Genomic DNA, 144,179 nt, shown 5'->3' on the forward strand with positions numbered 1-144,179 from the left:
AATGCCCTGGGCTGGGACAGTGGGGGACAAAAATGGGAAGATATTGCAGGTTCATACTTTGGTTATAACTTTTGCCACCTGAGGCGTACGTTGAAAATGGAATGGCCACGAAGTACACGGACCCTTCGAGATATGTACAAGATATGCGTACAGATTTCTGTAGATGTCAGGCCTCGTTTTGCTGTCTGAAATCCTATCTGAGTAGATTTTAGCCTACAGAACCACAGATACACAGGTACCATAGTGCTAATTGGCAGTGTCAAAATATGAAAAAAAGAAAGTGTTTTTGGTCTGTTTATTTGTTTCTGTTCACTGCTGATTTTATTTTTTGTTATGTGACATAGAACACAAAAATCAAACTGTTTTTAAAATTTAGTTAAAGCAGAAGTAAGCGATCCGGTCGTTTACTGGTACGACTTCACAGGTCGGAAAAACACGAGTTACGAGTTGCCTTGAACGCACCATAACATCTTGTCAGCCGATGGAGTTAGCAGCCCCCGCCCTCGTCATGGATCTATTGGTCCTCGTCCCTGCACACACAGCCCTTCATGCCGTTCTTTCTCCTCATTGGATAAAACTTGTAGGATATGAGAAAAGTTTTCTCCTCGGCTCAGAGCAGAGCAGAGTGACAGACAGACCCGTGTTTCGGTCCAAACACTCTATGTAAGTGATTGCTGTCGGAAGATATAACTATTTAAGACTTATATTAACACAAAAATATTGCTTAATTGTTCTTTGACACTCAAAAACAAGAACACTTTGTGTTTCAATTTTATTTTTTGTATTTCAACATGAAAATTCAATGGGCTTTATGCACAGCTCCACTACTGTGTCTGACCATTGTTGTGAGATCAGACACACCTGGATTAATCAGTTGGTCCAATAATGTAAGACAGGAAATAAAGGAGCTGGCTTATTTCAGGAAGTAGTGGAGCTGTGAATAAAGCCCATCAACCAATCGTTTTTTGTTTCTTAATACCCATTCATCAAAAGAAAATCCAATGACCAAAAGATACACTGACCAAAGTAATAACACAGTGCAAATGTAAGTAGCCAATCAGGGGGGGGTCACAGTCTCGCACACCAATTGAAACAAATATTGAGTGGTAAATTTGTTTTGTCAGTAAAAGCTTAACAAGAAATCATGGTGAGTGAATTCTTGATTTTTGTTTTGTTTTTGTTTTGTTTTTTTGCCTAAAAAAAATATATATATCGTGGTTTCTAGATATGTGATTAATACCAAAAAAAAACTAACATACCCTGGTCCATTACATCCATTTTTCATCTCCTAAGTATAAAACAGGACGGAATGGAAATGCAAGCACCTCATAATATGCAAAACGTACAAGATGAACATGGATTACTAACCAAAAACATTATGAATTACCCAAAGGAACACATAAATGTTGGACAGTGGTTTGATTTATTACCAAGTTTTCTATGTACACATGGATTTTTTCACCATTTTAATCAGTCCTCAATGGTGCTGCTGCTCGCAGTAAAACACCTCTCTGTTTACACAATCAGTCAGGGAATAACAGCCTGACATAGAAGGTTTTAGAAGATGGTGAACTGGGAAAATCTAAGCAGGATTTGTCCCTGAGTGTTTCCATTAATCATTTAAACCATTCAAAAGAATCAAGTAAAGCTGCTGTTAGCTGTAAGTAAATAGTATACATTGATGCTCCTTTTAATATGCATAAAGACTTGTTGTGACTATTTGACTATTAACAAAAATGAAATGCAGGGACAGCAGATGTAGCATATGTAGGCTACATCTGCTGTCCCTGCATTTCACTTTTGTGAAGACATTGACGCTGATGAGTAATATAGTTAAACATAACTATATTACTCATCAGCGTCAATGTCTAACTTTGTGACTACACTACAGTACATAATCCTATTGCAAAGCTACCAAGGTTTATTTACAAATGTTAGACAAAGTATTACTATTGCTTGGTGATTTCTACAAGCTAATGTAGTTACAACACAACAAACCACCTAATCCACATCACGGCTGACATTTTAAAGGTCTGCAACATGGAACATTTTTTTAATGGCCATGCATCATCAACAAATTAATTGAGATATTTGGTACATTAACTAACAGGACCACTGTTATGATGACTATTTGCCTCCATCTCCATTGTCAACATAACAGATACAGTATCTATTTATTTGCACTTTGTCTTCTGTTCAGCTTTTTTGTTTGTTTGTTTGTTCATTGTAAGGCAAATTAACTGCATGTTTAGTAAATATTATTGCAGTGAAAGAAATTCATAGAACATGGGCATCCTTTACTTTCATGATACCTCAACTCAAAAAGAGGCTTGTTCACTCTGGTGTCTCACAGAAAGCTGTCCTCACTGGCAACAAATGAGAACCCATTGAAGGCATTGTTGGAGCTGGTGCTGGCGTTGAGCTCCGGGGTGCGGCTCACAGAGTTGGGAACCAATTCTCTGGTGAACTCTGGATCAATATGCTGAGTGTCAGCTGGGCCTTTCTGAATGGGGAGATAACAAAGTAATGAAGTGAACTTTCTTTTAGCAGATGGCTTTCTCTACATGGAATGTGTAAAATCATTGTCATTGTTTGTACACATATTGCCCACACTAATTTAGGACAGTGGTTAACCTGCTAATCACTACTATGTTTCAGCTAAAACCTGACCTGTCACAGACTTAATCAGAACTGTGAAATTGCTACTATTGGGCCTTTAAGATAAACATGATAAGAGGTGAAAGTGAGTTGAGATTAAAATAATTATGATAAAACCTTTCCTTGGATTACATCTCATTAAAGTATGTGATGTGAGGAAAGTAGGGGGGAAAAAGGAGAAGAATACAGGAGTTAGTTGATCACAGAAAAAATGTGATGTGGGTGAGAAAACCTTGGATGCACCATAAATGAGTGTGGAGGAGGTATTTGAGAGGGCATCAGTATGCCAGACACACGGATGAAGACAAAAGGCAATATAATGCCCTCCTGTTGTCTCTTGTTGTCCTTGGGCATTTCAGCAGACAACTGGTTTGACATGGGAGGCTCATCAGCTGATGCAGCGTTACCTGAGCCTAGCAGACTATAAAAGCTGGTCCTGGTCCATGTGTTTACTTACCTGTCTTAATTACAATCAACTGAGAAGCAGCCAAACAAAACTCACCACATTAGGGTTGTAAGGAGGAGTGATTCTCTTGTGGTAAAGGTCATCCCAGTTAATTGGAGAAAAGAATGTGTGGTTCTTGATTTCTAACTGAAAATAAAAGAAGTAAAGAAAATAAAAGAAAGTTACATGTGTATTGCGTAAATATACTTGTGTTCTTCCTACTAGGAATTCAGGAAATAACCACACTTCCACAGAAGAGGCATGATAAATAAATTATGAAAAGGCCTACAAACCCAGCATGCTCAGGCTCTTATCCTGGGTGATCCCAGACAAACCTGCAAGATTTTTTATTTCACTTTGCAGAGCGTGATGATGACAGAGCTGTCTGTGAACATGCAACATGGTGGCCACCAAAGAGCAGCTACTGTAGCCTACTGTTGATTGAGTGGCTGTAGACAGCAGCAGCCACTTTCTATTTTTTGCAAAACCGGCAAAAGTCCCAAGATGTCATTACTGGATGGCCATCACTCCTGCAAAACTACAATAACCACATTTGTTGACACATTTTCCATCACTCTCACATGGCATACATTATCTGGATCATTGTCAGCATCTGGTTGTCGGGAATAGAATGGTGTCTGGTCAGGCATAGCCCAAAAAGGCTATGTGGTGACCTCCACATCCCACCATCCATAGGAAAAACCAGTGGGGTGGGTTGTACTGATGGGTGGCAGAGGTTGGCTCTGGGCATGTGGAATGTCCCTTCTCTGGTGCTGGAGGTGGAGCGCTACTGGTTAGATCTGGTGGCTGCTCGCCTCAACGCTCTGGATCTTATCTCCTGAATAGGGGCTGGAATTTATTGTTCTCCAGAGTTGCCAAGGGTGTGCTGTGCTTGTTATGATTAGTCCATAATAAACACAATGTGCAAACATAAGGATGGGAGGCAGGGGGCATTGAACCAGAATGGTTGGATGTTCAAAGCCTCTGTTGCCAAAGCTGTGGCTGTGAGCTGTAGTCTTATAGGGTCATAAGTAACTCAAGGGGCCTCGGACATTGTGACACCAATGGTCAGGGAAGCCGTCTCCGTCAGACGCTACCGTTTCATTGTTAGTGACTCAGTATGTGGGCCAAGAACTCGGTTGCACAATTATACGGACTTTTATGCGTGATAACGCTATCGCTGGCGTTCTTCTGGCAAGAGGTGGCTGGACAAAATGGAAGACCCAGCAGCAGCAGCAGCAGCAGCCCAGGCCCGTAGCCAGCCTTGTGGAGGGGGGGGGTTCTTTTTTCCCAAAAAGTGGACCCCCCCCCAAAAAAAAAAGTAAATAAATAATAATAATAATAATAATAATAATAATAATAATAATAATAATAAAGGCACACACTTCTTTTTTTCCCCATTATAACTTCACTTTGACATCACATGTTTCTCTTCCTCCACTATCCTTTACTGTTGCTCTCATTTACAACAAAATTTTCACCATGTAATTCATTTATTATAGCCTATATATATAAAAAAGGCTTAGCTTTTTCATAACAATAATCATAATAATGTTTAATGTAGTTAAATGTATCTCTCTCACACACATGCACACACACACACACACACACACACACACACACACACACACACACACACACACACACACACACACACACACACACACACACACACACACACACACAGAGGTACCTGCAAACTGGAAATGATGATAAAGTAAACCCCTGTAGGGGGGGTCTGGGGGGATCCTCCCCCCAGAAAGTTTTTATGATTTTAAGAGGTAAATGAAGCATTCTGGTGTACTCTGAGAAGAATATAATGGGAAGACAACATTCACTTCAGATAAAAAAACAAACAAAAAAAAAATACTACTGACTGAGGTTTCTATCTTTGTAATGGCAAGAATGGCTGGACTGTATGACACTGGTCTAGTGGGGAGCTGTGGCTGGTGAGAAAAAACAAAACTTTTTTTTCAATCTTTTGACCTGGACCAGCCTTTCAAGGCCAGTTTCCTCTGCTTCAGCCTCTTTAAAATCACACCACCACCACTTCTGCCCTGTTCTCATCTGTATGATGGCTGTAGCTACTGTCAGATATTAATACATGAAAGGAGGCTCCCATTCCCATTTGGAGGTTGCAGGTATAACACATGCACACGCACGCATGCACACACACACGCACACACCTGTTGCTGTCTCCCTCTCCTCTGCTCTCTGGACTGGGCTGCCTGGCTGTTCTTTTGGGCTACCAGGTGTGCATGGACCTTCTCATGGACCGGACGCGTCAGTTCAGTCCGAAAATATGTAGAAATGAATTCGGTCAGGTCGCGCTCCGACTCGGCTTCTCTCTCTCTCTCTCTTTTCTTTTGGCCGGGTTCGGACCCACTTAATTCAGGGTCCGGGTTTCGAACGAACCCTCCGATCCCCCTTGGCTACGGGCCAGCAGCCGCGTCACTTTCAGCCGAGAGCTCCTTCTCTCTATGCGGACCTCCACTAAGGGGGACATGCCGGTGGGACTCCCAGCTGAGCTGTGGACACCGCACGGCCCGGTCAGAACACTTTCAGACCGGACCCCCCGCCGGAAAAGAGGAAGGAGAGGTGGCGTGCGGCGGGGACTGAAAAGGCTGAACCTGGACAACCGTCGCCGGTTGGATGTTCAAAGCCTCTGTTGCCAAAGCTGTGGCTGTGAGCTGTAGTCTTATAGGGTCATAAGTAACTCAAGGGGCCTCGGACATTGTGACACCAATGGTCAGGGAAGCCGTCTCCGTCAGACTGAAAAAGGAGGACTTCTTCAGTCGGAATGGTATCCCGAGAGACTCTGGAGGTAGTTGCGGGGTAATGATGGGCCCATGGGGCGGCAGCCTCAGCCAGAGCATTGGGTGTGGTAGGAATTCTGAGAAGCCATAGAGAGGAATTTTCAGATGGCACCAACGTGCTTCCGGGAAACTGGAGGAAAAGGGGGAAGCTGTGTACAACAAAGATGGAACCCTGTTGAACACAACTGAGGAGGTCAGTGGGCAGTGGAAGGAGCACTTTGGGGACTTCCGGGGCGCTGCAAGCTGTGTGCGACCCGAGCAGGCTACCGTTTCATTGTTGTTTGTTTGTTTGTTTTTTAACTTTTACGTGCGTGTTTAACTCCTGCGGGAGGTTGTTTATCAGTGACTCAGTATGTAGGCCAAGAACTCGGTTGCACAATTATACGGACTTTTATGCATGATAACGCTATCGCTGGCGTTCTTCTGGCAAGAGGTGGCTGGACAAAATGGAAGACCCAGCAGCAGCAGCAGCAGCAGCCCAGGCCCGTAGCCAGCCTTGTGGAGGGGGGGGTTCTTTTTTCCCAAAAAGTGGACCCCCCCCCCCCCCCCCCAAAAAAAAAAGTAAATAAATAATAATAATAATAATAATAATAATAAAGGCACACACTTCTTTTTTTCCCCATTATAACTTCACTTTGACATCACATGTTTCTCTTCCTCCACTATCCTTTACTGTTGCTCTCATTTACAACAAAATTTTCACCATGTAATTCATTTATTATAGCCTATATATATAAAAAAGGCTTAGCTTTTTCATAACAATAATCATAATAATGTTTAATGTAGTTAAATGTATCTCTCTCACACACATGCACACACACACACACACACACACACACAGAGGTACCTGCAAACTGGAAATGATGATAAAGTAAACCCCTGTAGGGGGGGTCTGGGGGGATCCTCCCCCCAGAAAGTTTTTATGATTTTAAGAGGTAAATGAAGCATTCTGGTGTACTCTGAGAAGAATATAATGGGAAGACAACATTCACTTCAGATAAAAAAACAAAACAAAAAAAAATACTACTGACTGAGGTTTCTATCTTTGTAATGGCAAGAATGGCTGGACTGTATGACACTGGTCTAGTGGGGAGCTGTGGCTGGTGAGAAAAAACAAAACTTTTTTTTCAATCTTTTGACCTGGACCAGCCTTTCAAGGCCAGTTTCCTCTGCTTCAGCCTCTTTAAAACCACACCACCACCACTTCTGCCCTGTTCTCATCTGTATGATGGCTGTAGCTACTGTCAGATATTAATACATGAAAGGAGGCTCCCATTCCCATTTGGAGGTTGCAGGTATAACACATGCACACACACACGCACACACCTGTTGCTGTCTCCCTCTCCTCTGCTCTCTGGACTGGGCTGCCTGGCTGTTCTTTTGGGCTACCAGGTGTGCATGGACCTTCTCATGGACCGGACGCGTCAGTTCAGTCCGAAAATATGTAGAAATGAATTCGGTCAGGTCGCGCTCCGACTCGGCTTCTCTCTCTCTCTCTCTCTCTTTTCTTTTGGCCGGGTTCGGACCCACTTAATTCAGGGTCCGGGTTTCAACACCCGCGGGTCGGACCGGGTTCGGCTTTTAACTTTCAGGCCCGTTCAGCTTGATGCCAGGAGCAGGACTTTAGAGCAGCATGTCAGTGCTGCTGACGCACCGCACCGCACCGCAGGTTGCAGAGCGTCAACTCACGCGGCGTCCTACTGCGCTATGATTGGCTAGAACTCACAGCCTTTGGGCTGTTTGCTTCAGCAGCAGTCCAGTCAACACGGGGACACCATGGATGTATTATATTGGGGGACACGCATCCCACACCAATCAGAGAGTTATTAGAGAGCCTAATACAAGACAAGCACCGCATTTGCGGCAGCGGTGTGGTGGTGGTGGTGGTGGTGGGGGGGGGGGGGGACCCTCCGATCCCCCTTGGCTACGGGCCAGCAGCCGCGTCACTTTCAGCCGAGAGCTCCTTCTCTCTATGCGCCCCTCCACTAAGGGGGACATGCCGGTGGGACTCCCAGCTGAGCTGTGGACACCGCACGGCCCGTTCAGAACACTTTCAGACCGGACCCCCCGCCGGAAAAGAGGAAGGAGAGGTGGCGTGCGGCGGGGACTGAAAAGGCTGAACCTGGACAACCGTCGCCGGCTCCCTCCACTGCCTACGGTCCTACTCTCAAATGTTCAGTCAATCAGGAATAAGCTGGACGAGCTGGAGGTGTGGGCCAAATTCAAGAAGGAAATTAAAGAAACGTGTCTGTTGGCATTCACTGAAATGTGGCTTGATGACTCGGATAAAGACGAGGATCTCGTTATAAGCGGGTTTGGAAGCCCACTTCGGCTTGACAGGTCATCGGAGATTACCGGTAAAAGCAGAGGAGGAGGAGTGTGCCTCTATATCAATCAGAGGTACTGTAATACGGCCGTGGTTCGGGAAGAAATATGCACACCCGATATCGAACTACTGTCTGTCTCACTCCGACCCTACTATCTGCCCCGGGAGTTTCAACAACTTTTTTCACACTTGTTTACATTCATCCACGAGCAAACGCATCAGCGGCGGTACAGCTGATTGCTTATGTCACACACAGACTTGACTCAATTTGCTCCGATGCTCCCAAGTTCATCCTTGGAGATTTTAATCACTGCACTTTAAATAAAACTATGAGAACCTATGAACAATATGTAACCTGTTCGACAACTTTGAAAAACTCTAAAATAGACCTGTGTTATGGGTCTGTAAAGGGAGCTTATAAGTCCCTGCCCATGCCTTCCCTCGGAGCGTCATATCATAACAGTGTTTACCTAATGCCCCTGTACAAATCGCTCTTCAAACGGCCCCAGTGCACCGAGAAGGAAGTTAAAATCTGGTCTCAGGACAATATTTCGGCACTTCAAGCATGCTTTGAATGCACTGACTGGAATTGTTTTCTCAGTACTTGTGATGACATTGATGAACTTTGTGACACTGTTTCCTCTTATGTTTCTTTTTGCACAGACTCTGTTATTCCATCAAAAAAGGTTGTTATTCATTCAAATAATAAACCTTGGGTAACTAGAGATCTTAAACTTGTCATAAACAAAAAGAAAAGGATCTTCTATACAGGAGACTCTTCTGAGAAGAAGTCTGTCTCCAGAGAAGTGAAGAGGGAAATTGCCAAGGCTAAAATAAAATATAAGAACAAGATAGAAATGCAATTCAGCGGGGGTAATATTAGATCAGCCTGGCAGGGCTTGAAGTCAATGGTCTGCATAAATCAGAGTACAAAGGGGACCCAACAACAGGTCAGCATTGGGGGGATAAATGGTGCAGATTTGCCCTGTGCTTTTAATAGGTTCTTCTCTCGGTCTGAAAGGTCTGATTTTACTTCTGAAGTCCACAAGTGGAGAAATTCTCTTGTACCTCAAAGAGATCTTGAGATATCACAAGATAGGGTTACTGCCTTACTAAAGAAAATTAATATAAGGAAAGCAGCCGGCCCTGATACAATTTGTGGGTGCACATTAAAACACTGTGCCACTCAGCTCAGTGAAATTTTCACAAGTCTTTTCCAACTGTGCGCTGATCATTGTCAACTTCCCTCCAGTTGGAAAACATCAACTATAATCCCTATCCCAAAATTAACAAAACCCAGAGAGTTAAATGAATTCAGACCTGTTTCTTTAACATCTCTGGTAATGAAAATTTTTGAGAGAATCCTAAAAGATGAAGTTATCTCCTTAGTATCCGATAAGCTCGATCCCTTGCAGTTTGCTTATCAGGCTGGTAGGGGGGTAGAGGATGCAAAAGCCTTCATCCTTGATAAAATTTACAAACATTTGGAGAAGCCCCAATCTCATGCAAGGCTCTCATTTGCAGATTTCTCCTCTGCTTTTAATAAGATGCAGCCACATATTTTAATAGACCAGCTTTCATCATATTTTAAATTACCCGACCAGCTTTTATTATTGCTCTTAAATTTTTTAACGGACAGAAAACAGAGAGTCCTGGCACTATGTCCAATCCACTGGTCTCAAATACAGGCTCACCCCAGGGTTGTGTCCTGTCGCCTTTACTTTTTATCTTGTACACAGACAGCTGTAGGTCTCAAAATGGAAGCAGTCACTTGGTGAAATTCTCCGACGATACTGCACTTTTAACTCTCCTTGAGGGCTCAGAGTCTGACCATGGCAGCGCCCTACCTGACTTTGTAAAGTGGTGTGAGGAAAACTACCTTGATCTCAACGTGTCAAAAACAAAAGAACTTGTTGTTGATTTTAGAAAAAATCGTGAGGAACTAAAACCAAGTATCATTCAAGGCAACAATGTTGAGATTGTTGACACTTACAAGTATTTAGGAACAGTGTTTGACTCTAAACTGAAGTTTGATGTAAACACAGAGAATATTATGAAGAAGGGCCAACAGAGGATCCACTTGCTCAGAAGGCTAAACTCTTTTAATGTTTGTAAAGAGACCATGTGTGTGTTTTATCAGTCCTTTATTGAGAGCATTTTAACATTTTCCTTTATTTGTTGGTTTGGTGGCCTCTCTATCAAGGACAAGAACTGCCTGTACAATATTGTGAAGGTGTGCTCCAAGATTATTGGCATCCGCCAGAGAGACCTGAGTTCCCTGTGGGAGAGGCAGGTGATCAAAAGAGCGCGGGGAATAATTTCCCAGCCCGCCCATGTTTTGTCTTCTGACTTTGTTTTAATGCCATCTGGCCGTCGTTTTGTTGCACCTCTTGTCAAGACAAACCGTCGGGCAAAATCCTTTCTTCCCTCTGCCATCAGGTTGTTAAACCTGGAGGGCATGTGACAGCACTTTATATTGTTTGTATTTACTGTTGCTATGTATTTATGGTGCCATGTATGTATTATTTTTTATCTTTATTATTACCAACGTGCGGTGAGAGTCTGTGCCACATACTGTTTACCTGATATGAACTTGTTTTTGTCTCCCTTCTCTTTCTTTTATTTGTCTTTTAATGAAACTGAGTCTGCTAAACCGAATTGCCCCTTGGGGATAAATAAAGTTGTCTGAACTGAACTGAACTGAACTTTGAGGAACTCCTCAACCCAACTGCTCCACCCTCTGAAGAAGAGACAGAGTTGGAGGACTATGGGGGATCAATGTTAATTGAGCATCATAACAACATCCTCTGCCTTTAGACCCTCACATCCACTAAGGAAAAACTCCATTAAAAACCCTTTTAACAGGGAAAAATTGGAGAAACCTCAGGGTGAGCAACAGAGGAGAGAATAGATAAACATCTATTGGCCACAACTCTTGTAAGTCTGAGGTAAATACACCTTACCCAGACCCATACTCAAACTCAAACGAGATTGAGATGCATTAGCCAGGCTACTGGTCTGCTGCCCGGTCTACACGTTGTTATTGTTTCCACCATGGAAAGTTTGGACAGAGAGCTGGATGGCCTCAAATACAAAATTAAAATTTGATCTGATGTATTAATAGAAAGGGGCAAATATTGTTGAGCTGCAGCTACAGCTAGTTAGTTAATCAAAATTAACAGTTATTTATGGGTGATATCAGATTTGCACACATTTCTACACAAACCTGTGGTAAATCAGGCTCAATGGCTGTTGTGGGCTTGGAGAATGCCTTTGGAGAAGCCCAAAGAGAAGTATCTAGAACACTTTGCTTGAAATACTACCACCACAACTCAACCCCAGTTAAAGGGATAGTTCCATTTTTTTTGAAGTGGGGTTGTAATGAGGTACAAATGGCCACTAAGTATAATATCCGTTTGATATTACGTGAATCAATAGCTACTCAGTATTACTGTAGGAATTTGGTTGGTACCAATAAAAGTATTGAATTCCAGACTCATCCCTACTTGGGAAACCATTTGTTCCAATCAGTAACTACATTGAAAAATAACACACTCACAAAATCAGCAATGGCCCCCATGCGCCTGTGCTGGTCCTTCTGCAGTAGAGCCATTAACAGGGAGGAAACGGCCTCAGACTTCCCGGGAGGCAGCAGCAGGGGCCTGTGGAGGATCCCATCATACATTTCTCCAACATCACGACTATAGAAAGGAGGCTGAAAAGTAAAGTAATGAGTCTGTAAAATAATGTCATGTATGTAGATTAGCACACCTTAAGTTTCCAAAGGTATACACACTTGTAAAGACACAAACTATTCATGTTAACTAATGCCATGTCCTATATCTTGTTCTGGACGTTAGGCAGGCACAGAGGAAAGGATGGCTACAGGGTGATGCAATTATCTAGATTCTATGCCAACATTTCCTACCTTTGCAGCCCAGCTGTCTACTACTGCTGTAGTCTGTTACATGTTAAAGTATTCTCATAATCTTATTTTTTTGACATATTCTAAAATTAGGTAGCTCCTCATTGTAGCTAAATATTTAGCCAATAAGCACATTTCCCCAACCACACAAAAACACAGACACAAACACACACATACCAGGCTGTAGATCATCTCATAGAGCACTGCTCCCAGACACCACCAATCCACTGTCCTGTCGTATGGTTCTTTACGAAGAACCTCTGGAGCCAAGTACTGCAGACAGAGACACAGGCCGCAGAGAAAAAAAAAACTGAGATAACATGTCTGAGGAGGATATACATATGACTTGGTAATACTTAATATGGATGGCGGCACGTGAACAACGCGAGGCTCAACGTCTCTTACTGTCGGCTACATTCATATAGCACATCTGTATAGGAATTTATTTATTAGCATATATTTTTTTATAATCCCTATGCACTTCATATGTATGTTTTTGTTTTTATTATACTGGATATGCACTCTGGTCGGATGCAAATTGCATTTCGTTGCCTTGTTTTTTAACATGTCTAATGACAATAAATTGAATCATTGAATCAATCAATCAATCAATCAATCAATCAATCAATCAATCAATCAATAATAGACCTGACCTTTATAATCTGTCAGTCAGTACATTTGAGTTGGCTTGTAACAGTTTGATGAAAACGCTGGACCTAATACCACTCCTGACTTGTTCTTGTCATGGTTTGCGTTTCCCCATTTATAGATAGAAAGACTCATATTAATGCGTTCTTAGCTGCCTCTGTCAAGTTCATCAATTTCAGTCTTAGTGTCTATCAGGGACTTTACTTTGTGTTCCTGGCCTGTCTGATGTCAGTCAAAGTCAATATGGATGATGTAGGTTATATGACTTGACTTCTGATGTTTGTTTATATGCAGGGGTGGACAGTAACAAAGTAGGCCACATTTCCTTCAGTACAGTAGTTTACCTGGGTATTATTTTTCTTCTTAGAACTTGAAGACAAATATTGTATCTTTGATCCCACTACATAATACATCCTTCATTCCAATATTACATAAATCACTGTATTGATGATAGGTAAAACCCTCATGGTTGAACCTGCCAGTCCCCTAACGATTCTATGTTTGAAAAAGATGAGGCAGAAGATCTGATCTAAGCTTAAGTCTGTATTTGAAGTTTTAGAAATAGAGATAACAGAGAAAGATAAGATTCCTATAGCTGTAAGATGTGTTGATCAGACATTACTGACTAAAACATAAAAAGTACAAAAACTTTAATGGTGGTCTGTTTATTGATTGAGTTGTGTTTTCTAATAAGGAATATAAAATAAAAAAGCTTGTAGAATATGACACAATCCTATTCTACAAGCTTTTTTTATTGTACACATTCTACAGTTATTCAGTCAGGTTGCTTCAGTTTACCTTTTGGGTTCTGTAAATATGAAACAATACAACATCTATTGATGTGGAAATCTTTTTTGAATACTTGTTAAAGTGTAAAATGAGACAGAACAAGTTATGTCTGTCAACTTAAAGGAGCATTAGCCTATTACAAATCCAAATTCTTAATTCGGCCACTAGATGGAGCCAGGCGGAGCATATCAGATATAAACAAGTGGGCAGCTGTCAGAGAGAGAAAGCAGCCTCGTTTTGTCTCCCGCGGTTAATGTGCTGTTAAAATCATTTTGCATTAAGGTGTTAATAACGCTGAGAGGACAGCTGAAGAAAGACACACGGACGTGGAGACAAAGTGTTCTACCAAGCGATTCAGTGACTGTAAGCAGCCTAACACTGCTACATTACAATTTACTGTTGCATTTTTCCGGTTCGGAGGTCGGATTTGCGAGTTCCGAGTGCAATCGAACGCAGCAAGCGCCGGGCCGGCTTGGATCATAACAAAGACAAATTCTGCATTTGCCCCACGGACACCATACTGTCGGCGATTTTTTTTGTAAATTTAGTTATGGCTCCCCCCGACCTATCTTTTGCATATTTCAGCTTATTTTATGCTATTACTGCTGTATTTGCGATAATGCTCCTTTAAGTGACAGTCATAAAGTTTGTGACCAGAGGGATAGCCTATAGTACATATGCTGACTCTTCTCGAGTTGTGGACTTGTGACTGTATTTACTCACTTCTGGAGTCCCACAGAAGGTTGAAGTGGTTCCCTCTGGCTCTACACCCTCTTTGCACAGCCCAAAATCTGTTAGCACCACATGGCCCTGCAAGCAGAGAACACAAGAAAAATTCTTCTCACAATAGTGACAAAGATAGAGGGGTTTAGAGTTCACAACTACAAAACACTTACCTGAGAGTCTAAAAGAATGTTCTCTGGTTTCAGATCTCTACAGTGAAAATTAATAAGCAGACTATCAGTGTTGAAAGCACAATGAATCCTGTGATTTTTTTCTCAGATTTTAAGGAATGACAAGTGTATATGTATGAGTGAGTCCATTGGCCTGACCTGTATACAATGTTGAGAGAGTGAAGGTAACCAATAGCACTGGCTACCTCAGCAGCATAGAACCTCGCTCTGGGCTCAGAGAAACATCTCTCTCTTTGCAGGTGGAAAAATAACTGTCGAGACAGAGAGAGCAAGATAGATGGAGTGGCAGGAGGGAGGGAGGAATAACAATGATGATACATGATAAACAGACAAGGAAATATTTTAGTGGTAATTACACACATCTTGGGTTAAGCACCTGACCATTTGCAGAGCAACACAAAAGCAAGAAAACGTCTGAATGTTTAAGTGTCTGAATGTTGGTATATGGTTTTCTTTGTTTTCAAAACAAGATAAGACAAGATAAGAATTACTTCATTTATCCCTAAGGGGAAATTCATTAAATAAATAAAAAAATTAAACATCAAATATTCTATGACTAAAGGATTACTCTTAGGTATTGACTGTGCATCCTGCTGTGCCGCAGCTTTACAAAATGTGAGTCAGATGCACAATATGAAGTTAAACAAGTTAACAATTTCAGTTAATTAATTAATCAATTGCTTAATTTATCAATATTGGGGATGGCAGTGGCTCAGGTGGTAGAGCAGGTCATCCAATAATCAGAGGGTTGGCGGTTCAAATCCCACTCTGTCGTAGCGTCCTTGGACAAGACACCTTATCCACCTTCCCTCGAGTGAATGCGTATGAATAATCATGGTGGTGGGAGGGGCCGTTTGGCGCACATTAGCAGCCACGCTTCGGTCAGTCTGCCTCAGGGCAGCTCTGGCTACAGACGTAGCTTAACACTACCGGTGTGAATGTGGTATGAATGAATAATGGTTTCTGTAAAGCGCTTTGGGTGTTGGGAAAAGCACTATATAAATGTAAACTATTATTATTAATATATTCAAAGCTTAATTGAGGATTATTCAAGGTAATAGCATCGCTCATTTGTTCCTCTTTTGTTGATTAAATCCAATATATTCTGTAAATATAAATAAATGTGATGTTAAAACTTTCTGTATGTCTGGATAATCACATCCTCAAGCTGTAAATAATTGAATCATTTCATCTTTGTTGTTTTATTGCAACCAGTGTAATCTATACAACAGCAGTTTCTTTTACCTCTCCTCCATTAACATAGTCAAGGACAAAGTAGAGTTTCTCTGGGGTTTGGAAGGAATAGTGGAGCCGAACCAGAAATGGATGCTTCAAACTCTTCAGCAACACATTTCGCTCAGCCATTATGTTCTTTTGCTAAAGACAGACAAGGAGAAAAAGGAGTAAAATACACATTTTTTCTATCTTTTCTGCCCATCAGGCACCACTAAAAGAGCATCTTTCAGTTACTGATTGGAGACTGAAAAATTTAAAAGGAAATGGACTCTGGACAATGGACAATGGTATCACATCTAGGCATTGTTTTTTTCCACATTGGATACATGGATGTATTATATTATTGGATAATGCAGGCACATGAATTATGCGTCACGTTGCTCATGATTCATCAGCCACTGATATTGGATCCGTCATCCGTCAATCAAATGTCTGAGACACACATACACACACCGAGCTCGGTCTCGCCCACTCGATAACGACCAATCAAATTTGTTTTCCTTACTCGGGTAAACTCGTGCGACAACTCGTGGAAACTCGTAGAAGGAGGCGCGACAAACAGACAAATCTTGTCCAGATGGTCATTTTGTTCTGACAAGTCGGAAACACGCAGAAACAAACCGTAGCATTAGCCGTAGCAACAAGCCGCGCCGCTTGGCGTTCAGAGATGACATCATCCAGGTCAGAGGTCAGTAGGTCAACCTACAGACCCTGGATGTTGATAACAGCTAACCCCGGACTCAGAGGGGAATAGCACTAACCTATCATAAAAATATTGGTGAAATGAAGGAGTTTCTCTGCAGATAATGTATTATTTAGAGGCTGCATTCTGCTGCCCTGTAGACTCCATTATACAGATATACACGGCTCTCGGCTGGAGCTCATTTCGTCGGAACAACTTGTAATGACACCAAAGTTATCTGGGTGAGTAAATGATCGTATTTTATGCTAGAAATAAGGTCCAGATTGTAAAAAACGGCAATTACCCATTAACTCAGAGATGACAAAATAAAATTTGACGGTCTAATTCCACAATTCAGTAGATCTGAAACTATCTGAAAGGGCTAATTTTTCCCAACCACAAACAAAATTAGCTAGCTTTAACAGGATGAGTGGAGGAACCAAATGGAGGAGTCACAAGTGTGGTGTATGAAAATAGAATATTATTATTAACTAACTGAATTACATAAATGTTGTGGTTCACATGAAGTTTCAAATTGTATGGAGTTGCTAAGGTGATATTAGAGTCCTGAGTTTTTCATGTTGTAATGTGTAGGCCTACTTAAGTTATGTGTGCCTTTGTTGCTGAGGTGTTTTTTTCTGTTCCCACACTGTATTCCCCATTGGAGCATAGTCTGGGGTTTGCTTTTTCTCCTCCCCTCTCCTCATGTTATTCTGAATTTCTTACAAATTGAATTTCCCAGCAATGGGATCAAGAAAGTATCAATCAATCAATCAATCAATCAATCAATCAATCAATCAATCAATCAATCAATCAATCAATCAATCAATCAATCAATCAATCAAACAATCAATTAGAGTCATGTTTGGTGATTGGTCAATATGGAAAAGGGGGTGACAGTTTGTGTGTCACCATGGTTACGATTCAGTTGACGGTCGGGCTGTCAAATAAGTCACCGGTGTTAATCGAGATGTTCTGTGCGATATAAATAAATAAGTTAGAAACTAAAGATCAACTATGGCTCGGAGTCATCATCAGGAACCCACACCCCCGGTACACGACAACACAAGCAATGTGAGTGGAGAGGCAGGGTCACAAGTGAACTAAGCATAAGGGAACAGGAGCAAACAAAGCAGCATTTAACCAAAAGAACTAAAAGGACACTGTTCAATGTTTCTTCACCTCTGGGCTGCATAGGAGGACCTACAAACTGTGGCCAGGGAGATGCAAATAACCATAAAGAAATAACCCCACATACACTCAAGAAAAAAAGTCTAAAAAGGGTAGATATTTCAAAATTAACATAATACTGTGTATTTAAGTGTATTTGCTTTCTCTGCCACTGAATGTGCTTTTTTTTTTTATTATTGTTGTCCGGACCAGGTGATTGTCACTGGTCTTTTTTTAAACACGCAGCTATAATGGGCAGATTGTTGGCAGTGAGTCGTATTGGAAAATGCAGTGACAGATTGGAAAAGGTTGAGGCTCAGAAATTAAATTGGTTTATAGAACACAAGAAGAGTTAACATTGGTGTTGATTTCCACCTCTCTAGAAAACTAGGGAGAAGGAATGAAGTTCGATGCTGAAAGCAGGATGTCTAGGCTGGTACGCAGAACACTAGCTAGCAAAAAATAACTATAGCATTTTAGCATTAAAAATGCAGCAGACTGCCCCACAAATTAAATAGATGCATTCTCCATTGTAGTTTCAGCAGTTTGGATTTCTTTGTTTTTTTCTACATAGCTTTAAATTGCCTAACTAGTCCAAATGATCTATGAGCTCCATTTAAACAGTGCCTTGTCATTCCTGATGTCAAAATGTCTGGGTTTAACATGAGTCTTAAAGTCAAAGTAAATGCTGTCTCAGACAGATACTGAATCTTTGTAATTAATCTAATTAAAATTAAGAATTGAAGTGAAAATCAGGCCGTGAGCAACAAATAAATATGCCATGCAACTCGGTCAGGAATCAGGCAGTGGCGTCCCTAGGCTAAAACATTCGGGGCTAAAGCCCCGGATGTTTTTTAATTAGCCCCGAATATTAATTTAAAAAAAAAAAAAAAAAAAATTTTTTTTTTAAAGATCACATCCTCAAACTACGGTTATCTTATGTTGATGCTTCGATAAAACAGTGTTTTTGGACAGGTTTGAGTAACAATTAATTATATTTTTAAAAAGCCACTACTTTGGCTTTGGCACACAAGTGGTTAACACCTCCAGGTCGCACTTGACGTCATTCACCCAAAACAGCGGCGCATTTAACTTGACAACAAATACCTGACAGCAGGCAGGTTTGACAACAGCAAGCTGCAGCTGTCTTTTGGTAGCTAGTAGCAGCTAAAGTGTATCAAGATGCCACAAAAAAGATTTCCATGTTTTCCCCCAAAGGTGGTCAGCAATCAAAAAGGTAATGGGAATAGAAATTATGTAAAAATGTATAATTTCGAAAAGAGTGTTGCAGCTGGAACTACAAGAGGGTAGCTAACGTTAGCTAGCTAGCAGCTAGTTGATATTGCTCTGGTTGATATTACATGAGAAAAAAAGCAATCTGTAATTATTGGCATCTGTAAATGCAATTGTAGGGTGTGAGAATTGTGTACCTAGAAATAACTAAGTTTGGGCTTCTTCTAGAGGGGAAAGTTGCTGAAGTTAATGTGCTATAACATCGAACCATCTTGTTTATTTTCTTTTTCATGCATGATAGCAGCTAGTTAGCAGACAGGGATCCCGCACAGCCTGCCTCTTTTACTGTAGCTGCTAATGTGTTAAATGGAAACACAATGTGTTGTTACGTAGCTAGCTAATGTCAGTACATAGAACTAAATTCAAAATGGGTCATTCATTTGATGATCTGTGGATTGCATCGTTTTCACCTTTTTCACCAATGATGGAGAATGTCTCTATGCCTAAAAATTTCGGCGCGCGCTCTGCGCGCGCATATATTGCATGTGTCACTCTTCCGGGCTAAGCCCCGGATGCGTCAAAATCCTAGAGACGCCCCTGGAATCAGGGCAAATAAGTGTGGGGGACGTCTGGTGTTTTAATTTATGGTTGAGAAAATGATAAACAGAGGAATGGAATGGAATGGAATGGAATGGACAGACCATTTCTATTCTTAACACTCAACAAGTGCTTGAACAGATAAAGTCATTATGTATTGGACAACACAACAGTGGCCCAATTTAATTTCTAAGAGTCATAAAATATGTCCTTTGTACAGAACAAGCTGTAGATAAGATAAGGTTTGATTATGTTGCTGGGTCAATACTGTTCATTAATAACACTAAAAGATACCTGCACTATTTATGCACTTTATTTGTCTGGGCTGAAGATGGGATATGTTCCACCTCCATCTGCATAATCTGTGCGCATCAGAGCATTGCGTAGTTTAAAATGAGTGTAGTGGACGGTGTTTAGCTCAGCTGGTAGAGCAGCCGGCCCATGTGTTGAGGCTATAGTCCGCACTGCTGCTCGGTTCGAATCCCGCAAGTGGCTTTACTGCACGTCATTCCCCCTCTCTGCCTCCCCTGTCCATTGCTGTCCATGAAAAAGCCTAACTTTTGCTACATCACAGACAGTATTCAAATGAAAAGTAAAAATGTCAAGCCTGATCACAAAGTATATGGAAACAGAGTTATTTATCTTTTCTTTGTGAGAGTTGACCTCAGCTTTACAACTATCACAAGTAAGAAAATAAATACTGTCCTGGTTTGTGTTCATGTGGGGGCTGCCATTACTAAAACTTATAGAATTAGAGAGGAACAACAAACAGCAGAGCCAACCTCCTTCTTCTTCAAGATGACTTTTTTCTGCAGCACTTTGACGGCGTAGAATTTGTTGTCAGCTTTAAGCTTGGCGAGCAGGACCTGCATGAAGGTTTGTTTGTTAGTGGTTTGTTTGGTAAACAGTCAGTGCCACCATCTCCATACACGCATCCAATCTTTCTGAGAACAGCACACACAACACAGATACGTGATATGATGAGATACATGATATGATAAACAGGCGATGAAGAAAAATCTTATAAGTGATTGTTTCAATACCTTTCCAAATGTACCTTTGCCAATGACAGCCAAGAAGTCAAAGTCAGTGGGCCTGGCACTGAATACAAGACAAGAGTAGCATTAAATATATATATATATATATACTGTATATATATTATACGTATTATAAGTGTATATCTTCTGAGAATATTAGAGTCATGTGGTGGTGCCCAAGTTACTGACTGTGGGTTTGCTGAAGGTCCCAGGTTGACATCACCATGAGGACAGGAGGAGGATGGTGAGCGCAACTGGAAAAAATGGAATAAAACAAGATGAACGGATTTAAAGCCCCTGTACAGACTTTTCATTTAGTGTTGATTTTGGCGGCTCCTGTGGACGAAAGCGGTGGTGTTTTGCCGGAATGAAGACTGCATTTCCCACCGTCGTGAAGACGTTTGTCTGGCCAGCGCATGTAGATTTGTTTTGGAAACGTCGGAAAGAAGACAGGACTTGCTTTGTTTTTTTGCAGCGTAATGTATCTATTCGTATCGTTTCGTCAGTGGTCCTACCCGACCATGCCTTCCACAGGTATAGAATTAGACTACTTAGAATTAGCGTATCTTCACACATGGGCTCATGGCTCATTTTCTGTTGTAGGTAACAGAGATACATGCGTATCCGGTTAAAAGCTCTGTACAGGGGCTTTAAGTGTGAATGGACAGTGCCTCTGATGAAAACCTCATGTTTTTGTTTAGTGCGAGTTGCCACTCAATTCAATTTGGAAAGGTTATGGGCTCTAATTTCGTACTTGTTTTCCGGCGCAAGGTGGCACAGCGTGGCACAGCGTGGTGCAGCCCACGCAGTGCAAATTTCATCCGGCACAACACGTGCAGCCAATCTGGCAATTTGGTAGACCGAGGTGCACTGAGATGGGTGTGGCAGCACCAAGATGAATTTGTCGACACCTCCCCCTACTGTGTCACCACACCCATCTCAGCACACCTCGGTCTGCCAAACTGACCGTGTGTCAATGCCCAGGGTTCGCCACCCTGCACTCTGCCAGGAAACTAGAGCCTATTGTACTACCAACTGGCAAGGACACTCTGACATGTTGACTGGAGGAGCCTGGAATTAAACTTCCAACCTTCTAGGGAATGACCTGCTCTACCTCCCTAGCCAAAGCCACAACTGTGCCTCTGTACTGACTGCGGTCAAGTCCCTTTACAGCAGAGGAGATGAGGACAGAGGTCAGATGCCTCGCATCCTGGATTGTAGATTTCAAAATGACCATAGTATGCTACAGGACATGGATTGGCTGGGTAACTGTGTCTTATTGATAGTGATGAGCAGCACTGGGGATGGTTATGGCTCTGTCTGGTGGACTTTAAATAAAACACTGAGTCTTTCCACATCCAGGAATATTTGGATGATACAGCTATCAGGAATGGGCAGGAAGTGGAACAGGGATCTGATAAAGGTCTTCAGTGTATGGAACAGGACTGTCTCCTTCTGAACACCCCCAAAGCCAAGGAGATGGTCAGTGATTTTCTGTGGTCCAGTTGACATACACTATAAGGGGGTGCCGGGTCTCCCATGTTGCCTGTAGTTCTATATCATGGTCTTGGTTTGTGTGTGCACACTGCATTGGTACTCGGGTGGAGGGTGTGTGCTCCATGGTTACTTGTACTTGCACTGACTTGTGCTTGTCAAGATACTGCCTCAAGATACAGGATGGCATTGTGTTTTCTGTGTGCTCTGTTTTTATTATATTTGCATGGACGCTTGTGGCAGTTGGGGCTTCTACATCGCTGTGATAAGTAAGGGACAATGCCCGATGAGGTGTGTTATCAGGAGTTAATGGAGGACATGGAGGTGTGAACCGGTTGCTTCCGCAAAGTTGGACACCTCGAAGGGCATTATCCTGCTTATACCTTGGTCACTTACCAGATAAATAATTTAAATATTCAATAAAATTTGGAATGGACAGATGCTGCTTTTCCTCGGGAGGCTCAGATCCTTTAATTTCTGCATTGAAATGCTGAACAAGTTTCATCAGTCAGTAGAACACAAGGAGATTGCATAAACTAGAAAACTAAAATAATGTAAAATAAAAGCAACTAGCAAACATAAAATAAAACAAAATCTCAAAACATATACTTACATTACAGTGTGCCATGGCCATGACCCATTCCACTGCCACTAAAGTGTCAACAAGAGAAGAGAGGAGAGAAGCATTGGTTGTCTGAAGTCTGTGATTCTTAACTTAAAGTGTGAATGCTGAGTCCTTCACACTATTGTTATCTCATTTTTTGTATGAAATGTAAATTTTTTTGGCACCTATCTCAACCATTCAACTACAAAAATGTTCAGGTTGCCCAGGACATTCTAATTACATTTCTTATTTATGCTATAATAATCAAATCAATTTAAGCTCAAAGTTTGAATAACTATTTCACTATGCTTTCTAGTACGAAAATAGAACCTAGAGACAAACAACACACACACACACACACACACACACACAAAGTATTAAAAGTCATTCAGTGTGTCCAACAAAACACTCACAGAATTGCATGTGGCAGGATTGGCAACTGCTTCATTATCTCATATTGTTGTGCTCATATATATTGTTCAGCACAATTCAGCAACAATATCTTACTGGAAAACTTGAATTTAACATTATTTGAGTTTCTAGTTTCTAGTGTGTGTGTGTGTGTGTGTGTGTGTGTGTGTGTGTGTGTGTGTGTATTTGTAGGACACAAGATGCTGAGCTCAGTATGACAACCTGAGAATCTGGAGGAGCTGGTAGTTCAGGTTTGTAAAGATAACGGTGCTGGTAAAAGAAACATAAAGAAGGACCATGCTAATATATTTTGTGTGTGTCTGAGGACTGTATCAGTATACACGTTTACAGAGTAAATATTCCAGTGACACTCTAATCTCTGCAAAAGAAAAGACCTTCCTCTCTCTCTCTCTCTCTCTCTCTCTCTCACACACACACACACACACACACACACACACACACACACACCACACACACACACACACACACACACACACACACACACACACACACACACACACACACAAAATAAGAAAGAAATAAAGGTCCAAATTATTTGAGTATATTCTTTCTTGTGAAGTTCCATTCCTCCTCTTCTTTGAATAGCCAATGAAGACAATGGAGGTGAAAACTGAACTTTTATTTTGCACAGTCCCTGTAATTTTATGTACTTCATTCAGATCTACAGTATATTAAATAAATCCAGGTACACCCACAAAACATGCTGCCGCAATTCAAGATTTTTTTATCCTGAGTATTCAACAATCTTGACACTCAATGCAAGAAAAATGTGAGGCATGGAGATCACTCATTTTTACATAATTAATAACCAATCCACCAGTGATAGACAATGCATTTTTGCATTGAGGCTAAAATGCATATTGTCCAAATAGTTATCTCCTCAGAATGTGCATCATTGTATGCTAAAATGTCTTGAAAAGAAAACCAAGGCTTATCCCACACACTGTCCATCAGCTGAAATATTGTAATAAAGTGATATTGTCCGAGTGTAAGATTATTTTATTTTTTGATCACAAGTCTCTGTCAGAAATACCTCTGTTTTGATTATCTGAAAGTGTTCCATCAAAAATGTAAATTTTACAGAATCAGGGGCGACCCCATCCCATCCACAGCAATAAATCATGATAACCATCTTTTCGATTACAATGATCTTCCACACATGTACAAAAGTCTATTTTTGCCAGATACATTCCGGGAAGAGCTCCTAAAGCAAACAGCTGCTCTCTGACCAAACAGTTATTCCTCAGAGCTAACACGAGACTCTGAAACTCTGACTCAACAAAAGCTTGCTTTCAGAGCCTTAAAAACCCTGACAGAAAAGACTGTACATTTCTCTCAAGAACAGTTGGAATCAAAACACTGTCCTGTCTTTGAAGCCAGAGCCAGAGCAGATATATATATATATATATATGTGTGTGTGTGTGTGTGTGTGTGTGTAACAATGTTATAACATTTAATTTAAATAAATAAGTTGTTTCATTTCTCTGTACATTAACCCAACTACACTAAAAGAGTCCAGGTAATCAGTTTGAAGTCAGAAGTTTACTCACCTCCCAGAGAATGCAGAGGTCAGAGTGCAGGCAGACCAACTTGGTTCAGGAAACTGAAATGATTTAAAACAGAGCCGTCAAAACTGCAGCTGATCTAAGGTCATTTCAGGAAGGTCGACTTCAGGAGAGTGAATCATTTATAAAGAGTTTCAGGGTTTCAAAGCGAGGTGGAGCAAGTGAGGTGACTGTTATGTGGGTGTGTACGTGTGTGTGTCACAGGACACAGGTCTTTCAAAATAAGACAAGTAGCAAATAATCTTTTTTCATTTACAATACATTACATTTTTTTATAGACCCTTGTATAAAACACACACACGCACATTATCAGATCCTTAGGACATCTGGGACCACCTACTATGACTATAAATGTTTTGCACTTTTACTTTTTTATGAAAATACATCTTTCATGCTGTTCTGCCCTTTTGTTGCTTTATGTTGCAGTCTTCTTAGCCTGTTCTTTCTAATGATAAGAAACCCGACCATCTGCTATGGTACATTTACCAGCTGAAAGTGAAGTGGGTAGACTTTGCTGTGTCAGCCTGCAGCAGCAGGTTATCAGTGACACTTGTTTTTCTGGCCTCTGTAGTGGAACATGAAGATAAGCAGTGAGAGGAAGAAGGGCGTGAAGGAGTTGACACCACCACAACCAACTGTTGACGACAATATGGTCAATAGGGGGACGTGATATATGCAAAGTAAGTTTATAGTCAACAGAAGACACCGGCAAGAACAGGAAATGTAGTGTGTGATCCCTTTTATCAGACAAGAAACAGAGACATGAATTAGACAGGACAGTTTTAGACATTTATTAATTCATGTGGATTGAATGACATTTGTGGCCCAAGATTATCTTGGAACGCGCGCGCACACACACACACACACACACACACACACACACACACACACACACACACACACACACACACACACACACACACACACACACACACACACACACACACACACACACACACACACACACACACACACACACACACACACACACACACACACACACACACACACACACCACCAGAGAGACGCAGAGAAGTCAAATTCAAGATTCCAGGAGCCCTTAAAACTTTCCACTAAAATAACTTTGATCTCACAATATCAAATTCACATATAATCCCATTATCTAGTATAACACACAATGTAAACATTTCAAACACATTGTGAATAGAGTTTTGCGTACATGTAACGAACGCCATTCCCTTCAAATCAAATTTATGTTAACATTTTCTAATGACCCAATGTGGGAATATCTTTGTGTGAAATCCATTTAGGTTTCACAGTTGTGCTAAATTGTCAATGCAGGTGTTTTGCAAAAAGAGATACAAGGTAAAAACACTGTGTTGCTTCACTTCTCCTGGGTAACATTTTAAATCACAGCTCTAGCTGTTTTCACAGTTACAGTATAGCTAGGATGAACAATGTGGGGAATTTCAAAACAGTGAACACAAGAGACTTAAGAATGATTAACCAACCCAGGCAAGGGTCATTTCTTTCTCTCATGTGTCAAAATCCTCCTTTTTGAGTGTCTCCAGAATGGGTCTGAGTAATAGCAGGACACCACATCTACAGAATGACAAAGCAGGTCAATAGTTGTCTATTTAAAATAAGTGATTATGAGGTGGAAAACTTGGGATGTTCCCCCTCACCTGCCTCAGCCTGCTTCTATCCTCCCTCCTCCATTACTCTGAAAAAATACCTGCATGTCCTCATTTTCCTGTCTCCAGACTCTCCCATTAACCCCCTTTACCATGACTGGACATCAATAGCCTCCACCCCCCAACCCCTTCCTACTCTCTGATGGGTACGGGACACCAAATACATGAAAAGGGAGTCAGGGTCTTTCCCTGCAGGAGAATACATTTGGCACATGATGATTAGTGGCTCAACAGCCCCTGTGAATGAGGGCAAGATCACTTGAGTCCCTCATCTGTGCTCTTGAACATGAGAATGGCATTGGAGATCTTGAGGGCGGGACCAAGCTTGATGCTCATGATTTTCACAATGTCGGTCTGGGTGAGAAGCAGAAAGGCCTCCCCGTCAATCATCTAAGGAGATAGATACAACAGTTATGATATGCCAAAATAGCAGAAATACTTTATAAAACAACATATTAGCCCTAAAAGAGCTTTAAGTTCATCTGTTAAAGCTGATCATGGTCTGTTTTCGTAGAGATCACAGGTGTATCTAAGGCCGTAGTTTCTGGATTAAACTTAAGTCTTGCGTAATTGCTATATACTGTATTATTTAGATAGCAATGATCTGATTAATTGTTGAACCTCAGATTCAGGGGAGCACTGGAGATCCTGTCTTGAATGTGAACCAGCTTTTTCACCATTGCAGGAGTACTGAAGGGCCATGGGTGTTCTACATGTATACATTTGGAGAAGGCTTTTGACCATGTCCCCCCTCCATGTCTATGGAGGGTACTGTGGGATGTGGGACATATTTTCAAGGTATCTTGGACTCCACTAAGGTCGCCCCTTGTCCCCAATCCTGTATGTGGTATACATGGACAGGGCAGGCAGCTGAAGTGAGTTTGTCTGTTTTGGAAGCCTGGGGATTGCATTTTTTTATTTGCAGATGAGAAGCTGCAGGGATGTGAATCAACACCTCCAAGACTGAGGCCATGGTTCTCGGCTGGAAAGCAATGGAGCCCTGAGTGAAGAGTTCAGCTATCCCAGGGTCTTGCTCACGAGTGTGGCTAAGATGGAGGGGGGATTGACTGAGAAATCAGAGTAACAGTAATGCAGATATTGTGGGGGGCTTACCAGATTCACTCCACCCTGACTCATGGTTATGAACTTTGGGTAGTGACTGAAAGAACGACATTGTAGATGCAAGTAGGTAAAATGAGGTGGAAATGGTCCTCATTTGACCTACTTGCACTTGTTGCTGCGCACGCACAGCCTTAGAGATAGAGGGAGCAGGGAGCTCAGAGTAGAGTCACTGCTCCTTCATGTCCAAAGGAGACAAAGTTAGTGCAATTTAACCCTGACAAGTAAAAAGCCCAAACTTCATTCCCACCTGTTGTACCTGCAGAGACATGTACCTGTCTGTCCACAGTCACACTGCTAGCTCAGCAGCTGTCTGTTCAGCTTAGTGTGCCAAAAATCTAAAATGTGTCAGAATCTTGAAAACAGCACAAGGACATATTTGTAAGCATTCACAGCAAGTTTAATGTCCACTGATCAATGATATGATGTACATATTAAAGATATGACTTAATTTCTTAATTGGAACTTTTGGTTATGGTTGAACACTTTCAAAAAGCCATGTGTTGTTGTGATTCTTGAAGAAGATCATCTGTGTCAACTTGCTTGGGGCAAAGGCTGTCCAAGAGCAACAAAGACACAGTTTCCACTAACATGGCAGGTGGATGAAGTAGAATAACATTTCTTGACCTAAGACCAGTGCACCCCACTTTTACCATATAATTTGAGGGGTTGCTATGCATGGCAGAAGTAGAAATTAAAAGATGATAAAGATGAAATCAACTGCAGTTCAGATCTACATGTTGTTTCTTAAACGTCTACAGGCAGACAGCTATTCCCAGTGTACACACTAACACTCCACAACAAATGACAGAGGGACGGTTTGCAACTAGAAGAAGAATACGGCATTTAGCAACTGAAGAGACCGATATCTCCCTCAGACATTTCTGAGATCAAAACAGAGACAAAAGACTAAGAGACTTTCACCAGGTGGACACAAACACAATTCCCATTGAATGCTAACATTGATCCATGCCAATGTATAGGGCAACTGTGCACTAAACATTTTGTCATGTCACCTTATTGGTAATAGGTCTGTATCCAGATTGGTCATATGTTCCTTTGATTTGGTCAATATGCTTAAGTTCTTACAAGCACTGCTCACTAGAAAGATTACTGTGATAATGTCATGACATGTATTAGTATTAATATGACAATTTATGTATTTTGATCACATGTGCCGATAGTAAAGAAGAATGGTGACAATAGTAGATATTACCTGAGACTTATCAGGCTGCAAAGTTCTACAATTGTTTTTTTTTTCATTTAATTTTTATTTTACCAGGAAAAACATTAAGCCATCTGTTTTTGGCCTGGCAGTTAACCAAATGAACCTGATATCTAATCACACACACTGGTCTCACCTCTTCTTTGAAGAGACGAGCCTGTTCTTCACAACCAGTGAGATTCTCGACAAACCTGAAGACCTGCAGTGCAAAATTCAAATGTTGAATTGTCAAAACAATCAGACACATTAGAGGAAGGAAACGAATAAATATGAAACTAAGTGATAATATTTGCTGACCTCTTCAACACTCCATGCTGCCACCTGGCTGGCATGTATGCCCTGAACGCCGGGTAACAGCTTACAGTGCTGCTCCCAGCACAGAGACAGAGTCCTGTCCGACTGACTACTCAGAGCTGACATGAACAGGGATGGATACACACCCTCTGAGGACATGTCTCAGGGGAAACACACACAGAAAAACATGTTTTTCACCACAGACATTTTGACACACAATAACAGAAAAGTGATGAAATCCATGACTTCACTGGAACAGATCCATGTTTAGCAGCATCAGTTCCACACGTATTTTTTCTATGACAGTTGTATGACAAGTCTGCTGAAATGTCCACTTTGACTGTTTATACCAAAACTAGAATCACTTTTTCATGGTTGTCTACACCTACCACACAAACTGGTTTCAAGTTACATCTTTGCTGCATGAAGCTTGACTTGTGACTATGAGGTCTTTTGTCAGGTCACTGTCACTTTGACCTTTTGACCTTGAGTTCAAGGAAAAGTTTGTGCCAAGTTCGAAGAAGTTTCTTCAAGGTGTTACAAAATATCATGTCCACAAGGATGAGAAAGACAGACAACCTCTGCAGTTCTTACTGTCTGCAGTGTGGGGGAATAACACTTCTAAAACTTCAGGATATGCAGAATGCATTGAGAAGACTCACTCTGGTAGTCTCTTTGCTGATTCTTCCTGTATTTTGGAGGACGACCAATCCTGAAATGAGGAGAAACAATTAGCGTGAAACAATTCCTGCACACTTACAAGGACACACACACACCCTCACCTGCCACGGTAATGGGTCTTCTTCGATCTCTGGCCAAAGAAGAGGTTCCTCTTACACTCAGAGTCAGACAAGTCAGCCTTCAGCCTGCCCTGGTTACGCTCAGCCAGTGGGCAACCCGATATGCAGTGATGGGCAGTGAAACGACCAGTCACATGGCCTGATCCATCACAACCAGGTGTTGGACATTTCCTGTTTCCAAGAAAAATGTCCACAGTCAAATGGGAAATTTTAAGATCTACAATAATCTTTTGCGACCCAAAACTGATATCAGATATTGATGTGTTAGTAAATCATCGATTATACAACTTAAAATTGGAATTGCGTTGAGTGCTGACCTGTTGTGGAAGCTGTATTTGTTGGTTCTGGGGTGGTTGATGGGTTTACAGGGGACAGAGGGGGTGTAAGAGGACTCGCCTGTAGCAAGAGGCTCCCTCACTCCTGTTTACATAGATACAGACAAAGACATGCGCACACGCACACAAACACACGCAATATGAAATTTCTCTTTTTACATGTTGAGAAGTGTAGATACAGCAAAATAAAATAACTCAATATACCAACAAGATACAGAAAATGCCTTAAATGCCAGAAAACGGCTAAAACAAATAGAAAAGAATAAGGATTGACTTATAATAATTAAAGCAGAAGTAAGCGATCCGGTCATTTTGGCTAATGCTGCGTTCCAGGTAGGCTTTTGAAACCGTAAATTACAGCTTCAAGTCACAACTTACGACTTTGTAGCATTCCAGGCAACCCACTCGTGTTTTTCCGACCTGTTTTACCTGTGAAAGTGCACTCTAACGGCCACTCGTAACTTCCGACCCGTGAACTCGTACCAGATTGAACTGGTATGACTTCACAGGTCGGAAAAACACGAGTTACGAGTTTCCTTGAACGCACCATAACAGTCCTCGTCCCTACGTCACCACATTCACGGCGTTCCTTGGCTGCACACACAGCCCTGCATGCCGTTCTCTCTCCTCATTGGATAAAAACTGTAGGATACGATAAATGTTTTCTCCTCGGCTCAGAGCAGAGCAGAGTGACTGACAGACCCCTGTTTCGGTCCAAACACTCTATGTAAGTGATTGCTGTCGGAAGATATAACTATTTAAGACTTATATTAACACAAATATATCACTTACTTCTGCTTTAAATCCACACATACATACATACATTATGTAGGTGGGGGTATGTATAGAAAGTTCTACAAATTACAATGTATGAATTATAAAAAAGGTCAAAAGCAACAGAGCAGATTCTGGAGACAATATATTTATGGGATCATTTTCTAATACATTTCTGTACTAACCGAATCTCCCTTTCTAAAATTATACATTTTTCAAAGTCATTTAATTTAAGAATTGAGGTATGAACAGCAAGAGGTATAGAAGTTGCTACCATGTGGCTGCTGTGTTTTGGTGTCTTGGGGGGGGACTTTGAGTGGGTGACTGGTCGCTTCACACCAGCCTGCTGGATGTATGTCTGGATAATCTGAGTCCATCCACTCATCATACACATGACTCCAGCCATCGTAATGGACCTGAAGAAGCAACAGAATTGGACACAGCTGAAACACATGCATAATAGCTACATGGCTGGCTTGTTGAAATGTGTTATAATAACTTACATTCACAAATCAGAATAGGTTGACTATGGTTATGTTCAATTGATCCATAGTAGTCCATAGCCAATACTGGAGTGCTTGCCTTTAAAATACCTCAGTCTTCAAAAGTGTATTTATTTTTATTTTTTTAACATCACCACAGTATTACACACAGTGTATTAATAGTTCTTCTTCTTCTTCTTCTTCTTCTTCTTCTTCTTCTTCTTCTTCTTCTTCTTCTTCTTCTTCTTCTTCTTCTTCTTCTTCTTCTTCTTCTTCTTCTTCTTCTTCTTCTTCTTCTTCTTCTTCTTCTTCTTCTTCTTCTTCTTCTTCTTCCTCTTCTTCCTCTTCTTCTTCCTCTTCTTCTTCCTCTTCTTCTTCTTCCAAGGAAGTCATACTTCCCATGGGTGAAAACTCACCAAACTTCACAGAAACATCCAACCCCATGCCAGATTCACTCAACTCCAAGGACATGTGCCCCCCCCCTCCTAGGGGGGCACAATAAGCGTTTAAATTTAAAAACTTTAAAAATTCCTACCAAACCAACGGTAGATGCTACAGTGTTGAAACCTCACCACAATGTAGCCTCAATACTGCTGAAACTTTTGTCCACTTAAACTTATTACAAATTATGAAGTCCATCACTCTGTTTTTTTCAATAACTGTAAAACTTTTAAAATGTATCTCCTCCCACAATTTTTGCTCAATTGACACCAAACTTGCTACAGAGCATCTCCAGACCGTCCTCCACAGAACTTGTTTCTCGGATTTTTGATTAAGCAAAAATTGAGCCTACAGTGCATGAAAACGTTTGACTGTAAACACTACTGTAAACATATACCATCAAATTCTTGATAAATACATTTTCAATCTTCCTGAAAAAAAAAGACAATATTCTGGAGTCATGGTTGATGAAGTTTGGCAAATATCAGAATTTTATCTCAAAAACTGAATTTTTGAGAACATTTTGAATTCTGCTCTCATGGGAACAACTGCAGTCAATGTGAGAGTGGAATTTATAAACATCATATTTTCTCTTATGAAGCAAAACACTTATCATTAAGTGGAGTGGATAAATGAAGCTACACAGCAGGTCTCACTACCAGCCAATTAGCTCAGCGAGTTAGGAGCTGGTTCTTGGTGTCAGAGATTGTGAGTTCGAGACCCAGCAAGGGTGATGATGATGACAGATCAAAATGTCAGTTGTCCTCAAGCTGTTTTGCTGTCTAAATGCAATTTATGTATTAACAGATTTTTGTTTAGATAATAGAATTTCTGACTTTTTGACCATTTTCGAAATCTGCCTTGACAACAGCTGCCCGGGCATTGACTCCCTGAGTGGATAAATGAAGCTACACAGCAGGTCTCACTACCAGCCAATTAGCTCAGCGAGTTAGGAGCTGGTTCTTGGTGTCAGAGGCTGTGGGTTCGAGACCCAGCAAGGGTGATGATGATGATGATGACAGATCAAAATGTCAGTTGTCCTCAACACGAAACACAAGACAGTTGTACTGATGGTGGCATCACAGCAAACCTCTAAATTTAAAAATCCAAATAGCTTGGACTGGACCATGTGCGAAGGCTCCTAACATCTTAGACTCATAGTAGATGTTTGACAAATACATATCATTATTTTACCTCAAAAACTGATTTTTCTTTTTACTGTGGTTTCAAATCTGCCTACACGACAGTGAATGGTTTACTAAATTTGTGAAGCCACTGTTGAATGCCACTTGTCAATTAGCTCATTGCGATAGACAACGGTCTTTGGATCCCGAGGTTGTGGGTTCAATCCTCAACTGATGCAAACTGAACATTATAAGGTCAACTGTCTTGTCTTCCTATTCTCCTGTTTGTTGCTCAGAATTGCCTAAATTTGCCCAAAAGTAGCCCGGACCCGACCCATCGCTGCGCAGCAGCTATAATTATTAGTATTATTACAGAGAACCTAAAGACTCTCAAACAACCTACTGAGGCACCAACCTATTGTAAAACCTGTAGAAAAAAAAAGTAGAATAGGATACCAAGTCTGTAGAAATGGCTATGAAAAAAAATAGGATCAAGCAAAAGGAGAGCCACACTGGTGAGGAGCTTTGTTAACTGGTGCCATGGTAACCCCTCAACACATCTAAAACCAAACAACTGGTCACAGACTTAAGGAAGTCTACTCTAGACCATGTGTACATTAATCAGAGAATTGAAGAAAAAAACTATAACAATAGTTCTTCTTCATAATATTCACTCGGTGTCTCGCTATGGGATGCAGCCTCCTGCAGCCCTGATAGAAGCATTTATCTCAATCCGCCAATCCTGATTGGCCGGTGGAAAGTGTTCATCCGCGTCACACACAGTAGTCCCACCTACTATAAATAGTGTGTGCGGATAACGCCCCCTCAATTCAAAACCTCTTCTCACCTTGACAGCTTATCTCACATTGGAGCTTCATTAGTTTAACTGTCCACAAGACGGATCTTGCTAGCTTCCGTCACCGGACGCTAGTGTTTCTCCAGTGTCTGTCTTTCTGTCTGTTCACACCAGACCGGATCGGTAGATTTTTCTTTTCCAGCCCCTCCACGGCGGATTTTTTCTCTCGACTCCCCTCCACGGACGCTCGAGTCGGTCGAGCTAGCTAGCACGCCAGCTACTCTCCTTGACCCCCACTAACACACCAGTTAGAAACGGTCCCCCCCTTTTTCCCGCGCGCACTCCAGCTCGTCGGCGAAATGGCGACCGCAAAAGACCCTCACGCCAGAGGAGACTCTCGGCCCTGTGACTGCGGGAACAAAATCTCGGGGAAAGACACCCACCTGGTGTGTAGTACCTGTCTGGGGGTTGACCACGCCAGGTTAGCCCTCGAGATTCCCGGGTCCTGTGGACACTGCAAAGTGTTCACAGTGAAGAGCCTCAGGCGCAGGCTAGCCCGCCAAGTTAGCCTCGCTGACCGTGACCCGTTTCTCCCCACCGCTGACCAAGGCTCAGCCGCGGAGGAAGACGTGGACATGTCTCGGGAAGTCCCGGAGACCGACTTCGACTGGGCCACCCAGTGCGAGCAGCTCCAGGTCCCCCCTTTTCCAGAGGAAGACGTGCTGGACATCGGCCTTGTGGAGGATGACGACTATGCCTCGTTCCTCATATCAGAGGACGAGGAAGAAGACGACATCTTCGTGGCCCCAGCCCCGGATGAAAAGCCGAAGCTGTCCCAACCTACCACCAGGGAGGAAGGCGGGGTGAGCTCTCCAGCTCCCTCCCTCCATGTGGACCTGCTCGACATGTGTAAACGTGCGGCAGAGAAGCTGGAGGTCCCCTGGCCGGTTGCAATAGCGGAGCCCACCCGGTCCCGCTATGAAGGCAAGCGGCTCCCCCTGGCCCGTAGCGCGGTGAAACAGCTTCTCCCTGTCTTCCCCGAGTTGCTGGGCGAGCTGTCCAAAACTTGGAGTAGCTGCCCGTACAGCAACAGGAGCCCCATCCCGGGAGCAGCATCCCTCGACTGCGAGGGGATGGAAGCCCAGGGTCTCCTCTCGATGCCTCCGGTGGAAGCCCTCGTAGCTGCGCATCTCTGCCCGGGCAGCACGAGCCACCTATCCGCGTCCTCCTCCAGGCGTCCGACGCTGCCCACGAAGCCCGAGCGGTTCCAGTCTGCACTGGCCGAGAGGGCGTACAAGGCAGCCGCCCTCTCGGCCAGGGCTCTCAGCGCTCTCTCCATCCTCACTGCCTACCAGGCAGAGCTGTTTGGGGCGTCCGCTAACGAGCAGGACCCCGACGCGTGGGAGGAAATGGCGGTGATCGCTGATTTGTCCCTCCGCATCCAGCGTGTCTCAGCCCAGGCCACGGGCAAGGTGATGGCGACCCTCGTCATTCAGGAGCGAGCGAGATGGCTCAGCCTCGCTAACCTGTCTGACAGGGAGCGGGACGACATACTCGACATGCCAATCGTCCCGGAGGGCATCTTCGGCTCCGCATTGGCCACGATGCAGCAGAGGTGCGAGGCGAAGAAAAAGGACAACGAAGCCCTGAAACTTTGCCTTCCCCACAGAGCACCCACGCCTTCACCACCGGTGCAGCGCAAACCGTTTGCTGCTGCTTCCCAGCCGCCGCATTTCAGGATCCCGAAGCGGCAGCAACAGCCCGGCCCGCCCCCCCCGCCGAGGAGGGAGCCAGGAGCCGGCTGGCACCGAAAACCTCCCGCCCCGACCGCAGTCCCACCGCCGCCCCCGAACGCCGCGGCCTCGGTCCCCCAGGCGAGAAAGAAAAAGAGAGCGGCCTGACAGCCTTCCTCTCCCCGGGAACATCCTGTCGTTCCCCGTTGGCTTGTTCGTGTGCGTCCCGTGCCGCCGCTGCCCACTTCAGAGCCGGTTCGCGAGAGGGGAGACATCGCCTCGGAGGTTTGCGCTGTTGCGCCCCGAGGGAAATGTCCACAAGCACACACACACACACAAAGGTACTTTATTAGTCACATATACAGCTAGTACAGTGAAATTCTTTCTCTGCATTTAACCCATCCCTGAGGAGCAGTGGGCAGCCGCGGTGCAGCGCCCGGGGACCAACTCCAGATTATGAGCCAGTGCCTTTGGTCAGGGGCACTGACACACACATGTTCCCAAAGTGTGAAAATAAAAAGAAATCTGTCACAGCCAGGCCACGAGCCGAGGGTGCAGATAACAAAAAAAGCCAAAACAAACAAAACAAAACAAACAAACAAAAACATCCTGTCTATGAGCAGTGTGGTCACCGAGCCCTCTGCAGCTCTGCCCCCGGGATCGGGATCACCGTTCCCGCGGAGCAGAGCGACAGGCCCGGCTGTCCCTGCGGTGCCCACTCTCGCATACGCAGTACAGCTCGGGGATTGTTTCCCCGCTCTACCGCAAGAGGGCGCCACAGCACCGCTGCTGGGACCTCCTGTGATGGAGCAGGGACTGCATTATGCTTCTCCGCTTTCCCTCAAACAGGAAAATTGGAAAGCAATCGCAGCTTCACCGTGGGTGTTACGCACAATTTCCCGGGGCTACAGGCTCCAATTCGCCGCTGTTCCTCCCCGTTTCTCCGGCGTAATACAGTCACAAGCACAGGGAGAATCAGCTCGAGTCTTACAGGAGGAAATCCTCTCTCTGTTAGAAAAAAGAGCAATTTCTGTCGTATCTCCCGCACAGAGTCTGTCAGGTTTTTACTCCAGATACTTCCTCGTCCCCAAACGGGGGGGGAGAGGAATCCGCCCTATTCTGGACCTGCGGGCTCTGAACAAATTTCTGCGGAAATACAAATTCAGGATGCTGACACACGCAGCACTGCTGCGTCTAGTAAGACCGAACGACTGGTTTTTGTCCGTGGATCTGAAAGACGCGTATTTCCACATTCCCATTTACCCCCCTCACAGACAATATCTCCGATTCGCCTTTCAGGGGGTGTGCTACGAATACCGTGTTCTTCCATTCGGCCTGTCTCTCAGCCCGAGGGTTTTCGTACGGTGCACAGAGGCAGCCGTCTCCCCGCTCAGACGCCGGGGCATACGGCTGGCCACATATTTGGACGACTGGCTCCTGTTGGCACAGTCAGAACAGGAGGCCATGGTTCACACACACATTGTGACAAAACATCTAATGGATTTGGGCTTTGTGATAAATACGGAGAAGAGCCAACTCTCTCCCACACAGGAGATAATCTTTCTGGGTTTATCCCTGCGCTCCGTGCCATTCACAGCTCGCCTCTCGGAGGAGAGAGTGAAAACTTTCAAAGCTTGCCTCGCGCACTTCCGTCGACACAGGTCCGTCCAGTTCAGACTGTGTCTTCGGCTACTGGGTCTGATGGCCTCAGCCATCCTCGTGATCCGTCTTGGCCGCCTTCACATGCGGGAATTTCAGCGCTGGGTCGCTTCACTCAGGCTAGATCCCGTGCGTCATGGCGCACGGTGGATAACGGTCACGGCGGATTGCGTGACGGCTCTGCGCCACTGGCGGGCTCCGTCTTTCCTGTCTCAAGGGGTGTCAATGGGCACTGTCTCGTCCAGGAAAGTGGTCACCACGGATGCCAGCCTATCCGGCTGGGGTGGTATTTACGAGGGCAGGCCTGTGAGAGGACGCTGGAGCCAGGCTCTCCAACGTCTTCACATAAACTTTCTCGAGCTCTCGGCTGTGTTTCTGTCTCTGAAACACTTCCTCCCGTTCCTCTCGGGCCATCACGTCCTGGTGAGGACGGACAACACAACGACAGTAGCGTATATAAACCGTCAAGGCGGGTTGCGCTCTTGTTTGTTGCACACTCTGGCACACAAACTGATCCTCTGGAGCAGTGTGCACTTTCTCTCCCTGAGGGCGACTCACATCCCGGGGACCCTGAACGCAGGTGCCGACCTGCTGTCCAGGGGCGCGCCGATATACGGGGAATGGATGCTACACCCGCAGGTCTTGGAGCAGATATGGGCGCGCTACGGGCGCGCCAGGATAGATCTGTTTGCGTGCAGAGAAAACGCTCAGTGCGAGCTGTTCTTCTCTCTGCGCACTCTGAACGCTCCCCTGGGCGTAGACGCGCTAGCGCACGCTTGGCCGCACGAGCTGCTCTATGCGTTTCCCCCACTGGCCCTGATACCCCCCACTCTCGCCAGAGTGAGGGAACACAGCCACAAGCTGATCCTGATAGCTCCACACTGGCCAGCGATGCACTGGCTGGCAGAGATATATCGGATGCTGTGCGCCCAGCCTTGGCAGCTGCCGGTGCGCAGGGACTTGCTGTCGCAGGGAAGGGGGACGGTGTTCCACCCGCACCCGGAGCGACTGCAACTGTGGGCCTGGCCCGTGAGTGGCTCAATCTGACCACTGCCGGGCTCCCTCAGAGTGTGGTTAACACTATCCAAAACGCCAGGGCTCCCTCCACTAGGTCTCTGTACGACTCTAAGTGGGGAGTGTTTGAGCGGTGGTGTCTTGAACGGGACCACACCCCCTTTCAGTGTTCTGTGCCAGTGATACTGTCGTTTTTACAGGACCTGATTGATAAAGGGAAAGCCTTTTCCACGGTTAAGGTTTATCTGGCGGCTATAGCGGCTTGCCATATAGGATTTGGGGACAAATCAGCAGGGCAACACCCTTTGGTGTGCCGGTTTATGAGGGGCGCGCGCAGGCTTCTCTCTGTCTCCAGACCACTATTGCCTCCATGGGATCTAGCGGTGGTTTTGGAGGGGCTTAAAGGCCCCCCATTTGAGCCATTGCTGGGAGCAAGTCTCAAACACCTGTCCCTTAAGACAGTGCTGTTACTGGCTCTCGCCTCTGCAAAGCGAGTGAGTGATATCCATGCGCTCTCTGTGAGCCCTGTGTGCACTCAGTTCGCCCCGGGGAATACGCGTATGGTTCTGAAACCCAACCCGGTCTTTGTACCTAAGGTGGTGGGTTCATGGTCCCCGATTGAGCTCGCAGCGTTCACCGCTCCTCCAGGTGAGCAGCGAGCAAACATGCTGTGTCCGGTTCGAGCTGTGCGCTCTTATATGAACAGGACACAGAGCATCAGGAAGAACGATCAGCTCTTTGTCTCCTGGGCTGAACCCCGAAAGGGACAGCCAGTCACAAAGCAGCGCCTCGCCCACTGGGTGGTGGAGGCTATAGCTTTGGCATATAAGAGCAGAGGTCTGCAGCCACCGGCGGGTTTGCGCGCGCACTCTACCCGTGGGATGGCCGCGTCCTGGGCTTTATTTAGGGGAGTGTCTGTGCAGGACATTTGTTCAGCAGCGAGTTGGTCCTCGCCTCTGACTTTTGTTCGGTTCTACATGCTTGACGTGTCAGGGCCCTGCGTGGCTAGCGCGGTCCTGGAGTCTTAACTGGAACCCAGGGACCCTCCCCACTGGTCGGTACCTGTTCGATAAACTGTCTGGCAATACGGGAGCTACCATATCCCATAGCGAGACACCGAGTGAATATTATGAAGAAGAACGTTTGGTTATCAAACATAACCTCAGTTCTTAGAATAATATGAGCGAGGTGTCTCGCCAGACGACCCTTCTTGCTGGGCGGTGAGAAGAGGTTTGCTTATTGAATTGAGGGGGCGTTATCCGCACACACTATTTATAGTAGGTGGGACTACTGTGTGTGACGCGGATGAACACTTTCCACCGGCCAATCAGGATTGGCGGATTGAGATAAATGCTTCTATCAGGGCTGCAGGAGGCTGCATCCCATAGCGAGACACCTCGCTCATATTATTCTAAGAACTGAGGTTATGTTTGATAACCAAACGTTACTTTCCCATTAAATCATAACATTTATGAAACTGTATTTTGTAAAGTAATTCAATTACTTCTTGAAAGAAGTAACTGTAACTGAATAGTAACTTGCCCAACACTGCTCAAATGACCATGCTAGTACAAGTTGTCTTGAAGATGTGGCCTCTTGAGGGAGCATCCATAGAAAAATTGATAACAATAAACATAGTGCCAATGAGTTCCCTCCAATATTGGTGGGGACAAGTCTGCCATCCATTTGCAAACCTACACTGTACATTTTAAGCAGTTATCAGCAGTATGATGACACCAAAACCATTAGCACCAAGGCACCAACAGGCAAGTATACTCAAGTAGGCTAAAGCTGTGGTGCACCTGGCTGAGCTGGAGAACCATTTTTTTTTTTTTTTTTACAATATCACACACATACAAAATCATAAAATTCATTCCAACACATCAATATGTGGATTTACCTGAATACACATTCAGCCAGTATTACCTTAATGCGGTGAGTCTCAACCTCTTCCACTGTGGCCACTCTAATCAGACCAGGACTTCTCTTGTCCACAGCCTCTAGTTTCATCTGAGGCTGGAAGCTGTGAGCCGCCCGCTGGCAGCAGAGCAGAGGAGCAGGGGATTAGGGAAAACAAGCTCAATCATACTTTAATAAAGTGTTGGCTTAACCAGCAAAATTCATAATAGATATTAATGCTGTTTTGTTTTTTGTGCTGGACATTTTCTGTATTTCATTAGAGAAACTATGCTGGAGAGATGACAGGAAATAAAGAGAGTTCTGCAACACACAAGCCAGGGATGTTGTAGTTTTTGGTCAGCATCTAAAGGTTTTTTTTTTATACAACTTGAAAGTTGCTTTGAAAGAAGTTCATATGCATCACAGCCCTCTCCAGGTTCTCCAGCTTCCTCCCCCAGTCCAGAGACGTGTTGGTGACTCGAAATTGCTCATAGGGGTGAATGTGAGTTTGTGTTGTTGGTTGCTATATGAAGCCCTGTGATGGACTGGACCTGTCCAGTGTCCCCCCCACCCTCTCCCTGTGTCAGCTGGGACTGCCTCCGCCACCCTTGTGACTCTGCACAGATAAGGAGTATAGACAATGGATGGATATATGGATATTATACATTAGCATCTGCTATGAAGAATACATGCTTAACTGTATCTGTTGTACCAATGACAGCATCCTAAACATTTATGTTTCAGCTATGATGGCATTCATATTATTATATTGTTTGTTTGACTTGATTTACTCACCCCCAAGCATCTGTCTTGTCTTCTTTTATCATTTAATCTTTTCTGTGATGTCTCCATTTTGATTTGACGTTAATATCTTACCTTTTATTTAATATCTTTACATAAAAAAAACATAAAATCTCTCCCTCCCAGCCTTGACCAGCACCAGTTGGCGTACAGGGCTAACAGATCCACTGCAGATGCCATCAACACAGCCTTCAACACCCTGGCACCTACACAAGACATTCAACTGCTTCATCCCCAGCCAGCCGGTGTCCAATTCACTCAGCCTGGGCATCAACCAGAGCATCTGCAGCTGGATCAGAGACTTTATGACAGACCGCCCTCAGTCAGTGCAGATGGGCCCTCAGTACTCATCAGTCCTCACACTCAGCATGCCCCCCCACCCCCACCCCCCAGGGCTGCGTGCTGAGTCCGCTACTGTATACAATGTACACTTACGACTGTACACCATCACACAACAACAACATCTTTGTCAAATTTGCTGACGACACTACAGTAGTGGGGCTCATCCACAACAACGATGAGTCTGCTTACAGAGACGACATCCAAAAACTCATCACCTGGTGCTCCACTAACAACCTGGCCCTCAACTCCTCCACAACCAAGGAAATGCTGATTGACTTCTGCAGGAAAAGAACAGACCCTGCCCCTGTCCACATCAGAGGACATGTAGTGGAGAGGGTCAGTGACTTTAAAGGGATAGTTCACCCAAAATTCAAATTTCTCTCATTATCTACTCACCCTCATGTCAACTAAGAGCTGTGAGAATTTTCAGAGTCCTCCGTGCCTTCTCTGAGTTACAGGGGGGTCCGCGCAGCAGTATTTGTCCATATAATGGTTGTCAATGGATACCAACTTTCTTCGTCCAAGAAGACACACCAAAAAACATCCAAATACCTCCATAGTGCTCGTCTGTAATGTCCCTCTTGTAGGAAGCCCCGACATGAGAAATTGTTCCAAAAAAAATTAAATAAGTCTATATTTTAAGCTTGTTTGTAGCGGAAGCTCCCAGTGTCTCAGTTCACTGCTCTTCCTGTGTCAGTGCAAATCACGCGCGGAACAATTTCTCATGGTCGGGCTTCAATACAAGAGAGACATTACAGACGAGCAGTATGGAGGTATTTGGATGTTTTTTGGTGTGGCTTTTTGGACGAAGAAAGTTGGTATCCATTGACAACCATTATATGGACAAATACTGCTGCGCGGACCCCCCCGTAACTCAGAGAAGGCACGGAGGACTCTGAAAATTCTCATAGCTCTTAGTCGACATGAGGGCGAGTAGATAATGAGTGAAATTTGAATTTTGGGTGAACTATCCCTTTAAGTTCCTCGGCACACACACCTGGTCTACCAACACCACTGCCCTGGTGAACAAAGGTCAACAGTGCCTGTACTTTTTAAGAGCAATGAGGAAAGCCAATCTGCCTCAGAAACTGTTACACCTCTTCCATACAAAGCATCATTACATGATACAACATCATAGTGTGGTTCAACAGTTGTACTGCAGCGGACAGAAAAGCCCTGGACAGAGTCAGGAAGTCAGCCCAGAAAATAACACACACACACAACTGCCGCCGGATATACCACACCAGATGCCAACAACGTGCACAAAACAGGACCCAGGACAGTTCCCACCCAGGCCCTCTGGGAGGCGCTACAGATCAACATTAACAGCTTCTACCCCAGCGCCATCAGGCAACTGAACTCACAAACATAGACTGCCACATGCCTCCACACTGACTGACTGCACTGCACTTTAAAATGTACTGCCACACTTTAGAGGAATGTGCAATATTGAATTTTATTATTGTTTTATTGTTGTTGCTTATGTGTCTTTCTTTTTCACTGATGTATTTTAAACCACATGGAGGTTTGCTTTTCAATAAAGGTATTCAATTAAATTTTATTCAATGCATATCCTCTGTTTTAGTATATTTTTTAAATATCTTTTTTCATTTACTCACATTCCCAACCCAATTTACTGAAAGCCCATACCACATACCATGCACCACTTCAACTGTATTAATGCTGTCAATGATATAAAAAACAAAATGTTGTTGTTCTCACCACTTTAAAGGCGTCAGAAGGCACCGCCTTAGAACCAGTCTCCTCCAGGTAGTGAGACCAGGAGAACCTGCCTGGGTCTGGGTAATCTGGTGTGCCAAAAAATGATTTCACATCACACAAACAATACAGACCCCCACACAATCATGTGAAAGTATCTACTATAAAACCCATTAAAATATTCTTTTAGGATATATTTCAAGGATTTATTTGCCAAACTCACATTTCTACATCAAGTATTTACTGTGAATAGACACGAAAGGAACATAAAGAGAACTGGGCAGAGCTTTTGAAATGCATCACCCAATGTATGACTATGAACATGATTAAATTCATGATTGACAGGGAACACATTGGTCACCTTGGGGTGGTGTTAGGGGCAGGGTCCTCTCCTGGCACCAACCAATAGGATGAATGTATGGACTACTGGCATCACACCTGCGTATTATGACAACCCACAATACTTAATACATAAACAGTGCTGCATTCTGACAGTTTGTGTGTATGTTTATGATTGTAAAATGACTCAATTTGCAGGCTCTGATGCATTCGAACAAGGCTTTCATTGCTTTAGAGGCTTTTGCACAGGTGATTTGCTGTTATGAGAAATGCATTTAAAGTACACTGATAGGAGTTTAGGCAGAAATTGTTGTTATATTATTATAAACATAGGAACAGTTTTATGGACATTTCCAATGGGGGGGGGGGGCATTTCAGAGTGAAAAGAGATTAATATTTTTATAATGAGTTAGTTGAGTGCATATCAGAACTAAAAAGGAAATGCAATATTGAGCTTTATTTCATCAGGTGAATAGAAACATAACTTCAAAATGAGTGTTAATGTTTTCTGTGTCTGCTAGATGTCCAAGTATGCAATCTGCTTTAGCCACAGCAACTTAATGTGGAGATAATGTATCAGCCGGTTTTCTTTGTCTTAAAGGGATAGTTCACCCAAAATTCAAATTTCGCGATTTGCGCCGGCGTCAGTGCAAATCGCGCGAGATTTGGACGGACCAGGAAGAGCAACACTGGGAGCTTAAAATTAGGGCTGACCCAAAAAAAATCGAAGCTTCGTTCGTTGCCATGGTAATCGATCATGAAGTCCGTGATCGATTGTTTTTTTTTTTCTTCCTTTTTTCCTTTTTGACACCGGTTCTCATCGGCAATTGTTACATTAAAATGAGTAGGCGACTTGGCATCCTGGAAACCTGTCTGATTTTGGAGACATGCAGTGTTTGTTTGCCATTACTTTCATTATTTCCGCTACGATCGTGCACCCCCCTGCCGTCGAAGCTTCGATTAAAATCGATTTTATGTCCGCGAAGCTTCGATTATCAAAATATGATAATCGGGTCAGCCCTACTTAAAATATAGTCTAATTGAATTTTTTTCGGAACAATTTCTCATGTTGGGGCTTCAATACAAGAGGGACATTACAGACGAGCACTATGGAGGTCTTTGGATGTTTTTTGGCGTGTCTTTTTGGACGAAGAAAAGTGAGCCCCGTTCGCTACCGTCATATGGACATGCAGTGCTGCACGGAGCCCCGCTGTAACTCAGAGAAGGCACGGAGGACTCTGAAACTTCTCCCAGCCCTATGCCGCTTTTCCACTGGCACGGCACGGCACGGCACGGCACGGCACGGCACAGCGCGCTTCTTTTGCTTTTTCACTAGCCCTAGTACCTGGTACCAGGTACCATTTTTAGTACCTCCTCAGCCCTGGTTCCAAGCGAGCCGAAGCGATACTATAACGTGACGTCAGCTGACTGCCTTCCACTGATTGGGTAGAGTGTCGGCGCGAGCGCAACATTCGACATGAGAATCAAACCCGGAAATTTCAAAAACCGAGCGGCAACAGCGCCAGCTGATCTGTATCGAGACTGTTGTTATTCCTTCACCCGAGTTAAATGTTGCTGTGTGTAAAACCACAGTGTGGTCTGTTAACGAGGAGCAGACGAGTGAGTTTGGAGCTGATGAGCGGATCGAAAAAGGAGGTACTAGAAGAACGCAGCTGTAGTGGAAAAGCACTTTTACCGAGCCGTGCCGTTCCGTGCTGTGAAAGTGTAGTGGAAAAGCGCCATTAGTCGACATGAGGGTGAGTAGATAGTGAGTGAAATTTGAATTTTGGGTGAACTATCCCTTTGACACTGCTTACACCTCCCTTGATGCCAGGAACAATGAGATCAACGACTTTGTTGTCAGTATTCCAAAACTACATATAGCAACTTCTAAGCACATTGCAAGCCTCAGTTTCTTTGGGCTGCTGCTGTGCATCCTATTCATTCAATCATTTCCAAAAGCCCATGCATCCAGAAAGATTCTGAGGCTCACCAGTAGTCATATGTGTCATCCCAGTTGTCAAAATGAACCAGGAAGCGGTCATCCACCATGTCGGTGACAGTTGCTACACAGATGAGGGAAGGGTTCATACGGTCGACAGCCTCCAGCTTCATTCCTATTTCAAAACCGCACTTCATATTGTTCTGAACAGATGGTAAAATGCATTAGAATAAGTATGATAGGAGGACATAAACAAGCAGAATAAAGTTTGTACATTTCTTTTAGAATGACCAATGACCACTGATTATGAAACATAAATTGTGTGATTTTGCTTGCTTGAATGTTTTCTTTATGAATTTGTCAACTATCTAAGACAACAGCAGAACACAAAAACTTGATGTCTGCTGGGATTAAACATGAAAGTGCAGGCCAAGATCAATCCAGGCAGACATACATCTTTATGGTGTCCTCATATTAAATATCAATAATAAAACATATGGTGGACAGGGCATCAGATTTAGCAAAGCAATGCAGGTAGAGACCCATTAATAAAATTCAATTCATGTCACAATTTAGATTTTGATAGATGGATAAAAACATGCAAATTATTTTAACTTAACCCTTTCCTAACCATACATCTTTCCCCTCATCCATTCATGCTTGTTGATAATCTACCATAATACTGTATAGTGGCAGTTACCCTCCCAGGACTGGCAAAGAGTTCTTTGGGAGCTACTTGTGCTTTAGTCATTCTTAGGTAGTTTGTCCAGGTAAACTCCTCCTCTTTGCAGCCTGCAGGACAGACAGAGAAATAGAAAAATTACCAGGGTGTGTATTTTGGGGAAAAGCGCATAACATTTAAAGGAATATTGTCCATTCATTCATCAATCAATCCATCCATCCATCCATCCATCCATCCATCCATCCATCAATCCATCTGCGTAAAGGAATAATATAAGACAGCAAATGTATTTATTGTCATGTCCAGGGTTAGATGAGAGGATCTGTATGGTGAACATACCAGTACAGCTGAGAACAACAGGAAAGAGCTCCCTTAATCCTGCCCTTAAGCTGCTTCCAAATTCACTTAGCTGACCTGCGGCAGCAGTGTAACAGAGGTGCACATGCGAGTAAAAATATGGAAGTTTGGCAGTTGAAAATCAGAAGTCCTGTTTTCATGTGTTGATAAACTGAAAATGTTCTACATGAAGCAAGTATTAAACAGATATTGGAATTTTGTGGTGGCCCTGTGCACAGATGCAGCTCTGCTGGACTGTTGGTGCCAAGTCAGCTGTTCTAACTGGCTCTTCTAGTGTCCTGACCTTTGGGAGTGTGCAGTTTGTGTCCTGTGCTTTCACACCAGCCTGCAGGATGGATGTCAGGGGAGTTGGCATTCACCCAAAAGTCATGGCAGTCAGAGTAGCCATCAAAATGGAGCCGCAGCCGGTAACCACACACCTTAACGATAACAGAACACATTAGAGAAAAACAAAGCAGGCTGGAGAATGCCATGTAAGCTGAACTTCTCTCACTTCTTTCTTCTTCCCCATGCAAAACAGGAGCATTCTGTTTGTGAAGCCTTATTTTTACTCCTAAAGAATCCTCCTGGTCATTAAAGGGATAGTTCACCCAAATTTCACTCATTATCTACTCACCCTCATGTCTACTAAGGAGAATTTTCAGAGTCCTCCGTGCCTTCTCTGAGTTACGGGGGGGGTCCGTGCAGCAGTATTTGTCCATATAATGGTTGTGAATGGTGCTCACTTTTCTTCGTCCAAAAAGACACACCAAAAAACATCCAAATACCTCCATACTGCTCGTCTGTAATGTCCCTCTTGTATTGAAGCCCCAACATGAGAAATTGTTCCGAAAATAATTAAATGAGTCTATATTTTAAGCTTGTTTGTAGCGGAAGCTCCCAGTGTCTCAGTTCACTGCTCTTCCTGTGTCAGTGCAAATCACCGGTGGAACAATTTCTCATGTCGGGGCTTCAATACAAGAGGGACATTACAGACGAGCAGTGTGGAGGTATTTGGATGTTTTTTGGTGTGTCTTTTTGGACGAAGAAAAGTGAGCCCCATTCACAACCATTATATGGACAAATACTGCTGCGCAGAGCCCCCCGTAACTCAGAGAAGGCACGGAGGACTCTGAAAATTCTCCCAACCCTTAGTCCACATGAGGGTGAGTAGATAATGAGTGAAATTTGAATTCTGGGTGAACTATCCCTTTAAGATTCATCACCCATGTTAATGGATACCTAGCTCACCTCAGCCACAGTAAGGACAAAGTACATGGATGGATGCTGGGGGTCGATTCCTTCCAGCTTCATCCCCTGTTTAAAACCATTCTTCACTGTTGGCACCCTCTGGGACTGAACACACAGGATGACACAGCAACATATTTCAGAATGGGACATAAATTAATATACGAGTAGGTGAAAACTATTTATCCGTGAGGGAACATCAGTTCAGAGTTTGGTTGGCTTGGATTGTTAGAGAAATAAATTACTTTAAATTGAGATCACGCTGACACTCTCCCTCAGCACTATAGTGATAAGATAAAAATATTAATTAATGCAGGTAGATAAAGGTAAATATACTTGTCTTGTTTCCTCACTTGTCAAGATTGCAATTTATTTATCATCTAAGGCCAACAAAATCACTCCTATCCTGTAAAACAAAGCTGTAAATGTAGCAGTAAAAAGTCATGGCAAGGCAAGGCCATTTTATTTGTATAGCCTGTTTTTACCAACAGTTTGTCTCAAAGGGCTTTACATGACATCATAACAACATCCTCTGTCCTTAGACCCTCACATCCACTGAGGAAAAACTCCATGGAAAACCCTTTTAACAGGGAAAAATTGGAGATGGGTAAACTGAGATAACGGAGCACTAGTTTAGGATGATACTTCAGTCTGGATATCAAACTCTAACATACCTCTTGGAAAAGCTTGTTGGGAGCAGCACCAGCTTTGGTCTCGTCCAGATACTGAGCCCAAGTCCACTGTTCTGTCTTACTGTCTCCAGCTACAGCAAAAATTCCAGTTAGTACATCTATTTATACAACATGCTTCACCACAAGATATTGATGGAATGTAAGCTCAAACTAAGGAGAACATTATGGCAAAACAAATAAGAGAAAATTAGTTAGGAGGGGAAATAAATAGACTCCCTGGGCAGCAGCTCCTGTAAATTTACATGCTAGTTATACGTAAACATTTTCATTAAAAGAAAAAATGTTTTGTTTGTGGGAAAGACACAAAATAAATGGGGTAATTAAAGGTCAGAGAAGGACATGATCAAAGGGTTATGGGTGCACAGGGGCTGGATGATGAAATGGCTCAACAAAATTCAATGCAGCAGTCCAACCTCCTCTGATGTGTCTGCTGTCTGCTTTAGAGTCATCCACTTTCTCAGCCTAAAAAAACATGTTACAAAAGTCACCATATCACTTACAATACAGGAAATGCTGTAATCAAGCTAAAACGATCAAACTCTTGAGACATGAGAATTTTTGGTTATATCTATCTATGGATATTAAAAGGAAATAACAATGCTGTCCCACCGTGCCCTCAATGTCAGACTCTTCTTCAGAGAGACTCGGGTACTCTTTCCTCTTCCTCTTCCTCATTGATTTCAAGTGATCCGGATTAAGGGAGGAGACCCTCGCACCGGCTGGCACCTTCTCCACTCCCCCACTTCTCCTGAGGTGTAGAGAGGACATCACCAGACTCCTGGTTTTCTATTTCCATTATATTTAATTTCACCTTAAACATGCAGTAGTGAAATTGACTTTGCTGTATCTTCACTGTACCTTTACATATGTGACTTAAAATGCTATATACACAGTGACTGAAAGTTTGGGACATCCTATGATTGCAGCCCCACACGTCCACTGCAGGGGTCCCTCACTGTCAAGACATGTTGCACTGTTGTGCAGGTTTGCTGCTCAATGATGTTCTTCTGCTTAAAATAGTTTTTCTTCTCAGTATTAATATTTTGTTTTGCAACACACACAGTTGCTCTTATTAGTTGGATGTGTTTTTGGTGTTCCATACCCAAAACAAAAAGAAAAAAAGGGACAGCTATGCAGGGTGACATTATCAGTAGTTTTAAAGAGTTTAACGATTTAAAGTTAGTGATGGGATAGTGTTAATAAATAATGACTGATTAAAAAGAGAAAAAAATAATGAGTATACACCCACACACACAAATACAGACATGGACAAAATTGTTGGTACCCTTCCGTTAAAGAAAGAAAAACTGAAATAACTGAAATACCTTGAAACTAACAAAAGTAATAACAGATAAACATTTTGTGAAAATTAAAGCAGAATTAAGTGATCCGGTGGTTTTGGCTAACTTCCTGTCAGCAGATTAGCAGTCCCCGCCCTCGTCCCTACGTCACCACATTCACGCGCATCCCTTGGCTGCACACACAGAGAGGACCGCCCCTTTATGCCGTTCTCTCTCCTCATTGGATAAAGGTTGTAGGATACAAAGAAAGTTTTCTCCTCAGCTTACAGCAGAGCAGAGTGACTGACAGACCCGTGTTTCAGACCAAACACTCTATATAAGTGATTGCTGTCGGAAGAATTATTTAAAAATAAATGAATAAATAGTGAAACTGGTCTGAGGGGTATTCCAGAAAGGAGGTTCAACAAACTCTGAGTCTATCCCTGAACTCTGAGTTGACTTACTCTGTGAAGTGAAACTGAGTTTTCAGTTCCAGAACAGCTGATCTGAGTTAGGCAAGTCGACTTTGAGTATGTTGAGCTTGTGTCTGACGACTAGTAAGAAGCCATCATCAATGGAGCTCCGATATTGTGATTCACCATAGCAACAGGGGAGAAAACAGGAAGCAGACATGTTCTGGAAAAAAAAAAGTAACACGGCTGTGGCCGTAGAAAGAATCACTGACTGAGTTGTAGATGCGGTCGTCTTTTCATTTTAAATTTACACATCACTTTCTTTTAATAAGGTTGGGTGTTGCTTGATGTTTTGTTTTATTTTATGGTACTGGTATTTCATTTCATTTAAAATGCAGTCAGCTGAAAATGAAATATAAAAACAGTCTTGTGATGGCTCCTCACTTTGGTTTTATTCATATTCAAAGTAAAAGTAAATCAGTGGATATTTCAACGTGTATTAGCACCAACATGCTGATTAACACACATCAGTCTCCTAACATCCTGCTGAGAAGAGAGAAGACTTAGTGTCTACAGATTGAACTAGAAGTCATTTAATCTTATCTTAAAAGCAGCTGCAAATTAGAAACACAAAATTGTGCTGTTGGTAAAAATAGGCTATGAAAAAATATAATAGGCTATGCCTAATTATGGTTACTTTTATCTGTGGGAAACAAAGAAACCCAAGTGAAATGAGTTATTTCTCTTTTTTCTGTCTGATAGAAGGTGAATGATTAACCTGCAACGTGATGGATTAAACAAAAAAATGAAGTGGATTTGAGAGCACATCAGCGGTGACGTGTAGCCTGATAGTCAATGTGCAAGGCAAGGCAAGGCAAGGCAATTTTATTTGTATAGCCCGTTTTTACAAACAGTGTGCGGTCGGAGAAGCGGTGCCGTTCGGCTCAGGGAACGAGAGCTAAATGTTGCTCCTGTTGTAAAACTATGTGAATTATTTCTGCTTCAACATGATCAGACTGAGAAGGAAAGGACAGCTCCGTCAGACTCAGGCTTTCTTCAGGTAAACCTGCCAGCGAGCAGGTTATGTTCACAGAGTAAGTTACCGTAGTAACAGACCCAGAGTTTCAGTTACCTCTCTTCCTGGAACTGAAAACCCAGAGTCATTCTTGTGTTTTTAGCTGCTGTGTGTTTTGGGTCACTACCCTGTTGGAGGAGCCCTGCCCTGTGGACTGGGCAGCACATATGGCTCCAGAATACCTTGATAGTCTTGAGATTTCATACCTGCACAGATTCAAGACACCCTCTGACAGTTTTCTTTGTATGCTTCGTTTTGCATCTGTGTATGATGAGCTGATGTGACTTACCAAGAAGCTTTAGTTTTGGATCAAAAGGCTCTAGTTTTGTCTCATCTGCCCACAGAGCTTCTGGGAGAATGCCCTTTTATTTGGTCCTCTACTTTTGTCAGTTTCAAGTTATTTCAGTGACAATTGTGAGTTTTTCTTTCTTTAACATTAGGGTACCAACAATTTTGTCCACATCTGTTCATGTCTTATGAATAAACTGTGGTTTATTTGGTGGTTTCTCTGGGTGTGACTGGCTTTACTAATTGCATTAGTATTGTATACTATACTATACTATACTATATGGTAATGGTAAATGGACTTGCACTTATATAGCGCTTTTCTAGTCTCTTGGACCACTCAAAGCGCTTTACAATGTAATGGTCACATTCACCCTTTCACACACATTCATACAGCACTGGGCATAGTGCAGGAAACTAAGCATTCACACACATTCATACCCCGATGGACACATCGGGGGGCAAGTGTGGGTTCAGTGTCTTGCCCAAGGACATTTCGACATGTTGACTGGAGGAGCCTGGAATCGAACCACCGACCTTCTGGTTAGTGGACGACCCGTACTGTACTGTATATTGCTGTTCTTTTGTACTGTTTTTGTCTTGTTGTGAAGCAGCACTGCTCTTGTCCGAGAGAAATTTCTCCCACGGGAGACTAATAAATGAATTTGAATTTGTATAGAGGGAGAAATAGCTTTCTGATAGATTCTCCATATGGTCAAACTAACTCCTGTTACTGTTAGTGTGTTGTTTTTTTGTTTGTTTCTTTTTGCCACACCCTGACAAGACGCCACTCTGGGTGGCTGCCCACATCACCCATGTCCATATCGTTATCCATTATCACTTCCATATCAAATCAACAGTTGAGTTGTGTGCACACCTGTCACTGATGGCCTCTCCATGCAACTCCTCTGTGTAGGGCCTCTGAAGTCTGGGATCATAGTTATGTTGTCCTGGTCCGATGTGGACTTCAGGTTTGACCGGAACCAACCTTCCAGGCTCCACGGCTGCACCTCTCCCAGAGCTGACAGGAACCGACACATCTGACACACAACCACTAGGTCAGTTAAAAGACTACAGGTGAAAACTTACTTAAACACAATTAAAAATTGCAGTGCAGAGGTGAATATAGTCCACAGCTCCATTACTGGGGTAAAAGTAAAGCTCCTCCTAATCTGTTCAGTTAATTTTTTTTGCTTGAGTTTAAGTAGCTACTGGAGTATTTGAATGTAAAAAAAAAAAAAAAAAAAAATCAAATAATTTAAAATTACTTTTTTTATGTTGACAAAATAGAGTTAAAAGCTTGTAGAATATGATACAAGAAAAGGCCATTAATCACATGACCAACCACAGCATCAACCAATATAAGCTGTCTGTTTATCTTGAATTAAATAAACATTACATATCTCAGAACACACATATCTCAAGTTGAACAGCAAATCACCTGGCACATGAACTGTTCACCCCCCTCCCCTCAGGCAGAAGGTTGTGCAGCCTCAAAGCCAGAACAACAAGGCTAAAGTGCAGCTTCTTCCCAGAAACAAACACAGATTTCAGATCAGATCTTGGTGTCTTTCACCTCATCTTTTTTTAATGGAGCATCATTTAATTGCTGATAGATTCAAACCCCTGTTGGAAGCCTGAGGTTGACTGTGGCAACACACCGACACACTACACTATACTACTACACTACACTACACTATATTATATGTTTTTTGATTTTTTATTATTAGTATTTATTGCTTAGGCTTTTAGGATGATTATTATTATTATTATTATTAACATTATTTTAAATGCTGCTATGGGTATCTGGGAATGCCCTCAAATGGAAATTTTGTTCTATGATATACAATGACAATAAATCATCTTCTTCTTCTAAACGAGGGTAGACAATAACACCAATAACAATAACAAAGTGTAATTACTTGAGTACTGTAGCCTAGTAATGTATTTTTGGGCATTATTCTTAGAAGACGTAGTAGTGTGGTAAGATTTTTTTTTTTAAAAAGGGGGAAAAAGTATGCAGGGATAGAACAGAAGCTTCAAATATAAATAAGTGTACTTTGTTACTATCAACCCCTGGTGCACTGCAGTATTTCTGGTCACAGCATTAACTGTGGCATAGGAGATGTTTATCTGATATTAAGAAGTACTTCAAGATATTTAAAATCACCAACTATTGGTTGAGAAAGTTAGTGAAAGGGTTTCACTAGACTTTATGTTGTATAGTTGCTGACATCACTGCAACATGTAGCCATGTGTCTACCTGTTTTTCCTGGTGGAGCACCTTCTGCATCAGCTGATCTCCCAGAAGTCCCTGCAGCTGGTTCAGTGGTGCTGCTGGTGGTCCCTGGAGTGATTAGTGTGCTCAGCGTTCCCACGTCACTCACACAGAACTGCAACGCACGCACACACAGATGTGTATTAGACATCTAAGTAGTGTGGCAGATCAAAACACTTCAGTTTGAAAGACCATTTACCTTAAGGTTGCTGCTGGGCAGGATGGCCATTCCTTCCTTCCACTCTAGGACATGGACAATGCTACAAGCCCCACCCATCTGTGCTGTCAGGGTGGGTGTGGTTGTCTGACCTGCCCTCCCTATTTTCCCTGGGTCTCCCACAGCAACAGTTGGAGTCATATCCACCATCTGATGGCTTGGAGCACGAGCTGAAGAGAAATGGAATCTGATAATATAAGCTTTCTCACCTGAAGAGCATAATTGATCATGCATCATGTATTTTTTTATGAAAAGAGAGAAAATATCAGAAATAATATAATAAATTGTACTTTTTATGTTTTACTTTAGTGGCATGTCTTATTTCACATTCATGTTGAATAAATCTTTTTGCTATATTTTGTACTGTCTTTGCATGGATGTTCTCATAGATTAACAGACAGACAGACAGACAGACAGACAGACAGACAGACAGACAGACAGACAGACAGACAGACAGACAGACAGACAGACAGACAGACAGACAGACAGTCAGTCAGTCAGTCAGTCAGTCAGTCAGTCAGTCAGTCAGTCAGTCAGTCTCCGGTCGGCTAACTATCCATCCAGATACATGATTACAGATGGTTTCTGTAGTCTAATATCTATATATTTAGTTGGCTACCCCATACCCTTTGGCTTTTCATTAACCCACACGTGTTTCCCGATGTGCCCAGATGTGCCCTATGACTTATGTAACATGACATTAAGTGTTATTATCATTTTAAGATTCTTGGATAACGACATAATTACAGTGAATGAAATCAAACATTGTGGGTGTTTGGTTGGGCACATCATCTGTAATGACAGTAATAGTAGCTACAGCCTGGTCCTAACCAGTCTCTTGCACTTCATTTAATTTGTGCAAAGAGACTAGCCACTCTCCATTGAGAAATGTTTACTTCCTGGTAGGGGGTTACTCTGTTGAGGTTTAAAACTATTGGATCTGCATTTACCCAATCTTGGAGGTGACATGTTATGCCCCAGAACCAGCCGGAACGTAATGAAGCTGCATGCTGTAAACAACAACCATCCCCCACTGCTGTGAGCAGAACAAAGTGAGTGTGTATTAGATGTCCGTCAATGATAGCTGCAGGTTTTTCTCGACATATTTAAGTTGCAACAGTGGCACGAATGGATTTGCAAACATCTCTGGCGCCATTACTGAACTACAATTTCAAACTAAGTGCATAACCTCAACTTCATTGTCCTCAGCTACTCCCTCTGTTTGCCTATTGGGCGATAGACCCTCTGCAGGAGAAACGCTGCAAAAGCATTTCAATCCCAGGCGGAGTACTGAAGAGAAATGAAAGTTGAGCAGAAGTAAATAGGCTGACAGAGCCAGGCTACATACTACCTGGTATTATAGGGTGATTTGAATCTTTTACCCTCAGATAATCTTGCCCAGGCGACCTGACTTGGAGTGATCAGTTTCCGGCCCATGAAGCATTTAGTCCAGTTTGTTCCTCCTGATCCACAGCCATCTTGAAGCGTTCTCCTCTGTCTCTGGATGCTATAATCTTTGCAAGGAGAGCTTCCTGCAAAGCCACTCAACCCCACTTTGATGGGCAAGCACCATGCCCACCAACCCTTTTTTGCAGCGCTCCTCTACCAGCTCTGTAGCCTAGAAATCTAGCTGCACCCTAGCGGCAGCAAATCTATTTGCTCCGTAGGTGGGTCTAGAAACGAGCCATAGGAACTTTTTGAGTCTCGAACACCATTTGTGTTCACCAATCACAGCGCTCTATCTGTTTAGAGAGTCGTTGGGTGGGCTTAACGCGATGACAACATACCGTACATTTTAATTGGCTTGTCAGGCTAACGTCATCCTGCTCTTTGCTCTGATTGGTCGTAGCGCTACCCTATTGCGTGCGGAGGCAGTTTGAAAGACAGCCTTCATCCCGCCCCCTGGATTGAGCCGAGGTCTACCGGTCGTTGCCAGACTAGACATGTTAATTATAGTCTGGCTTGTCAGGCTACCAGCTCTGTGTTTTTCTTCATCTCACCTCTCACTGTTGTCCTCCATCCATACCTCCCAAGATACTGACAGTATGCAGTTCTCATCTTTATCATATAAGGGCCACTCATTCTTGGCTGAAGGCCACTTAACCCACTGATTGTAGTGATGGTACTTGGATTTCTCAACCTTGGAGTTTCAAGGCACTATGAGGTGTCTCCTTAGCCTGGCTCTCGCCAGACCCTTGTAGTTCCGCAAAGCTACGCTGAGCTCCACACAAGGGTCTGGGACTGCTCCATAGGCGATTCATTTCAGAAGGCGGGGCCTTGTAAAAAAACTCTTGTATGTGATTGGATAAACCACTTGTCCGTTATCTTGAATGACGTGCTACTTCAGCCACTCACTGCGAGCTGCCATTGTTGTTTGACTCAAACAGTCGCTTCAGCGCTACGTCACACCTCAGAAAGTCCCGCCCGGCGATCCTGATTGGTTCATTATTTTTTGCTCCGGGGGAAGAAGTTTGCATTGGCCTCGAGTCCAGACCCTTGTGTGAAGCTGAGCGTAGCGCCTCTGGTGGAGCTTTGCGGAACTACAATGGTCTGGCGAGAGCCAGGCTAGTGTCTCCTGGTCTGGCTCCCCATGCATCTCGCCAGGGTTGGTTCATTTACATGATAAACCTTGAGACCACCTGGGTTGTAGCATGTCTTGCATACTTACACCGTGCTCATCGTTGTTGTCAAATGCATAGGTCGTTGTCTGTTTTGTCCATTAGAGGTGCTCTTTCAACCCTTGCTTACAGCCATATCACCCTGAACACGCCTGATCTCGTCCAAACTCAGAAGCTAAGCAGGGTCAGGCCTAGTCAGTACTTGGATGCGAGACTGCCTGGGAATACCAGGTGCTGTAAACTTGCTGACTGCTGTTGTTCAGGGGTAGATCAGGTCATCCACTAACCAGAAGGTCAGTGAGGGTTATTCCTGCATAGGAATAATATCATCAGAACAGTCTGGAAGTCCATTTACCATTTCCCCCTCTTGGGCCACCCCTGGTAGTATGTTTCCTTGGGGCTTTTCATGGCTTATTTGGGTGCTTCTTCATGGAAGATGCAAGTAAAGTTGCTGGCCCTTCTTGCTTGGGATGCCATCTTAGATGGCCATCCAGTCCCGTCATGGAAGTCACTGGCTGGGCCAGAATGACATGGCTGTATAACATCTACTGGGCATGCACTTCGGCACATTATCGGTGACAGTCAGTAGCGCGGGAAGGGGGGTGCTGCCAGGGCTGCAGCCCCCCCTGTCAGAGCGCCCGCCACCCGTGCCGGAGTATCTTTCGTTCTAAAAAACGATTAATTAGGTGAATCATGTCGCCGCTGCACTCTGGAACGTGGTCCTGATACCTCGGAGTTCTGCTGAGCTCAGGCTCAGTCTCCCTGCCCCTCTCACCCACACACGAGCGTCCTGTATACTGGGCTGCACAGCGCCCAGCCAGTCTCCCCTCCAGAGCTCCGGTGACACACAAAACCATCTCGGCAACGACGCCGTGGAAAAAAAAGAAGAAGAAGAAGAAGCGCGAGGCACAACCTGACGACCCCGACCTGACCGTGTCATTTCTACATTCTTGGGCTGAACCCGCCTCGAACTGGCGCGTCCAGTCGGGTTGGTTGAGCCGCTCTGGCCCGTTGAGAACTCAAATCTAAGCCCATAGGGCTCCATGCAGACAGGGAGCCCAAACAGCCAGGCAGCCCAGCCCGGAGGCAGAGGAGGGAGAGATAACACACTGCAGGTGTGTCTGTGTGTGTGTGTGTGTGTGTGTGATGTGTGTGATACCTGCAAACCCCGAGATGTGTATAATGTTTATTAAGAGATAACACATTTCAGGACCCTGACTTGTAGGCTGAAATATATTCATAGAAGGCTGAAAATAACAGGACATGTGTTATTATTCAGCAGTTTAGGCTCAAGCATGTGGGAGCCTCCTTTCATGTATATCTGACATTAGTGGTGGATCAGGAAAGTGTGCCCCGAAAAATTCGAATATTAGCCTAGGCCTAGGCCGAATATTTAACATGAGAGGGGTTAGAAATTTGAACCTGATTTGGGGGGAAGATTGACAGCTGTTGTGTAGGTGTGTCTCTTGGTCTGGAGGAATAAAGTGAAGCAGAGTTGCTAGACACGCTATCTCGTCTCCTGTCCCGTTTATTGATTTTCTATATCAATACAGTAGGCTATGGGTGAACCCAGAACGCTCCCAGGCCCCCCCCCCTCCCCGCCACGTAGCCTACGTTATACATTTAGGTAGCAGCCCCCAGCCCCCCCCACTGAAATCAACTTCCAGCGCGCCTGGTGACAGTATGGGTCTATAAGGCACTGTCAGCATGACCACCTGTTTTGATGTATCTGAAACCAGTCTGGCCCATGAGTGCCAGACCAGAGCGATTGAGAGTGGCGATAGGACTCCCATAGAAATACAGACCAATTTTAAGTCATAAAGTGGTAAACTTTGCCATGTACAGTTTACTTGGCTCATTTTCTCCCCTGGGATGAGGACGGAGCTCATTTCTGCTAGCCCGTCTATGGCGTTTTACATTATACGTTAGCGTTAAGCTAGCTGACTTTATGCTTAGTTGTGACACTGGCTGTGTGTGTTTTGAACGTTGTTTTAAACTATGTGGGTTTGATTGTACATCTTTGATGCTTAAATATATATTTTTTTTTATGTGCCATGCATTTTTACTGTAGGGCAGGCTAGGACACTAGCCACTGGCTCGCGGTCCGGTTGTGTTGTTGTGCTTCAGATATCCGCCGCGCTGCGCGATGACGCCATATGCTCGACCAATCACCAGCTCTGGGATTGGTCCTGGGTCCTGTGTGCTAGGTACCCCAACCAGAAGGGTTACAAAAATGGTAACGGGTACCATGGGACCAGTACGGTTCCATGGTAACGGTTCCATGGTAGTGGAAACGCTGAAATAAGCGTACCGACCCGTACCGTACCGCATAGTGGAAACGGGGCTATACCCCCCACCGCTCTACCTGTAACCTGAGACACACCGCTACAGCAGCTACACAGTCTATGGATGTAACGTAGCCTAACAACAACAACGGCCGACTACCGCCGGGTCGCTCAGACGCTGCGGCTGAATCGCGGCGCCTGTTTAATCATCACTGATGGTCATATTTACTCTGACACGACTCCCTGTCAACATTTAATCCCTGTTTGAGTTTGAATACAGCGGGGGACTTCTTCTATTGAATTACAGCGGGGGACTTTCCGTCTTCTTCTCTGTCTTAAGTGTTTATGTGTGGCAGCGCTACAGCGCCACACACGCCTGCAGTATGTACTACACCGTTTTGGGTCGTTTTCAGTGGATCCGTGTAGAAGCAGATATTTCTGGAAACGATGCCGCGTTTACGGAGATTTTTTTCAAAACGATTAAGAAAAAGATTGGATTCAGTGAAGCCGCGTATTCATGTGGACGGGGCTTAATATTGGTGAATTATAACACTTCCAATCTCCAAAGAGGAACAAGTTAGGGATCAACTGATTCACAGGAAGTAGCTCCCTGTGACAGACACAGACTAAAGTAAGAAAGCATTTGTTTTTGTTTTGTTTTTTACTTCACTCACCCCCGAGAACCCTGATCTCAGTGGCAGCTGCAGGTCTTTCAAAGGAGGAAGCAAATTTTTGGCCTACGTCATAAAATGTTTTCATTTATTTAATTAGATAATTTTCCAAATCTGGTCGGTAAAATCTTAGGACATTTACAATGCTAAATTGTATAGCTTTCTCTGTATCCTGTAGGACCAGCGATGAGATACAAGAAATAAAGATGAAAAGACAATCGTCATCTGATCATGAAAGTAAATGAAATGTTTCTCAAAACTATAATGTACCAATGTTGTGTAACACTGCAGAGTGGCCTCCTGCCAGCAATCCAATCATCTGTAAGAGTGTGAGGGTCTTTTTTAATTAACTATTGTATTTCTGAGTTTTTAATTCTCTAAACAAATAACACTAATACATATGAAAATATCACTTTAGAAGACAAGAACAGAAAAGGAAAGAAAAATAACAAAATAATAAAAAGATTAAAATATATATATATAAACACCCCTCCAAAGGATATGACTTATTAGGATTACCATAACAAGCACCAGTCAGAAAAAGCAGAGTGCATCTAAAGCATGTCACACTTACCAAGATAAGCATACACATACAAACACACCAACACTCCTACATCTACAAGCAAATATACTCTATACTGCATGTGCAGACATACTGCTTTACTCACTTAACTGTGCGTTCACGCCAAAAGCTTCCAAAGCGTCAAAAACGCTCGAGCCACTTTGGCCGCTCGTCACGTGACTGACGTCAAAGTTCGATCGCGCTGGTCATTGGGGAGCCGAAATACAAAAAAAAAGGGAAAAAAAGGCAGCCGATGGACATCTCTATTCTGACAGGTTGCCGCCGAACCGCGTCATAGCTAATTACCCTAAAGTTAACCAGGGCTCAACTTCTCGTCTGGTGACGCTTTGGAAGCTTTGGACGCTTTGGAAGCGCGGCAACGCCTCTCATTGAAAATGAATTGACTTCTGGCGTTTTGATGCTTTGGAAGCTTTTAGTGTGAATGCACAGTAATAGGTAGGATGGAACTGGTTATATCAAAAGTTGGAGAGAAGACAGACTATGTATTTAATCCTCTCTGGATCTAACAAGTTAGTGACTTGCCCCAACCAAGTCTTAAAAATTGGAGTGATGGGCTGAATTTGAATTTAATTTGTTTATTCTTTTTTGTAGTTAAGCTCCTCAAACTCGTGTCTCGTAATTGTGACCCCATGAATATATTTTTCTTGCTAATTGTTAGTCAGTGTCAATGTTCTAATTGTAAGCTGTACGATAAGCTTGTTTCAAGGCTACAAGCATCTTAGTTAGTTGAAACCACACACAGATTATTAAAAAGTCATTCAAGTATTGAATAAAAATCTTTCAATATTAGTTTGTCATATGTACATTTCACACCAAGGTATGCTACAATAACTGAGAATATGGACTGAATTGCATACCACTCCTTGTGTTTAAACTCATCCACGGACATCTGTGTTGCAAAGATAACACCTAAACCATTTAATAATGTATTCAATTTTGATCACACAGGTTAAATGACACAGGCACAAAATAAAGCATCCCATTGCGTGGATGTAAATAATGTTAAAAGGGTTATTTTTTTTTGATTGTTATATTTCACCCTCAGCTTTTTCTGGGTTTTTGGGGATCAGTGGTGTTGTTTCAGAACACTTTGCTAAGGTGTATTATTCTATTTGTATTGTTTATTTTTTACACCACACAGCTAAATGTAATTGCACCACAGTAAGCTAATCTGTAAATTGCATATGTTGTGTCTGGGCCAGTAGGCAAAATAATATATTATAGATAAAAGAACAAATGGGCTATATGGCAAACACACAAATATGAACATACACTAAAGAAACCTACACCATGAGAAATGTTTATCAGCACAGAAAGTACATCTGTAGATATATGCAAATGCAATGCATGCACATGGTACAATGGTCTGTGTTGTATGTAACTGTGCTCACCTGGTAGGAGAAGAGCTGTGGTGGTGTGGGGATGGGGCCGCACCTTTTTAGTCACACCATCACTCCCACAGATGAGGACAGCCTCACTGGGGGATGAGGAAGACAAGTCTAAAGATATACAATCTTCTTTGGGTGGAGCCTCCATGTTCACTTTGGCACTCATAACTGCATCCCCGTTCCTCTGTCCTTTACTCCAGAGCACTGAAACAGTATGAACAGTATAAAAATGTATTCTTTGGGGCGAAAGGGGACCAAGGCAAAAGGTTAACAGTTTTAACAGGACACATTTTTGGTATTGTAGTTTGAACATTTTATAACAATGTTTTCATATGTCCAGATCAAGCAGAAGAAGTCAAGTTGATGTATGTGATTTAGGGCTATGAAACTGACTTTCTGTTTTGTTTACATTGGTTGAATTCACATGAACATTTTCTCAGAATTAATCGGGGGGCGACCGCCATTTCGACAGTCCGTCATTCCGAAAATCCCAGAAGGGCCGTCATTCCGAATGTGTTTTAGTTTGAAAACTGACCAGATTCTCTCGTGTTCTGTATTTGACTTCCTGCCTGGCGCGATCGCCCGCGGCACATAGACCAGACCCCCCCCCTTCGAAATTTCACCCAGGCGCGAGCCTGATGCAGCCGCGGCACTCCTGCTGAAAAAGAAATGTCCTTGCTCTGTGCTTTGGTTGGGTTTAGGCAATGTGGAAAGGAGCTGGTTAAAGCAGAAGTAAACGGAATGTTTGTGTTAATATAAGTCTTAAATAGTTCTATCTTCCGACAGCAATCACTTACATAGAGTGTTTGGTCTGAAACACGGGTCTGTCAGTCACTCTGCTCTGCTGTAAGCCGAGGAGAAAACTTTCCTTGTATCCTACAACCTTTATCCAATGAGGAGAGAGAACGGCATAAAGGGGCGGTCCTCTCTGTGTGTGCAGCCAAGGGATGCGCGTGAATGTGGTTCAAGGGGGCAGTTGTCGGTCTGAGAAGTGAAGCTCACTTCCGCGTTCAAAAAGCTGCAATCCCCTCGGCTGTCGCTGGGGGCTGGCTCCAGAAGGGAGCAACTCCAATTGAGCCCCATGTTAAAATAGCCGATTTTACAGCTTTAAAAAACATATTTACAGCCTGGTACATTTCATTTTTTTGGTCTCAACCGATAGTTTCTACCCCCGCACACAGTCTGAGGGGGGTGAATTTTTTTAAAACTCTACCGTTTTACTGTTATTAGGTTTAAAGTTCTGGCCAATTAGGGCGCAGAACCGTTGAGTGACAGGTCTGGAGACCGCTGCTTCGAGGCCAGTGGGCGGGCCCTTGGCCGGCTAACGGCCGCACCGCTCCAAATATGGCAAGTAGAATCCAACATGGCGCGGCTCAAACCCCCGTAGTAGCGGCACAAAACAGACTCCCCCAAACCAATGGGTGACGTCACGGACGCTACGTCCATTCTTTTTACAGTCTATGATGTGGTTACGTAGGGACGAGGGCGGGGACTAACTCCATCGGCTGACAGGAAGTTAGCCAAAACCACCGGATCGCTTACTTCTGCTTTAAGTTTAGTGAAAAGATCAGGTAGAGGCCAAGAAAGTCTTTGCTAAAGTGCACCTCCTCCGGGTGTCGAACTCCGATCTCCTGTGCCGGAGGCAGATAGCCTACTCTGTTAACCACTGTACTATCAGAACTTTTGCTGAGCCAGGTGCCCTAATCCTTTCGATGGCGGACATTTTTTTCAGGTTCAGAATGGCACTCCTTTTCAAAAAATAGTCAAGGGCCGGCATTCCAAAACATTAAAGTAAACGTTCGGAATGGCATCCTGGACCCTAATTAATCATGTAATCAATAATGTTATTAGTCTGGAATACACCACAGGAAGGCATTCAAGATGATATAATGAAGATATACTCTGCAGTACCTACTGTGTTTCTGAATAAATGTAGCCTATTTATTAGCCTACCTATGATAACATTAGATCCTCTGCTGATACACTTTCATTTCGTTTTAATTCCTCCCACTAATTCCCCAAATGCCTCTGATACATAGCCTATTGATTATTGAAGGAAAAAAAAAAACTTATTGCCCCCCCCCCCCCACACACACACGAAATAACAAAAGTAATTTTAATTTGACACAAAAAATGGCAGAGAGATGATTTCTTCCATCAGCACTTATGACCCCGTGTGACTTAACAGTCATGCATTACCTAAAATAAAACAGGCAATAATATGACACAAGTATTTACGCACGAGCCTCCAAGTCCACGCACACACATTAAATTACAGCATTTCAGTTAAAATGGCGGAGGATCTGAAACCCTTGAACGAAACATTAAAATGTGTAGAAACAGCATCTCAAATCCAGTCAAAGTCTCTCTCTCTTTTTTTTTAAATGAGCCTTGTCACCCATACCGACAACGTCTCTAATATCAGAGAAACGTTTAACCACAAACCATTTGTCATGTTAGAATATTTAATTCATGTCGGCGCGCTTTCTCTTATTATTTCCAATTATTTAACTCGACTAGATTGATTGAACACGTTCCATTATCACAAATTTCAAGATGAAAAGCTTCATGGTTGATTACATCAACGCCAAAACGCTTTACCGCAGAAAAGAAACATACTTGATAGTTGTCCCTTTAAACCACTTGTGGTTAAATGATGCAACGTATCTGTCGCAATTGAAAGAAAATGATAAATGTGAAATAAATCCGTGGTTGTAGATCAATTGAGAACTGAATTTTGGCTTACCAGCTCTGATCTCCTGCGGCTCCGGGGGTCATACTGCGCATGCGTAGACAGTCACCGCTGGCTGACCAGAATACAACGACGAAGACTTCAGTGCAACCCCTCCACTTCCAGTTATGGTCGACGTGAAGACAGAACTAGCACACTGCCGTTTCCACTGACGGCTGCTCATCAACAGCCGCTCCCTCCTCTTCCCTTCAGACATTAACAGCGGGCTTGTGCGTAAAGCCGTCAACCAGAGCTGCTTCATTCCCCCCCATAGTATAGTACTGAACCCTTGATGAAAAAGCATTTATTATATAATTAGCAGGATGTAGGTCATGTCGGCACTGCAGACAGGGCTTTCGCAATCCCGACACAAAACATGAGACACCGATTATCATAATTTTTTTTAAAATTAATTTCTTTAATTGAACATAAAATTAAAAAGACATTTTCTGTAAGATCCCATTGGCATGGAGTTAACATACAAATCTGTTCCACTAGATGAAGAGTGGGAGTAAAAATGCCAATACTAGCCTTATACTTTAAATAAGCAATTGCTTGACAAAACCCTTAAGTCAAACAAACAGAAGTCTCAAGGCTGCTGGTTTTCAACAAAAAACAAAAACATTACATTTGAGGCCTTGAAGGTATAGCCAAACTAAATTTAGCCAAGAGGGAAAGGGGTCTTACACAGACAACCTGCTCAATGTTGTACAAAAACAGCAAAAAATCAGTTTCAAATGCTGATCATAAGGTCTATGTACAAGGGGTTAAAAGGGATTATGGTAGTCCACCTATAACGCAAGTTGTTCAAATATGAAATACAAACCCTTATTTTCTTGTAAATATGTAGTCCTGCAGTGCAACTTTGTGAATCCTGTGCATTTCATTGGTCTGCTAGACAACACCAAGATTGATGACTCCTTGAAAAGCAAGTATTGAGACTGCAGGGCAACAAAAAAAAAGAAGGAAAAACGCTCTAATACTGCAGCCATACACTACTTTTCTCCCACAATCATACAGTTTGAATGACTAGAAACAGCTGTATGAAACAATGACTGATGGATGATACTGACATCTGTGGTGGTAAATTGAATCAACCGAACATCTGCAAACTGAGGTGCTTAAAATCTCATAAAAAAAAGACAGTTTACACCAAGCTACAGCTTCTCATTTTAATAGATCAGAATAACAAGTTGGCTCTTTGAGCAGATTTGGTGACTGTGATAAAAGAAAAAAAAAAGCCCTGCCACTGTGGTGCATCTTCAAATACAACTGCATCTAAAACATGTCAAAGACAAATGCACACATGAAGGAGAAAAGTAGACAAATCAGGCAGCGTAAGCCAGTATTACACTCATTATGCTCATTATGTACAGCATAGGGCTCAAACTGAACAAAGAGAGAAACATCCTTCTGCTTTTCCACTATTCCTGAGATGCTGATCTAGATCGTGAGCCAGATCTTGAGCGGGACTTTGAACGAGAAGCTGAATGTTTCTCCCTTGACTTTGATCGGAAGTTATCCTCACATGGAGAGTGGGAAGGAGACTTGGCAGGACGCTCCTCCTTCCCATTCTCTACTGGGGAAACAGAGCGACTGTGGGACTTCTTGTCACCAGACATCTCCTTGGACCGACTGCGAGAATCCCGCTCCGACTTTACCTTAGAGCGGCTCTTTGAACGTGACTTGGATTTTCGGTCTGCAGAACGTGATCTGGACTTGTGGGAGCCTGAATGAGATTTGGATTTACGGGACCGAGAGCGTGACCTGTGATTGCGAGAATGAGATTTTCTTTCTCCCGACTTGGAACGAGACTTCCTTCCAGATCTGGAGCGGGAATGATGACATCGCTTGTTGCTATGGGAACGAGATCTGTAGGGAATAAAATGTTAAATCAATTACAGCCACAAGAATTTACAGCTTCCAGCACTCTTAGAAGTGAATGCCAGTATATAGTATAGAATATAGGGAGGTTAAAGGGATAGTTCAACATTTTGGGAAATTGGCCCATTGCCATAAACGGTATAGCCATAGCAGTAGGTTTGTTATCTTTATTTGTCGGTGCAAACTGTTTTTAGAACGGTGGCATGCAGCCGTGAGCTGCTCAGAGCTACGCTACGGAGGCTCATGGGATTTCTTGGTTTTCCTTTTGACTTCAAGTCATGATGCAAAGCTCCCCTTTGGCATGGAAGTACCTTAGGGTCCTACACATAAATCTATCCTAAGACACAAGTGAGATCACACTTTGTATATCCGAAATAAACAAGTTTTTTTAAAAATGGCCACGACCATACTTGAGTAGCTAAAATAACTAATACAGTGTCAAACTAGGCTTGGGCGATAGGACGAATGTATCGCCAATCGACCACCGGCTGAGTCCGTCACGGTTGATTTAATTTTTGGCGATTGGGTGATTTTTTTTGCATTTTATTTCGCCAAATTAATGGTCTGCCTCCACAGAATTCAACTCTAATTTACATGGAGCATAATTCAAAGCGTGCGTAAATTGGATCTGGCAGCTATATGTAATATGTATGTTATTCACACTGATTTCCGACGAGTCTGAATATCATAAAACATAACGCTCTTCTAAAAATAATTCAGTGTGCCCTTATTTTGAAATCCTTGTACCGGGGGTTACTGTTACCAAGGATACGAAATAAAAGTAGCGAAGCTCCGGACAGAGTTGCGTTATGAAAACACATGTGTCTATCACAACAACGGATTTTCCGGGACAGATCAAATCCGTTAGATCAAGCTGATTATCCATACGAAAGGTAGGCTGCCGGTTCTCATGGCCCGGACTTCTGCCAATAGTTTTTTTTTTTTTTTTTTGAGGGTGTGTGTGTGCCGAACGGACACGTGTCTATGGGTCAGGCTTTTATTTAATTTAGAACAAACCTTATGCTCACCAAAGATGGAAAATATATAGTCTAATATAATAAAATGGTTCTGTTGTTTGGATCCAGAGCAGCATTCATTTACAAGTTTAATCAGCACCAATTAAACTTCTTCTAAATAAACGTAAACATTTAATAACTCGTGTCAGGTCGGACCACGGCCGGGCTTCTTTTTCTTTCTTTTTTTCTTCCTCACAGGAGAAATGAGGTATGCGCTGCGCTCACCTCGCTTCTCTCTGACGCGTCGGTGCTCTGGTTGTGATTGATCTGCTGCCTTGACTCCGCCCTTTATATGTGCGCGTTCACCGATTCACAATAAGACAAGCCGGGGTTGAGTTACCGAGTTGATAACCAGCGTTGTGGTTCCCGCTGATCCGGAGTGACAGTGTTGTGGATAGGTTCAGCTGGATAGGCTGAGAGGAACCCCGGGTAGGCTGAGCTCGCTTCGTGGTACAGGCCTCTGCCCTCTGCGCAGCTGGCTCAGTGGTCAGCATATGTGCACAGTCCACACATAACTTTACCATGCCTTTTAATTTCATACTTTCATAATTTTCGATTTGATATGTGCACATTCCGTTCAAATAAAACGTTTTAGGCAATAAAATATAATTATTCTGTTGAAATTATTTATCTACATACACACCTGCTCTCCGCACACGTGTCATAACTGCCGAATATATCGTCAATCGCCGATTTAAAGGGGTACGGTGGCCGTACCAGTTTCTCAGCATTACTCTGACAGGAGGATCTTAGCCAGCTATACTGCGCAGGTGAAAGAAGGCAGTCCTAATCATATGCTTTATGTGGGAGCAGCGAACCTAAACTTTCCTTAGTATAAAAAGCTGAACTTTGCTTATTAACTCTTTCGCGACCATTGGCGAGTAAACGATCCGGTGGTTTTGGCTAACTTCTTGTCAGCCGATGGAGTTGGCAGTCCCTGCCCTCGTCCCTACGTCACCACATTCATGCGCATACCTTGGCTGCACACACAGAGAGGACCGCCCCTTTATGCCGTTCTCTCTCCTCATTGGATAAAGGTTGTAGGATACAAGGAAAGTTTTCTCCTCGGCTTACAGCAGAGCAGAGTGACTGACAGACCCGTGTTTCAGACCAAACCAAGATATAACTATTTAAGACTTATATTAACACAAACATTCCGCTTACTTCTGCTTTAACTCGTCAAATCAAAACATAATGGTTTTTATAAACCGTGTGATCTTGGTTTTGTTTGAGTAATCGGTCTCCTTGAATGCTGCTCTGGTGACAGTGTGCAGCGTGCTGTACGGCTGTCGGCTACGCCGTGTTGCCAACTTGGCGACTTTCTCGCTAAATCTAGCGACTTTCCAAACCCTCTTGGAGACTTTTTTTTTTTGTCAAAAGCAACTAGCGACAAATCTAGTGACTTTTTCCGGTGCTGTTACAAATGTTTCTGGTTTGGAGTTTCAGACCTGAAAGCACGTTATCTCTGCTGTTTTCACCGTGCAGCGGAGCGGGGCTGTGCAGCGGGTGCTGTGAGCCGCCGCCCCCGCCCCGAAGCACTCACCGGCGGCCAGTCACACAGGAGTGTCACGGAGCTGCTCCGCTGCAACCAGAGACCCGCACCGCTGCACCCCACGCCGCCACACCCCCAAGATTTGCCTACAAAAATACTTATTTAGCCGTAGAAATGATTTGGGAGACATGCCACACTGCAGAGTACCGGTAAAATGAGCCGATTGCCACTTGACACAAAAGTGCATTTTTCTCTGAAACTAGAGCGGGAGCTCCGTTTTTGGAGAAACTGAGCTCTCTTCTTCTCCTTCGTACTCACTAACGAAACGGCGGAAAAACTCGCTGTTTTTTCGAGGAGCACGTTGGAAAGTCACTCTTCAACCACGTGAAAACCATTTGTTTCTAGGTGATGTACAGAGTTAGCTTCCATGTGAGAAAAGGTATACAAATAACCAAAAAACATGCGGTCCGGAGGGAGATGTGATGACCAATTAGTATGGTCGCGAAAGAGTTAACAAATGTTAGTGTAGAGCGCCTACACTAACATTTGTTAGTTTACTTTAGGAGCACAATGAAAAATGTTTTTCAGTAGCAGGTTATATTAGCCTTAAATAATTTTGAGGGTCAAATGTGACCTATTTTTACATTTGAGAACAGTAAAAACTTTTTTCCTTTGACTTTTAATATGACCAAGAATGGGTCATACATGTAAAATCAACTTTTTAAAATCAAGCAGCAACTAGTTCGAGGTACGCCTATATTTTGACCAACACAATACAGGGTTTCCCCTAGAAAACTCGTTAAGCCCGGTGGTAGGGTGGCAACGGCGGCGTGTTTTTTTGTACGCGCTGCTTTGGGTAACGAGCGTGCATGTCGCGCGTCTACATTGGAGGTAGGCTGTTATCAGTATAATCAGAGACAACCATGAATGAGTTCGCCTCAGTTTCACGTGATAGGCTTGTCACTGTCAGCCTGTTAGAAAAACATTTTACTGACCCGAGCTGTGATAGGCTTGTCACTGTCAGCCTGTTAGAAAAACATTTTACTGACCCGAGCTGAGAGCCCTTACATGTTATTATTTAACTACTTGTAGGCTATATTTGTTGAACTCCGACTGATGTTCAACAAATCAGTATCAGTATAGTTGAATTAATGTTCAGGGGTGCAAACTCATCAGGGGTAAAAAAGGTGACAAGATACCGACCCCCTAGGGGGGTCCGGGGGCATGCTCCCCCGGGGAAATTTAAAAAAAAAACCAACTTTAAAGGTGAATTTACAGTCAATTTTAGCATGAGACTAGGGTCCAGATTTACTCAGGTTTGCACAGCTTTTGCTCCTGTTAAACCTGCACAATCTGTCTCTCTGTGTTTGGTTTTGAAACATGTGAAGGGGGTCTTCAGCCTATGCAGGTTTAGCATGAGCAAAAGCTGTGCAAAACTTGGAGAATCTGTCCCTTGATGTCCATCAGATGAACCTTGCAAACCTTGCCTTCAAACTAAATAAAATTTAATACAGACTGATTGGTTCATTGTGAAACATTTATTTATTGATGTAAATGTGTTTTCTGTACGTAGGCTATGCTCCGAGGTAGCGCTGCTCTTTCTGTCCAGTAACACACATGAAGCTTAAAAATGCATAGGCTACATAGCGGCAATATTTAAAAGATGTTCAAGCAAATGGTTCAGTTCACGGTTTTGTGGTCATGGTTTTCGGTTCGGTTCGGTTTACTTTGATCGTTGGGAAAATCAATCATGTCTCGTATATTCAGGTTAAAACTTAAAGAATGAGGCAGTCTGACATCTGATACATCATTGTGACAGTCTGAGGTTAAAAGTAGGTGAGATTCTGGCTGCAAGAGAGGAAACATTGATAGTTCCAACATGTTCCAACATGTTTTAATTTATTGGGCAAATAAAGTTATCTAACAAATGCTAAGAACAAATAGATATTCACTGAAATATATAACCTATATTTATTAATTGTGGTTCTTACAAAAATTATATCTTATAAAATATAAAAGCTAAAATGTCTCTTAAAGCTCTGCCCCTTTAATTAGTGCACACAAAATAATTTAACTTTAGCCTACTACTTTTACAACCACATTATTTAGCAGCAACATAAAGTGAAACAGAGGCAGAGGTGTCCTGCCACAGTCAGTCAACCTCCTCCTCCTCCTGCTGCTGCTGAACAGGTCGCTCTGGAGCTAGTCTCGCTCGCCAGACCCTCCACCAGAGAAGAGGGAGACACTGGAGCTAATAAAAGCTAAACGCGCTAATCGCTAATTGGCCGCGATCATCACACACACGCGTTCCCATACGGCACCTATACAACACTGCTGGCGCGTCTTCTAGCTCCAATTCTTTCACTCGCCATGCTCAAAAAGTCGCGTTAGTTAGTCTGTATTAAAAGTGAAGCTTCAGGTGTGTATTGCTGGACAGAAGAGGAGCGCTGCCACCACTCGTTGTCATCCAGATAAGGTGCACTCGCCTAAAGAGACAGGTGCATTGGCTCGGCTCGGCTTGCCTCGCCTCGCCTCGCCGGACCCCCCCTCCCCCGCCTCTCAATTTTTTTTTTTTTATTGCGGATTTACACGAATCACACAAATGACCAATTTGGGATCCAAAACGGCGAATTTCGCCGAAAGGTGACAAGTTTGTACCCCTGAATGTTTTTACATTAATAAAACCCAATTTCCTGTCACAAAAGCAGCTCCATGTTGTCTCAGAAGCTGTAGATAACATCCAGGAGCAGGCATTAGGGGAACTACCTGAGTTTATAGTGGACATTCTAAATGGAATTGCATCATGACTTGAAGACAAAGGCCTATTTTTGGGCTTAACCTTCCTACTATATTTTAACTAAATCTCCAATCTGCATTTTATTGTGAAATCCAATGAATTATGCACACTCACCTGGAGTGGGATCTGGAGCGACTTCGGGAGCTCCTGCTCCTGTGGCTTCTGCGGCTCCTGCTGCGGGAGCGGCGGTGACTGCGAGATCTGAAGATTACAGCACAAACTTTGAAAATATACCAAAAGCCAATTCTTGCCCAATTCCTGTGTTGTCGATTTACATTCAGTGGTTTAACCTTTAAAGGGAGAGTTCAACATTTTGGCAAATTTGCCCATTGCCATGATCCCCATAGACATGTGGGAAGCCTCCTAACGACACACCCCCCTTCAGCAGAGCAGAGCAACAAGCCTGCCAGCACAAACCAAACACAGCTTTGAATGAGGAGTAAAATGTCGGAATCACAGTCACAACTTCTACAATAAAACCAAAGATTACCTGCTCAACATAGATGACATGACGAAAAAATATATTTTAATTAGATTCGGGCGGGTGGCGGTTGAACCAGTTAGGAAAAATATATACATGCCTTGCATCGTCCATATTAGATATACAACAACGGGCAGATGGTGGGTGGATGACGACTTTTGTGATGCGGTTGCGGATGAAATAATTGCCTATCCGCGCATCTCTAGTGCGCGCACTCTGAACTACGAGAACCCAGCAGGGAGCGTTGGTGGTGGATGTTGAAGAGAAAATCAATTTTCATTAAAACAAATCGATGTAAAGTACAAATTCGAATTAATCAATAAAATCGATTTATCGCCCAGTCCTATGTAATTGTCGGTGCATGTTGTATTGAAATCCAGGGAACTGCCCATTGGTCTGACCTCCCATTGGTTCGACCTCCCGTTACTACGACAAAATCAACCACAAGTCGGTCCCGTTAGTTCGAACTGTCATCGCTACTTTGTGACAAGCTCTTCCATTGATAGGAGCATGCAGCTTTCTCTCTCTCTCTACGCACATCACACACATACACGCGCGGCCCAGAATATCACCATATTCAGTCAGAGAGCCAGATCATGTCAGATCGCACACAACCATCATAAATGCTGATCAAGATGTGTAAACTGATAATCAAAGCCCCCCCTCTCAGAGTACAGAGTAAAAGAAATACACTTTTTTTTCTCTCCCCCCCAAGCACGGCTGAACCTGGCCGGCTTGAGCTCACTTCACGGGCGCGAGCCTGCTGCAGCCGCCTCTGCTGCTGACAGCAGACTGCGGTTAGGTTCAGGCAATGAAGAAAGGAGTTGGTTAAGTTTAGTAAAAACACCAGGTAGAGGCTAGACAGGCTGGAAGCATAATGAGCCTTATATGTTATTGATATGAAGTGCTTGTTTTGCACATGATCCGTTTGATCCCAGAAAGGAAAAAAGGATCAATGCGCAGCCTCTGTTTCCTTTCTGATTGCGTCCGTCTGTCTGTTCGGAGTGGGAGAAAGAGACAGAGAACCCAATCCACCTGTCTGTAATGTAAGTTTGATTTGATATGAGTGTCAAGGTTTAATTACGGACACTAATGAGCGCGCAGCAGTGCGTAAAAGTCGTGCGTAATGACAGCTCCTCGTTGGTGAAACACAATAAACTGCACCTCTTCTTCCACGTGTGTCTTATTGACAGGTGGAGCCTATATGAATAATTATATAAATGCATAGTGAACGGTAAGAATGGAGAGTTTGACTAATAACTAGTCCAGTTCGAACTAATGAGGACCTCCCATTAGTTCGAACTCTCATTACTCCGATTGTCGGACCAATGGGAGTTCGAACCAATGGGAGGTCGAACTAATGGGAGGTCGGACCAGTGCCATGGACCCGAAATCCATGGGGAAGAGACGCAAGCTGCTCAGCGAACACAATGGAGGCAACGGTACCACTAGTGTTGTCACGATACCAACATTTTGGTACCGGTACCAGCATGTTTTTCAATACTTTTCCAAATAAAAAGAGAACACAAAAAATTTCATTATTGACTTTATTTTAATAGAAAATCTTAGAACTGTAACGCATCAGTAAATCAGTTAACAGTCACTACTGATGCAAGATTGAAATTGAAATTTCCATCGATATTAATCTGAACTCTTCCTAATTAAAACATTTGTGGTCGGTTTAAAGGTAAGGTCTGGAGTTTTGTTCGTTGCAGTTTGTAAACAAAACATTGAAACTCTGCCCCTCCTCTCAGGCTCAACTGTGTAGCCTCCTGCCCCAGACAGCAGCAGTTGTCAGGACCATAAAGGAAAGTCTAAGTGAAACGCTGGAGCTGTGGGCCGATAGCCGACCATCACCAACACCGTCCACGTGCCGTTGTGGTGAGCTGGGAAGACGGTGTTAGCGGCGGAAGCTTACTGCTACTGCTAGCCAAAGTTAGCATCGAGCTAGCTCACTACAACGCTCCTCATACTTGTTACCAGTCGAGGCTTTGGTTGTCGTGACGGTTGGGAACCGGTTCACAGCTCCAGTGCTTCACTCAGACTGTATTTCTTTTTCTTTGCAGTCCTGACTGCTGCTGCTGAGAGAGAGAGACTCAGCAGCATCAGACAGCTAGTGCGGCTAGCAGCCCTGAGCCCTCCTACTATGCTGCATGTAGCTTCACCTGAGCTCAGTCATTGGCTGGAGAGAAAACACAGACTCTCTCGCTCTCCACCCAGAAACGTCCACGTGCACAACAAAACAGAGCAAAAGACCAAAATACAGGCAGGTGGAGGGGGCGCTGCAGACACAGACACCACCATACAGGACTAGAAGCCCATAGGTGATGATTAAGACAGATTTCATTTATAAGACTAATGTTTATTTTTGGACACAAAACTCCAGACCCAACCTTTAAAGGGATATGCAAACATTTTTTTTCCCGTGTCTTTCCTCACTCTCAAATCCATGACAAGCAGATAGACACCATCCCTTCAACATTGCGTGCAGTAACAAGGGAGATACGGGCAGAGCTGGCGCACCGCTAATTAGCTTAGCTCAAACGCTGGAAGTGCATAGGTAGTGTTAGCCTGCCTCCACCTAAACTCATCAGCGAAACTCTTCAGCAACTCTAAACGGAAACCGGCGGGCAGCTCTTTGTCTCAGAGCTGACAAAACTCTCAAAAGCTGGTAACGGGACGAGATCGGTCAAAACGGAGGGTTCAAGCCAAGACGCTTTATTTTGGTTCAAGCTAGCTACATCGAGGGTAGGTTAGCTTCCTATTTCAAAGTAAAAGCACAAATTCTATCGTCATGGTTTTCTGTATGTAAAGGGCAACGGGTGTTTTATTTTGTGAAAGTAACCGGAAGTGCGTTGGTCACAACGGCTAGCTTGAGTAGCACCGAATTCATCCTAACAAAATTGTAAACAGCTGGTATTTAGACAAATTAACGACACACTGCTGATCTAAACGGCTACTTTCTCGCCTAAAAATGTTTGAAATGTCGATAAAGTGATATATTTACAGAGTTTAGAGCTAAAATGTAATCAGCTTCTGACTGCTGATTTCGGCTCCGGTAGGAGGCAGGCTAACACTACCTATACACTTCCAGTGTTTGAGCTAAGTTAAAGCTGCCCTGTGGAGTTTTGCTCATTACGAGCCATCAGCCGTGTTTTTTTTTCGAGTAGGCTATTGCAACAGTCAGTCTGCGCCGTTCGTTGACGTTGGAACCCCCCCCCTTCCCTCCCTCCCTCTCCGAACGGTAAGTGCAGGTAACCAGGCAACCAGGTGACTGGCGAAGTAGGAAGAGAAAAAAAAGTTGTGGTCATTCAGCTTGGCATTTATATAAACGATATCTAGGCCTACACGCAATTTATTTTCATATTTTTATACATAGGCCTACATTTTGGGGGGGCTGGGTGAAAAATAGTCCCGCACACTGTCTTAATTTAGAGAAAACTATGATTTAATAAAAATGATGCTGTGACGCGCTTCCCTCCTCCAAAATGTGTGTAAGTGCGTTTTTTCTTTCCTTTTTTCTTGTCTTTTTTTTTTTGCGAGTGAGTGTGATGGCGCCGCCACGCCGGGTCAAACATTTTTTTTCTGGTTGCCAAAAAATATTCTAAGCAAATATAGCCTCCCTAAACACAAACAAATAACCTTAAACGGATTGAAAAGGGTGTCTCGAGACATTGAAGACGGCCGAGGACTGACGAGACGCCTCTGGGCTGGTTGCTCCTGCCCGGTCTGTCCACTCCTCTCATCCGCACTTCAGCACCTGTCCTGGGCTGCACCCATAGACTGCACCGTGTCGGCTCGGCTCGCTCCTCATTTTAAATGACTTTACTCCTTTTAAAAGTAGTGTAAACAATTTACTGTTCTGATCACTCATATGCGTGTATAGTTAGGCTATACGTTGCATTATTATTAGTTATAGCTAGGCATACTTCAAAAATAAAGGACGATGGAGCGAGCCAAGCTGTAGCCCAGGACAGGTGCTGAAGTGTGGGAGAGGAGGGAGAGACTGGGCTCCGCGGGGCTCTTGCAACTTGCGGCGGATCAGAGAGGGTGGAGGACCGTCATGACAGGGGGTCTTGGTCTCCTGGTACCTGTGCGGTCCAGGACCGCGGTGGTCAGCGAGAGGGGGGGGTACGGTGGTCGACTCTGAACGCGCTCACCGGGCGGATCTCTCCAGTTGCGGTGCGTGTCGGGGGGGAGGCGGGCGGGACGAATCCGCAGTGCTTCCACCGGCTGCGCATATCAGACTAGACAAAAATAAGATAACATGTTCTTCTTCTCTTCTGTTTACCAGCACTCTAAACTCTACGTCAAATCCGAACGTGTTGCGTTGCATGCGTAATGCAAACGTAATTCCCTGTGCGACAGCACGGGAAAGTCGCTCCTCAGAGGCAATTGCGCTCCTGGGTAAGCCAGGGACTCTTGTGTGGTGGAGATGCGTTCAATGATCATCCTAATAAGTCGTTTGGCAGTGGCTGCAATGTAACGGACATTGTTTTATATGTATAAACTACACAGGTCAGCTTTAATTAGCGGTGCGCCAGCTCTGCCCGGATCTCCCTTGTTACTACACACACAGTCGAAAGGATGGTGTCTACCTCCTTGTCATGGACTCGGGAGTGAGGCAAGAGTGAGAAAATACTGCATCTTTTTTTTGTTACTTTGGCCAGTTGTAATTTTTGGGAGAAATTGTTATCAGTAGTTTATAGCAGCCATTCTCAACCTTGGGGTCCCGACCCCAGTTGGGGTCGCAAGATGATTTCTTGGGGTCGCCAAATCATTTTGGAAAAATATAAATATGCTAAATTAATTAATTAATGTAGCGTCCGACCGGACGTTAGAAGGACGACGAGCGACTCTCAAACATGCATTTTATTACTCAAAACCAGTTACTGTCGGCCGTAACTACACCAAAACAACAACGAACCTGTCCACTTGTCTCATGTCTGCCCTTCTCATTTCACACAGACACCACTCTCTCTCTCTCCTGCCCCTCACCTCACCTCATCACCACATAGGGCCATGCGTTCACAGACAGTCTGAAATCGCAGAACTTAAACTTAATCATTAGGCTACTTAAACATTATAACAGTACTTGTTTTCAAAGCAAATGCCTTGGCGGAACTACATTCCAGATATGGAAGGCGGAGTGATTTAAAAAGCGCAGTAGTTAGTAGTTAGTTAGTTAGTTAGTTAGTAGTAGTTCGCAGGAATATAAGTTGCAGTTTAATTTTGGGGGTCTCAAACTGGGAAACAACAACTACATTATAGCGCTTGTTATTTTAAATTTAAAAAAAAGAAAAAAGAGATTGCGGGGTAATTTGAATAGGCTACTGTACATTTAGTGCAATATAGCGCACGTGTGTGCGTCTGCACGTTAGAGAGAGACCGAGTCCAGCAGGAGGAGGGGCTGACTGACAGATGACAGATGGTGAAAGGCTGTTAAAAAAACATAACATAATATTATTTTCTGTGAGAGACTATGGCGGACCCAAATGAGTCTCGCTAATTAGTCCAGGGCTCCAGACTAACTTTTTCACAGGTAGCACTGGTGCCAACTAGTTTTTCATTTAGTAGCACCAAAACAAATTAGGTAGCTCCATATTTTTCTTTGTATAGCGTGTTATTAATACGTGACCTAATACACAGATCGGCATGTTTAAAGAGGCTGTAGTAGAGTGGGCTGTTGATGAGGTAAGAATGCTAAAATAATCAACTAAAAAATCAACTGTAAAAATCTACTCAAGTAAAAGTAAAAAGTAGCTCATTTAAAATGTACTCAGAGTGAAAGTTACTTAGTTACTTCTTTTGGGTGAGGGTGGGGGGGGGTATAATGGCCAGGGATTGGCCTCACATTCTCTGTGCATGTCTCTGTGTTCCAAATCCGTCCCTTCTCCATCCATACACTGGTCTCCATCATCTTTTAGCTCCTGTGGCACCAACTTCTCTATTCTGACCTTCTGACACTGCAGTTGTCCAGAGACTGTCAGATGGACAGTAGCTGGCACTAAGGTTGTCACGATACTAAAATTTTCAACTCAATATCTATATTCGGGAAAATATTCAATACTCGATAACATTTTCGATACCACAGGGATAAAAAAAATAAAAATCTCTCTCCCTCCCTCACACCTGCTTCTTTCCTGTCTTTCCTGTCAAGGGGGGGGGGGTTCTCTCTCACTTTACTGTAACTGCTCTGAAGCAGTACGCTTCTTGTCTGTTCCTCTGAGCTCCTACAGTAGATGACCATGGATCAATGGGCTCCTACATTTAGCGTAACTTCTCAATGGGCCAGTACCGAGAATGAAGTCGGGCCGTGCCGGTCAGTGGTCCCATTAAAACAATGAACACTGCCGGACATGTTCATGATTTCATTTAGAAAGAAAAAAAACCCGGAATCCCCCCCCGGACAGGACGTGAAATGTGGACATTAGGGATGTCCCGATACCACTTTTTCACTTCCGATACGATACCGATATTGCAGCCTTCAATATCGGCCCGATACCGATATTGATCCGATATTAGGGTTGGTGAAAAAAAAGGATTTATATTTTTCAAATTCTAATACAAAGGAGAGTCCTCCTGTTGCTGACTGACAGGCTGCTGCTGTCATGTTCTTCTATGGGACAGACAGTAGTGAGCTTACTTTTGAACTGTAAAATATTAAAAAATAAACCTTATTTACAACTGTTATTGAATTACTGTATGTACATCAATGTCAAACAAAAGGCAAAATCTTCTTGCAGGTTTTATTTGTCACTCCAAATTGAAGATTATAGCCTGCCCTACAGTAAAAATGGCATACATAAAATAAAAAGAGGAGTAAAGCAATATATTAAGCAGCAATGTTTAAGCATCAGAGATGTTCAATCAAACCCACATAGTTTGAAACAACGTTCAAAACACACAGCCAGTGTAACAACTAAGCATAAAGCCCGCTAGCTTAATGCTAACGTATAATGAAAAACGCCATAGACGGGCTAACAGAAATTAGCATCATTAATTTAATTCTGGCTTTAGCGCTGTTAACACGGCACAACATGTGGACCAGCTGGTCTTCCTCCAGAAGAATCTGACCACAGACCCCGTCGGTAGTTAATTTGAACTGTACATTTAGAGCAATATAGCGCATTTACCGTTTATTAGCGGGCAAGCGCGCCCTGTCCATGCACCCGTGTCTGTGTGTGTAGCCTACGTGCGGCCGACATTACTTCTCCCTGCTACAATCGCACACGCGCTGTTGTTGTGATCATGTGATCTCTGCATGCTGGAGCCGGGCGCTCTTCTTCCCTGGCAGGCGGCGCACCAACATTAAGGTGCATTACCGCCACCTACTGTGTTGGAGTGTGAACGAGAGCAAAGCCCTTCTAGGCAAGTCAGGCCACTCGGCGGCCATATTGGCGACGCTTCGAAAAGCCCAAGAAGACCAGACGCCTATCTAATTGAATGGAGGGGTGGTCAAATCCACCCTTTAACGTGATAGCAGGACGGAAAAAACATACAGACGTGCTAGCCAGTGAAATGAGATACAAATAAAAACCAAAAAAACATAAACTTTACCGCAGAATGACGTTTAAATCGCTATTTTTCCACAGGGAGTACTCAACTGCGCATGCGCGTGGATTTACGACACTGCCGTCACTGTACGGCTGTAACGGCTGAGTCCGTGATCTAGCAGCAGCCCGAGCATACCTACACCGGTCTGCCCTGCTCTACCTGGAGACATATCGGCATGAGTCTGGAGATTTTTGCCCAAAAATAAACGCTAGACTTTCATGAAATCCGTCTTAATCATCACCTATGGGCTCCTAGTTCTGTGCGTGGTGACTGTGTCTGCTCCCCCTCCCACGATCCCCACTAACGTTAGCTGTCTTGGATGCTATCGAGTGCTAGCATGTCGTCTCAGCAGCAGCAGTCGGTTAAAATAAATAAATACAGTCCGAGTGAACCGCTGGAGCCACGGACTGATTACCGACCATCACTGACAACTAAAGCCTCGACCGGTATCAAGTATGAGGGGCGTTCGTTGTGCTGAGCTAGCTCGATGCTAACTTCGACTAGCGGTTAGCATCCGCCGCTAGCTTCGGTTAGCATCCGCCGCTAACAGCAGCTTCTCAGCTCACAACAAGCCTCTCGTACTCGGTACAATAAAACAATAGAGGCTCTCGTTATTAATGGTGACGGTGTCTATCGGTCCACGGCTCCAGTGCTTCATCCGGACTGTGTTTTTTATTTTTTTGGAGTGGACTGCTGCTGCTATCATGGACAGGAGGCTAATGCTTAGCCCCAAGGGAGGGGGCCCAGTTTGAATGTTTAGGTTAAAAAATGAAACGAACAAAACTATACATTCAAAAATTAAATTAAAGAAAAGGTGGACTAATCGGTTCATTGTAAAACACTTATTGATGTGAATGAGGTGAATTCTGTATACGTAGCCCTGAGGTAGCTCTTTCGTTCAGCAGCACACACCTGAAGCTTCACTTTTCATTAAAGGGGAACTAAACCCCTCAGTTTTGGATGACGTGCTCTAAGCTTGAAATTCAAAAAATGCCTTGATTATGGGCGGGACTCCAGGACTACTCTCCGATCCCCAACCCCCCCCCCCGCGCCCCATTCACACCCGCGAAATCACACAAAAGAGAAAAAAAAGTAATAAACACACATCGACACTTCTGCTAGCGCTAACGAGCTACTCTAACAGCACTAGTAGCGTGGACACTACTAGGAGAGGACGCCAGAGCCGTGACACAGCATCTACAGCTGATCCGCCGGCTCGTTAACGGCTCGTTAGCGCCGGCCGCAATAACGATTCCCATTCAGGCAGCTGTTAGCAGCCGTTAGCTGCAGCAGAGCAGCTAGAGTGCCTAGCAACCGTTAGCGGCAGGCAGCAGCCGGTGCTGATTGGCCGGGGAGCTAGTGGCCGGTGACGAAAGCTGCCTCCAAAACGTCATCTGCCTCCATCTCAGCCAAAAGAAAAATTCGATTGTAATAGCCGTGTTTCAACCCATAGAGGGCAGTCACTCTACATTTTTACTACAAAATACACCAAATTGAAATATTTTGACTAAAATGTCAAAAGTTGGACCAGAATCAACTGACAACACTACCTTATACCCAAATACATTTGTTTTCAGCAGAAAAAAGGGGTTTAGTTCCTCTTTAAGACCAACCAATGTGGCTGCCAAATTAACAAGCCGGCAGTAAACCTCTAAAACTCCGCGGGTAAATGTAACAGCTTTCCTCCAGGATGAGGAGCCGCTCCCGGTCGCCGGTGGCTCTGCACTTTTCCGAAAACCTTAGAGTAAATGTTCAACCTGACCACATACAGTACACACGGTGCTAAAGCCGTGTTGTTGTTGCCACCAGGTAGGTTTGTCTGTCGTAAATCTACTTGTGCGCATGTGCTGGTGCAACAACATGATTGGCCTAGTTCAGCTCTGGCAACGCAGGTGATTGGCTGCTGGTGAAAAGGGGCGGGACATGCGCCATCTTTGGTGTCGCAGCTTTCCCCATTCAAAACGGGCAGAGTGGTCTGTCTCCTCATATTAGAACGTCTCTGACGAGAGTCACCTATTCATATGGGACAGAAGTGCTGGAGCGGAATAATGGACTGCTTTTTAGTCTGGAGATTTTAGATGCAGTCTGATATAATCCGATATTCGTTTTTTTGGCTGATATCGGACATAAATCCGATATCAATATCGGATCGGGACATCCCTAGTGGACATGTCTGGGAAAGACATGTCCAAAGACGCTTGGTCAGCATAAACGTAGCCTCATCCGGGGTAAAATAGGTGACAAGATACCGACCCGGGGGCATGCTCCCCCGGGAATTTTTTTTTTAAAACCAACTTTAAAAGGTGAATTTACAGTCAATTTTAACATGAGACTAGAGTCCAGATTACTCAGGTTTGCACAGCTTTTGCTCCTGTTAAATCTGCCAGGGATGCAAACGGGTCAGGACCAAAAAAGAGCTCACCATTAAGTAGGCCTGGGACGATAATCAATAAATCAATTAATCGCACGATAAATGAAAATGAACTCGATAGTTTTTCCGGCCTCTAAAAATCGCCATGTGCATGTATTTGTTTTCCTGGTCTCTTGCCTCCAACCAGGCTGGATGACAAGAGGCTTCACTCTGTGCATCGGTCTCAGCACCTGGGCCGTTTGTTTTGCAGAATGAAAGGAGTGAACCCTCTTTTCAGTCATCCAGGATCTTTGTTTCCCAGAATGCATTTGGCAGCAACCGGCAGCGCTAGCTGTAAAGCTAAGCAGCTGAAAGCTATTTTACTGTAATTTTTGCTGCCGCGCTGTTAACACGTCACTTTTTAAAGTTTTAATATTTTTTCATGCGAGAAAGTCACAGTTTAGATCCCCAGTCTGTGGTCAGTTTATCCACATATCGCCTGTTAGGAGATTTCCTCCGACGTTTTTGGAGCTAATGTGGTAGCAGCGAGCAGGAGGAGCGGGGCTTCCCACCAATACATCCATGCTTCCCACAGGCAGCAGCCGTCTGCAGCAGCTCACTGGCCGGTCAACCTCCGTCATTGGGGGAGAAAACGACTAAGAAAACTTATCAGCAGGTTTTTAGAGGTTTACCGCCGGCTGGTTTAATACTTTATAGGAGATAAATGCTAGTCTCATTGATGAAATCTTACATCTGTGGAAGTCACATTAGTTTGTTTGAATGAAAAGTGGAGGTGTGTAACGTTATTGGACAGAAGAGCTGCACTGCACTGTTTATTTTATTTATTTAGGATAGTAGCTATATAAGTTATTGTCATTCCAATTACAATGGTTAAAAAAAAAAAAAAAAGTTTATCGCATTTAAAAGGGTCTACTTGCATTATTATTAAATATTATTATATTAGTGGTTAATTTGTTCTCAAAAAAATAATGTGTCAAAGTGTCAATAATATAGTTTATCGTCAATAATTTGTGGGACAATATATCGTCCAGCAAAATTTATTATCACCCGCGGCACGTAGTCATATGCAGATACAGGACACATCACAGTTTACACCGGTCACATCACAGTTTACACCGGTCACAACACGTCCATGACAACCTCCGGAGGTGGTTTGGCCGATCGGATCATTGTACTTTCATGTGGTCAAGCGTCATCTGATTGCAATCTGATCGCTGGAAACGGGGTTGAAATTTATCTTGGTCTATAGGTCGCACCGGTGTATAACTCGCACCCAACTTTTTAGATGGAAAAAAAAGGGGGAAAAAAGTGCGATTTTACGGTATTTGCTTCATGTGTCGTAATGTTACCTGTTGTACGTCATTTCATAGCGTGGTGATGCATCAGCAATTAAAGGTAATTAACCAACTGCTATGACTATAAGGAATATGGCAATGGACAAATTTGCCAAAATGGTGAACTATCCCTTTAACAAGTCTAAAGGTTAAAGTGGTGCAGTGTTCGAACCTGGAGCGGCTGCCAGAGTAGGATCTTCGTCTGCGAGGCCGGTCCTCCACCAGACGAATCTTCCGGCCATTGATGTCGGTACCGTCCAGCTTGTCCAGTGCCCTTTTCATGTCCGAGTGACTACGGAACTCAATCACTCCCTCATTGGTGCGTTCCTTGTGGGCATCTGCATAGGTCACTTCACCTGCCTGGCGCATGAAGTCCTAGTGAACACAGAAAATATGAAGGGACATGCAATAAATGTAACCATCTTAAAGGCATTGGCACAGTTTACAAAACAAAGGAAAAACAATGGCTTTATTGAAACATGTACCTTCAGGTCCTGCCAACTACAGCGGCTGGACAGGTTCTCCACAATAAGACGGTACTCAGTACGGACTGGGGGTCCATACTTATCTCTGCCAGAGCGACTTCGGCTACTGTAACCACTACCTTTAAAACAACAGCACATGAAAAAAAAAATTAGAAACAACTTAAGTGGCCAAGACAAACCCCCCCCCCAAAAAAACTACTGACCTTGGTTATTAAATAAACACAAGGCAGTGACATGCCAGATAAAAGCCAAAGGAGGTAAAATTTCAACTCAATAATGCAAGGACTCCCTGTGATCCCATTTTCAAACACAAAGCTTCAGATAAGTAAGCCACTGTATGGGATCTGTACAGTCTGTAATGTTCAGCATTATGAAGTTGATCTCTGCTGCAAAGAACACCACTGCATCTGTTTTTGGCAATACAATGCCCGTCTTACTTGCGTACATCAGAGTTTGATGCCTTAGCTGTATAAACAAATTGACAGTGATGTTCTTTCAAGACCCCTGAGCCCTGTAACACATGGAAAGGAGGCATTCTCATAGGTTGCGGTCAAGGACACTGTTCAATCAAATTGAGAAAGAACAGTGTAGAGAAACACATTTTTTTTGGATTGAATGTCAGTCTGAAAGTTTGTTGTTTACCAGTTTCTCCACTTAGATTTCTTTTGATCGTAAGTTCTTTACTAGAGCCGATCCACTTATGTTTGCTGTCAACATAGAAACCAATGGCAATCCTCACCATCGCCCCTGGTCTATTGGCAAAAGGCTGCTGTCATCATGGCTTCCGGTTAGGTCAGCCAAGGATCAAGGGGGGGGGCAAAGGTCACACACACATTGTAAGGTGAAAGCCAAGGCCAAACGGGACAGGCAGTCATCTTAGCCAGTCATCTTTAGCCTCAATGGACTCTCAGCCTCAGCCCGCAACTGGACTCTTTCAAATTGAAACATCAAGGACTTTTGTTAATGTTGAATATAAAAATATATATACCAAAGTTAAAAATACACATTTCACAAGAAAACGATAACCTAATCATAATGATTAAGCCAATACTACACTAGCTAAGTTTGAGGTGATTATGATTATTTGCAATTATCTTCTGTGGTGCAAACAACAAATTTGGAAATTCACACCTTTGAAGATATGGCTCACAATATGATAAAGCCTAGACTGCTTGAGGGCACTAAATTGTTTTGTTTTTTTTGTTCATTCCCAATAATGAACAAAATTCAGAGGGAACACTTACACAAACTATAAAAATGTTTGCATGCAATCTGAGATATAATAAATATATGTTTACAAAACATCTTAACACTGGGTTCAAGATATGCTGGGCAATAGAACGCTACAGAGTGCCTGGCAAAAAAAGTCAGCTTATAGGTCAAATAATAAATAAAACAGAAGCTACAAAACAGCTGTTTGTGCAGTCCGCATCGACACCTCACCCCAAGGGGAAGGGGACGAGAGGGCATCTTGTAATAGACTGCACTTACTGCGCCCACCACCCCAATAACCCCCACCGTAGCCATCTCGGTCACGCCGCGGACCCCGGGCATGTTCGACGATAACCCGCTCCCCGCACAGTTCTTTCCCGTTCAGCTCATATACAGCGTCATCGGCATCCCGATTATCTTCGAACTCCACGAATCCATACCTAAAGAACGAAAATAAAGTTTGAATATGGATAAGTTAAATTTTAAAAAAAAAGGACATATCCCGTCAACACGCTGTTAATACGCCCTTAGAAGCTTGCAGAGGGGGTTAGCTGGGCCCGCTAGCTCCCCGCTTAACAAACACAAAGACGCCATGTTGGCCATGCGATATTTTTCACACGGGCAACATCAAAATACAACTTTAATTTGCAGTTGTAACCTTCTAGCAAAGTTGACTTACATCAACTTAACGAGATGAAGCGACGGCAGATGTATGTAAATTTGCCTAAGAGCGTGAAACGTTCTAGTATGGGCACTGCCGTCGTTTACATGAGTCGAACACTAACGTTAGTGCTAAACCGTTAGCCATCAACCGACAACTCACCCATTTTTTAAATCGATTTCCATGAGTTTCCCGTAACCGCTGAAAAACCGCTGGATGTCTTTCTCGCGCACATGGTAGCTCAGCCGTCCGATATAAACCCGCGGCATGATTTTCGACCGTCGGTAAAGATATGAATGTAAAGGAATGTTCCAGGCTGCACGCGTCCACTCAGCAGACCGCTGCCGCAGTAACAAATAAAGATCCGCCTCTAAAGCGCTGACTGCGCCTGCGCCAGCCGACTCTTCTTCTTCCATTGGATTTGATTGGCGGCTGGCGTCCAGCTTACAGGTGCATTGCCGCCACTCCGGACTGGGGTAGGCTACTACATTCAATTGACCCAGAGCGATAGATATAACGATATAAAGAAAAAGGGAGAAAAAAATAAAATAAAATAATAATAATAACTAAACCGTGTCAATTGCTTACATACTTACTAACATTTTCCTTTGGTAACATGCTATGGTTGGACCAGTCCCAACCTGGTCAGATGCGAGCATGTCATGAACTGATGAAGCCTCTTGGATGAGAGGTGAAACGTCTTCGAGCCATCGGTATGTGTAGCATGGATGGACAGTTAGGCTAAATTCTCGCTGTCACTCCCCATTTTCTGCCATTCATCCAAAGCTCGTATTTGTTGCTCTGAGCCTTTCCCCCATTTTTATGTGAGGTGGCTTTGACAATTATCCAATAGTTAACCAATAACTAGTTATTGCACATAATGCACAACTACATTTTCCAGTTTCTACTTGAAGGGCACACACAGGGAAGGTCATTACTGCACCAATACAGACTATTACGATCCGTGCCTGAACAGCCGCTAGTTCTTCAAGAGCTGTTTCTGTCTAATGCTGAACTGATCTCTACTGAGCAAGTTCTGTGCTGTTCAGAGTCTCAGTCAGGGGGTTCATAACTGACTTGTTGACTTGATACTGCCTAAAACACTTAACTGAAAAACTCAATATAAACCGATGACAAAAAAATACAATAACTGTAGGCCTACCCACAATACTCAAATCTGTCCTATCAGTTATGAAAATGATTATTGGTTATGCCCTTAATAGCCAGTTTTCAGTGTCAAGTTTTATAAAATGAACACAATTTGTGTATATTTGTGAAAAATATAAACTAAAACAAAACCTTAAGGTGGAGGATGTCTAATAACATTCAGTTTCATCAGTGCAAATTTCAAACAAATTTATGAGTACATAATCAAATTATGTGACCTAAATGATATAGCAAGAGTAAATCTTGGGGTTTAGTTGCCCAGTTGGGAATCCAACAAATACAACAGTGAGATAAAGTAAAAACTGATTTTCCTTTTACATAAAAAAAAATTACACTCTGGTAGATGACAATATCTAAACCTGGAAGGTTCTTCATGAGCCAAATGTAACTTAAGTGAATGCATTTTTTAAAAGTAACATTTCCTTGTCCTACCAAAAGTAGCAGGACCACCATACTGCTGCAAACAGCCATCAGGTGCAAAATAAACATGCTGCTGGGTAACTAACCAACAGCCCTGAAAGAGCCATTTATTTATTGGTGTCATCACCAATTCATTTTTGAAAAAATATACAGGACTCACATTTCTAAGTTGGACTAGACCCAGTAATTATTGTGCAAAAACAAACAAAGAAGTACAGACAGCAGTGATGGAGAGAGAGAAGAATAGTTTATTTTTGTAAAAACCAGGTTTTAAAATGATTCCAGCCAGACGTTGTTATCCACTTTCTTTTCAAGCCACAACAGAACCAATATCATGTATGCACCATCATTGGACTGAAACTCTTCATATCCTCGCTAGCTTGTGTTGAAGTTCTTGAATCTCATTTGAAAAATAATGAGCTGCAACAGGAGACCGAAGTGATAGTGCTCTGAAGCAATTGTGTAGATTTAAACTTTTGGAGAAATCAAACTACACAACTGCTCACAAGTGTCCCAATAACACTCAACAAAAGCTCAACTTCTTAATTTCTGTTTCTGTCTCGCACACACACTCAGAAACTAAATTTGTTGGCGAGGCCGCACTTTCTCCATTATCAAGCCCTATTAGTGTGACTTAGTGGTCATGTTATGCTATCAAACCATCAAAAAGAGGTCTGTGCAATGAGCATGTGACAGCCATGTACGCAACAGTGACATATTTCTGTAGGTACTACAGTTGGGTGATTTTCATCTTTGATGAGCTTGGGCAAAAAAAATTCTGGCTGGCAGTTGTGTGATTTGGAGCCAGACCAGGAATATTCATAGTAAAGTGTATAATTCTACCCTGATCCACACAGTTAGAATTAAACTGTGCTCTGAACTACAATTTATCTGGTTGCATGGAGAAATTGATTTCTTATCCAAATAAATATTCATGTCAGGTATGTTAAGTGGGAGATTTGCAGGAACCAAGAATCACAGCAAATGGAAAAAAAACCTAGGAGGTGCAGAAATCATCAGCATGACAACAAATCAAATGCATCCAACAGTGTGCACGGCGCACATCATGTGCTTACAGTGCCTGAACCTCATCTGTCAGCTTTCATTACTCTCTTACTCCTTTGCCTGGTCAGGCTGTGACAACTTAACAGCCAAACCCTCCTCCAGTTTGATTCAGAGTCCTTTTAGCAAATCAGGGGGGCATCCAACCCCAGCTTCAACCCCTCTGAGGAGAAAGGGGAGGCCAAGAGAGGAGGGGGAGCCCGGTATCGGTGGCCTTTAGTTAGCTTTAGCACGGAGCTGTGCCCTCTTGCCTGTCACAGCCTGGAAGCCAGTCTTGATGCTGGCAACAGAGCAGCGGGAGTGGCACGTCTCACACTGCAGGAAATAAAGGCGAGTGTCTTTCTGCAGAATGGTCTCTGGAGAACGGCAGGTGTGACACGTCACATACTCCTCTGCAGGTGAGAAGACAGTTATTAGCACTGCATTATGGAAGAGTCCACAGTGTATTACTTACATAGATTCTTAGAAATAAAGTACAAAGCTACACAAAGGCAGTAGTTCTAACCAAGACCTGTAAACAAACTTTGATGTGTTGCACTGCAGTCAACATTGATGAGAAATGGAATAAATTATAAGTAGGCATTTAATGAACTTTATATTAGTTTCATTTTAGAACTTTCACATTTAAATGTGTTTTGATGAGTAACAAACAACATTGTCACTAATGTTCTAATTGTAGATTTTATTATTTTGGACAAGATTAATTCCACCAAATGAAAATAATAATCATATCTGATATTGCATTTAAGTATCAATATAAATGCTAAGAAATAATTCCTGGATCTTAAAGCAGAAGTAAGCGATCCGGTGGTTTTGGCTAACTTCCTGTCAGCAACAAAGCTCTGTTGGCTCGGCTTACAGCAGAGCAGAGTGACTGACAGACCCGTGTTTCAGACCAAACACTCTATATAAGTGATTGCTGTCGGAAGATATAACTATTTAAGACTTATATTAACACAAACATTTCGCTTACTTCTGCTTTAATGGAAATAAGACACAGTTTGTATGGTGCAAAACAAAACTTATAATGGTTACATTTCCACTTACTGATATATCTTCTCAACACATTTTCTATCTGTTTCTGCTGAAATCTGCCTTTGATCACAAGCTGGTTATTTCCATCTATAGAACCACTGTAAATAGAAAGAAGAGAAAAATCAAACTTTCACACAGATCTTTCATTTGTATACAATAAGAGCTGTCCACAGTAAATTAAAAGAAGTACCTTGTACCCAGCTCAGCCAACAGGAAAGCAAGGAGATGTTTGGGTTGACGATGCAACCTGTGATGAAGAACATGAGAGGTCAGTCTGTAGATAACAAGACCATTCAAATTCTACAAAAAAAGAGAACTGGGAATTAAGTATTAAAGCAGAGCTTTGCAAGTCGGCCGGAAATAGCTCGCTCCTTCGTTGGTTTCTCTTTTTTTCCCTCTCCGGAGCTCCCCCACAGTTCTGGGAGGCACATGTCACTGTCGTAAAAAAAAAAAAAACTCGCCGCCACCACCTCCTCCACCCCCCCTACACGTGCTTGTGTTTACTGCTGTTTGCTAAGCCCTGCTAACACGGAGCTAATGCTAACACGGAGCTAACGCTAACACCGAGCTAACGCTATGCTAACACGGAGCTAACGCTAATACAGCCACACACAGGCACAAAGACACAGACATACACACACAGGAATAAAGGTTCCAAAACGCGAAGGTGTGTGTGTGTGTCATGATGTATTACATTATCTTGTAAAAGACCCATGGTGTGTGTATCTGTGTTAGCATTAGCTCCCCGTTAGCCACAAGCTGAACTTCATCAGTAAACATTTCATGTTTCCATGGTTTCCTCCGACTTTCCGAACTCAAACCAATCACGATTCGTGACATGCATGACGTCATATGCGTTCTTATCTCGTACTGCCGTAAGGCAGTTTCTCGCGATACTTCTATCCATTGACGAGATTTGTAACACCGAGACGGACGACTGATCTTGCAAGTGCGGTTTTCAGCCAGTGGGGGGGGTGAGCGCATTGGCCTAGACCCCGTTCACTTCATAACAGGTCACTCAACCATCACAGTGACTCTGAGCCACAATAATTACAGCCCAAATCCTGCATAGTTCTGCTTTAAAGGGGAACTATGCAAGTCAGTTGCTTTTTTTTGGGTTACTTTTTTCCCTCTACGCAGCTCCCCCTACAGTTTTGGAGTGCATGTTTTCACTGTCATAAAACCTCACCGCTCTGTTCTGTTTTACAAAACAATGAGAAGTGCCAAAAGGAATGTTGTTTAAAGGTGTTCAGAAATGTCAGTTTGTCCTGTTTATGAGTTGCCGCACGAGTTTACCCGAGTAAGGAAAACAAATTTGATTGGTCGTTATCGAGCGGGCGGGATTTTCAATGTTTGGGGCGAGACCGAGCTCGGTGTGTGTGTTGTCTCAGACGTTTGATTGACGGATGATGGATCCAATACCAGTGGCTGATGAATCGTGAGCAACGTGACGCGCAATTCGTGCGCCTGCATTATCCAAAAAAAAAAAAAAACATACCCCACTTTCATCCCGGACTTACTCGAAAATAGAATTTTGCACAAAGTTTAGGCTACATCGTCTGATAGATAGTTATTACACTATGTTGAGACTAGGGCTGCCACAAACGATTATTTTGATAGTCGACTAGTCACCGACTATTTTTTTCGATTAGTCGACTAATCGGATCATACGTAAATTGAATGTAAAACATACAGCTTATCACACCAGCATGCAGCTGCTCTTATATACCATCATTAGCTTTCAGCTTGAAGTGTTTAAGGTATATGCTAACTAAAAATAAAGACAATTAAGATGATAGTTCATTAAACTTTTAATGAAATATGCAGCTTTAACTGTAGCATAAAGTGCAAACAGCTGAGTAAAATAAGGATAAGGCACTGGCCTAAACAACACCAATATAAATACTTAAAGGTTTTTTGTCTTTCCTTCATTTGTCTCTGGCATTAAACATAGCTACATTTAAATAAAATGAGGTGGACACCTGAAACTAAGGAACTGTTCACAATAATAAAGTTTTGGTAGGCCTATCAATCAAATATAACTTGTGCTCATTGTAAATAATAGGAGTCGTTCTGTTAAAAAGAATCAAATAGTTTATAAGACAATCGTCTGATTGTAAATGTCCTTTTTACTGTCACAGAAGGAGAAACATAGAAAGACTCCACCAGAAAGTTCTGTGTGAAACTGTCAAATGAAAACAAGTGAAACTGAGGTGCAGCTCAAACTCTGCAAGGTGTGGACTGTGATGAGAGCTACCGGAAAATATTGACGTAGATTTACGCCGGGAGAGAAGATGAGCGCTCATTACGTGACGAGGACGCTGTGACCAGACGCGGTAACGTTCCAATAGTCCGCGATTTTATTTTTAAATGATGAACGGCTGTTTTTCAGTCCGTGATTTAACACGGTGGAGCGGCGGTACCGCTCCTAGTAGCGCTTCTCATTTAAAATGACACAGAGAGAGAGAGAGGAGCGGTGGTGGCGGGGGGTTTCACCGGTGCCGCTTGATGAGGGATAAGACAGGTAGAGAGAGAAAAGAGAGAGACCACCTGTAAACTCACCTTGAGTGAGTGAGTGCACGTGTGTGTGTGTGTGGTGGGCGGCTGCAGCGGCGGGTGTGTGGAAGGTGCCCCAGCAGTTTTGAGAGAAAAACAAAGTTAAAAAAAAAAAAAAACGACGCATCGACTATTAAATTAGTTGTCGACGATTTTAATAGTCGACGTAGTCATGACTAGTCGACTAATCGTGGCAGCCCTAGTTGAGACCCACAGTGGGCTCAAATTCAATTTTCTTTTCTGTACATCTTTAAGTACCAGATCGCCACAAGTTCCTTCCAGTAAATCTGTGCTGAGAGTTGCCTGACCCAACCCTTAATGAAATTGACTGGAACACTTTGGGATGGAAGGTGTTATGCTCACAGTTTGCAGATGTCAGTGAAGTTGACAAAGGAGGTTTTCTTGGTTCCCACTCGGACGACCTGAGGAGGCTTCATCACAAACTTCCTCTTCTCTCCGGCTACCATGTCTGGGTTCTTCTCCCTCATGATGTTGAAGACTCGGTTCAGAAGCTGACATGGATGCCACAAAGGGAAAATATCAACTCTACTCTATGATACAGGCCGCATGTGCATCAGGAGAAGAATAAGATGTCAGATACCGGTACTTTCATGCGTCAGTATTGTTTAACTATACATAGACACAAATAGAACCAAAATCCTTGACATATTTATAGTTAATAAATTAAGTTGCCTAAGTAACAAAGGGATTTATAATCTGCCTTTAAAGAGCAGATTGATGATCAGTTAAAATAAAATGTAAGATTGTTCATTTACAACAATGTCAATTTGTTCGTGGGGTACTGGCCAATTAAGGTAGATACCCCCAAGTAGGTAGATTTCAAAGTTCTACTGACTTATGAGACTCTTAATGATAAAGTTCCATCCCATCTGAAAGACCTCATGGTTCCTTATTGTCCTTATTATTTCCTGTATATTTACTTCACGTCTGTCTGTCCTGGTTGAGGGATCCCTCCTCTGTTGCTCACCATAAAGTTTCTCCTGTTTTTTCCCTGTTTAGGGTTTTCCTGGGAGTTTTCCCTCAGTGGACGTGAGGGTCCGAGGGCAGAGGATGTTGTTATGATCCTGTGTAAAGCCCTTTGAGACAAACTGTTTATAAAAATTGGCTATACAAATAAACTAGCCTGGCTCTAGGTTTTTTCCTGCTCCAACCTCTCATTATTCTATAGGATCTTTAAAACCCCACTATGGTTCATTTTAATTTACTGTTTAATTGCTGAGGACAGTGCACATTAATGAACTTCTGCTTTCTTTTACAGGACAGAAATTATGTTTAGAATTAAAACAACAGATGGACCCTACCTCATCATAAGTGTAGTCTCTTTCTGAGCCAGCCCAGGCTGGTCCTGTGGAAGAGCTGAATGAGATCCCATCATTGTTCTTCCCCTCATCATCCTCCAGAGCTGGAAATGCATCACAAAACTATAAATCTCACACACATCTTTCTTTAGTCGATTAAAAGAGGAGGCAACTTATTCTCACCATCATCCTTCTCAAATGCCTCTCCCTCATCAAAATCTACTTTCTTTGATTTTTTCTTTTTGGTGGGAAGCATCAAGTCCAGGTTGTCCTCCTCCAGTGCCTCCATCTGCTCTCCTTCAATTTTTAGCTCCTGATTTGAGCCAATTAAAAAAAGAAATTTAGTGAGATGATGGGCAACAACCAAGAAAGGAGAGCAATGAGAAAGCAGTAGTAAAAACGGAAGAAGATTCAATGTGTTAATGCAAAATAAGAAAGATGTACTCTGACTACAAGTGGCAAGAGTAGAAGGAAGAAAATCACTGACCTTTAATCCCTCCTCAACATCATTATCAAATACTTTCTTGGGTTTCTTCTTCTTTTTCTTCTGGTTGAAGAAGTTCAGGTCATTCAAATCATCAGATGGCTCTAGAAAGGGTTAAACAAACCCAGATTATCTCCACCTTTCACAAACTGGTAGTAAAGTAATAGCCCTAAAAAATATATATATTTGCCACAGCCTATTTCTGTGATACAATATTAAAAATGAGTGAAAGAAAACAGTGTGTAAGTGACTGTGTATGATTATATGATGATCAAATTTAAGTATGGATATTAATTATACGTGTGAACATTAAATCATTAGCTGTGCCTCTTTGGATGGATGTCTTCTCAGAGGACATGGTGTCAGGGATGTAGCCATCGGTAGCCATTGTAGACCATGAAGACCAAACTGAAATGAGACGGTCTGGACTACGGATGATTTACACTGGTCACCATCAACTGTGTCTAACATTAACTCCTGTCAACTAGCAGTCTTGACAACATAACTGTCTTTAACAAAACTTAGGTTATTAGTTATACTGTTAACTTAACTACATTAAGTCACTCTCTCGCCGTTGCTGTTTGCTTTCATTACCAACATGCAATGAATCTTGGTGTAGGTCAAGCAACAAAGTGCATCATTTGTTTCTTTTCAGAGACTCCATCAAATGTGCTTGACAAATGCAGCCCCTTTTCTCAGGGCAACAGTGTGGTTTTAAAGCTAATCGTGCCTCTGAAGTCAGACACAGTGAGCGACTTACATCATTTCCCCTTTTTGTAGCCCAATTTTATAGTGTTCAGCTCAACATTGTTTTTCTAATAGAAAACACATATGTCCCCAAAATGTGTCGAAATGTTCCCCTTTAATGAGAACCTTTTTTTCCAATCACACCTTTCTTCCTGCCTTCATCTTCCTCCAGATCCATCTCTTTGTCATCTCCAGCTTCTGGTTCTGCCTCCTTTGCCTCCACCTCTTTAGCTTCTTCTCCGACCCCCTCTCCTCCATCCTCATCAAGCATGAAGGGCTTCTTCTTCTTCTTCTTCTTCTTGGTCATATTAGGATCAAAAATCATCTGCGAGAGACACATGAGAAATTTTGTTTTATGATTTCTGGCGTAATGAAGATCTGACCAAGTTACAGTAGCACGGTTGCCCATTTTGCTTCTGACTTATATTGACTGGTGTTGACATTGATATCTCCAGGTAAGTCATTTTCAGCATGTCTTGCTGTGCTCATTAAGAGTAACAGGAAATTGTGATCAAGTATACAACACCACCTGTCACCTGATAAAGGGTACCTCTATTTGTTCTGTTGTTTTTCCACATCAGGTATCCTCAATCCATTATCACAGTGATATCCTGGTTTATTATCATGTTATATCAAGTTGTGTTATTACTGCTGTTATTAGTTGGAGTTATTATCAGAGTAAGGAATTGTGACTCTCAAAAAAGTCAACTTATAACATCAAGACTATTGTTCCTATACCAGGCAATTTGATATATTTTGTCTCCAAACACCCAAAACTGATTATGTCTAAGGCTTAAGCAGTCATTTAATTAATTAGCTCATTAATCAATCAGTAGAGTTTATCTTGGTTTATGTCAGTTTCTCCATAAATGTTAAAATCAATGTTACAATCAGGCCACTGTGCTCTCCTGTTACACGTCTTATTGTTCAACGACTGATCGTCAGATAAAGCCAGCAATCGGCAAATGTCTACCTGGAATTGGAAAATAGGCGGAACGACATGAATCGATGTAACAGTGTCCTTCCTGCAGTTAAGTTACCAACTGCTAATATCTCAGCTAACTGTTGGAATCTGTGGAAATTGTGTTACTGTTGTAGCTCCACGAAACTCGCTCGTTGGTCGTCGTATCCATTTAAAACATTAAACGTTATGTATATTTGTTACACACGTCGCATTTAACACGTTAAACTGATTTTAAGGTCACACGTGGCTGAATGAAAAGAATGCGTCGCCGTATCTAATGTCGAATTTGTTTGTCCGTGCAATGGTTTCACTCTGCTTGAGAATAAAGCGATGGAGAATGAGCCGTATGCGTATATGCAGGTTAGTCGAGGGCCAGCTAAAGCTAAAGCTAAAGCTAGAGCTAACGTTACCTCGCTAGCGTCAATGCTTCAAACGGAATCACCAAGAGACTGTGACGGAGCGCTTTGACGAAGCACTGTAAATAATTATTTACACGACGCGACTGACCGCGACACAGTGGCCCGTTGGGAACTTTCTTGTCTTTTTGCTGCGAGCGGGCCGTTGTTAGCTCAGCTCGGCTATAGCCATGTGAGGACCGCCGTGGACAGGAAGGGGAGCAGCAGCGCCGCGGCCTAAAGTCATCCTTAACACTAAGCTCATCCAATAAGTCTACTAAACGCACCCACCCAGTCTACACAACGACACGGACGATTCACCAGTTATTTCACAACAACTCACCTCGTCTCCTGACATGTTTGCGTCCTTAAAACTGTCTGAAATCTGCCTTTTTGTCTTTCGATCAGTTCCACACTTCTGCGCCGAAAATCTCTTGCATCAGCGGTAGGGTCGTTATACGCATGCGCAAAACCGACGATTTAAGACGTAAAACGCCTGCGACAGCACATTACAGTTTTTTTTTGTGTGTGTGTGAAAATTAATAATTTAGCCTACTAAATATTATGGCATATTTACCACAACAATGAACACCTCTCAACAAGAAAACTACAAATATATGACTTAACTGTGAATAAATAAATAAAAATGATAGGCTAAATGAATAAATAAAAGCTAAATAATTAAAACAAATTAATGCCTCTGCACACCCTACATCTTATAGGGGTCCTCGAATATTTTCATTTCCCTGTATGCTGTGAGAAGAGACTTGGCATGCATTTTTCTATCAATCTCAAAGCACTGGGACGATTATCCATGAGTCTTTTTAAAAACAGAAAAATTTTTGTTTTTTATTTGTTTTCCTCCATTTGGATGTGTGGATGAAGAAATGTCAGGAGAATCTTGTTGTTCAAAATCACACTTAGTGTCCTTTATGTTACTACCAAACACAAAAATTTTGCTTGTGAGGGGAGTAAGTTGGATTTTGGTTGATAGCCAGTCCTGCAAATCCTCCCAACATATGGAAAAACAGATGATCAATAGTTTACATAGGTTTCACAGAAGACAAGATCAATACCAAATGCCATTCTTGGCAGCTCATTGGATGGATAGATATTATAATTTTGAAGTGAATTTCTTTTGTTGTGCTACAGGATAAGTGATAGGTATGTTTAGGCTACTTCTCAATTTCTTATGACTGATTTAGAAAAGAATTGGATAATGGCATTTCTATTTGATTGTATTGGGAAAAGTATATTGTTAAGGTGAATACGCACAACTTTGTTTGAATTTCCCTTCGCCAGAAAATCAAGGCCATTAAAATGAAGTGGGGGCGCCAAGTGGCGCAGGAGGTTAAAGCAGATATCAGTGGAATGTTTTTGTTAATATAAGTCCTAAATAGTCCTATTTTCCGTCAGCAATCACTTACATGAAGTATTTCAGCCTAAACACGAGTCTCTCCGTCACTCTGCTCTGCTGTAACCCGAGGAGAAAATTTTCCTTGTGGGATACAAGTGTTATCCAATGAGGGGAGAGAACGGCATGAAGGGCTGTGTGTGCAGCCAAGGGATGCGCGTGAATGTGGTGACGTAGCACGAGGACCAATTGATGCCTGACAAGGGCGGGGGCTGCTAACTCATGGTGCGTTCAAGGAAACTCGTACTTTGTGTTTTTCCTTCCTGTGAAGTCATACCAGTTCGATCTGGTACGAGTTCACGGGTCGGAAGTTACGAGTGGCCGTTATAGGGAACTTTCACAGACAACAGGACGGTAAAAACACGAGCTACGGGTTACCTGGAACGCTACCAAGTCGTAGTTGTGACTTGAAGCTGTAACTTACGGTTTCAAAAGCCTGCCTTGAACACAGCATTAGCCGAAACGGCCGTGCCACTGATATCTGCTTTAAGCAGGCGCCCCATGTGTAGAGGTAAAGTCCTCTCTGCAGGCGACCCCGGCTCCAATCCCACATCGGGCTGCCCTTTCCTGTGTGTCATTCCCCCTCTCTCTGCCTCTCCATTTCCTGCCCTCTCAACTGCACTATCTAATAAAAGGAATGAAAAACCAAAAAATACACTGAAAAAATTAAGTCCAGGTAGATCTATCACTTCTGACTTTGTTTCAATATTTTGGACTAACACTGCAGTTGAGAAGTGTTCAAGACAAGCTGACACCCACTGTCATAATGATATCTGTTTATTGTCTTCTTGCGATTTTACAGCATGCCCTTCTAAAAAGCAGAATTTAAAGCTCAATCGATACCATTCAGAGCATGTTCAGGAGTGTCAACACACTAATGGCATGTTTACACAACTGGAATTAAAGAATTAAAGCATCAGTTTAGAGTTTTCTTTGTGGCTCAAGAGTGTCACTTAACATTTTCCTGAAATGTTGTCTATGTCTCTCAACAAGAAAGAAGTGTGAACCTCCTGAAACGTTACACTGCCAGCATTACAAATGTTTGAATAGGGACTGAAGAATGATTATGGTCTCATTAGCTATTTACATGTTTAAATTCTATTGTATTTACAGTGCATTTACATTACACACCTACATACAAAATGTATAAGACTAAAGTGCCTGAGTTAGCGCTCTGGTTTTTACACTATATTCTGACACTTCTTTTGGTTTTGACAACAGTAGCTATAGGCTACATTGTTTCAGAATTACTTGTTCAGTAGATTACAGCATGTGAAGATATTCAATTCTCATTTCTCACCATAACAAAGGGGTTCCACAAGGCTCTGTTCTCAGACCAGACTTGTTTTTCATTTACACGATATAACCTTTTTGTTACATAAACACAATTTCAATCTTTATGCTGATGATACAGTATAACTCCAACACCGTTAGATGCATTTTATCACTTTTCCTCAAGAATTCTCATTGATGATGACTACAAAACACACATTTTTTCACTTGATCAAAAAACAAACAACAACAACTGGTTTTCCTGCTTTGTCTGCAAGACCATATCAGCACTTGTTCTTATTTGTTAATGAACACGTCTTCAAAATCTCTTGGCCAGGTGTTCTGGGAATGGCAGATACAGTTTCTCAGGGCTTATCTTCTATAGTCGAAAAATCCAAAGTGAATTGGGTAACCTGTGTCCAGGATATTCATTTTCTTTTAAAACTGTTAATTGCATTTTTTTCCTCCTACATTGTTTTCAGCTGCTTTAATTTCAATAAATGATGATGATGAAATAGTTAACTAAGTAACTGACAAAATAGTTGCCAGATAAATGAATACATCACACTGGACATACAACTATAACATAATGGCAAAGTGAAAATATAAAACTTCAACTACAATAAAAGAATTGAAAACCTTTAATGATTTTGCAAATAATGTTCTCACCTGGATAAATAAAACACAGAAATGAAAACATGCTCATCTGTCAAACCTTGCATTATGGTTTTTTTTTATTTTTTTGTAAAAAAAAAAAAAAGTACATCATGACATGATTGAAAAACCAAAGGAATTAACTCTTCAAACTCTCAAATGCTGATGTTGTAGATTGACTATACCCTAATCTGTTTTTAAACCACCATCTCCTTCTGGATTAAGTTAATAAGGTGTGACATTACTTTATTATCAGGTTATTTTTAAACAGTACACAATTTGAAACAAATGAAAGGAACCAAGACAGACAGAGCAGCATGAAAGGGTTTGGTAAAACATTTCTAGCTGTGTGTTGTGATTTGTTATAGTGAGTTCCCATTGTTGCATGCTTCACACAACCTCAGAACCTCTCAGTGATGGCAGGAATACAGTATATAAAAAGAGACATATTTGGGATATTTACACGAAATATCAAGGACCACTAGGGATAATGCATTTGAGGGGGATGGGGTGGGACGTGGGTCGCAAAAACGCGACAAGAGTGGGGAGGGAGGACAAAGCACGCAGTCTGAAACAAAAACAGGGTTCAGATTCTGCACACAGCTCATAGCTTCTTCATCCAGCGCATGCTCAGCTGTTCTCCTATTTTCAAGGGCAGTAACAAAAAACAAAACAAAAAAGGGAGCAAAGGGTTATTACTTTTCTCAAAATCCAAAAAACATCCCAGCAACTTCAATGCCACAGGTAAATATGTAAGTCAGTAATATTTAAGGATTAAGCTGCAATGAAAGTTCCAGACACCCAGTGACATTTATAATGCCACATCCCATCATGCTAACCTGACAACGGTTCTATTATCGCAGCACAGGGCTCACAACATTGCTTTTCTATATGAGCTCAGTGGGTGTCCATATAGCCATGGACCATGAAGTGCTAGCATTCTATTAAAATCAGGGGTAAAAGTATTAGATAACATAGCCAAGGTACAGTGAGAGCTTCAATATAAAAGCCCCCAACTGGCCCATTTTATTGCACACTGATGGGTATCTGGATTTAGATAGTGAAGGGAACAGAAATAGAAAGATGACAGCACTTTTCTCGTTTTGTAGTGTTACACAAAGTAGAGGGTCAGCTCTCCCCAAACACACAAAAACACTCATTCACCACATCCTATCAGTCCATTCATCCACTCGTGTTCCTTCTTCTGTCTCTGATGTAGGTGTGACATGGCTGATGCTATGTTTACATGGCTTCCATCGCCCAGCGCTGCAAATCCTCCATGTCGTCCTCATCCTCCTCTTTCTTGGCTAGAAGGGTAAAAAAGCAGAAAAAAAGGGTAAAATTAAATAATTTGGTCATGTACCATTTAGGTCAAATACAACATTATATGCAATACAGGCACTGCCAAAGATGATACATGTAGCAGCATTTATTATGGACCACGATATAATACATATGTATATCATATTTTCTGTCAAATCTGCAGTTTCGCAAGATAACTGAGATAAGCACTACACCATATAGGGTAATGTTACGATAAACTATATGAGGGTCAAGAGCTACAAGTGGTAGAAAATACCCAATTTAGAAAATTACACATCTTTGCAGAGCATGTACTGTAGGTCTACTCATCGATATAGACTTTTTGTCATTTTTTGGTGTATATCTATGTTTGATAAGAATAAATTTGTTTAAATTTGAATACATTGAATAAAACCTTGTGTTGAATGCTAATCATAAAACTAACAAACTGAGATTCTAATTCAGAGAGGAGAATAAAAAGTTTTAAATTCACCATTAACATCATGAGGGTCACTTCATATCAAATGATATTTTGAGTCAGTCTCACTCCATTTAAATAATGTGTAGCCCTACATCTCATCATTGCAATTCATTAATTTTTTTGTCACATATTTTCACTTCTAAAGAAAGAATGAGTCACTGTCTGTACAGATACCATATATCATAGATATAATATCTTCATGATACCTTGAGTAAGAGATGTGCTGTTTTTTTCTGTGCAAACTGAAAATGTGGTGCGTTTCATTCAGACCAAATACATTTGTCACTGTCTTATTGTCTTATTTCATTTTCAGAAATGAGATTTAGAGAATAGTTTTCTGCCATTCATATATGTTTATGATCGATTGTCATCTGCCATCTTTGAAAGTGAAGTCTTGTCACATCACTTCCTTGCACATTGGCTGCAGTGGGTGAAGTCACAACCAATCAGAGTGACTGATGACTGAGACTTGTCTTGGCTGTATACCACATTAGAAGAATGGAGTGCTGTTTGACTGTGAACTTAGAGTAAGCTAAGAGAGGAAGGTGAGAAGGAGAGGGCAGACTAGTTACATGATTAGTAGGGCCAGGACTCTTAAAAAAATCATTTTAATCGCATATAAATATTTGACCTGAGAACAGTGAGAAGCATTTTTTTTTTCACATGGATTTTAGTATACCATTGAATGACTGAATACATAAGCTTAAGCATTCAAGGTGGTACTTAACCAAGACCAACAGACTAGGGATGCAAATTATCGATTCATTCATTAATCGATATTTGATACATACAGATTAAATGGTCTTTCCTGCCAATACACTATGATGATTACTGTAGTATTTAACTAGGCTACTTAAATCACAGTAGCATAAACTGATTTGTTGAACTCAGCCTGATGTAAACATAATAAAACTCAGTAACCAAGCACACAGGCAGCTCCATGTTGTCCCTGTGTGATGTTCAGGGACAGGTCAGGACAGTCTGAAGACAGACAGCTCTGAGGGTGAAGTCCTATCATAATGAGATGAGATGCACCTGTGACAGTGACAGGTCATAGATATAGCGCTGCAGCTGAGCAATTAGTGCTATATAGCGCATTTAGCGTGCGCCCGTGTCTGTGTATCTATGTGCAGGCAGAGACCAGAGATGGTGTTTTAAATAACCATGCTAGCGTTTCACCAGCTCTCATCTCTGCCAGTCAGCCTCTCAAACTGCTGCCTCTCTCGCGTGCGGGCGCACCGCACGTAGACACATGTGAGAAAAAAAAAAAAATTAATAAGTGCGATTAAAATGCGTAAATTTTTTTAACGCGTAAATTTTTGTGTAATTAATTAATCGTAATTAACGCGTTAAAGTCCCGGCCCTAATGATTAGTAAAAGCAGTGGGTTTGCAGCTGCTCTTTCCTGGAGCAGACAAACAATTCCCATAAATACAGCTCCAGAGAATGAGAAAAACTCATGCACGCACACAAAATTGAGGATTACATTAAAAACCTTGCATTTAATAGTTCAATCTAGATCTTAACAGATAAAACTATTCTCTTCATTAAAGGTCCCACATTATGCTGTTTTTCAACCATTTCACATGGGTCTAAGGCTACGTTCACACCGCAGTTACAAGTGACCTGAATCTGATTTTTTCGCTCATATGTGACCCATATCTGATTTGCTTTTGACAGTGTGAACAGCACAAGTCGCATTGAATCTGACTTTTTCAAATCAGATTCAGGCCACTTTTAAATGTGGTACTGAATCGGATACGTATCTGATTTTTTTGAATGCGACCGCAGTCTGAACAGCCAGGTCGCATTTAATGCGACTTTGACATCATTCTGACCCGCGCTGCACTGTTTTGTAAATGAATGACAAATAAAGTTGATTGAAAAACAAAAAATGTGCCACAGGCGCTTGTTGGGAGAGTCAGGGGATGAGACGCACACTTATCAACGACCGATTTGATACGGGGATTACCTCAAATAATAGCCGGTATTCATTTGTTTACACAAACAAATAAAGGCTGGCCCTAAATACAAGCCGGGTCAAAAAAAAAAACTCTGTCGCCTGGAAAAAACTGACAACGATATAATCAGAAACTCTTTCAACTTTGTGGACTGTCTGCATGTGAAGACTAACTAGAGTGAAGCTGACCGCATCCTCTGCTTCAGAGAGGGACAAGTTGGAAGTTGCACTGTTGGACCTGGGTCTCTGCTCCGTCTCTGGTCCCGAACGGGCTCGGACATGGAGCGGGGGGGGGGGGGGGTGAAGCGCTACAGCGCAACGGTGACAGAGACCCATGCAGCGAGGACAGTACGTGAGGAAGGGGAAGATGAACTAATGAATGATGAGCTTGGTTGCTAATGAAAATAAACTGAGGGATTTAGAAATAAAGGCCGTTGGCCGTAGCGTCACACTGAGCTGTCAGATGATGAGCCAGGCAGGCAGACTGCATATCACATCAAAAGTCGGTGAGTTTAAATTCAGACTCTTTTTTTTTTTTTTTAAGCGTAATGCTGTGGGTATAGGGAGGCTGATGGAGTGCGGGACGGGGGATGGAGTGCGGAATCACGTCGAATCCGACGTGATTTTTTTTTTTTAGCATTAAGCCATAAAGTCCTACAATACCGGTTGCCGTTGCCAGGGTTGCTTCCATAAACACCGTTGTGGCGTGATGTCATCAATGATCAACTGCGCATGCGGGCCACTTCAGGAGCTTGAGCTGTTCACACAGCAATCCGTAGACAGGCCACATTTAAAGGCGTAATGTGAACAGCCAAACAAAAAATCGGATTTGAGCAATAAATCGGAATTGAGCATTAAGACCTGCGGTCTGAACGTAGCCTAAGTTGTCCAACCATATAGTATTCCTAGTGTATTGTCCCCAAATCAATCTGCAGCTCTACATCTCAGCAATCTAAAAGTGGCTCTCCAGAGCTCTGCTGAGAACGAGCCATTTCTGTGTCTGCACCTTGAAATGCAAATAAGATGTGTAAACCACATCCACTCCACACCTGTCATGGGGAGAGAGGGTATGGTTTTCACTACAGGTACATGTGCCAATGCTGACATTGGGAATAGGGATGGGGTCAGGCATTGATTTCCAAAAAAAAAAAAAGGTTTCTGAGACTCTAATCTTGTCTGAAAAATGTAAATGTTCCTTTTACTGTGACAGAAGGAGATACGTGGACTCCTACAGCCATCAGAAAGTTCTGTGTGAAACTGTCAAATAAAAAAACAAGTGAAACTGAGGAGCAGCACAAACTGTGCATGGAGCGACTGGTGAGAAGCTACTGGAGAATATTGATGTGGTTTTGCGCCGGGAGAGGAGACTTCCTCCTTCAGATCAGGTTCAGATGTCTCTCATTCCGTGACGAGGACCGCTGCACTGATGAGAAGCGGTATCATCCCAATATTCTCCGGTCCGCGATTTCATTTTTAATGATGGGCGGCTGTTTTTCAGTCAATGATTCAAAACGATCATCTGGCGGCCGCGGTACTGACCGCTTCATGTCAAATGATGGACGGGGAGAGAGAGAGGGGGGGGGGGGGGGTGTCGCTGTTCTGGAAATGCTTCAGCGGGCGGAGCTCATGTTTTTCCAGACTGGTCCAGGGGAAGGATGAGGAAGTACCGGGAGGTGGAGTCACTTGGGTTCCGTGCATCGTGACGTCAAGTCTGCCGGCACTTTCAATTCGCCCGTTTGGAGACACGATCTCAAACAAGTGTAGCAATCAATTAAGGGAGTGAACAGACTTTTTTCACCTCCAGGCGTCATAGAAAGGCCACGGGAACACATAGGACCGCTACAAAACCAGTAGAAAGTGGATTTTGCATAATATGGGCCCTTTAATGGAAACCAATGCTACAGTCAAGCTCTCAATTGTAGAACAGGCCTGTCTTTAGTTTCTTACCAGGTCTTGAGGGTAATGAAGTAGAAGGCACGTTGGGCAGCGGGACATTCTCTGGTCCACCGATCTCCAGCAGGTTTTTGTCCAGCTCTTCCTGTTCCAGCTCATCCAGCTCTGCCAGCAGCTCATCCTGAGACAGACAACAGCAGCATAAACCCAGACTAATTAATGCACAACACCAAAGACACTGGGTTATTGATCCTTACAAAAACAACAGATATTAAATGAAACCTTTTTCTTCAAAATTGTTGTTGTGGTGTAGTCAACAGTCCCCACAGCCATAAGAGCATTTAAAATGAGGGCTGATTCAGTCTTAAGGCCACTTGAGAAACATGGCAGGGTTTTGTCTGGCCATTCCATTTACAGGGATGCAAACGGGTCAGGACCAAAAAAGAGAGGAATTTCCCGGGGGGGGGGGGGGGCTGCTCGCCATTAACAAAAAAGTACAATATCACGGAAAACTAAATTTCCAGTAGTTCAACCCCAACCAAGTATTGAGTGCATATAGATGGACATAGTTTTCAGAAGGCCAACATTTCTATATTAAAAATGCTTTTTAAAAAAATCCATTCAAATCCAAAAATCAATTTTTTTAGGTCTTCACTGAATGTTAGTCATAATTATTACTATTAAAATAAACTGAATAAATAAAGACATGGGATGTTTCATTCAGTGTGTAATGGACATATAGGCCTATATAATGTGTTAGTTTCACTTTTTGAATTGAACACATTCTACATCGCGGAGGCGACGTCTTTCCACTTAGGGCTTCCTTCACCTCTGAAACGGGGCAGAGCTCCGTGGGAAACACCTGCCTGACACAGCAACGTAGGGAACCGTGCATGTCCACGGCGCACAGCTCCGGCATGGGGGAAAAAACGGCGTCGCCGTCGCACCGACTGCACGTGGAGACGCGCCGCTTTAATGAGCGCGCATGTCGCGCGTCTACATTGGAGGTCGGCTGTTATCAGTATAATCAGAGGCAACCATGAATGAGTTCTTGTCAGTAACAACATCTATTGCACTGTCAGCCTGGGTTATAAAAACATTTTACTGACCCCAGCTGAGACGCTCAGACGCTGAGACCCCCCCCCCCCCCCAAAAAAAAAAAAAAAAAAACTCTTCGGATCTGAACGATTCACACAAGTCACCTAATTGGTCATGAAAAAAGCGAGTTTCGCTTTTCGGCGCGCTGTTTGCATCCCTGCATTTAGGAAGCACAAGCCAATGTGAATCATTTCACCTGCTCTGATGCAATTAGTGATGTGATGTGTGTGATGTATGATGAGAAGGCAGAATGATAAGATGATCTTCTCTTTGTCACTCATTCACTCACCCCCTCTCTCTCTCTTTGATTTCAGTGATTATGGCTTGAAAAGCTCAAGAAAATGAAATACCTAAAATATTAAAGGGATAGTTCAACATTTTGGCAAATTGGCCCATTGCCATAATCGCTATAGTCTTAGCAGTAGGTTCGTTACCTTTAATTGTCGGTGCAAGCTATTTTTAGAACGGTGGAGCAGAGCAACAGGCTGCTCAGGGCTACGCTTTGGAGGCTAAGGGAATTTCTTGGTTTCCCTCATCAAACTCATCAAATACACAACCCAACAACTCCAAAAGGCTGTCGTGGACAAGTTGTGACCTGCACATTCACCACGCTATGAGATAATAACAGAACGTTACCAGACAGAGTTGTTTTCGAGGTGAATTCATGCAAAGCCACTGATGCGCGTTGCGTTCAGGGACAGTTTTTCAGCAAGCAGACTCTGTATTTAGCCTGTATTTACCTCGAAAACGGCTCCGTTTCGTAAAGTTCCATTATTATCTCATAGCGTGGTGAATGTGCCTCTGCCATAACTGCAGACAGAACAGGTGGTAAAGCTAGTGTTGGTCCCACCCAATAGAAATCTGAATTCACCTGTCACCCTCTCTATAAACATACACTGCTATGACACTTTGTCCAGGTAATGAAGTCCTAACCACTGAGTGCCCCAGCTCTAAACTCTTTTCTGCCTGAAGCACTCGAGCACTCTGAAGGTCTCACCAACCTCATCAAACTCTTCTCCAAACCCGACAGGTTTAGAGATGGCGTCTGAGATTTCCTGGGCCAGCTCCTGTTGCTCTGTAATGTCCTGCATCAGATCATCCACTTTGTCAATGTCCCTGAAACAGCAGCAAGGAGGGGACACACATCTGATTATAACACATACAGCTGAGTTGGCAAAGTCATTTATAAGGGATGCAGTAAAAACATATGAAGTCAGTAAATGCATCTATTGATGTTTTGCATTTCATCTGCAAGTTGAACAGATGTTCCCTGTGATCTTTCTATTGATTTATCACAAACTGAATCTCTCCTACTGTGCCCACAGTGCCATGAAGGCAATCAATGAAGAAGCACTGGGCTACAAATTTAAAGGGATAGTAGCATTTTTTTAAAGTGGAGTTGTATGATCTACAAATAGCTGCTAAGTAAGTACTTTAATTGCAGTAGAAGACTCTCTGCACTCCCCCCGTTAGCAACGCCAGCCCATAGCCCTGCCCAGAGATTTACAACATACAGTGTTGTGAATGGACCCAAAGAAATTGCCTATTTTCGCAGCCTAAAAGAGGTTTTACCTAAAAAAAAATACACAGTTCCATTGTTCGCTATAATATAATTTTTTCCAGCCCTTCAAAGTGCAGGAAAAACACAGTTTTTATTTGGACCTAACCAACTGCTGATCGGCAGGCACTAACCCTGGGCGGAGGGATACGTGAGTTGGTTAGGTCCAAATAAAAACTGCATTTTTCCTGCACTTTGAAGGGCTGGAAAAAATTATATTATAGCGAACAATGGAACTGTGTATTTTTTTTCAGGTAAAACCTCTTTTAGGCCGTGAAAATAGGCCGTTTCTTTGGGTCTGTTCACAACACTGTATGTTGTAAATCTCTGGGCAGAGCTATGGGCTGGCGTTGCTAACAGGAGGAGTGCGGACAGTCTTCTACTGCAATTAAAGTACTTAGGGGGTATTTGTAGATCATACAACCCCACTTTAAAAAAAATGCTACTATCCCTTTAAGATTGAGTGACGATCAGTCAAACTGTGAGGAAAGAAATCAGTGACTGCGTGCTAGCTCTCACATGTTTTCATGGGCAGACTTCATGGCCTTGGCAGCAAAGCCCATGTTCTTGAGCACTTCAGTGTTGGTGTTGGCATTTTCCAGAGCCTCCCTCTGGAACTCAATGGTTGACAGCGTGCCATCAATCTGTGCAAGCTGCTTCTCGTACCGCTTCTTTCTTTTCAAAGCCTGCAGAGCACCTGAGAAGAGAAAGGCAGACAGAGGATGAGAGAATGACTGGGGACAGGCAGGGCCACTGCTCCCTATACACACACAACACACGCTGTGCGTAGGGCCCCACCATCCATGGGGGCCCCCCATTTTGTGTGGATGCACATTGCGGGCGCACATAGCACAAGTCATCCTGATGCAGGAGAGAAAAAAAGAGACGAGTAATCTGACACCACAGTGTTGCTGCAGTGATTGACAGCAGAGCAGCATCTGACCAATCAGTGGTCAGATGCGCCAACAGGCAGTTGGAGAGCTACGTGGAGAGATCGCCTCCAAACGCTGGGAGCAAGCAAAAGGAAAAAAAACTAAACCAGAGGAGGCTCTTGCTTCACTTATGTATATTGTTGAAATAAAAAAGTAAACCGGCTTTGTGGCATAAACACTTCAACTGCTGCTCAGGAGACAGAAAAGAGGATCAATTCTGTCTAGATGTGGACTGGAAATGAAGGCACACATTGTTCCATTGTTAGAGTTTTTTGTAGGACATTCAGGTTGAAATTACTTACAACAAAAAACGGAAACATCTTTTTTTTTTTTTTTTTTAATTGATGACTATTTGTGACTCAGATTTATTGATTGGTTGATTTTAGTTTGAAGTTTATTTTTTATTTGATTTGTTCTTACTAATAAATGTTGTCAAACTAAATGGCACATCAGTCTCCCCCCTTCTTATAATAACCTCGATGGTCTGATGGGGGGCGGATAGCAATTTGAAATACATTAGTGCGATTTAGCGCCTATGTTTATTACCGTCATAACGCGACCTGTCCATGTGCCTGTGAGTGTGTGTGTTGGTGCGTGTGTGTGCGACAGCGCAAGAGAGTTTATTAATGGGAAACACTGGATGCACTGGTTGATAGTTTGGTTTTTACTGAGGAGTAACTATGAAGTACTCAGCTGTGATTGAAAAGCACCTAAACCGAGTCGACTCAAGTTGTAACTGTGTAGTGGAAAACGGTGCAAAGAAGGGATGGGAACGACACGAGATTTGGAAAATCGATTGTCGAGGCCCATGTAGCCTATCGACTTTTTGAATGAGGGTCAAGTAGCTATCCCATTTAGAAAAAGTGGTTTTGTTTTATTTAAAATATTTTATTTCATTAGGGGAAAAGTGGCACTTTCTGCTGTTTATTTGTATAGGAAATATTGAAAGACAAAATGCAATTTACACATGGAAATCCCACAAGCCCCGCCCCCTCGACATGTCGACACTCTATTTTTTTTGTCAAGGGGAGCATGTGTCGAATGTTGGTTGTTTTGTCGACAAAAAGTCCCATCCCTAGTGCAAAGTAAAAAAAAAACATAATTCTGAAGGTGTGGGGGTTTTATTTTGCCGTGGCGGTGCGCCACAATCAATTACATGTAGTGGAAACCCTGTATTATACATATGGAATTGGGTGAGGCCGGCCAGGGGAGGGCCACCAAATAAAATGCTGCTTAGGGCCCCAATCTGGCCAGGGGCGGCCCTAGTCACAGGTCAAACAATAAGGAGCAGAATTACACAGAACGACAGTAGAAGCTGACAGATGAGATGGAAGATGGGAAAGTAGAAACGAGTAGCTACAGTCATCACCAGACCAACCACAGATGTGTGTAATCTGACTGTAACTGGCTGAAACTGTCAGGAAAGTGTCATGCTGGACTGACTCATTCACCATCCTCTGTGGAGCTTGAGGAGAAGTCATGAGAGTTAAAGCTCTGCAGTACTCTAGCCAAGTAAAGACACAATACTTTTTTCATTTAAAGAATTTTAACTCCTTCGTGACTGTTGCCATTCCCCCACATGGAATGAAAAAACAACCACACCTACGATTATACATACTCACCACTTGGTGGAATCATCCTTGGCATTTTATCTGTTAGCTTGTGTCCATGCTGGTGTGTTGACATGTTGTATTAATGTATAGTAGGTGAAGCTTTTTTTCCCCTTGTTCATCTGCTTCATGTTTCCACCAGCTTTTACCCCTGCAGCTTTTTAATGGCTAATCAAACAAATGGGACATTTGTTGAAAATTTGCCTTTTTACATTTACAGTGAAGGAAACCAATGCACACTGTACTTGAAATACAACTACATTTTTGATAGGTTAATAAAATATGGCCAGTGGCAATTGTGCTAGTAATTTATTTCCATGTTGCCCATCATTACTAGCAATGATAAATGTTTCTTATATTACTGACTTGACCATCAGCGCTGCAGGCAGCTAGCTGCACAGCCTGCTGGAGGAATCACAGACTCAGCCCTGATCTATACACAGTCACATATGTAATAGAACACTCGATTACAGCTAGATCCACCTTTAACTGACTGGTTCGTTTAAATGGCCTCTAGTCGATCACACTAAAAGGATCTTTGAGACGTCTTGCTAAGACACACTGCTGAGTGGCTGAGAGAAAAGACGAGATCACAAATCTTGGCCGCAGTGAATGGAGCAGCCATGTACCCGGGCTGGGACGTTCCTCTGGCCGTGAGAGCGACGTTCGGTGGGGCTGCCAGCACTCACGACACCTCGGTAAACTTAGCCAACTGAGCTAACGTGCTAATTTTTCGCTTCAGACTGTTGACAGGAAATTTTGATGGAAACGAATAGAAACCACGAGAAAATCGGTCCCTGATATCTCACCTCGTTTGTTTTTCATGCCATTCTTCTTGGCGATCTGCAGCTCCTGTTCGATCTTCTTCTCCAGAAATTCTTGTTTCTTCGTTAGCATCTCCTCCGTCTCTCGGAGTTTCTGGATCGCTTCTTGCGGACTCGGTCCCTTTCCTCCTTTCCCCCCCCCTCCAAATATCTTACCGAATAACGACATATCTGAGATACTTCAACACACTATTTACTAAAAAAAAAAAATCGACGAACCTCAAAAATTGCCGTGTAGATAAGGCTAACCTACCTCACTGCTACACTACACTGACACTTCGCCCCAGCCTCAACCTGGAAGGATTGTTGATGTTTTTCTACTTCCTGGAGGCCTGGTGACGTACTTTGCCTGACGACGGGAGGGCGGGGCTTTTAGAGACCAAAACCATTATTCGAGCTGCTTCTGGAGAGTCATCAGCCAGGCAGCAGGTGTCAAGGCAGATTTCAGAAATGGTCAAAATGTCACAAATTTCGTTCTAAACAAAAATCTGATAATACAAAATTTGCATCTAGACGGCATGGGAATGTTGGTGATTTGTTTTTAAAAAGTGTTTTGCTTCATAAGAGAAAATCTGATGTTTAAAAATGCCACTCTTACATTGACTGCAGTTGTTCCCATGAGAGTATAATTCAATCTCAAAAATTCAGTTTTCGAGATAAAATTACCAAACTTCATCAACCACGACTCCAAAATGTTGTGAGTTTTTTTCAAGAAGATTGAAACTGTAGCACGTACCGTTGACTTTGTAAGAAGAAGTTTTTAAATTTAAACGCTTATTGTATGCTCACAGTCACTACTGGATTTATTTATGTGATTAGTTTCAGACTATCGACAGTTGTGTGTGTACAAAGTTTTGGTCATGTTTTCTAAACTCAAAGCAAAGCTATTTTGTGTTGCTGTTCTTGGCCACTGAGGACTTGTACCATAGATATATACTGACAGTCAGTATATATATCTATGGGACTTGTACAGTGGAGCAGTGACCTGATCATCTACAAAATAGAGCAACTTAACAGCTACTGTTCTCCAATACAAGAGGTTGAGGATTTTTTCTGATTCTCTGTCAAACACATGCACACATTTAAATTTACAACAGGTTTCCACTGCTTTACAGAGACTGCGATCTGAATGAGAAAAAAAAGAGTGAACTTTTCATAGAAGGAGACCATGGAGGGTTTATGTGTTTTAATTCATTATGATGCTACATGATCCATGGTGGTTGTTTTTTTTCCTTTACTACATTGTTAATGACTTTGCCAGTAATCTTTTTAAGTCTTTTTATTTTCATGTACATACAAAAGAGTATCCAATTACTGTGTGATTACATCAGTGAGTGTGACTTTATATCTGCATGTATGGCCTGAAGCATTGATGCCATTTTTTCTTAAATGTAGTGTGTATTCACAGGTCAGTTCTCCCTCCAGCTGCCCACACCCCCTTGTCTCTGCTCTTCCTCAGGCACTGGAAAATACAGATATTAACTCTTTCTCCGTTTTTTAAACAACCAAGTTTGGTGAGATGGTCACATGATAATGGAGATAATAAAGCTACGTTGTCTCTGTTATCTCACGATCACCAGAGCCCAACAGGAAACAAAAGAAAAAGATGACTGAAAGGAAACAAAACACACAGGAACTGATAAACCAGACTCAAGATGGTCCCTTTTGTCAAGACGACATCTTTTTTGTTGCGCTATTATAACTCCAACACTCAAACAAAAATCATAGTAATCATAATAAACCTAGTTAATTTCATGCAGACTGCAGAGTGGACATTTGAATATAGTGCATTTAAATATAAACAGAAGCATTGTGGCTACATGATAATATAAGGGGGGGAAGCAAACAAGTGCTGTAATACACTAGAGGACGCAAATACAATACTCCATGGGCAACATTAAGTAATGCGGCCAAAACTATTGTTACATACTGAAAATGTCTGAGTTGCTTTTGTTGTTCAGAAGTTTTAGGGGGTAACTGGGTCCGTTTTCATACTAGTGTTACCCTTCTCTTCTGTAACCTGAAGATGCAATAGATTACAGCTTTATTTTGGAAGTATGGATTTACTGAATTTCAACAGACTCCCTAGTTTGGTCAGCAACTGAAATAATTTAGAGTTTATAATCAAATGCTGTGTACAAGAATCTGTTAAGATGAAGATATCTCTTCCATTGTTCTAAAACAGTCAGTGATTTTACTGCTCGCCGTCTCCTCATGAAAACATCCACACACAGTCACATCAGCCCTCCTGCAGGAGCCAGAATCAACAAGACACACACACATGCATGGCTTCTACTGGCTCACATTTGGTTCAAAGGAGAATACGCAGGGTCTGAGTCATGGAAAAAAGGTCTTTCACCAATCACTTGTGTTCACATCTCCTTGTAGATTATTAGTAATAGTAATAATTGGAAGAGAGATTATCAGGAGAGGAGTGTTAGATAGTCTGAACTCAAAGACTTAAAAAGAATCACTGAAAGCCTTTAGACGCTCTGCCAGTGTGAAGTAACTTCCACACACCACTAACTGTGACCTGTGCAAGTTGGGGAGGATCATTTAGAAAGAAGGGATGGACGGGAGATCAGAGGTGGTGATCTTTTCACAAAAAAAGAAAAAGGCAAGACCTGTGACAAAAATGCTTGCACTCAAAGTTTAACGCCTTCCTTTGTTTTCTTTTTACACATTAAATTATTTTCCATCCAGACAAACCATCATGATATTGCCAGAAATGTTAAAAAACAAACAAACCAAAAAACAAAGCAAATTGAAAGAGAAATCAACATAAACCCAGAAAGCATCCCAGTTGCCATCGCTGACACGCGCCCTCCCCGAGCACGCTGTCTGTACATCCGTCTGTCACTGTGCTCTGTCCGTCTGTATCTACAGGAGCAGCTTGCCAATGATGACTCCAATGACAAAGAACAGCACACACAGCGCCAGGACGCGGGTGCTTAGGCCTTCATCTCTCACCACTGAGGTCGCCATGGTGGAAGAGTGAGGAGGACCTCCTGACATCACCTTTCTCTTTCGCAGCCCGTCATCCTCCTGAGATGAAGAAAACTGAGTCAGAGATACATTCAGCCCAGCTCAGACTCAAACTCCTGCTTATTACAGATATATTTGATTTTGATCAAAGTCAGTTTCAACTGCTTTTATATGATTATCATAGCTCATTCACCAGGAAGTCCTAACAACTAGCTACTGATCAATATTAGTTGATTTTCATTTAAAATGTGAATAGAAATGATGAATGCCTTTTGTCACCAATCACTCGGTTAATACTCTGGTGTCTGCAGCTGAGAGAAGCACTGTACGCTGCACATTGAACCCTGACATGTTGTTCACTGACACACAACAGATGCAACATGTGGTGCGAGAGCTTAGTTGTGTGAATCCTGCACCAGTGCAGTCATTTCTAAAACAGCATGCAATGCCTTTTTGTTCTTTATTGTGCATTTATAAAACTGAGTGACTGACAGGTGGGTGAGTATATGTTTGAGACAAGCCAGCATGAGATCTGGGCTCCACATGGGCCTCTCCTCTTTGTGCATCAGTACTTGCCACACGTTTTGCTGACAAGATGGAAATGTTGGAAGGACTCAACTGTGAACTCTTCAGTAACCTATAGGCGACGTCGCAGAGGCTATGTCCGTCTGTATTCACAGTCTGATACCACTGTTAGGTCAAGTGAGCATAGAGTTGGGCTAACCAGATCAATTATCAAAATGCAGGGGCATTGGGCCAGTAACAAAAACAATATGTCTAGTTTTATGATGACCTTTAATTTCAATAAAACACAATTTATATATTTTTCATTATCCACCTTGTTTTTGTTTTTTTTTTCAAACCAGTGACACCACATTCAAGTGTTTGGCTTTTATGTATAATGGAGGAGGTGCTGGAGTGGGTACAGGCCTACTGCATCTACTCCAGCACCTCAAGTGGATAGACATCTCTACCTGTAAGTGAGGCCTGGGAGAAAATAGACAGATTGTCTCTTTTATGGATTCTGCAGTCTCTCACCCTGATCTGTTTGTTTTCTTCCCGTAGCCTCTGCACCTCCATCTGCAGCCGCTTGCACTCCTCCATGATCTTCTTCACCTCTCCATCATCCAGCGAGGCACTGGCTGACTTTGGCAGTGCAGTGTGCTCAGTCTTAACAGAGGAGGAAGACACAGTTTTGTTGCTTTCACTCTCATGCTGTGGAGATAGAGAGAGGGTGAGGGGGGTGATGGGGTGAGAGTAGAGGGACAGGTGGGAAGTGGATGAAGAGACATGCAGAGACATGGCAGGGAATGAGATGACAGTACAAACCAACAAAATCATAAATTAATTAAAAAAAAATATGTAATGAGTGATGCACAGTCATGTTTTGCTGACAGGTAGGGTAGCTGAGAAGAACATCCACACTTACAGTTTTGTCATTTTCTAGAGGCATCTCAAATGTACATCTCAACTTTGAATCCATTAATTCTTCAGGTTTCGCCTCTTTCCACTGTGGATGATGAAAATACACATGGATTATACAATAATTCTCAGGTATGTAATCCATTTATTTGATCTATGTTATGTGCTTTTCAGAAAAGCCTCTGAACAATGACACAGATTCAGGAATTAAGCCGGCATCACATTAGCTTTCTGAAATACACAGATGTCTCCAGAATGTTTCATCCAGGTTCTCACATTCAGTAGGTCACATATGAATAACAAGATTATTATCCCAAATTATATTTTATGCACTGGTACTCACAACTCCTTCCATATCAGTCATGTCATATGGAGCAAGCATGGACTGCACCATGAATTTGTGTTTACTCTTTTCATTGGGGTCGTAGTCGAAAGGCTGTAGCATAACTGTGGGCAAAAACAATAACAGAAGGAAATCCTAGGATATTAGGGAGAGGATGAACTTCCTGTGTAACCCATTCACAAATTTTACACCACAGACAAAAACATTTCAAATGTTAGACAGGTGTATGATTTGGGCTGCAGTGTCACCCGCTTACTCAGGGGCTGAAATGATGAGCTTAACATTTTTATGACTGCAGTTTTTAAAATTTTCATTTACTTTGTCACTGAATCAATGCTAGCAATTCAATTTGTCTGTTTGACCGTAGGACCGTTTGATTTTAGCCAGAGATGTAATAGAGTTGAGAATAAAATCACAAATAGTTCTGGATGTTATTGTCCCACACATCCTCACTGAGCTGTGAAGGATTCCTTCAGGAAAATCCCAACAAATGTCAACGATACTAAGACAAATATTACAATAACACAAGATTTAATCTAGTTTCAACACAAAAATGCCAACAATGCAACAAAAGTCATGTAACATATTCATCACACAGTTACTATACGATAATAATATAAATTACATTTTTAATTCTCAATCACATTTCAATATTCAGTTCAACAAACTAACTTGACCTCTATCCATCATTTCCAAACCTTGTTTTTTTCTTAACATGTTTGGAACAAGATAGCTTCCAACTATCATTGCATGTTTTTACGCTCTCCTAACAATATTTCTAAGCTCAAGTAGCTAACTTGTGTATCAGTACAATGACTTAAAATTTATTTTGGTGCTGATTCAGCACCACAATGGTTGAGCGACAGTTGTTTTGCTGCAGATGCCAAATATCTGGTCCTAATTTAAGCGCACAGTCTAGAAGTCCAATGTATACACATCTCAGTCTATCAGTTATACACAGCTGCCTAAATGGCATATGAAAATCATACCATAGGTATGAACCTGACCCAGACTCATCATATGTGTTGTCAAGAGGCAAAAATGTCTACTAACCAGAAACAATGATGGAGGTTCCAGCGTCAATGATGCCACTGTTTGGGCGCACACAGTATCTGCGAGGTGCGGTTGTCTTGACTTTGAAACACACATTTCTATCTGTGGGGTTGGTGAGCTTCAGAGTGGCAGTGACGACATCTGTAAATGGGCCTTAGGAGCACACAGAAACAACACAATAACTCAAGATCATATACTGAAGTTTACAGACTGGCTTGGCTTCTACATTGCATGTTAAGGTAAGTGAACACTTCAGGGTGTCACCAGGACCAGGATGAATATGACAATGGTGAGAGAGAGAGTTTTAAAGGGACAGTTCAACATTTTGGCAAATTCTCCTATTGCCATAATCCCTATAGTCATTGCAGTAGGTTTGTTACCTTTAATAATCGGTGCATGTTGTTTTGAGATCTGCAGGGCAGAGACGTGAGCTGCTCAGTGAACACAATGGAGGCCAACGGTACAGGTCCCCTGTCGCTCATCAAACTAATCAAATACACAACCCAACAACTCCAAAACACTCTTGTGGACAAGTAGTGACCTGCACATTCACCACGCTATGAAATAATCATGTATAATTATGTGACATTAAGACACATGAAGCAAATATTCAGAACTACCCAGCAGCTGTGTCTGGGATGTAGGAGTTCTGGCTGCGTTTGCCTCAAAAACACTCTGTCTCGTAATACAGAGAATATGATTGTTTTCTATGTTAACTGAAAATTAAAAATAAAGTGTTTAAAAAAACAAAACAAAAACACTCTGTCTCGTGATGTTACATGATTATTTCATAGCGTGGTGAATGTGCAGGTCACAACTTGTCCACCAGAGTATTTTGTAGTTGTTGGATAGTGTATTTGATGAGTTTGATAATGTACCATTCACCTCCATTGTGTTTGCTGAGCAACTCACATCTGCCCCGCAGATCTCAAAACAACATGGACCGATAATTAAAGGTAATAAACCTACTACTATGACTATAGGGATTATTGCAATAGGAGAATTAGCCAAAATGTTGAACTATCCCTTTAAGGGGCTCCAAACTGTGTACCAGAAACACTGAAGAAGACCAAAAGTTAAAGCGGTTGCAAGGGTTACGAAGTGTGCAAGCATTTACTGAATCAGTCATGCCACACCCTCTGCTTAACACAACAGTCAGTTTACTAAAGGGGCATTTCTGTGACATATAACAAAGGCAAATGTCTTTTTTCCTTGTTAGAGCATTGAAATCATCTGCACACTACACCATGTAAGTCTCTTATTTAGTCTGCTCTTATTTAACTCTGTGCATCAATATTTCAGTTGTCTCAACAATAACCTTACTGTGCTTTAAACTCTGATCGGCTCCACTGATCATCCTCTCCTTACTCATATTTTCTTCCAAACACTGCATTAATCAAGCAGTGAACAGTTCAGTTCAACTGACTGATCCCCTCACCTTAAGACATCACTTGACCCATTTCTCCAGCAGGATCACACCCAGAGGCAGCTATCTGAGAGCACAACCAGTATTCCTGGCATTACAGTAGACTGCATTTTTGCCTGGATTTAGCAAAGATGGAAAGGGATTAAGGTTGCACAATGAGTGTAAACTATATACCGTAGCTCCTTGTCGGGACTTGTTAGCTTGTGATATTGACATCGGCATGATGATGAGGCAAAGCAATGACGCCCTGGTCGTAGAAAATTGCCAGGGTTAATCACCCTTCGACAGCCTTAACAACAACAACGAGCCTCGGGCATACGTCAAGTATTATATCACACTGTGGTGTTGTTTCACCTTCTGCCAGGTGAGCAGTGAATTAGAGCAATGGGTCGGCGGGCCTGGCCGGACGCTGCAATGACAGCTAGCAGTTTGATTTGCTTGCTAGGTTAGCTGAATGCTACCTAGTTAGCATCGTCGCACAGAGTGTCGTTTCACCTGTTTCAACGCAGACTGTAGACTCACTACGTCGATACAACTTAACAAAAGTGCCGACACATCACCAAACGTTAAGCGGTTAATGCAGAAGTCGATACACTGGCTGTCATTCCTGCTATCCCCAGTCTCTAGTTTAGCTAGCTGACCCCGGGCCCGGCCCTCTGTGCCAGTGTTACCTCTGAATTTCAGTTCGTGTTGTGGTTCAAGCACCAGGACTTGTTCTTGTCTGGCCATGTCCCAGAGCTTCTTCTTGTACTGGCGGCGAGGACGACAATGTCTCTAACAGGTACCCGGAGAGATTAAGCAACTGGTCCAACAACCCAAACGTCAACGTTTGTTCTTCAGGAGGAAGGAGGATGAGAAATGCACAACGACTCGACTCGAAATGACTGAGTGACTGCCACCGACAGCTGCTAGGTGCTAACGTATGGATGCTAACACTGCTAGCAGCAGAGATTGAGACGGAAAGGAAGGAGGGCGACGTCAAGGGAGGGGCGGGGCCTAAACTTCTATTAAAGGAATAGTTCACCAAAAAATTAAATTCAGTTATTATTGACTCACCCTCATGCTGATGAATACTCCAGAGTAGTTTTTTATTCCTCAAAGTGCATCTGGAGACCCGGGAGGGGGATTCGTAGTTCAACGAAATCCTTATATAAGAGTCAGCACCCGACATAAAAAGGTCCATAAAACTAGAAAAACCTGGCAATATTCCTCCTTACTGCTCGTCCGCTGCAAGTGTCCTGAAGGGATGCAGTCCAGAGTTTACTCCAAACGACGTCGTTTAGGACATTTTTACAGCCTAAATAGTCATGTATTGAATTTGCCTGGGGCGCGCTCTCTCGTTCATGCGCGTGAACGTCAGAGCGCAATAGAGTGTCGAAGTGGAAGCAGGAAGTAACGGCGCCATGGGTCCTTAATTCGAAAAAAGGCTCCATACAAATGAACGGGACTCCAAGATTTATTTCGTGATCCGATTGAACTGTGCCATGACAAAAAAATATGTCCTCTACCTGTTTAAAACATCATGTTTCATGCCGAGAAATCAGCAGTTTGTTGTAAACCTATTGTAAAATAAAATTCCGAAGAGTCCGTAACCAGAAAGACTACAGGTCGCATAGGTGACGTCACACACCAAATGCCGCCCTTTCCCGTGTCAGTTGGTGACGTATTTTTTGTGGGACACCAGATTTGTAGTCCGCAGAGCGTTGTCACACAAAATACATTCTTCTGTTGCCGTTTTACGATAAACTGCTGATTTCTCGGCATGAAACGTGATGTTTTAAACAGGTAGAGGACATATTTTTTTTGTCATGGCACAATTCAAACGGATCACGAAATAAATCTTGGAGTCCCGTTCATTTGTATGGAGACTTTTTTCGAATTGAGGACCCATGGGGCCGTTACTTCCTGCTTCCGCTTCGGCACTCTATACAGGACTGTAAAAATGTCCTAATTTTGAATTATATGGACCTTTTTGTGTCGGCTGACTGAATTTCATTTTTTGGTGAACTATTCCTTTAATAATTGTGCAGTTACTGTGCGTTCACACCAAAAGCGATCAAATCCCCTGTAGTCGCTCTGGTCGCTCCTATCGCGTCACTTGCCAGCTCGAGCAGGCCCTTGCACCAAGCGACCAAAGGGGCGGGACTTTCAAGCTGTGCTGCAGATGTGTCCATTCAGGCTCTCTCAATTTCTTCGGCTGTGAGAATCCCAGTCCGCAATTGGCTGTCGCCGCGGTGCGCCGCTGCTCATTTGTATAAAGTTAAATCTCTCCCAACTTTAATCGCCTTGCCTACAGGTTGGGCTGTTGTTGGCCATAACATGCTAGCATTCTGCTAATGAATGCTGATTGGTCAGTGACGGACGTGTGACTATTTACGACCAGAGATCCCATCTGATGACATCTGAAGACAAAATAGCTGTAAAACAAGCTAAAAGCTGTTTTATTTCCTGCTGTAACGTTGTTATTATGCACTTTATTAAAGGAGAATTCCGGTCATATTTGACCCCTAAATCGTTGTCTTGATGGTCACCCAGTGTTTTTTTTTACAAAAATAAATGGTCGGAGATCCGTTTATTTTTGTAAAGAAATCATCACAACATGGAAAAAGTGTTTGTTTCTGTGGCGGGGAGAAGGCGCTCTGCGATCGCTTAGTAATGTCTTTCCAGGACGTTCCAGAGTTCGGTTGTCTGAGGTGAGTGATTACATGCAAAAACACAAAGTTTATACTGTTTATACTCAGTATAACTGTACAGTTTATGAGTTCAGTGGTGTGTCATAAGGATTCGAGTCATGTACCATATATTTGATTGTTTTTTGAGTGTTTGTTGTGGTTGAAAAAATTGCCCTCATACCGTCGCTAGCGGCGTCTAGCCATGGTGTAACTCCGGTTTGCCTGCATCAATTTTAGTCGCGTTTTTTGCTCCCCCCAACACTGGGTGACCATCAGGACAGGATTTAGGGGTCAAAAATGACCGGAATTCTCCTTTAACTTTTAATATTTTTTCAAGCGAGAAAGTAGGCTAACTGTTTAGAACCCCAATATGAGGTCAGTTTATCCAAATGACGGCTGCTCTGATGTTTTCGTAGACGTGAAGCTCCACCTGTGGAGCAATGACCGGGACATCACAGAGACAGCCAGCCGGTCTGCTGACGTTCTCAGCCGGACAACCTCCGTCATCATCCTGGGGGAGAAAACGATCGCTAATTAACTTACCAGTAGGTTTTTAGAGGTTTACCGCCGGCTGGTTAAATTCTTTTTAGGAGATAAATGTTGGTCTCATTGATGAAATCTAACAATTGTGGCAGCCGCATTAGTTTGAATGAAAAGTGAAGCTTTGTGTATCGGACAGAAGAGCAGTGCTGCCTGGGGGCTCTGTAGCCTACGTTCACCACATTTACATCAATAAATAAATGTCTTACAATGAACCGATTGTCTGCATTAAAAAAAAATACCAGTGCTAATTGGTCTATGTGTCACAGGTGCTTCCAACTCACTAACCAGCACTAGAGCACTGGAATAAGAGAGTAACGACACACATTGGTCCAATGGAAGCGCCTCCTGATGGCGGAATATGGGTATGCAAAAGTGCCCAAGAACTGACAACTCTGCGTTGTTGGTGAATGAGCAAGTGCAGTATTTTCAATAATATAAGGACATTTCTAGATCACCCACGTTAATAGAATCATAAACATTAACACATAAAACAAAAAACAAAAAAAACAGCAAACTGTCCCATGATGCACGCATGCATTGAAGGACTGAAAGTAGATCTTTAGGCCCTGTGCTTCAGCTCTGGCTTCACTGGTGAGGTTACCTGTAGTGATGAGGGTGTGTAAAGCCGCATTATGTAATAACGCCGCATTTTGTAATAATCTGCCACATTTTGTAATAAAAATCTTGAACGCAATATGTAATAAACTTTGCCGCATTTTGTAATAAGTTGTTACATTTTGCGTCACTTATTACAAATTGCGGGTGTTGCACTTTTTTATGAAGAAAATGTAATAATTTGGTGCATTATGTAATAAACCACTACAATGGATGTCTTAATTAGAAGGAAAAAAAACATTGGGACCATCAGAGCAACACTGCCAGCATGAATTCATTTCTGAAGCCATAGGATGGTCAAAACTAAATCAAATATAACTTTATTCATTATAATAGGCTACATCCCCTGTGTACTGCTTTCATTCTCATTCAAGCTTTTTTCTCTCCTCCTTTTCTCACCTGCAGCACAAGGAGAGCAGGGCATCAAACATAACAACACCAAAGTATATGTGCTTCAACCAACGATCCCCCTTGCGCTCCACACTCACACATACCGGTACACACACAATTCCACAGGCAGGAACAAGAGGAACAATCAAATCAATTGGGAGTAGGGATGCACATGTTTAACTGTTTAACTGATAACAAGAACTTTGACCGGTTATTATTATTATTATTATTTTAATTAGCTATATATCGTCAACTCATGGGGGCGTGTCAACCCATGCAGACTTCCATGTGCCTTCAGTCATATTTCCCAGCAAAAAGTTATACAGGAGGACTGACAGTAGCCTATGTGCTGTGCAGTCCCCGTGAAGGAAGATCAGACAACAAATGTAGCCTACACAGACATACAGTAGCTAGATGTGCATCACCTGTAATAATAATATATCAAAAATTGATAATCCTTGTATAGTGTCTTCGCATGCATTTCTGTGTTGTGATGTTCTAGATAACTAATTCCTCGCTATTAACCTTGCCTGTTCTAATTGAGCTGTTACATTAATTTTCTGTCCTGCCTGCTATTGCCTGTCTCGCTGCTCTGCTCATGCCTTGCTAACCTGCTTCCCTGCACAGCCATGCTGGTGTATTGTCTTTGTGACTGTCTTGCTACATGTCTGTTCAGTTGTGTTTTTGTGCCTCTGCTTGTGTATTGTCTTTATGGTCGTTCTGCTGCATGTCTGTTTAGCTGTTTTATGCCACTGTTTTTAACTTGTACTTTTTTTCACAGCCCTCTCCCCCTCTCCCCTCAAGAAGCTTGTGCTTTTTGTCAGGCCATCATTGCAAATAAGAACCTGTTCTTAATGATTTTTCGCCTGGTTAAATAAAGGTTAAAAAAAAAAAAACAGTGCTGCGCAAAAAAAAAAAAAAAAAATTCAATGGTTCACCTGCGGCTGTTCCTCTCTCTTCAGCCTGGTGTTTGGCTGCACTTAGTATAAAAACAGTTAACATTGGATGATCTAACCTCCATATGAGTGCGATCAGCTGAGACAGAGCTCAGTGGAGGTGGCAATCAGCTGTTGCAGAGCACGTGTATGTTTAACGGCAAAAAAAAAAAATCGCCCCCGCAAGCGTTGTAATCTCATCGGTTTATTCGTTTAATGGGCGTCGGTTATCGGTCAGAAAGAAAATTCTAAATGTGAATCCCTAATTGGGAGTCCATGGTCCAGTCCATGTAGATATTCATATAGGCTATTGTGCCACACATTGGTGGGTGTTGGTGGTTTATTACATAATGCACCAAATTATTACATTTTCTTCACAAAAAAGTGCAACACCCGCAATTTGTAATAAGCGATGCAAACAACTTATTACAAAATGCGGCAAAGTTTATTACATATTGCGTTCAAGATTTTTATTACAAAATGCGGCAAAGTTTATTACATATTGCGTTCAAGATTTTTATTACAAAATGTGGCAGATTATTACAAAATGCGGCGTTATTACATAGTCACTTGAAGATTTATTACATTATTAGCCTACATAATGCGGCGTTATTACATAATGCGGCTTTACAGGGTGTCTAATGCCTGGATCACACTGGGCAAATGTTTTGCCACTGGGCGCACTGCCTCTATCCGTGCACTCCATCGTGTGTCAGACAAGCTGTGCAGAGAACAACCCAAAACTCTTTGTAAGATTTCCCATCTGTGAGGGCTGCCACTGAAGAGTTTGTACAGCTGATTGATGAAGCCAAAGAATATGTCAATTTCTGGGCAGGCCCGGGCTGCATGGACACCAACTAAGTTTAACGTGTGAGATGCACACGGTGAGTATGTGGCCAAGGGATTGTTACTCAGTATGCGAGCTTGCCATGTTGGCTCCATTATCATAGCACTGGCCCCTGCAGTCAGCTAGATCTATCCCATGTTCACTTAGTGATTGTTCCACCATTAAAGCGATTTCCTCTCCTGTTTTTTTTTTGTTTTTTTTGAAAAGTCCTTAAATTCAAGGAAACGTTCATTTATTTCCCACCTGCTGTCAGGGGAGGTTTGACTGACATACCTCAGCATTCAGCAACATTACATTTTGCTCCAAGTGTGACACATCAGGGGTTGCATCACACATAATGGGAAAAAAAAGGTTGTTTCTTGCCTTTCTCTCAAAATAGAGTTTAGGACACACTGAGCACAAAGTTCAATAAATTCATTTTGGCTGTCAGGTGAAAGGTAATGAGCTTGAAGTCTCTTTCCCTGTTGCCGGTGCTCTCTAATGTTTTGTAAATGCTCATTTAGGATATACCATACTTTGTCAACAGCTCAATTATGCCAAGAAAATTTCCATTGTCTGGCTCATCTAGTGTATTTTACTGCCCCTGAATGGCAGATTCCTGAAGGCTAAGTACAGCGTTTCATCCAGTAGCCGCTTCAGTAGTGCTTTGTTTTTTTCAATTTCTGTCTCCATAATTTTTTGTTGATGGCTGTCAATTCCAGAGGTCTGAAGGATAGACTGTTGTAAGTTCTTCCATTTCCAGTAACAATGTTTCTTTCATGTTCAGGAAATCTCTCATATAGTTTTCTGTATTTTATGTTGGATATTATCATCCCATCTGTGGAATTTAGTGCACTGGTTGACTTTTTCTCTACTTTGCTGTTCTCTTTCTCTAAGAGAACAGCAAACATGGTAGGCAAAATAAGGCCTTTTTTGAGCTGCTATATGTCCCTATCATTTTTTTCCCGTCCATTGTGGGATGTGGAATACGTCAAATAGTTAGGAAATTCCCAGCCCTCTGCATCTGCCGGCAATTCCTTTGCCCTCTCTGAAAAAGGCGTTTGTTTTGCCATCACACGTACGACGTTCACTCTATCAGAGTCGGTCATGTAGTTGGCCATAATGCAGGATCGCTGAAATTGTGTGTCTGACGATCAGTCTTTGATCCCTGCTCAGCGGTACCTGCACACAACCTGTGACAAATATGCAAAAACAGGTGAACTGTCAAAGAGACTAATTTTAATCTTCTTAATCTGCAAAACTTGATGAGAGTAACTTCAATACTCAATACATAAAGTGCAAAACAGTGGCATAGCTTTCAAGTGTAGGCTACTTATATTTCAAAACAAGTAGGACATGTCATCAAAAAGTGCAAAAAGTGCAGTTGCATCTTGTATGGAATCTAACACCAAAAAAAGTGTCAGGGTCAGAAGAGGTATAAATAATCGTAACAAAATAAAACTTTGCTGATCCAACGTGCAAACTGACAATGCCTACTACTACTATGCCTAAATAAAACGAGTAAGGTTTTTGGATACAAGAAATGTGGTTGAATCCCCACCAGATAAAACAAAAAGACAAGAGAAAATAAATGTAATTTTTTAAATTACATGAAATCACTGCACTTTAGAGCTTGATCCATCACTTTGGCATTTTATATTTGATAGGGAGCAGCTCTGTGGCCTTCCTCATTTTTTTTTGATTTTTTCCTGATGCTATTATATTGTTTACATTTCACAGAATTGAATCTCATTATAGTTGATTTTACCTCAGGTAACATCACCTGGACATTTGATTTCATGTCAATACTTCAATGATCATGTGGCTTGTAATGTAGCAGCTAATAAACCAGTGTGAATACAGACAGCTGATAAATGTAGGCAAGGCAAGGCAAGGCAAGGCAAGGCAAGGCAAGGCAAGGCAAGGCAAGGCAAGGCAAGGCAATTTTATTTGTATAGCCCGTTTTTACAAACAGTTTGTCTCAAAGGGCTTTACATGGCATCGTAACAACATCCTCTGTCCTTAGACCCTCACATCGAAGCTAGGGAAGCTAAAGACAGACTGACAGCTCAGGACAACACAAATGTGGAGCATATACAAATGTATGGACTCGGTGGTAAGGGATGAGCATCATTGCCACACAGTCTTATTATTATTATTATTATTATTATTATTATACATTGAAGTCAATGGCAAGTTGCATGTGTTTTCCCCCTAAAAATGACCATATTGACAATCTAATATATAGGTGTCAAATTATCTTTACAGTGCATACTTGCTATGTTGAATGAATGAATGAATCTGGAATAGATTAGATTGGATTAGAAAGACTTTATTGTCAAACTGAATGTTGTGCAAAATAGTCACAGACAACAACAGCCCTCTAAGGGGTTGCCAGGTGCAGTCAAATAATCTTAACATATTCAGAGCTTGTATAGCCTGAGGAATAAAGGATTTTTGCGAGAATAGTACAGCAAATACAGTTTAACAATTCAGCACTAGAGGCCCTGTATACGGGTCCTTTAGCATAAAAAGCCTGGGGCTTGTTTCAATTGTGGTCATGTATGTTATGTAGGAGCTGCAGAAAATCAATTCACAGGGGTAGGAGTATCACAAGGTCCATCAGAGATGGCTCAATATTCTCCCGGTCTCACATGTCTTTATCATCATGGATGAAAATTATGCACAGGTTGGTTTCTCTCTCTCTCCCTCTCACTTCAGTTCAAATGGCTTTGTAGGCATGATGTAACACTACAAGTTAAACATTTATCTCTTATGTTCTCCCTCAAGATGCATAAATGTGTTTTGTTATGCAATAATAACGCCCAATGAGAGCTGATTAAATCAACATTGACTTTTTCTTGCATCTTAGTTAATTTCATTTTATCTTACATGTGTACATGCAGATAACATGATGTACACAGTGTCTTAATATAAATAGCCAAATGCATACACACATATTACATAGTCAATCCAAAAAATCCAAGAAATCACACATGTTCATCCATCCCAACATGTACAACAACATGCACAATGGCTATCGTAGGCACCAACCTAACTATAATTAGCCCTCCCTGACTCCAAAACTCTCCCATCATTGTTGCTAATACGTAGTTGTCCTCTTTTTTGGGTCAGTTTGTCACAGGGTTTGAGGTGCAGACATGTGGATATATGTGGGAGCAGTAAATCACTGACTAGGGTGACTGCACTTCAGTGGTGTAGTGGTCCCTGGAGAAGTGGGTATACTCTAAATTTTCATCGTTATTTAACCTCACCTGTGAATTTCCAGCCTCTCCTCCATCTCCTTCTCTACCTCATCCAGCTTCTCCTTCTCTACCTCTTCCTGCCTCTCCTCCTTCATCTGTTCTAGCCTCTCCTCCTCTACCTCCTATGGTCTCTCCTTCTCCATCTACTCCAGCCTCTCTACTGTCGGTCACCTGACAAAAATATGTTGATGCATGACATATGAACAGATACATTAGGGATACAATAGAGCTTGGTGGTAGGCCTACAGTTATTGCCTGAGGAAAAAAGGATTTTACTTTCACACACTTATGTGTCATTTATTCCTCTAAAATGTATAAAATTAGCCTACACGAGCATCTGGAATCTGAGGTTTTTTTCTAGGCCTTTTCCTGACCAATGTTATTTATTTTTGTTTTTTGAACAGTTGCTCCCTTTCACACAAAGGATAGGCCTACATGGAAATAAGCTAGTAGTAAAAATAACGTGTAAATAAAAAAAGTGTTTGCCATTAAATATTGGCTTTTATTCATTATCTGTATTGTTGAGGCTCTACAGTTAGATACCATTTAAGTAACTTACACTTTCACTGATAGAGAAGTGTTTTATGTCCATTTTCCTTTTCTTTGACATCCTTATAACCAAGCACAGACCCACAGGCAGAGCACACACACACACGCACACACACACACACACACGCACGCACGCACGCACGCACGCACGCACGCACGCAAACAAACAGACAGACAGACAGACAGACAGACAGACAGAAACACATGTAAATGACACCACTGATGTTAAAAAAACACTCTATATAAGTGATTGCTGTCGGAAGATATAAAGACTTAGCCTATATTAACACAAACATTCCGCTTACTTCTGCTTTAAGTAGCTGTTAAAACAAGAACAATAGGTTTTAAAGAAATGAAAGGGATAGTCCACTCAAAAACATCTACAATCTATAAAGCACCAAAGTGATTGCGACTTCAACATTCTCAAATGTTGCATTTAAGTTGGACTGCCTTTAAGCATGACATTTTGTTTATTTTCAGTATGGACTTGGACGATTTGGAAAGACCTGGCGACGTCGCTCGCGGGTCTTTGGGATGATGGAAGTCAGGCGGTCCCGTTGACGCCCTGTTTTAAAACTGGTTGAAAATCGATCCAGGAGGAGATCGCTCCCAATCATTAGAAAATATGTTAGACCTGGAAGTGAAATCATTAGTGATTGCTGGCGTTCCTACAACTGGTTGTCCCATGACGGATACATACACTACCAGGTAAATCACCAGAGGTATTTTGTCCACCCTGGGACACAGCACATTGAACGGCATGGCGGACTTAAGGTGGACATCTACAAGTACAGGGGGAATCTGACAGAGAAGGCCTTGAAGATGAACTTATGGTTCACTGAGTGGAACCACTGGCTCGGGAAAGAGCATAGGAAGTTTGTATATTCTTTATGGTGCAAAGGCTCAAAGCCTTTCTTTTATTGTACAGCTTCTACTTACTCTATACATTGTAGACTTTCCTGGTCTTACCTTACTTACTGGGTAACTTTCAAGGTTTTACTTGATAATGTTTTGGAATGTATGTGGTACAAGTTCCTAATTACTGTGTAAGTACAGTAAGGGTAAATACCTGGTAATTACTGGGGAAATATGAATTATTGCCAGGTAACACTGACACGGTATACCGTACCTGTAATACCACTAGTAATTACCAGGAAAGTACATGGCAATATCATTGAAACAAACCACGCTTCCTTTTACAGTACAATTCCACCTTCCTTACAGGGTAACTACTCTGTAAAACTCTGATATCACCCTGATATTTACCTGATAGTTATCAGGGAGATATGGGAGTTTTTGCCAGGTACCACCTTCAAAACTACACACCCTGATGGGTGGTAGAGGATTATAATCTATAGTTACCAGGAAAGTACATGGTAATATAATTGAAACAAACCACGCTTCCTTTTACAGTACAGTTCCACCTTCCTTACAGGGTAATTCACAAGGTTTTACTGGGTAAATACCAGTTAAAGCAGAAGTAAGTGGTCCGGTCGTTTTCGCTAATGCTGCGTTCCAGGCAGGCTTTTGAAATCGTAAATTACAGCTTCAAGTCATAACTTACGACTTTGTAGCGTTTCAGGCAACCCACTCAGGTAATTATTGGGTAAATACCTGGTAGATGTCAGGAAAATATCTAGTAAATATCAGGTAACTTGTTGGTATTTACCAGATAAATATGTAATATATGGTAATTACAAGGTAATTTCATTTAATTACCTGGTTGTTGGTTATAAAATAGCAATAAATACCAGCAATACTACTACTTCCAGTAACAATAAAGGTAACAATAGTGATCATTATCAACCTTATATAATGAAAACAATAACAACAATAAGAATAATAATATTCATAACAATAATTGCAATGCAGATAATAATAATTGCTATTAATCTGATATACAGCGGGGAAAATAAGTATTGAACACGTCAACATTTTTCTCAGAAAATATATTTCTAATAGAGCTATTGACATGAAATTTTCACCAGATGTCGGCATCAACCCAAGTAATGCACACATACAAAGAAATCCGAACATTTATGTCCGAACATTTATGTCCGGAGGGGTTCCCTAATAAGTAATGCACTCAACCGCCATGGCCTCCATGCACGCACACCATGCAAGACATGGAGGCCATGGCGGTCGAGTGCATTACTTATTGTTTTCTTTGAAACAACTGTACCTGCTGATTCCAGGTTTTTCTGAAGCTCTCCACCAGTGGTCCTGGACTGTTAGGGAACCCTTCTGATTATTGTTTTGACTCTTCTGTCTGAAATCTTTGGTTGCGTAGGTCTTTAGACAGCTCTTAGACAGCTCTTTGCTATTACCTATCATGCAATACTTATTGTCTGACACCTTGGTGGTGAGAAACCTTTTTAAAAGCCATCAATCAGGACTAAACCAGCAGATATTACTTTGCACTGATAGGAGACAGGATTACATTCTAAATACTGACAAACTCCAGCTGCTTTCTTGGCTTTCCATACCTTTTTGCCCCTCCTTTTCTTCATGTGTTCAATACTTATTCCCTGTGTCATTTCACTTTATTACACATAACTTAATTTATGGACATTAATGTTCGAATTTCTTTGTATGTGTGCATTACTTGGGTTGATGCCGACATCTGGTGAAAATTTCATGTCAATAGCTCTATTAGAAATATATTTTCTGAGAAAAATGTTGACGTGTTCAATACTTATTTTCCCTGCTGTATGTACAACTGTGGCCAGATTTTTTGAGAATTACACAAATATTAATTTTCACACAGTCTGCTGCCTCAGTTTTTATTAGGGCAATTTGCATTCTCCAGAATGTTATGAAACGATCAGATGAATTGCAATTACTTGCAAAGTCCCTCTTTGCAATTAAAATGAACTTAAGGAGAGAGGTCCAGTGGTTGTGAAGAAGGCTTCAGAAAGCACAAGAAAGGCAAGGCAAGGCAATTTTATTTGTATAGCCCGTTTTTACAAACAGTTTGTCTCAAAGGGCTCATGGCATCATAACAACATCCTCTGTCCTTAGACCCTCAGATCGACTGAGGAAAAACTCCATGGAAAACCCTTTTAACAGGGAAAAATCGGAGAAACCTCAGCGTGAGCAACAGAGGAGGGATCCCTCACCCAGGACGGACAGCCGTGCAATAGATGTTGTTACAGACAGGGAAACAGTTTATAAGTCCAGCTAGCTCCGACTCCTAAAATAGATCCAGCTGCAGGATCAGGGCTCCACCAGTGCAGGATGGATGGCTGGGGGTCAAGAATGGCAGCAAAGAAGCCACTAGATTTAAATGTAGATAGAGTGTCTGCCTCTCTGACCCATGGAGAGAGCTGGTTCCACAGTAAAGGAGCCCGGACCGGTAACTGAAGGCTCTACCTCCCAGTCTGTTTTTAGAGATACTGGGAGTCACTAACAGACCTGCATTCTGGGAGCGGAGTGCTCTGGACAGTAAGGAATAACGAGTTCTTTCAGATAAGATGGAGCTTTGTTGTTAAGAGCCTTATAAAATGATTTTGAAGTAATTCTATATCAGAGAGCCAATAGAGTGAGGCTTATAGGAAAGATGGGTTGGCCCATTGATCCTTTCATCGATGCAATGCCACTCACTTGATTGACAGTGTTGTCTGTCTCAGTACAACAGCCTCCCTTCTCTCACTTGAGTCCATCCCTTACCTGTGGCTAAAAGAAAATAAATGAAAATTAAAAGAAATAAGTGAGTGTCTGCTGCACTATTACGTTTACAGTTGTTGTTTGGTCTGTTAAACACTAGGTGGTAGTGGCTTCTTAAGTCTGAGCAGCAGCAAGCTCTGGGTTGATCTAATTACAGCCAAGTTAGAGCTGCATTTTATAGGACTTGTGATGTAGTGGCATTAAGTAGGTTTAAAGTGATTTCATTCTTGTATCATATCACCTGTTCCATAGGAAACCATTCCCTTTAACACAGATTTGGCTACCTTCTGATCTCACTTAGAGGGAAAGGAGGTTTTGCCCCCACGAGGCAAGTGAAAAAAATATGAAGTAGTAATAAGTAAATGGCAAATGGACTTACACTTACAGTATATAGCGCTTTTTAGTCTCTAGAGCCTATTATGTTAAAGGAATAGTTCACCCAAAATTCAAATTTCACTCATTATCTACTCACCCTCATGTCGACTAAGAGCTGTGAGAATTTTCAGAGTCCTCTGTTCCTTCTCTGAGTCCGCGCAGCAGTATTTGTCCATATAATGGTTGTGAATGGATACCAACTTTCTTTGTCCAAAACGACACAACAAAAAACATCCAAATACCTCCATAGTGCTCGTCTGTAATGTCCCTCTTGTATTGAAGCCCCGACATGAGAAATTGTTCCGAAAAAAATTAAATACGTCTATATTTTGAGCTTGTTTGTAGCGGAAGCTCCCAGTGTCTCAGTTCACTGCTCTTCCTGTGTCAGTGCAAATCATGCGAGATTTGCACAATACAAGAGGGACATTACAGACGAGCTGTGTGAAGGTATTTGGATGTTTTTTGGTGTGTCTTTTTGGATGAAGAAAGTTGGTATCCATTCACAACCATTATATGGACAAATACTGCTGCGCGGACTCAGAGAAGGAACAGAGGACTCTGAAAATTCTCACAGCTCTTAGTTGACATTAGGGGTGTCACGATTTCGATCTTTTATCGAAATCGATAGAAATTACGTCATGGTCTCGAGCATCGAAGTCAAAGAGAGGATCGACGACCCCCCCCCCCCCCCAGCCCACAAAGCTACAACTGCCTGTTGTCCCCATTGCGGACCTGCGTCTTTTGTCTTTTCAGTCACTGGTCCGAGTTCTCCTTTACTTTTTCTCTCGAGACAACACTCATTCTCTCTCTCTCTCTCTCTCTCTTTTATTTTACCGGCGGTGTCAGCTGATGTGCACGTCTGCAGCAACCCCTACACATGTTGACTGGCTCTATTCCAGCCACGTGATTGGTTCGGCGCAGCGGAACTCTCAATATCATTGGCTATTTGCCTATTTGGATGAATGAAACCTATCGACCATGTCTCATATTTCTATCGAAGAAAAGTTATTTCACAATTTATAGCGTTTTATCTCCCAGCCCTGGGTGGGCTTTGTCCCCCTCCTACCTGGGAAACAGGAGGGAGACACAGCTCTAACTACACAACACCGATCAGCACTGAGAGCAGAGGGGAACCCTCTGGGCCTTCAAGGTATTCAGTGAAGGCCTAAGAAAAAATATTGAAATATTGTACTACTATATATTTATTCATTTATTTTATTTAATTTTTTTTAATTTTTTTTTTTTTTTATACAGTGAGTAACACACAAGTAATATTTTCTAGATCATTGTTATAAAGTTGGACTAATATTTCTTGGGAAACAATGGGTTAATATAATGGAACGGGAAATGGACCAATCACAATTTTTCTTCCAACGGTATCTGGGCAGTAAATCGTCGACTCCCCCTGCAGGGCCTTCAGTGGCTGTGACTGAAGGCCCGTGTAATGCAAGTCAATGTGGGCATGAATTTGAGATTGACAGGTGTCTTAGCCAATCATATTCCACTGAGTTGTGGGCGGGACCATATCACGACATCTTCCGGGTATTCGCGAATACCCGGAAGCCGCCAAATTACTGAGGGAGCGGGTTGCCAAGTCCGCTTATTATACGTGACTTTGGGCTTGTTTTTCTGTGAAGTCGCTTATATTGGTAGTCGTGGGTTGCGGGTTTTTGGGCTTGTTGTTAAAGTGTAGTTACTTATTTAGGGCTGCTTCCAGCTCCATGAGTTGTCAAGCAGATATTTTCGACATGTTATTTAAACGCAGGATAGTTTGTCCTCCTGCTGGATGTGTCACCCCCGTTCCCCCGCCCCTCCCTTCCTCCGTACACACACGGCACTTTGCCACGGTGACAACAACAACGAGATTGTCTGAATCTAGCGACTTTTCCGGTGCTGTTAGAAACGTTTCTGGTTTGGAGACTCGGACGTGAAAGCACGTCATCACTGCTGTTTTCACCGAGCAGCGGTGCTGCCGTGAGCCCCCCGCCCCCGTCCCTACAGCCCCCACCGGCGGTGTCACGGAGCTGTCCCCGCTACAGAGACCCGCTCCACGCCGCTGACACCCCCACCACACCCGTCTTAGAGCGACATACACAGCCTCAGTCACTACTAACCTCATCTACTGTGATGACACGGTCAATATCTATTCAAGTGCAGTTTTGTTGAGACTTGATAAAGCCATTTTATTTATTGTTTTGGTTGTGCGTGGTTTTATATTTGAGTGCATCTTTTCTTAACAGAGGACAGGGTCTATTCTTGTTTTTGGTTGTGATTTTTATTCAAGTGCAATTTTTGATTTTTGAAAATATAATATAATATATTCCATTTACAATGAAAAAAAGTATTAAATAGTTAATTTGCATTTAATGTTAATGGTTCAAAGGATGTCAGGCTGAAAGGTCGGCCGACTCGGCCCCCACACATTTTTACCTCACCAAATCTGGCCCTCTTTGCAAAAAGTTTGGGGACCCCTGGTGTAAACCTACAATTTTATACCGGTAGTTTGATAGCCATTAAGGCCAGTGAAAAATGGCTGAGCATTTACAAAGAGCTTGTGCCTTTTCCCATGTCACCTCAGGAGGTGTTTGTTTTATAGCCACTTTTGGCAGAAATATTAAATCTACAGTGAAATTCAACTGTGTCTAAGCTCAAAATACATCTTTAGTTGTTGAACAGCTCATGATTGACATTTTACTTTCATTCCAGCTAAACAAATAAGTGAATGTGTGATTTGCTTGTTTCATTTTTTCTTTTTAAAAATAAGTGATTCATGATAGCCAGCTTTTTCCAGAATCACCTTGTGTGTTGTGAAGCCAGTTAGGGCAAAGAAACATGTAATATGCCGACCATCCATGTGACAAGGCTCTGGCTATTATTTCTATTGCTATGTTAAATTTTTTATTGCTAGATGGTCCTATTGAAGGCCCAGGGTCTGGGTCCACGGTTCGCCACTGACTGAGAGCCACATGTTGCAGTGACGTTAAGATAAAAAAACAAAAAAAAACAACCTGCAAATAATAAGCCGACGAAAAGGTGCAACTTGCCACTTTTTGTCGATGTATTATTTGCGGGGGCTTTCGGGGGATCTGGTGACGGTGGAGGATCCGGGACTGATTCACTGTGGGCCACCCCCACTCTGATCAGGTCCATCGCAGCACGGCAGCTGCAGCACTGCCCCGCTGTCTGCCACATGACTCTCCGTATCAGCGCAATCTCATTTACATTACTGTACATTAAAGCAGAAGTAAGTGATATATTTGTGTTAATATAAGTCTTAAATAGTTATATCTTCCGACAGCAATCACTTACATAGAGTGTTTGGACCGAAACACGGGTCTGTCAGTCACTCTGCTCTGCTCTGAGCCGAGGAGAAAACATTTCTCGTATCCTACAGTTTTTATCCAATGAGGAGAGAGAACGGCATGCAGGGCTGTGTGTGCAGCCAAGGGACGCCGTGAATGTGGTGACGTAGGGACGAGGACTGTTATGGTGCGTTCAAGGCAGCCCGTAACTCGTGTTTTTCCGACCTGTGAAGTCGTACCAGTTCGATCTGGTACGAGTTCACGGGTCGGAAGTTACAAGTGGCCGTTATAGTGCACTTTCACGGGTCGGAAAAACACGAGTGGGTTGCCTGGAACGCTACAAAGTCGTAAGTTGTGACTTGAAGCTGTAATTTACGGTTTCAAAAGCCTGCCTGGAATGCAGCATTAGCCAAAACGACTGGATCGCTTACTTCTGCTTTAAAGGGATAGTTCAACATTTTGGCAAATTGGCCCATTGCCATAATCGCTATAGTCATAGCAGTAGGTTTGTTACCTTTAATTGTCGGTGTAAGCTATTTCTAGAACGGTGGAGCAGAGCAGCAGGCTGCTCAGGGCTACGCTATGGAGGCTAAGGGAATTTCTTGGTTTTCCTCATCAAACTCATCAAATACACAACCCAACAACTCCAAAAGGCTGTCGTGGACAAGTTGTGAGCTGCACAATCACCACGCTATGAGATAATAACGGAACGTTAAGAGACGGAGCTGTTTTAGAGGTAAATTCATGCAAAACCGCTGATGCGCGTTGCGTTCAGGGACAGTTTTTCAGCAAGCAGACTCTGTATTTACCTCGAAAACGGCTCAGTTTCGTAACGTTCCATTATTATCTCATAGCGTGGTGATTGTGCAGGTCACAACTTGTCCACGAAAGCGTTTTGGAGTTTTGGGATTTTGTATTTGATGAGTTTGATGAGGGAAACCAAGAAATTCCTTTAGCCTCCATAGCACAGCCCTGAGCAGCCTGCCGCCCCGCTCCTCCGTTCTAAAATTAGCTTACACCGACAATTAATGGTAACGAACCTACTGCTATGACTATAGCGATTATGGCAATGGGCCAATTTGCCAAAATGTTGAACTATCCCTTTAAGTCGACATCAGGAGATGACGCGACGGTAAATTAATGAAAATAAAATTATGATAATGTACAGATTTAAATATATTTGTTTCAAAACCTTGGGCGCAATTTTGGCCCCTGGATCATGATTTTTGAGGGCATTCTTGGTAAAATTGTTACCTTTATATTGTAAATAAATTATTTAAATGTGACCATAGTGCCTAATGTGATACATTATGGAAATTGCATCACTTCTTTCAATCTTTTGAAATAAGATTTACTGTACAAAATTTGATGAATAAAACCAATGATCGTAGTCTGAAAATGACATAGGCCTCTGTGCTGTAAGAAAAAGGAAAAATAAATTGAGAATCGAATCGAATTGTGACCCTAAAATCGAAAATCAAATCGAATCGAGGACTTGGAGAATCGTGACACCCCTAGTTGACATGAGGGTGAGTAGATAATGAGTGAAATTTGAATTTTGGGTGAACTATCCCTTTAAATATAAAAATATGAAATTATCGGTTATCGGTATCGGTTGAAATTTTTCATATCGTGCATCACTACATATTTCACTACTTGTTTTGCACTTCACCCACACACTTACAATAAAACCGCATTGGAGTGGTATTTGGCCAAGTATAAATCCCACAATGCACCACCAGCGGGTGACGTCTGAAGCAACAAGCCACGTTTGGGTATATGCCATTGAATACATTTCAATAAAATGAATCTGACTTTCTATCTCATAATTATGACTTTTTAATCTCATATTTTATATTCTTTTATCTAATATTTTTTAATTTCAGTTTTGCCAGTTGGTCCCGTCTCTCTGTGATCGATCGCCAAGTGAGCCAGGCCAGTGGGAAATGTCCCGGTGCTGCTGATGGCCAGTGGTCACCACAGAGAACATCTGTGGATTTATAAGATGTGTAACTGTGGTGTAACTGTGAGCAGAAACAACTGTATTCACCTCTCCCTCTCCATGACTCCTCTTTAATCCTGTACATCGCATTCTACAAGTGCAACAAAATTGAATTTACATATGCAAAGACATGCACATCCAGGTTTTTTTTTTTTTTTTTTTTACAAAACCACACAAGAGCCTTTTAGAGCATGTCCACTTGCAGCTTTTTGTAAATGCACTGTCATGAAATGCTGGTTGCCTACTCAGCACTCCTCATATAATCAATTTAGATCTACTGCTGAGGAGAAATTGAGGATGCGTTGTTTCCCTCTCATTGACTTATATCAAGATCTGTCCACAGGGGAGCATGTCTGGTGATCACACTGAATTGACTGAGTTTGTCTCGTCCTTTGTTTAAATCGGTATGAAATTCTGAATTTATTGTGTTAGATGATTAGGGAATTTCCTCTTACCGTAAAACACCAAATAAAGCCCCGGGCGTTTATTTGCTTAAATCAACAGCCGTTTGTTAGGGACCTGTGTTTATTTGGGACCTGCATTTGTTAATAGTGTGTCTCCATTCAACCTAAACCTCACCAGATATAACAACTACTGGACCTCGTTCTGGGGAAAGAGAGGCTTCATTCCGTGGCGGCAGGCGGCGGTGGATGATACGTGTGTCTTGAGACATTAAAGACGGCTGGGGCCGACTCGTTCTCCGTGGTCCTGGACCGCACAGACAGAAGACCGAGACAGCCAGTCATGTCGGTCCTCCGCCCTTTCTGATCGGCCCCAAGTTCCAAGAGCCCCGCGGACACCCAGTCTCTCCACTCCTCTCCCCCACTTCAGCACCTGTGTTGGCTCGCTCCACCGTCCTTTTTTTTTTTTCTTTTTTGAGGGAATGAATTAAAGCAGAAGTAAGCGATCCGGTGGTTTTGGCTAACTTCTTGTCAGCAGATGGAGTTAGCAGTCCCCGCCCTCGTCCCTACGTCACCACATTCACGCGCATCCCTTGGCTTTATGCCGTTCTCTCTCCTCATTGGATAAAGGTTGTAGGATACAAGGAAAGTTTTCTCCTTGGCTTACAGCAGAGCAGAGTGACTGACAGACCCGTGTTTCAGACCAAACACTCTATATAAGTGATTGCTGTCAGAAGATATAACTAGCCTATTTAAGACTTATATTAACACAAACATTCCGCTTACTTCTGCTTTAACTAATAATAATGCAACATAAGGTAACTTAGAAAGTGTAAAGAGTAATCAGAACAGTAAACGCTATTTTTAAAAGGAGTAATAAGTCATTTAAAACGAGGAGCGAGCTGAGCCGAGCTGACACTGTGCAGCCCAGGACAGGTGCTGAAGTGTGGATGAGAGGAGTGGACAGGCCGGGCAGGAGCAACATCTTTACTGTCTCGAGAAAACCCTTTTCAATTTGTTTAAGGTTATTTGTTTGTGTTTAGGCAGGCTATATTTGCATTGAATGTTTTTTGGCAACCAGAAAAACAGTGTTTGACTTGGCATTTATTTGGGATGGGTGTTTAATACAAAAACCATTTTGCCACACCCGGTGGATAATTGGGCCATTATGTGAAGTTTTACGGTAGTTTCACTTATTTGCAAGTTGTGAACTCTTGTGAAAAGAGTAGCATCAAATAGAGGCAACTTTGCCTCTATTTGATGTTATGTTTGATGCTATTTAAATTCATGTAGCAATTTTGCATGATAAATGATAATACTAAAAACTAATCCGATTATACTTTCAACACTGAAACATTAAGGTTTATGAATAAGTCTGGTCTAAAAAACATGATTGATTTTCTAAACCCCACTTAAAGCAGAAGTAAGTGGTCTGGTCGTTTTCGCTAATGCTGCGTTCCAGGCAGGCTTTTGAAATCGTAAATTACAGCTTCAAGTCACAACTTACGACTTTGTAGCGTTCCAGGCAACCCACTCGTGTTTTTCCGACCTGTTTTACCGGTGAAAGTCACTATAACGGCCACTCGTAACTTCCGACCGGTGAACTCGTACCAGATCGAACTGGTACGACTTCACGGTCGGAAAAATACAAGTTTCCTTGAACGCACCATAACAGTCTTCGTCCCTACGTCACCACATTCACGGCGTCCCTTGGCTGCACACACAGCCCTGCATGCCGTTCTCTCTCCTCATTGGATAAAAACTGTAGGATACGATAAATGTTTTCTCTTCGGCTCAGAGCAGAGCAGAGGGACTGACAGACCCGTGTTTCAGACCAAACACTCTATGTAAGTGATTGCTGTCTGAAGATATAACTATTTAAGACTTATATTAACACAAATATATCACTTACTTCTGCTTTAACAAAGTGCTTTAAATCATAACCAAGGAGAATCCATAGGGAAATCTGAAGTGAATTGAAATTTGGCACATAACTGTTTCATAAATTTTAGACTTTTGAGTCTAGTGCTTTATTTGCCAAGGTCATCTCACATCAAGTACTTTGATCAGTTTACCAACAATTCAATCCAACTGAGACTATTTGCTTTCTTATTCAATTTGATGTTGGTGTTAGTTTCAGGTTTCACAAACCATTGGCAAGTGATTCCTGGGTTTTATTGTTCTGTCGCTCCGGTTTCTGTTAGAACATTAGTTCTTGATTTTAAATTTGAATAGACCTACAGCATACAATGCATTAATGCTATTAAACAGTTTGACGCCAATCTTGACATGATAAATCACTAATAAACAGATTTCCCTAACTCATTCATCAGTTTTACACAGACACATATGTTTTGGGATCACATTGCATAAATGTCATTTTACTCATTCTTGGTTTTTAGTGTTCTTGGTTTTTAGTGTTGTTGCAAGACTTAGTCCTTGCATTGATCATACGTCTGTAGTCACGGCAGCTAATGGCTTCACAGCCATGAATATTAGATACACTTCACCCTACAGCATAAATGTGATGAACCACCCTGACGTGGTTGTAGGGAAACAAGTACAGCATGTCTGCTTTTCAGATAACAAAGGCAAACCTCAGTCAAATATAATGCCTGAAAGAGGGCAAATATGCTTACAAACACATTTAGAAATATACAAGACTTCTTGGCACACTCTCTGTCAAAGCTGCTATGATATTGTGTGCCACAGTTTTTTCTCTACTTGTATCTGATTTTATGTATCAGTGGAAGGATGTTATTCAGTCATGTAATGATACCTGATATTCTCCTGTGTGAGATTAGCCTCAGTGTTGGCAGAGTTACAGAGATGCTGGATTACAACCCATTATGTCTAAGAGAGACACAGAGAGGTGAGGGAGGGAGACGAGGGTGTGACAGAGATGCTAGCAAATAGCACAGAGAGTTCAGTCAGTCTCTTTCCTCAAATTTCCTTTCCAGTGCTGGTTGTCACTGGACTGATATTGGATGTCTTGTTATCATTTGTGTGTTGACCTCAAACTATATTTCCTATATTTAACTTGCTGCATTGGAGGATGCTTTGACGAAAGCTATATTCTAAGAGACATGTGTGAGCATTTTGGCGTTTCTCATCACATTACAAGACACTGACCTATATTTGTGGACCTCTGAGCGGTGATCACTGACACAGAGAAGGCAACATGGCAGGGGACCTTGTGGTTGGGATGATCTATAACTTATTACTACCACTGCTCCTACTGGCTGGTGAGTTGATGTCTCAGTTTTATTCATAATATTTTTTTGTTTGTTTTAGTGACGAGAAAGACAGAAGACATTTTGGTGTCTGTTGCCGAATACAGAGGAATATTAAGTTTAAATGTACAATAGTTTCAGATATTTATCATGCTAGAGTTGAGGTCAGAATAAGACTCTAGTGTTCAGTTGTGATAAAGTTGTGTTTCCAAAGTGCTGAATAGCTCAGCAACATGAAAAAACAAACAGGAAAAACAGAAAAAAGATGTTGGCTTATCTATGTCACTCTCACAATTATATACCATTAATACATCTGACACTTACTTTTTAACCAATTAAGCTTTTTCCCATGAATTGCCATTTTTCTGTGGCTTTTATTACTATGTAGCATTGGCAATGGTTTCTATCATTATACAGGTTATGAGAATGAATGTCTCCTTAGTTGAAGATGGTTAAATTAAAGGTGAGGTGGAGTTATTTTAGTCAGGTTAGTACAAGTGTGCTTACTGTTGCAGACAGTCTCATCTGTGTGAGTTGGCTCTTAAGTGTTGTTTTTGTCTGTGGCAGAAAAAATAAATTGACCTTTACAATGTTTCATATAATATTTCTATTATTCTGTTGGTTTAGATTGTGTGATATTTGTGTTGTATCATTGCTTCTCCGTCACTGTTTGCTGCAAGATACTCATTTTGATGCTAAATCCATATATGGTCTCACAAAGTGAATTTCCTCACTAAGTGCACATTTATCCGGGAAAATTTTCATAATTTGCTTGTGGGACAATGTTTTCAGATGTGTTACAAGTTGCTGTTATATGTAATATATATGTAATATGATATTGTTGTGATGGATGGATAAGCGTATTGCATCCTTTTTAAATTTTAATTCATCAAATTAACAGCTCAACAGAGCAAACAGAGCTCCCTTGCAGTCAAATATTCTTCAATCTCACAAATCTACTTTAAATTCTACTCAACATCTTTTATTTATTTTTTTGTATGGTTATTTTTCTTTTTGAAGTACAACACTGCAAAACACTGAGTGTACAAATGAAATATGTTGTTTTCTCTGCATCTCAGCCTCTTTATTTCGCTACAATGGTCTCTCAGTGGTGTATTTCCTGTTTCTGCTTGCCTTACCGCTGACACCGAACCCCAGCCTGGTCACCATGAAAGGTGAGAGGAGACATTGTAATACTGCTTTTTGTTTGATGCTGTTTCAGTTTGCAGAATTGAAAACTAGAACCGAGTTCTAGTCATTTGTGTCCAATTAAAATCATTAAACAATCATGAAAAAAAACTTTTGGGAAGAGAAAAAAAAGGCTAATTGTTATTTCCCTGATTACTATGGTAGTTTAGAAAAGAGCAAAACTTTACATGGCATACTGCGTAAAGTTTTGTCTGTTCTACATAACTGATCTGTGTCCACAGTAACACAACCAAAAATCAGTTGTGAATCAAATAAGTTCTTCTGATCTGACATGTCGTGCACTTGATTTTATCACACACTGATTTTTGTCTATGTGAGCTATACCCGTCACTGCCTTCTGATGAATGACAGTATCCTTACCCTACCTCATAGTACTTTGTAAAGAAGATGTGGTTGGAATGATCAAATCAATTATACATATTCTGGTAATTACAGTGAGGAATTAAAAGACGTGGTGTCAGCATTTTGACAGCAGTTTTCCTGTCCTTCCATTCCCATTCCTCCATCTAAAAACTGTCTACTATGAAAGCTTCATCCCACAGTGGTCTTCATCTCCTTAATATGGGCTAAGTGGTCAAGCGTGTGCACTATGTGCACATTGTGCACATCGTGTATGTGCATTGGTTTCATTGTTTTTTTAGTGTCCACCTGTGCTTGTGTGTGGACAGTGCCTGAGTGTCTATGTATTTGATTATGTAAGTCTCTTATTGGGAAGCAGGGAGGTTTAAGTGAAACTGAGCTCTTAGTAAAAATCCTGATCATCAATAGCACATTTGCTGGCTCAGCTATGGTTGAGCCACATCAGCTTGTTTTTGTATCCGTGTTCTTTTTATTGAACCCTACTGTAAGTCTGCACATTTATTTAAAAACAGACACACACATTTGCAAATCATCTGCCTTCAAGTCTTATCTTCAATGAAATTTAGTTCATGTAGCAGAACTTGTGGTTTTTGATGTAGTGAGTTACGTACATTTAAGGGCAGCATGGCAGTGCAATGGTTGGTGCTGTTGCTTCACGGTAACCCTGGGGGACTTTCTGTGTGGAGTTTGCATGTTCACCTGGTGCCTGCTTGGGTTCTTTCAGGGTAGGGGAGAGTGGGGTAAGATGAGCCAGTGGGTAAGTTGACCCACCCCTTGTTTCTAGGAAACTATAGGAAAAAGTTAGCATGTGACCAAATATTTGGGAGGCAGGCATCATTTCATGGAGTCTGTGAAGATTAGAACCACATGAGTCAAGTGGTTTAACATTTATGACCAAAAAAAAAAAAAAATCATTTTTCACTCTCGAGAGTGAATTTTGTCGATCATAAGTTTCATGAGAATTGTGTTTAGACCAAAAGAGATGATTGCAAATTTGTTTCATACATGGGTTGTGGTATCTATGAGCTACAACATGAGGTAGTAAACCTAGCATGAAACTGCACCATTTTAGCTGTGAGAGCAACAAACCCAAGGTAAGGTAGCTGTGGGGTAAGTTGATCTATTTGGCCAGGGGTAAGTTGAGCCACCTATCCTATACACTTATATGTCCAAATGATTAAATCAAGATTCTGTATGTTTGTGATTACAGTAAGCATGTTCCTATAAACAGTTTTAATTCCATGTTGTCTACCATCTCACAGGACAACAATGGAAATAAGCCTTTTGGCTTTATTGTGTTTTAATCCTTTTGAACACTTGTTTAACGTTGTTCAATAAAGTTTTCAATTCAATTCAATTCAAAAGTTGTTTATAGTGTGCCAAACTTTACTTTCAAAGAAAAATATCTGGGATTCTTCCCAAGATGCGACGTAATTGCAAAACTCCCCAAATCTCAGTGAGTTGGTGGCTCAGCAGGAAGTCCTTGCAGTTTGTGTTCACCTGTAACCTGGACAGATGAAATATTAAGTAAAGGGGGAGGTAGGTGGTTACATGCTGCTATTCCGACATGCCGCTATTTCGACATTGACTTCTAATTGTCGGAATAGCGACATTAACATTATTTTTCAAGCGTCCCACTATTCCGACATTTTTTTTTTTCATTGTCGGAGTAGCGGCACTTTACTATTTTTCAAACATTCCGCTTTTCCGACATTGATTACGTTATAGTCAGGCGTGTCCTTCTGATTTTTTTTTTTTTTCATCTGAGACACTGTTTCTCATACACAAATACATAGGCCTATAAAAGAGAAGAAAAAACAAACCCTCCAAGTTTAAAAACACACCGGCAGCAGCACCCGCTGATCTGCAGCTACTAGGGGTGTCACGATTCTCCAAATCCTTGATTCGATTTGATTTTCGGGTCACGGTTCGATTCGATTCTCGATTTTTTTTCTTTTTCTTACAGCACAGAGGCCTATGCCATTTTCAGACTAGTAGTCTACGATCATTGGTTTTAGTCATCAAATTTTGTACAGTAAATCTTATTTCAAAAGATGGGCTACATGCAATTTCCATAATGCATCACATTAGGCACTATGGTCACATTTAAATAATTTATTTACAATATAAAGGTAACAATTTTCATGATCTAGGGGCCAAAATTGCCCCAAGGTTTTGAAACAAATATATTTATATCTGTACATTATCATAATCTATCATATCAGGTCGTCGATCCTCTCTTTGACTTCGATGCTCGAGACCATGACGTAATTTCGATCGATTTCGATAAAAAATCGAAATCGTGACACCCCTAGCAGCTACTG

General features: G+C 42.4%; 7 protein-coding genes and 1 pseudogene across 11 annotated transcripts in view; 2 read left to right on the forward strand and 6 right to left on the reverse strand.

The window, feature by feature from the left end:
* Window positions 1-1,410: 1,410 nt before the first annotated feature.
* Window positions 1,411-24,686, reverse strand: sgk2a (serum/glucocorticoid regulated kinase 2a). 3 transcript variants are annotated; one of them, XM_085780682.1, is made up of 13 exons: window positions 24,557-24,686; window positions 22,584-22,621; window positions 20,666-20,730; window positions 20,483-20,540; window positions 20,222-20,305; window positions 15,767-15,898; window positions 14,660-14,772; window positions 14,504-14,540; window positions 14,331-14,417; window positions 12,348-12,443; window positions 11,805-11,960; window positions 3,161-3,250; window positions 1,411-2,503 (listed from the first exon to the last, which is right to left on the reverse strand). In XM_085780682.1, exons 2-13 carry the CDS (start codon window positions 22,602-22,604, stop codon window positions 2,348-2,350), a joined length of 1,095 nt encoding a protein of 364 aa, XP_085636808.1. In that variant the 5' UTR covers window positions 22,605-22,621; window positions 24,557-24,686; the 3' UTR covers window positions 1,411-2,347. The 3 variants fall into 3 exon arrangements, with proteins under 3 accessions (XP_085636808.1, XP_085636810.1, XP_085636809.1); XM_085780684.1 differs by lacking the exon at window positions 15,767-15,898; XM_085780683.1 differs by lacking the exon at window positions 3,161-3,250.
* Window positions 24,687-25,338: 652 nt separating this feature from the next.
* On the reverse strand, window positions 25,339-64,042 carry l3mbtl1 (L3MBTL histone methyl-lysine binding protein 1). Its single transcript, XM_085780679.1, has 22 exons — window positions 63,862-64,042; window positions 61,119-61,319; window positions 53,553-53,740; window positions 53,339-53,468; window positions 51,953-52,115; window positions 48,632-48,770; window positions 48,436-48,484; window positions 48,005-48,093; window positions 47,334-47,438; window positions 46,387-46,522; window positions 45,765-45,856; window positions 45,116-45,267; window positions 43,145-43,221; window positions 42,787-42,872; window positions 39,949-40,059; window positions 31,048-31,189; window positions 29,982-30,084; window positions 29,647-29,835; window positions 29,527-29,576; window positions 28,868-29,025; window positions 28,707-28,769; window positions 25,339-26,616 (listed from the first exon to the last, which is right to left on the reverse strand). The coding sequence occupies exons 2-22, from the start codon at window positions 61,279-61,281 to the stop codon at window positions 26,482-26,484; spliced, it is 2,520 nt and encodes an 839-aa protein (XP_085636805.1). The 5' UTR covers window positions 61,282-61,319; window positions 63,862-64,042; the 3' UTR covers window positions 25,339-26,481.
* LOC146983887 (5S ribosomal RNA) lies at window positions 56,313-56,431 on the forward strand (annotated as a pseudogene).
* Window positions 64,043-65,004: 962 nt separating the features above from the next.
* LOC146983888 (uncharacterized) lies at window positions 65,005-85,522 on the reverse strand. Of its 2 annotated transcripts, none has more exons than XM_085780681.1 (6): window positions 85,299-85,522; window positions 84,782-84,915; window positions 83,264-83,382; window positions 82,951-83,153; window positions 71,150-71,236; window positions 65,005-65,718 (listed from the first exon to the last, which is right to left on the reverse strand). In XM_085780681.1, exons 1-6 carry the CDS (start codon window positions 85,403-85,405, stop codon window positions 65,271-65,273), a joined length of 1,098 nt encoding a protein of 365 aa, XP_085636807.1. In that variant the 5' UTR covers window positions 85,406-85,522; the 3' UTR covers window positions 65,005-65,270. The 2 variants fall into 2 exon arrangements, with proteins under 2 accessions (XP_085636807.1, XP_085636806.1); XM_085780680.1 differs by having other exon boundaries at window positions 84,755-84,915; window positions 85,299-85,517.
* Window positions 85,523-87,681: 2,159 nt separating this feature from the next.
* Window positions 87,682-95,732, reverse strand: eif2s2 (eukaryotic translation initiation factor 2, subunit 2 beta). Its single transcript, XM_085780685.1, has 9 exons — window positions 95,629-95,732; window positions 94,071-94,251; window positions 93,183-93,283; window positions 92,879-93,008; window positions 92,699-92,799; window positions 91,740-91,888; window positions 89,011-89,067; window positions 88,833-88,918; window positions 87,682-88,177 (listed from the first exon to the last, which is right to left on the reverse strand). The coding sequence occupies exons 1-9, from the start codon at window positions 95,641-95,643 to the stop codon at window positions 88,002-88,004; spliced, it is 996 nt and encodes a 331-aa protein (XP_085636811.1). The 5' UTR covers window positions 95,644-95,732; the 3' UTR covers window positions 87,682-88,001.
* A 2,868-nt stretch (window positions 95,733-98,600) lies between these two features.
* On the reverse strand, window positions 98,601-110,587 carry LOC146983890 (charged multivesicular body protein 4b-like). Its single transcript, XM_085780688.1, has 5 exons — window positions 110,268-110,587; window positions 107,436-107,613; window positions 106,360-106,474; window positions 104,315-104,441; window positions 98,601-99,932 (listed from the first exon to the last, which is right to left on the reverse strand). The coding sequence occupies exons 1-5, from the start codon at window positions 110,449-110,451 to the stop codon at window positions 99,868-99,870; spliced, it is 669 nt and encodes a 222-aa protein (XP_085636814.1). The 5' UTR covers window positions 110,452-110,587; the 3' UTR covers window positions 98,601-99,867.
* An 866-nt stretch (window positions 110,588-111,453) lies between these two features.
* LOC146983891 (vesicle-associated membrane protein-associated protein B/C-like) lies at window positions 111,454-118,448 on the reverse strand. Of its 2 annotated transcripts, none has more exons than XM_085780687.1 (6): window positions 118,183-118,448; window positions 116,086-116,238; window positions 115,033-115,136; window positions 114,697-114,777; window positions 114,306-114,437; window positions 111,454-113,327 (listed from the first exon to the last, which is right to left on the reverse strand). In XM_085780687.1, the coding sequence occupies exons 1-6, from the start codon at window positions 118,238-118,240 to the stop codon at window positions 113,163-113,165; spliced, it is 693 nt and encodes a 230-aa protein (XP_085636813.1). In that variant the 5' UTR covers window positions 118,241-118,448; the 3' UTR covers window positions 111,454-113,162. The 2 variants fall into 2 exon arrangements, with proteins under 2 accessions (XP_085636813.1, XP_085636812.1); XM_085780686.1 differs by having other exon boundaries at window positions 114,306-114,482.
* A 23,006-nt stretch (window positions 118,449-141,454) lies between these two features.
* The window catches only part of LOC146983892 (piezo-type mechanosensitive ion channel component 2), a 151,013-nt gene continuing 148,288 nt past the window's right edge, over window positions 141,455-144,179 (forward strand). Inside the window, exon 1 of the mRNA XM_085783039.1 lies at window positions 141,455-141,461. Within this exon, the coding sequence (XP_085639165.1) occupies window positions 141,455-141,461 (7 nt within the window). The remainder of the gene's footprint in view (window positions 141,462-144,179) is intronic.

The sequence above is a fragment of the Trachurus japonicus genome, chromosome 7 (genome assembly GCF_045865225.1).
Source record: "Trachurus japonicus isolate A0001 chromosome 7, Traja_1.0".
Lineage (NCBI taxonomy): Eukaryota > Metazoa > Chordata > Actinopteri > Carangiformes > Carangidae > Trachurus > Trachurus japonicus.

Bases quoted from the DNA above. Each gene is read 5' to 3' on its own strand.
- sgk2a (XM_085780682.1), bottom strand. From the start codon at position 22,604: ATGGCCATGGCACACTGTAAT. The intron at 14,773-15,766 runs GTAAAAGAAACT...CTGTCTCGACAG, and splicing joins ACTATGTTAATGGAGGAGAG to TTATTTTTCCACCTGCAAAG. The intron at 14,418-14,503 runs GTAAGTGTTTTG...CTCTGCTTGCAG, and splicing joins ACATTCTTTTAGACTCTCAG to GGCCATGTGGTGCTAACAGA.
- l3mbtl1 (XM_085780679.1), bottom strand. From the start codon at position 61,281: ATGAGTGCCAAAGTGAACATGGAGGCTCCACCCAAAGAAGATTGTATA. The intron at 48,094-48,435 runs GTTGGACTGCTG...TTTTTGCTGTAG, and splicing joins CAGCAGACACATCAGAGGAG to CTGGAGACAGTAAGACAGAA. The intron at 46,523-47,333 runs GTGAGCTAGGTA...GTTATCGTTAAG, and splicing joins TTGTCCTTACTGTGGCTGAG to GTGTGTGGTTACCGGCTGCG.
- LOC146983888 (XM_085780680.1), bottom strand. From the start codon at position 85,405: ATGCCGCGGGTTTATATCGGACGGCTGAGCTACCATGTGCGCGAGAAA. The intron at 83,154-83,263 runs GTACATGTTTCA...TGTGTTCACTAG, and splicing joins GTAGTTGGCAGGACCTGAAG to GACTTCATGCGCCAGGCAGG. The intron at 65,719-71,149 runs GTGAGTGTGCAT...TATTCCCTACAG, and splicing joins CGCTCCAGATCCCACTCCAG to ATCTCGTTCCCATAGCAACA.
- eif2s2 (XM_085780685.1), bottom strand. The intron at 93,284-94,070 runs GTGTGATTGGAA...AACCCTTTCTAG, and splicing joins AGATGAAGGCAGGAAGAAAG to AGCCATCTGATGATTTGAAT. The intron at 88,919-89,010 runs GTACTTCTTTTA...TTCTATTTACAG, and splicing joins TTGGCTGAGCTGGGTACAAG to TGGTTCTATAGATGGAAATA.
- LOC146983890 (XM_085780688.1), bottom strand. From the start codon at position 110,451: ATGTCGTTATTCGGTAAGATATTTGGAGGGGGGGGGAAAGGAGGAAAG. The intron at 104,442-106,359 runs GTTGGTGAGACC...TGTCTGTCTCAG, and splicing joins TTGGAGAAGAGTTTGATGAG to GATGAGCTGCTGGCAGAGCT. The intron at 99,933-104,314 runs GTAAGAAACTAA...TTACCCTTCTAG, and splicing joins TTCATTACCCTCAAGACCTG to CCAAGAAAGAGGAGGATGAG.
- LOC146983891 (XM_085780686.1), bottom strand. From the start codon at position 118,240: ATGGCCAGACAAGAACAAGTCCTGGTGCTTGAACCACAACACGAACTG. The intron at 116,239-118,182 runs GTAACACTGGCA...TGTGCTCCTAAG, and splicing joins ACACGAACTGAAATTCAGAG to GCCCATTTACAGATGTCGTC. The intron at 113,328-114,305 runs GTGAGAGACTGC...TCTTCATCTCAG, and splicing joins AAGAAAACAAACAGATCAGG to GAGGATGACGGGCTGCGAAA.